The sequence below is a fragment of the Lathyrus oleraceus genome, chromosome 7, assembly GCF_024323335.1.
Source record: "Lathyrus oleraceus cultivar Zhongwan6 chromosome 7, CAAS_Psat_ZW6_1.0, whole genome shotgun sequence".
Taxonomy (NCBI): Eukaryota; Viridiplantae; Streptophyta; class Magnoliopsida; order Fabales; family Fabaceae; genus Lathyrus; species Lathyrus oleraceus.
Genome location: NC_066585.1, coordinates 455,848,781 through 455,992,959, shown reverse-complemented (window position 1 = coordinate 455,992,959; position 144,179 = coordinate 455,848,781). Strand labels below are relative to the sequence as shown.

General features: G+C 39.0%; 4 protein-coding genes and 1 long non-coding RNA gene across 8 annotated transcripts; 4 read left to right on the top strand and 1 right to left on the bottom strand.

The window, feature by feature from the left end:
- Window positions 1-31,683: 31,683 nt before the first annotated feature.
- Window positions 31,684-90,936, top strand: LOC127101601 (uncharacterized). The gene is made up of 4 exons (XR_007794676.1): window positions 31,684-32,178; window positions 90,392-90,482; window positions 90,589-90,642; window positions 90,784-90,936. It is a non-coding gene; the product is annotated as an uncharacterized LOC127101601 (long non-coding RNA).
- Window positions 38,160-39,539, top strand: LOC127101600 (protein MAIN-LIKE 2-like). 2 transcript variants are annotated; one of them, XM_051039053.1, is made up of 3 exons: window positions 38,160-38,275; window positions 38,370-39,091; window positions 39,172-39,539. In XM_051039053.1, the coding sequence occupies exons 1-3, from the start codon at window positions 38,216-38,218 to the stop codon at window positions 39,293-39,295; spliced, it is 906 nt and encodes a 301-aa protein (XP_050895010.1). In that variant the 5' UTR covers window positions 38,160-38,215; the 3' UTR covers window positions 39,296-39,539. The 2 variants fall into 2 exon arrangements, with proteins under 2 accessions (XP_050895010.1, XP_050895009.1); XM_051039052.1 differs by having other exon boundaries at window positions 38,168-39,091.
- Window positions 90,937-92,841: 1,905 nt separating the features above from the next.
- Window positions 92,842-96,674, top strand: LOC127104343 (zinc finger BED domain-containing protein RICESLEEPER 2-like). The gene is made up of 5 exons (XM_051041527.1): window positions 92,842-93,090; window positions 94,252-94,327; window positions 94,455-94,541; window positions 94,763-96,502; window positions 96,589-96,674. Exons 1-5 carry the CDS (start codon window positions 92,842-92,844, stop codon window positions 96,672-96,674), a joined length of 2,238 nt encoding a protein of 745 aa, XP_050897484.1.
- A 3,272-nt stretch (window positions 96,675-99,946) lies between these two features.
- LOC127101599 (uncharacterized) lies at window positions 99,947-122,576 on the top strand. Of its 3 annotated transcripts, XR_007794675.1 has the most exons (16): window positions 99,947-100,313; window positions 100,391-105,320; window positions 105,413-105,601; window positions 109,183-109,297; window positions 109,471-110,518; window positions 110,924-111,371; window positions 114,117-114,170; window positions 114,286-117,139; window positions 117,233-117,346; window positions 117,485-117,615; window positions 118,188-118,280; window positions 118,415-118,684; window positions 118,857-119,517; window positions 120,223-120,304; window positions 120,379-120,574; window positions 120,668-122,576. XR_007794675.1 is itself a non-coding variant. In XM_051039051.1 (15 exons), the coding sequence occupies exons 1-15, from the start codon at window positions 100,099-100,101 to the stop codon at window positions 120,476-120,478; spliced, it is 11,298 nt and encodes a 3,765-aa protein (XP_050895008.1). In that variant the 5' UTR covers window positions 99,947-100,098; the 3' UTR covers window positions 120,479-122,576. The 3 variants fall into 3 exon arrangements, 2 of the variants coding, with proteins under 2 accessions (XP_050895008.1, XP_050895007.1); XM_051039051.1 differs by having other exon boundaries at window positions 120,223-120,298; window positions 120,379-122,576; XM_051039050.1 differs by having other exon boundaries at window positions 120,379-122,576.
- Window positions 122,577-135,947: 13,371 nt separating this feature from the next.
- Window positions 135,948-137,605, bottom strand: LOC127104342 (zinc finger BED domain-containing protein RICESLEEPER 2-like). Its single transcript, XM_051041526.1, has 2 exons — window positions 136,086-137,605; window positions 135,948-135,978 (listed from the first exon to the last, which is right to left on the bottom strand). Exons 1-2 carry the CDS (start codon window positions 137,603-137,605, stop codon window positions 135,948-135,950), a joined length of 1,551 nt encoding a protein of 516 aa, XP_050897483.1.
- Window positions 137,606-144,179: the final 6,574 nt, after the last annotated feature.

Below are 144,179 nucleotides of genomic sequence, written 5' to 3'. Positions count from 1 at the left end.
ACCTTTGGTGCAGATCTCTTGTGACGATCAAAACCTTTGATGCAGATCCACGAAGCGATCACGAACGTTGAAAGATGACAACGTCTCTACTCAGTCCACACGAACGGATTCCTTCAATCTCAGTGCTAGCTAGTACGAGTGAAGGTTTTGAGTGAGAGAGAGAGAGAGAGAGAGAGAGAGAGAGAGAGAGAGAAAACGAAAATAATGCAACCGCTATTAATGCTTCTGCATAAGGGTTCTATTTATAAAACCACTTGTGTGGGTTTCAAGCTAAAAAGCCCACTTAAGTGTATTTTGGCCCATATCTTGTAATATGCCCAAAATCACTTAAGCCTGTGGTACCTTACCATATTTCGTATTCTACTCAAGTACACTGTACCTTACGATGTTCTATAATTCACTTAAGGGTACCGTACCTTACGGTATTCCTTAGTTACTCTATCTCTCATCAATTCGTCCTTTGTGTGTAACCCTGTAGGTTTTCGTGACGTTGGCAATCATATTAAATCACGCATTTAACATAATAAACAGTGAGCGGTATCTAGCAACACATCACTGCTACCCAAGACACGAAAATGTCATGTGATCTGACAGAACCTTCTGTGATAATACTTATGTGTATAATTACCCTTTTGCCCTTATGTCTATATTGAACACAAGACATAGACCGTGTCATCCTTGTCCAGTTCAATATTGGGCCCATAGACATTTATCCTGTTATGCAGGATGGGCAAATTCCATCTAGGTCACTCATGTCCCTCAGCATGCTTCGTGGAGTACCCATCAACTGTTTTTATGGTTATCCAGTTACGGACAACGTTTGATCAGCAATAAAGCACTCGACTCTACATCTAGGGTCCATAGTGGTTTCAGGTCGAAGAGTGGTATACACCATTATCACCATGAGAATAACTTATGACATTTTGCATAACTTTCTATATAGTATTCTCATAGCGGGTCAATCCGGTATAAATATTACTCCTAATATTCATACCTATGTTTAAGACTTGATAATTCTTTATCCATGATCCATGAGATGTGATCATCAGTCTACAAACATAATAGTCTTAATGCTTTAATGTTATCCCACTTCACACTAAAGCTCGACTACGGATACTTTAAGAATAGTGTCCTTATGTTTAATGTGTTCTCATGATTAAGTCACACTTAATATATTAAACGGACTATCTATTCCAGGGACTTTATTAATCAACCATAATAAAGAAAATGCCTTTTATTATTAATAAATAATTCGATACAAGTACCAAAAGTATTGGCCTCTAGGGATTACACCAACAGTTTTAGCAATTGGATATTACAATTATCCCATCGCACCTTACTAATATAGAATATGCACCTCGCGTAGGCGAAACCTACATTATTCGATACTAGTCTTGATGAGTGCTAAAACTTGGAAAGCATAAACTTATTATTTAATTTGAGGGAATTTGCAATTATTCTGATCTCACCAGCTTATTTATCATATAAATCGTCTCACATATGCATCAACATGCATTCACATGCATCAACATACATAATGAAACAGTTATGACCCCTAGTGCAATTGTTCTCCCAAGCCAATGAGAGAACCTAAGTTAACCTAATAACGACCTAAGCTTCTCCAAGAAAGATCTTCAAGGTTGTCCTCCTTTGATATTGTATTCTTCTCTTTCTTCATAACATTATATTATATAAAAGAAACTCGTTTTACATACGAGGGAGTGAGATGAGAAAAGAAGTTACATTAAGAGATTAAAAGGGAGGCACGACACGCAAGTCGTATTTTAAAATCCCAAAACAAAATAAAGGAAAACTAAGGCCATAACTGATCACCATAAGACAATAATAATAAACACATTATTATTATTAATTTAAATTCTGTTAATTAATTAAAACCAAATTAAATTGCAACGTCGTTTTTCGCATCAACACTTGATACTTTAAAGCACAACTCTTGCGCAGTCACAATCCTAATCACATAACTCTTTGACAGCACAACCCTTTTGTCGTCATGAACCCTAATGCACCAATTTCAGACCATGAAACACACCTCGATTGTTAATTCAGTATGATTGATCAACACGTCGTTGCTTCACCATACTAATGTCGGATCAAGAAGCAAAAGACCATTGATCGCTCAAAGGAAAACAACCATTAAGTGTTTGAATGAACGAAATAGAAACAGTATATCATATATAGCGTATTTTGCATCAGGATTACTTATATCATATATATAACTTGATCGATCTCAATTGCGTAACCTATGGACGATCGATATATCGTTGCTTCACCATACTAACGTCGGATTCCGAAGCATTGTCAACATCAATCATCCAAATCGTACACACATGATACCAAATTTAATTACTCGTTTATTCTTTGATTCATTCTGTCTTTTAATCGTATTGATACATAAAATATAGAAAATAAACAGTTATCAGATGCATTGTTTCGTAAGTGGCTCTGATACCACTAAAGGAGAAGAGCGATCCAAAATGCAGCGGAATTTTAAAAAATTCTCCTTTAGTGATCCTTAAGAATGGGCATGATCAATGATAGAATTGTTATCTCTTGTGGCGATTGAAACCTTTGATGCAGATCTACGAGCGATCACGAACATTGAATGGTGACAACGCCTCTACTCAGTCCACACGAACGGATTCCTTCAATCTCAGTGCTAGCTGCTACGAATGAAGGCTTTGAGTGAGTGAGTGAGAGAGAGAGAGAGAGAGAGAGAGAGAGAATTTACAACTGCACTAATGCTTCTGCACAAGGGTTCTATTTATAGAACCACTTGTGTGGGCTGCAAGCTAAAAAGCCCACTTAAGTGTATGTGGCCCATATCTTATAATATGCCAAAATCACTTAAGCGCGTGATACCTTACCATATTTCGTATTCTACTTAAGTACACCGTACCTTACGATGTTCTACAGTTCACTTACGTGCACCGTACCTTACGGTGTTCCTTAGTTACTATATCTCTCATCAATCCGTCCTTTTGTGTGTGACCCTGTAGGTTTTCGCGGCATTGGCAATTATATTAAATCACATATTTAACATGATAAACAGTGAGCGGTATCTAGCAACACATCACTGCTACCCAAGACACGAAAATGTCATGTGATCTGACAAATCCTTTTGTGATAATACTTATGTGTACAATTACCCTTTTGCCCTTATGTCTATATTGAACACAAGGCATAGACCGTGTCATCCTTGTCCAGTTCAATATTGGGCCAGTAGACATTTATTCTGTTACGCAGGATGGGCAAATTCCATCTAGGTCACTCATAATATTCTTAATGCTTTAATGTTATCCCATAAGATGTGATCATCAGTCTATATACATAATATTCTTAATGCTTTAATGTTATCCCACTTCACAACAAAGCTCGACTACAAATACTTTAAGAATAATGTCCTTACGTTTAATGGAATCTCATGATTAAGTCACACTTGATACATTAAACAGACTAGTTATTCTAGGGACTTTATTAAACAAACATAATAAAGAAAAAGCCTTTTATTATTAATAAATAATTCGATACAAGTGTCGCAACCTGAAAAATACAGTGTGCGAAAAAACAACCGGCGAAAGAAAATGGCAGAAGAGTCGCCACCGTGCGTTATTTATCCCAAAGGAGGGAAAGGAAACGCTCGAAGTAAACCTGAAAAGAGGAAAGGAAAAGACAAGGTCTCGCAACCAAATCTTGAAATCGGGAGTCGGTTATGCGAAGGGAAGGTATTAGCACCCCTACGCATCCGTAGTACTCTACGGGATCCACTTTTGTAGTTCTTGTCTAAAGGGTGTGAGTTTATCTTGTGTTGTTTACTAAAAAAAGGGGTTAAATGAAAATGACTCGCGCGGATGTCGCATCCACTACATACGTATCTCATCTGAATATGAGAATCAGAGTCTTCGTAGCTCGGCTGACCTATGGGTTGGGGGATGTGTGCTCGCTAAGACATCGCGTCTTATGCCTACGTATCTCATCTGGAATGAGAATCAGAGCAAGCCGTAGTTCGGCTAACTACGGGGTTATGGATTGGGTTTTGGACGAACGACGTTACTACGCAATCTACCGGATGCTCGACCTTTGGAGACTTACTCACCTGTAGTAGAAAGAGTAAACGTGTGTTTAGGAAAAGAAAAATCAATGAAGGGTTAGGGTTTGGGATGCTCATGCAAAAGGAGTCCTGGACGAAGGAACCTGTAAAAAAAAAACACAAAAACATTGCCTCCTATCGAGGTCTTCCAGCTAGGAAAGCAGTAAAATGCGGGAAAAATGTAAAAGTACCACGCGGACAAAGATCCGAAGTAACAGCAATTAGAGGAATGGGAAACCCAGGGATCCTTCCCAGCTAAACACCATCAAAGAAAGTGAGTCAGTACAGGTAATCGGAATGAAACCTCCAGGCGGTATCCCACAAATAAAGTGGAAAACCACGCAAGTTATCCCTGCAAAAGTCATGTGAGCCCTCACAAAAACTCAACAAACAGGTTAGAGACAAAAAAATAGGGTAATCAAGGGTTGCCCCCAAATCAAAATGTAACCACATTAATCATGCCATTAAAATTCACAAAAAATACATGCATCAAAAGGGTATCAAATTCACCCATAATACCTCAAACATTCAGAGTATTCAAATTCAAAGCTCAAAGGTAATGGGAATAAGGGCAAACCTGATTGGAGAGCTTGATTGAAATTGAGTTGCACCCTTGAGGTTTACAAAACAATCTTTAGGGTTTATGTGAGGCAGATGTGATTCTGTGCAGTTGAGTTCCCTTCAGGGTTTGGAGGCTGCTCTGAACTCCGTTAGCTCTTCTCTCACTATCTTTTTCCAGCCAGGGTAATAGGAATAGAATGGCCTTTTGTTTCATGAAACTCTGAATTTATAACCTGATTTTTGTGGACTTGTGGGCTCAAATGAGAGAGGTCCAAGTCCAATATTTTTTCTTTTATTTATTTATTTATTTATTTATTCGTTTTCCTTTTTTTTTCTTTCAAAACACGTGGGCTTCGCCTAGTGAGCATGATAGCTCATGAACAAACCTTTGCTCCTTCAAGATTAACGTTTTGAATGACGAATAAACCCCTGTTGGAAATAACTCAAGTCTTTCCCTTGTGTTGACTGATCATCTAAATAGAGCCCACAAAGTGTCCTAGATGATGTTCAAGCTTCTTGGATCCGATTCCGATTGCCATGATGAAATGCAAATGCCAAATGACCTAAAAATGAATGCATGCATGAGGTGTAAAGCGTATGCTTCCAGAAAAAATGAAGGGTAAATTTTGGGGTATTACAGCTGCCCCTATTCAATCAACTGGAGACCTGGAAGAAGATAGCAGCGGCTTTCGTGCTTTCGAGGTATCAAGGGATTGAATACAATAAAAGCCCGAAAATTTACACTGAAGTGAAGTGAAGTAACAAAGCCTGCCATAATCGGCAAAGAGGTGGTCTTGAAAGAAGAATCCGTCTAGTGCGGTGAGAGTCAGTCTGAATACCAAAAAAGAATGTTAACCTGGATACCAAAATAAATGGTAACACAGAAATAACCATGGCCTGAATGTCGCTCATCAGTCTGAATACCGAAAAAGAATGTTAACCTGGATACCGAAATAAATGGTAACACAGAAATAACCATGGCCTGAATGCCGCTCATCAGTCTGAATACTGGAAATGACTTCGATCTGAACATCGGGAGATGTGAGATTATTAATATCGGTCTGAACACCGAAAGGCTGGCCTGAATGCCACAAGTTGCGTCGACCTGAACATCGGAAACTTCTTCGATCTGAACATCGGAAAATTGGCCTGAATGCCACAAGTTGCATCGACCTAAACGTCGGAAACTTCTTCGATCTGAACATCGGAAAACTGGCCTGAACGCCACAAGTTGCATCGACCTGAACGTCGGAAACTTCTTCGATCCGAACATCGGAAAACTGGCCTGAACGCCACAACTTGCATCGACCTGAACGTCGGAAACTTCTTCGATCTGACATCAGAAAACTGGCCTGAACGCCACAAGTTGCATCGACCTGAACGTCGGAAACTTCTTCGATCTGAACATCGGAAAACTGGCCTGAACGCCACAAGTTGCATCGACCTGAACGTCGGAAACTTCTTCGATCTGAACATCGGAAAACTGGCCTGAACTCCACTTCGGTCTGAATATCGGAAACTTCATGCCTGTCGGCATCGGCAGAAATAGGGAACGATAATAGAGGCGGCGCATGGGCCAATGACACTTGCTGAGGATAACAAAGGTAAGTCATGAACAATCTTCAGTCTGAGTACTGGAAACAACTTCTGGCTTATCACTTGGGATACCGGGAATGTTTTATGCTTACATGCGTATGTTTGAATTTTTCAATGGCGTAGTGCTCCATGAAAATGGAAATGCTACGCGATTTGGGAGGATGCAATGCAATATGATTCTACATGCAGGGATGCGAAATGCTGGGTAGAATGCCAAGCTGAGGCAAGGGGATCTGCTGGGGAAATGATCACCATCTTCTGGACCCTGACAAGGCTGCTGGAGATGCACAGCGCAAAGAATTCTGTGGGGAAATGACCCGCCACACGGTGTTCTAGCAATGACGAAATACCGAGATTCTGACTAGGGAGAGAACGGCACTGAAAACCTGTTGTTGGGGAAAGCGATAGTGGTTCTGGCAACCACGATCTGCGAGAGATGACTCAGTAGGGGAAGCAAACACCGATACGGTACCGAGGTTCTGCTTCAAGGAAAGAAACCATGGATCTGGCATTGGGATTATCGATCTGGCCTCGAACTCTAAGGAGCAGCCGCTTCTGCTGGTAAGATACAGTCTGGCACTGTCAACTCCGTTGGGGGTATATAGTCTGACACTATCAACTCTACTGGGGAGTGTATAATCTGAAACCACCGCTTGGGGGGAGGTACAGTGGTGAGAACCTGTTGGGGATTGAAGAATCCAACGCTCTGATCAGCTTTGCAGGGTAAAGATACCGAATTCGTCTGTTGGCGAAAAACATTCACGATCATCTGCAGGGGATTTTAAGGAAATGCCCTGAGGGTACCTGTTCTGAATAGACGATCCAAAGCACTTAAAATTTACAGCAATTTTAAATGTTTATTAAGCATGTACCTGTAAAGCTCTTATGTGTCATGATGCAATGTTTATCAAAAAATTCAGACGTCATTTTTGCAAACAAAACAGAAAAAATGAAAATGAAAACAAAGATATACTGAATAACATGATTTTATTGATTGAACGGCCTCTGAATAGGCATTTACATCAGAAAGCAATCCCTGGAAAGAGGTAATCGCATAACAGATAAAAACAGACATTAATCGAATGGCAATGTGAAATGGATTTCTATTGGGTTCCAATTCTGCTATGACTTGCTCGTCTTCAAGATTCTCCAGATGATCAGCTTTCTTAAAGAGTGATTGGACTGTTTCCTATCCTTCAAAAGTTGCCAGTCATTGACACGAGATGAGATTCAGAACTACTCAGAACGCAGTCATTCGCTTAATCTCTAACTTTTGCCTGGATCGTCCTTTTCGGGTTTTCAATCCACCGGGATACCCATTTTTGCCTAAGTTGCCTTTTCAGGTTTTCAACTTACCGGGTGTACAATCTTTTCACTTTTAATCCCTAATTTTTGCCCGAACCTTTTTCATTTTCTTGGTTCGCCGGGATGCCCATTTTTGCCTGGACTACTCTTTTTATTGTCCAGCGGGTCTATTTCATGCGAAGTATTTTTTAACTGCATCTGAGTTCACCGGGGAAGTGAAGTTTTCACCATCCATCGTTGCAAGCATTAAGGCCCCACCATCAAAAACCTTGGTGACAATATACGGTCTATGATAGTTAGGAGTCCACTTGCCCCTGTGATCTGCCTGAGGAGGAAGGATCCTTTTCAACACCAAATCTCCGACCTGGAAGCATCGAGGACGCACTTTCTGATCAAAGGCTCTCTTCATCCGACTTTGATACAACTGCCCATGACAAATGGCTGCCATTTGCTTCTCTTCGATAAGACTCAACTCATTGAACCTTGTCCGAATCCATTTAGCTTCGCCTAACTTGACATCCAACAAGACTCTTAGAGAAGGAATCTCCACTTCAACAGGTACGACTGCTTCCATACCATACACAAGGGAGTAAGGGGTTGCCCCGGTCGATGTACGTACTAAAGTACGGTACCCATGCAAGGCTAAGGCTAGCATCTCATGCCAATCTTTGTACGTAACGACCATCTTCTTCACAATCTTCTTTATGTTCTTATTTGCCGCTTCAACAGCACCGTTCATCTTAGGGCGGTAAGGGGAAGACTCCTTCATCATTCTGTTGTTGAGATTAGAACCACTATCAGTAATGATTCTTTCGGGAATCCCATAGCGACAAATGATTTCTTTCTTGATGAATCGGGCAACCACATGTCTGGTGACATTCGCGAACGATGCTACTTCGACCCACTTGGTGAAATAGTCGATGGCAACAAGGATGAAGCGGTGCCCATTGGAAGCGGTCGGCTCAATCTTTCCAATCATATCGATGCCCCACATAGCGAAAGGCCACGGCGAAGACATCACATTCAAAGGATTCGGCGGCACATGCACCTTATCAGCATAAATCTGGCATTTATGGCACTTCCGAGCATATTTGAAACAATCAGATTCCATGGTCATCCAGTAATAACCTGCTCTCAACAGTTTCTTAGCCATTGCATGTCCGCCGGCATGAGTACCGAAGGAGCCTTCATTAACTTCCTGCATTAACATGTCTGCTTCGTGTCTGTCCACACATCTGAGCAAAACCATGTCGAAGTTCCTCTTATACAGAACATCGTCTTTGTTCAAGAAGAAACTGCCTGCCAATCTTCTCAAAGTCTTTCTATCATTGTTGGATGCCCCTACAGGGTACTCTTGATTCTTCAGAAAACACTTGATGTCGTGATACCAGGGCTTGTCATCAACTACCACTTCAGCAGCAAACACATATGCGGCCCTATCAAGGCGCATAACATCAATCCTGGGAACATGGTTCCACCGAGTCACCTTGATCATGGAGGATAGAGTGGCAAGAGCATTTGCCATCTGATTCTCATCCCGAGGTATATGATACAGCTTTACTATTGTGAAGAAAGTCAACAATCTCCTCGTGTAATCTCTGTAAGGGACCAGAGTAGGCTGGAGAGTGTTCTAATCACCATTCACTTGATTGATTACCAGAGCTGAATCTCCAAAGATGTCCAAAGTCTTGATTCTCAAATCAATGGCTTGCTCAATACCCAAGATACAGGCTTCATACTCGGCTTCATTATTGGTGCACTCGAAAGTCAGACGAGCGGTGAAAGGCATGTGGGCACCTTTCGGAGTTGTAATGACAGCACCAATTCCACTTCCTCTGGCGTTGACGGCCCCATCAAACATTAAAGTCCACTTTTCGTCTTGATCAGGTCCCTCTTCAACACCTGGCTCTTCACAGTCTTTCATCTTGAGGAACATGATGTCTTCATCTGGAAAATCAAACTTCATCGGCTCATAATCTTCAACCGGCTGTTGAGCAAGATAGTCTGACAGAATACTCCCCTTGATGGCTTTTTGGGATGTATATTGGATATCGTACTCTGTCAGTACCATTTGCCAACGAGCAACCCTTCCGGTGAGAGCTGGCTTCTCGAATATGTATTTGACTGGATCCATCTTGGAGATCAGTAAGGTTGTGTGAGACAGCATGTATTGTCTCAATCGCTTAGCAACCCATGCAAGTGCACAACATGTTTTTTCAAGTATTGAGTATCTCGACTCGCAATCTGTGAATTTCTTACTCAGGTAGTAGATGGCATGCTCTTTCCTACCTATCTCGTCGTGTTGACCGAGAACACAACCCATGGAATTGTCTAGTACTGTCAAATACATGATCAGCGGTCTCCCTGGGACCGGAGGCACAAGGATAAGAGGATTCTGCAAATACTCTTTTATCTTCTCGAACGCCCTTTAACAATCATCATTCCACCTGATAGCCTGATCTTTTCTCAACAATTTGAATATTGGCTCACACGTGGCTGTTAGGTGAGAGATGAACCTTGCAATGTAGTTCAACCTCCCTAAGAAACCACAGACTTGTTTCTCTATTCTTGGCTCAGGCATTTCCTGTATCGCTTTCACTTTGGCCGGATCCACCTCAACCCCTTTTCCGCTAACAACAAAACCCAGTAGTTTTCCAGATCTCACCCCAAAAGTACACTTGTTCGGATTAAGCCTCAGCTTGAATTTCCTCAAATGCTCAAACAGTTTCTGCAAGTTCATCAAATGTTCTTCTTCTGTCTGAGATTTGGCAATCATATCATCAACATAAACCTCGATTTCGTGATGAATCATATCATGGAAAAGAGTCACCATCGCTCGTTGATATGTTGCTCCGGCATTTTTCAGACCAAACGACATCACCTTGTAGCAGAAGGTGCCCCATGGGGTTATGAATGTTGTCTTCTCCATGTCTTCTAGGGCCATCTTAATTTGATTATAGCCATAAAAGCCATCCACGAAGGAGAATACCGAGAATTGAGCCGTGTTATCCACCAAAACGTCAATGTGAGGTAAGGGGAAATCATCTTTAGGACTAGCCCTGTTCAGATCCCGGTAGTCAACACACATCCTTACCTTTCCATCCTTCTTAGGTACCGGAACGATATTTGCAACCCATGGCGGATAATTTGTGACTGCTAGAAACCCTGCATCCAACTGTTTTTGCACTTCTTCCTTTATCTTGACAGCCATCTCTGGTCTTGTTCTTCTGAGCTTCTGCTTGACCGGAGGACAACCTTCTTTGAGCGGCAAGCGATGTACCACAATGTCTGTGTCAAGCCCTGGCATATCTTGATAAGACCAAGCGAAGATGTCAACATACTCTTGCAGCAATTCAATCAACCCCTTCTTCACATTGTCTTCCAAAGCAGCCCCTATCTTGATTTCTCTTTTGGCGTCCTCGGTGCCGAGATTAATCACTTAAACAGACTCTTGATGCGGTTGAATGACCCTTTCCTCTTGTTTTAATAACCTGGTAAGTTCTTCAGGGAGTTCACAGTCTTCATCACCCTCTTCTTCAGCTTGAAAGATTGGATTTTCAAAGTCGAAGCGAGCCATAGCAGAATTGTTATCAATAGGATCCGATGATGTGCATCTGCATGAGTGATGGTATGTGCTTATGAGTGTGAAAAAAAAGAAAAAAAGTGGAAACTAAACAAAACATTGCCATTTTTTTTTGAAAAACTGCAAAAATAGAAAGACAGGGAACGAAATATTTGAATGCAAAAAGACGTCCTTTATTTATGATAAAAAAATGCAAGTGTCACATAGATGAGCCCTACAATGAGTCATTACGCCTGGCGGAACGTAAGACTTGGATATGCATGAATAAACAAAGAAAATTACTCCTCCAGACAAGTGGCTTGGACAATCTCCTCAGAAGACCAATTGTTGAGAACTTCACCCGGGATCCTCGGACGCACCCAATTATCGATGTCGCCATCACTATCCCCATCTTCATTGTTGACCGCAGAGACTAATTTGACTTCTCCTTCAACCATGTTAACGTTGGCTCCACCATGTTGGGGCATGGGATTGTTGACGACATTAGGAGCTGGTGCAAAGTTAACGGCCTTTGAATCAATGAGGTCCTGAACTACGTGCTTAAAAGCTTTGCATTTCTCAATATTGTAACCAGGTGCCCCAGAGTGGAAGCTACACCTAGCGTTGGCGTCATAACCCACCAGAAGCCTACCAACGGGAGGAGCCAGAGTGCGCAACTGCACAAGTTATAGTTGTTGAAGACTAGAAAGCAACTGAGCGTACGACATTGGAAGAGTGTCAAAACGCCGGTCCATCGTCCTTGGCCTCGGTTGATAGGCGGGTCTGTTACCCGGTTGTTGTGGTTGGTACTGAGCTGGTTGACGTTGTGGTTGTTGTTGTTGTAGTGGTGCTGCAGCTGGAATGGTCACAGCCGCAACATACGGTTGCTGATGATAGTTCTGAAAGTTATTCCTCCGGTTATCCCTGTTCTGATAAGAAGATATGGCACTTGCATCCCCTTCTCTCCTCTTTTGTCCTTGAATGAACGTCTTCTTCACCCCTGATGAGGATCCATCTCCACTCTGGGTCTTGTATGTCCTCAGGTAATTCTCCACCCTCTCTCCGGTAGAGACTACATCAGCAAAATTGGAGGCATTGCAACCCACCAGGCGCTCCAAATAAGGTCATGGCAGAGTGTTCATGAACATGTTAGCCATTTCCTTCTCCAACATAGGAGGTTGAACATGGGAAGCTGTTTCTCTCCAGCGTTGAGGGTATTCTCTGAAGCACTCATTGCTTTTAAGAGACAGATTTTGAAGTTGAGTTCTGTCCGGAGCCATGTCTGCATTATACTGATACTGCTTCACGAAAGCCTCAGCCAAATCCCTCCAGCAACGGATGTGGGCTCTATCCAGCCTCATATACCATTCCAAGGATGCCCCAGTTAGGCTGTCCTGGAAAAAGTACATAAGCAACTTTTCGTCATTGGAGTATGCAACCATTTTATGGAAATAGGCTTGCACATGGGTCTTCGGGCAAGAGTTGCCATTGTATTTGTCAAATATCGGGACCTTGAATTTTGGTGGCACTCTCACACCTGGGACCAGCCCCAAGTCAGCAACATCTACTCCCAGAGGATTCTGTCCTTCCACTGCCTTCAACCTCTCTTCCAATCTTCTAAACATGGGGTCCACACCATGACCCATACCAAAGTCTTCCTGCAGCAGGGGGAAATGATCGTCTTGATCATCATGAACGGGTTGTTGACCGGAGGTGACATGTAGGATTGGGATAGGCCCCGGTCCATTGGGTTCATTAGCCTCTCCAGCTGGAGGATCAGTCACCGTCTCTAGTTGAGCAGGGGGATTCCTCTATATCATCTGCCTGAGCTCTTGATGTCCCTGAGCCACCCCTTGAACCACATCCATGAATTGATTCATGCGGATTTTCATCTCGGCGAACTCTGCCTGTAGGCTCTCCATTACTCTCTGTTGGTTTCTGCGGGTACCGTACCGGTGAATGCCTGGGTCAGCTATCCTGCTGATGGAACACCAAACAAACTGAGAACATTGTGGCGGTACCTGTTATGCAAGACATGCTAATGAATATGTAAATGCAATGACATGTTTATCAATTCCAAAGGTATTCTACCCCCTTGATCCCAGTCTCTCAATAGATAAACGGTGTAAAAAAAATACTAAGCCGTTGATGAGAACCAAGAAAATTCCGACTAGAATCAAGTAGAAGATATAAACCCCACAGAAATGGATAAACATGTGTGAATGATTATGAATGCAAAATGATGTGATGCAAAATGATGTGAATGCAGTGCAGTGGCATGGGAATCAGGATCATTGTATCTGCTTGAACATCTGTCAGGTTGCACTGTCTGGAGAGAAATTAAGAGCACACCAAACAAAGGTCATGCGATGGATCATGTTATCCTTAATATCAACCACCCATTTTGGTGGATTATGGTTTACACCTTATTGTCGCATCACGCGAAAAACCGGCGGGAAAACAAGAACAACAGAGCCGCCACCGTGCGTTATTTATCCCAAAAGAGGGAAAGGAAACGCTCGAAGTAAACCTAGGAAAGAACATGGTCTCGCGACCAAAGAGAATGGGATCGGGAGTCGGTTATGCGAAGGGAAGGTATTAGCACCCCTACACATCCGTCGTACTCGACGGGATCCACGCACAAAAGGAAGGAAAAATGGTTGCTAAACACTGCTCACACACACACAACTGGCTGAAAGAGACACAAGAAAACAAAAGAGACTGACTCGGCAGGATATCGCATCCTGGGCCTACTTAGTCTATCAGGCATAGACATCAGAGTCGAAGTAGTTCGGACTGGGGAAACGACACATGCTCGCTAGGATACCGCATCCTATGCATACGTATCTTCTTTGGACGAAGGAGAATCAGAGCATTCGTAGCTCGGCTGACACGCACACAAACAAACACAGGCAAAGGCAAACGTGGAGCCTGAATGCCAATCACTGGACTTACATCAGCATCCGAACCAACAAACCCACACTGGAACCCAAATGCCACTTGATGGACTTACATCAGCTTCCAAGCACACAACAAGACAAAACAAAGACACAGGCGCCCAGAGAGATCAGCTCATCTCCTGCCTACGTACCTCATCTGGTATGAGGATCAGGGCGACGTAGTTCCCCTACAGAGGGAAAAAGGACTAGCCTAACCAGATAACAGAGGGAGACACAACACTAGGGAGACTACGACTCGAGCCTAGATGTTGTCATGCAAAATCATCCCTAAGTTAAGGTTTCTAGCTAACTGGCACAGGGAGCCAGCCTATCCTAATCATGACTTGCACAGGAAGCAAGCCACACACACATTTAACTTGCACAGGGAGCAAGCCAAGCAAAACCTATCTTGCACAGGAAGCAAGTCTAAACTAAACCTAACTTGCACAGGAAGCAAGTCAAACAAACACACAAGCACATGTAGCACACACTATACACAAGCAAGGGCTCACACAAGGGTTAGGTTTTAGTCGAGGGGTCATATCAACCTCAACAAACAAACCTCTGGAACTGGGTAGATGTTGCTCTTAACCTTGCCATTGAGGGGCTAAGGTGAAGCAGATGAAAGGTGAGTGAAGGTAAGACTTCACAGCTCTTATCCCTGGCCTGGGAGAGCTTAAGACAAGAATGTGTGGGTTCAGAAAGTGGGAACCCTTCTACACATTTAAAACTGACTCAACTGTACAATTGTACAAGATCTTGGGTTTGTATCTGCAATGCATCAACACAGTGGTGTGAGCAAAGCAGATGACACACAGAATAGCAGGGGATAGGTTGCTTATCCCTTGGGTTCTGCCAATTGCCTCTTCACTTAGGAGGACTTTGGATATGTACAGGGACAAGATTTAAACATACACAAATATTGCCTCTTAAGGAGGACTTCAGACAGTTGCCTGGCCAAGTAACAGGCCAGGTCTTCCAGACTACATGAAGATTAGAAATATACCTCAATGCAAATTGCTTATACAAGCAAAGCAAAGCAAAAGTTCACAAGGAACTGAGCAACTAAAAGCACCTGAAATGGTCAAGCAGATGTTAGTATGCAACTTCAAAACAAAGCAAAAAGAAACAGACATCAACAGTTAATTAGAGGCAAATGGATGTGCAAGGCATAAGGCTTAAGGCATGTGAGCCAAGCCACCTACAAAAAAAACAAATTAGTCAATGATATTCAAGCAAGCTCAATCAAAAGAAATGGTCTCATTGGTCATTTGTTGGTCAACCTGAAAAAATGAGCTCAAACATAAGTAACAGGACCACTAGGGCGAGCCTAGGGTCAAAAATGAATGAGAAAGTCAAAACAGCAAGCAATGTCCAATCAAGATCAAATTCAAACATTTAGGAAGCAAACCCAATTGGTTTCATGTTCATATCATGCATCATCATCATTTCATAAGCAAAAGAAGTCAAAGCATGGCAAATGAGAGCTCATAGGAGTCAACAGCAAGACTTGCATCAAAAGTCAACTCAAACATTTCCAAAAATTACCAAATAAATCATGGTCAATCCTAACACATATCATGGTAAGCATGTCAAATTTCATCTCATTTGGACAAGTGGAAGGCAGTCAATGAAAATCAGAAAGGCAAGGCAATTTTGAGCATGCTCAAAGAAGTCAACCAAACATGTATCAACTTGAAAAATTCATAAATCAGAGATGGCATATGATAAATGAATGGGACTAAAACCATGGCGAAGATGAGGATGTCTAGTTATCTCATGTAAAATTTCATGTCCATCTAATAAAGTATGAGCATTTCACAAAACAAATGGGCACATGCATCACATAAGGTCAACATTTTGGTCAAACAGGGGAGAAAATCTCTAACAATTAGGAAATGCTTCAAATAATTCCAGGAAAATTCACATGTAAACTAGACATACAAGAGTACAATCATGCAAAAATTCAATCCATTTTGAGGTCAATAGGCATGGCTATAAAAATCAACAAGTTGCACATCAATGGTGTGACACAAATTGTCACACCCTAATTCAAAAAATCATAACTCACAAACCAGCAATGATAAATTCACAAACTCTACACCAAAATCACCATGAGTGTGTCTAGTTTAAGCACAAAAAATTTGGGAGCCATTGGATAAAGTATCACCATTTCACAAATGTTTTGGCAAAGTGTACAAAATATGCATACATGTCACAAACCCTAATACCAATTAAAATTCACTCATCCAAAAAATCAGCAAAAATCATGATAAAAAAGTAGAGATCCAGATGAACACAATGCAAAAATTCCCATGAGATTTGGAATTAAAATGGATGAGATATGATTTTTCAAAGTTGGAGTTCAAAAAATGGAATAAAAATGAAAAATAACAATTTAATTCAATGTGTCATGTGCCCCGAGTGGCAAACTTGTAATTAACAAGGCCACTTAACCAAACGACCGCGTTTAGGGCAAGGCCACGAAATAATCTGATTGGCCCATGCTGATGCAACAGTAGCGCCTTCATGCAAAAAACCCTAACCCAGAATCCGCAGGAAAAGTCATAGCTAAGCTATGAAGGTTGCAGGAGAATCCACAGGAAATTCTCCAGCAACCAAGAACAGCGCGATGTTCATCACCACCTTCATACGATTTTCCAGAAAAAATGAAAAGTGGCAGAAATGGAAAACAAGCAATGCATCGTGTATATCCAACATCACTCATCAACAAACAACCATCAATTCATTAAACAACAACAAATAAAACACAAATCGAATGAATCTAATCATGGATACAAAACTTCAAAACCCTCGTTCTCTCTCATTTTGGCACGATTCTACTTGACTCAAAGCTCACGATACTCACAAGCAAAAGATCTACAAGATGAATCACACAATTTTAAGAATGGTTAAGGTCGAATTTTACCTGATCTTGAAGGGCAGTGATATTTCCACGGTTTTCTGGCCAAGATTGCTTGAAACAGATGCTCTATCAGCTTCCTAGAGTTGAATGGTGAAGATACTTGGGCCTGAAACAACTTGAAACCACTTCACTCGACCTTTGCCATGGATGATGCTTGGAAAGGACAGTCCAACAAAAGCCTCTTACAGATGTGGAATGATAGCTGAAATGTGTTCACAAGGTTGCTTGGATGATGAATAAACAATGTCCAGATCGTGGCCTTTGAAGTTTTTGGAAGAATTTGAAAAATGTTAAGAAATGGATTTTTGAGAGAATGAATGAGTTTCTGTGTTTGGAGGCTGCAGCTAGGGTTTCCAAATGACAGAAAATGATCTTTATATCCTCTGTTTAAGGGTACTAAACAAAGTCCATGAAAATGTGGAATGGAGTTGGTGAAAGTGTACTTTTGTCCAATCTTCAAGCAACTTGGGAATGGCTATATGTACTGCACGAAAATGACTTTGTAACATGACCAAAATATGATTTTTGAACATATTTGAATGGTAGAATTGGTTGGAAGTGGTTAAATTAAAACTTCACTTTTTCACCTCACTTAAAATTAATTCAAGTAGGTTCAAAAATGCCATTTTGATCCATGAGGTTTTGGTGCATGAGGGTTGCATATTTGGAAAGAGGGGATCAAATGTGACTTGTTGCAAAAAACCCCACCCAATTTGGCCAAATGGTTTGAGAGATATGGCCTTTTGAAGTTCAAGAATTTCTGAAAATGATTTGATCACAACTTGCCAACCATACATGGGAATTGAGTGTTCTTCGACTTTTTGGAAATGGGAGAACAAGATCTTCAACTTTCATGTTGGGCAAAAATTCATTTGAAGCTTGTATCATGATGTAAGTTTGAGGATCAAGACTTTCCATTTTTGGCAGGTTTCGATTACAGGTCCAATTTCTATTTTTGGAAATTTCTGATCTGGCTTCAAATTCTTCCATGATGGTGTTTGCCATGATATATGAGGCCTATTGGGACATGAATGAGACCTCTCAAACCAATTTCCATCATCAAATCACTGATTAAATGGACAGTTGACCAACAGTTGACTTTTAGGGTTTCTGACTGATTGTGCATTGACTGATGACTTCTGAACATCCAATCCTTGACCTAAACACTTCAAATGGATCCCCAAGTCATGTGAACATGTTGGACCAACCCTAGGGCCTTGGCTCCTTGAGAAATGCACTTGCTTGCTTGACTGACTGATCTCCTGACCAGTTTGACCTAATTCTCTTGATTGGCTTGCACTTGAGGCAAATGGAACAATGCAATGCTATGCAGTGGACCAAGATATGCTATGACCTAATATGAGAATGTATGTACAATGATAGGTGCAAATTTGAGGTGCTACACTTATCAACACCCAAGTTTCATTCATATTAAGGATACCTGATCGGATCAACCATGAATCAAGGGTTTGTTGCAAGTTACAAGCATGGAGTTTAGGTTAAGAACCACCCAAAAGGAGTGTACTAAGGCTTAAACCTGCCAAACATGTTCTACAAAAGGTTCCCATAGTCATAATCCCATCTTTCGGATATTATCGGAGGAACGACTACTCGTATTCCAAAAATATTCTCAAGAGAGACTCTTATGAGTGTAGTATCGCGTAACAATCGTATCAAATCTTACACTTGAACGACTTTCGCACTACGTCCTACGAATAGGCCAAGATGGGTTTGGTAAACTAAGGTTCTCGGCTTCTAAGGTCTATATTGGAAAAAGTAATGTCTAACCACAACTTACTTGTGTGACATTATTGATCTCAACATGACCTCCACCAAGTGAATGGGCTTGCAAGTCAACTTGCTAAGGAATAACTCCACACAAGTCGACAAGACTATGCCATTCTCCTATCTTAAGTGCACTCGAGTTCGGGTATAGAACTCATCTCACAAAGATTACCAAGCAGCCATAGCTAGCCAACAGATACAGCAATGATATGTACACAATGCAATAAGGTAAAGCAGGTAAATAAATGTACAAAAGCATGAACACCCAATAAACAAACAAACTACAAAAGCTATGAGGGACTCGCTTAGGGAAACCGGGTCCCCAGCAGAGTCGCTAGCTGTCGCAACCTGAAAAATACAGTGTGCGAAAAAACAACCGACGAAAGAAAATGACAGAAGAGTCGCCACCGTGCGTTATTTATCCCAAAGGAGGGAAAGGAAACGCTCGAAGTAAACCTGAAAAAAGGAAAGGAAAAGACAAGGTCTCACAACCAAATCTTGGGTTCGGGAGTCGGTTATGCTAAGGGAAGGTATTAGCACCCCTACGCATCCGTAGTACTCTACGGGGTCCATTTTTGTAGTTCTTGTCTAAAGAGTGTGAGTTTATCTTGTGTTGTTTACTAAAAAAGGGGGTTAAATGAAAATGACTCGCGCGGATGTCGCATCCACTGCATACGTATCTCATCTGAATATGAGAATCAGAGTCTTCGTAGCTCGGCTGACCTATGGGTTGGGGGATGTATACTCGCTAAGACATCGCGTCTTATGCCTACGTATCTCATCTGGAATGAGAATCAGAGCAAGCCGTAGTTCGGCTAACTACGGGGTTACGGATTGGGTTTTGGACGAACGACGTTACTACGCAATCTACCGGATGCTCGACCTTTGGAGACTTACTCACCTATAGTAGAAGGAGTAAACGTGTGTTTAGGAAAAGAAAAATCAATGAAGGGTTAGGGTTTGGGATGCTCATGCAAAAGGAGTCCTGGACGAAGGAACCTGTAAAAAAAATAAACACACAAAAACATTGCCTCCTATCGAGGTCTTCCAGCTAGGAAAGTAGTAAAATGCGGGAAAAATGTAAAAGTACCACGCGGATAAAGATCTGAAGTAACAGCAATTAGAGGAATGGGAAACCCAGGGATCCTTCCCAGCTAAACACCATCAAAGAAAGTGAGTCAGTACAGGTAATCGGAATGAAACCTCCAGGCGGTATCCCACAAATAAAGTGGAAAACCACGCAAGTTATCCCTGCAAAAGTCATGTGAGCCCTCACAAAAACTCAACAAACAGGTTAGAGACAAAAAAATAGGGTAATCAAGAGTTGCCCCCAAATCAAAATGTAACCACATGAATCATGCCATTAAAATTCACAAAAAAGACATGCATCAAAAGGGTATCAAATTCACCCATAATACCTCAAACATTCAGAGTATTCAAATTCAAAGCTCAAAGGTAATGGGAATAAGGGCAAACCTGATTGGAGAGCTTGATTGAAATTGAGTTGCACCCGTGAGGTTTACAAAACAATCTTTAGGGTTTATGTGAGGCAGAGGTGATTTTGTGCAGTTGAGTTCCCTTCAGGGTTTGGAGGCTGCTCTGAACTCCGTTAGCTCTTCTCTCACTATCTTTTTCCAGCCAGGGTAATATGAATAAAATGGGCTTTTGTTTCATGAAACTCTGAATTTATAACCTAATTTTTGTGGACTTGTGGGCTCAAATGAGAGAGGTCCAAGTCCAAGATTTTTTCTTTTATATATTTATTTTTTTATTTTTTTATTTTTCTTTTTTTATTTTTTCAAAACACGTGGGCTTCGCCTAGCGAGCATGACAGCTTATGAACAAACCTTTGCTCCTTCAAGATTAACGTTTTGACTGACAAATAGACCCCTGTTGGAAGTAACTCAAGTCTTTCCCTTGTGTTGACTGATCATCTAAATAGAGTCCACAAAGTGTCCTGGATGATGTTCAAGCTTCTTGGATCCGATTCCGATTGCCATGACGAAATGCAAATGCTAAATGACCTAAAAATGAATGCATGCATGAGGTGTAAAGCGTATTCTTCCAGAAAAAATGAAGGGTAAATTTTGGGGTATTACAACAAGTACCAAAAGTATTGGCCTCTAGGGCTTACACCACCAATCTCCCACTAGCACTAGAGCCAATCAGGCATACCCCTAATGCCCATAGATCTAGTATGGCCATCATGCTTCTGCTGTGCAAGAGGCTTTGTCAGTGGGTCAGCAATGTTGTCAAGTGTAGGTACTCTGCATATTTTCACATCTCGTCTATTTATTATATTTCGAATGAGGTGATAACGTCTAAGTATGTGTTTGGATCTTTGGTGAGATCTAGGCTCCTTAGCTTGTGCGGTAACACCATTATCATCACAATAGAGACCAATGGGATCCACAATGCTAGGAACTATGCCAAGTTCACTAATGAACTTTTTGATCCAAACAACTTTCTTTGCTTAACTTGAGGCAGCAATATACTCGGCCTCAGTTGTAGAATCAACAACTATATCTTGCTTTGAACTATTCCAGCTCATAGCACCACCGTTTAAGCAAAACACATAACCAGATTGTGATCTAAAGTCATCCTTATCTGTCTAGAAGCTAGCATTGGTGTATCCAATTACAGCAAGCTCTTTCTGACCTCCATATATCAAGAATGAGTCCTTAGTCCTTCTTAAATACTTAAGGATATTCTTGATAATTACCCAATAAGCATCACCGAGATCAGATTGGTACCTACTCGTTGTACTTAAATCATACGAGACATCTGGTCGAGTACATAACATGGCATACATGATAGATCCTATTGGAGATACATATGGACTATTATTCATGCGATCCCTTTCTTCTTTAGTTGAAGGGGATTGTGTTTTTGATAGACACAAGCCATGTTGCATAGGTATGAATCTTTTCTTGGAATCATGCATATTAAAGCGTCTCAGCACTTTGTCTATGTATGTACTCTAACTTAGGCCAATCAATTATTGTGATCTATATTTATAGATCCTGATTCCTAATATATAGGTTGCTTCACCTAGGTCCTTCATAGAAAAGCATTTCCCCAACCAAGACTTTAATTGTTGCAGGGTAGGGACATAGTTTCCAATGAGTAATATGTCATCTACATATAATACCAGGAAAACGATCATGCTCCCACTAACCTTCTTGTAGACACAAGACTCGTCTTTTTTCTTGATGAATCCATATTGTTTTACTGTTTCATCAAAACGAAGATTCCATCTTCTGGAAGCTTGCTTCAATCCATAGATTGATCTTTGTAACTTACATATATTTTGGGCTTCTTCTGGTATGTAAAATCCTTCAGGTTGTTTCATGTACACATCCTCAAGAAGATTCCCATTAAGGAAAGCGGTTTTGACATCCATCTGCCATATTTCATAATCATGATATGCAGCGATAGCAAGTAAAACCCGAACAGATTTAAGCATTGCAACTGGTAAAAAGGTTTCATCATAGTCAACCCCATGAATTTGTTTATATCCTTTTGCAACCAGCCTTGCCTTATAGGTATATACCTTACCATCCATGTCAGTCTTCTTTTTGAAGACCCACTTGCATCCTATAGGGTTAACTCCTACAGGAGGCTCTACGAAGGTCCAAACTTGGTTTGTGCACATGGAATCCATTTCAGATTTCATGGCTTCTAGCCTGTTGGAATAGCTATAATGGTTGGAGTGGCAAGAGTTTGACTCTGAGCCTGTCCTTCGCTTATGTCCTAGTCCCCCTCGTCATTATTGTCCCCTTCTTCAAAGTCTCCATCATCATCACCAACGTTAATTGGGGTCTGGTTACCTTCGTCCTCTTCCTCCATCACGATATCTTTGCCATCGTTACCCTATTGTTGGGGATCGACTATGCCTTCGACATTGGGTGAATCGTCTTCAGGATTGTCTCTGGCTTGAAATTCTTTCTCCACCACTATAGGATCTTGGTTCACTCCAGCTTGGTCCTCTTCGCTTAAATTAACTTCGTGATCGAAACCGCTAGTATGTGAATGTTAAGTAGTGGTCTTTGGTGGTGAAGCATCAATCCCCCCAACAATGGGTTGATTAATTTCACTCATAGATATTTTCTCATATGACGGACGATAAGTGGGTTCGCCAGCACTATTGAGGACATCTGCGACGGAAACTGGCGCAAAGGAAGTTGTAGTTGTTGTTCGAACGACAGTACCAACACCATCCTGAAACCAGAACAATCGAAAGATAAGGGATGGAAAACAATGAATCGACTAATCAAGATAGAGTGAGGTTTGTTTTACCTTGTCTCCTTCGACCCTAGGGTTGGAGTTATCACTTTCACTTTGAGCAGCCGCTATCTTCGCCATGGCCTTAGGGGTAGGCTCTTGGATAGTAAGTGCAGAAGGCCTTTTCTTGGAAAGTTTTGTTGGAGGTTGACTTAAAGCTTCCATGATTTTTGGTTGTTGCTTCCTCTTCCTGAAAGTAAGGTCGAGCACAAGCAACATGTCATATTCGTCAGACTCTATCAAGATAGGGGTTTCTGTTGTTTTGTTTTGGATTGTTATTGGGGTTAGAGGAGGTTTTTTAGCAGTCTGGATTTGATATTAAATTATTAGTACCATTATACATAACAAAGAGTAAAAAAGGGTAAGACAAAGATATACCTTTGTAGGCTTACTGCCTCCCTCCGTCTTCGATTCGACTGACCTTCTGATTGTTGGTTTCTTGGATGGGACCCTGGTGGCTAAAAGAAAAAATAAATAATAGAACATTTAGTGCAAGCTAAGGGTAAATATCCTAATAAAGGGGTATGATTCGAGAAAAAACTCCCATTTCACACCTTCATATATGTCTGATTCGATGCGAACATCTTCAGTCCCTATATGAAGATGCCCTTTGAATCTGTCTAGAGTATGCTTAGTCGCAACCACCCGCTGAGCTTTTTTCTATGACTGTTGTCGAAGGATTTTAATGGAGTCCCCACAGATAAACCAGTCTGGAAGTAGAGGGGCAAGGGCCACTCCAAAGTCAGCGTTTGGCAGTGGAGGAAATTTTGGAGGAAACAATTCGAAAGCCATTTCGTAGCGTTTCTCATGAGGAATGTACGAAGGGATTTTAAGAGTTTCCACTTTCTTTGAAAAATTTTACTTTAGTGTGACAACTGCTTCGCGGATGGTTTGACTAAGATCATCAGGCCTATAGGCAATTTTAAAGTAATTTTGGAACGCTTGAATTTCTTTGATGAGCGTGTAATTACCTTTTTTGGTTCTTTCCTGCACGAGAAGAAAAGCTTTGCCAAATGTTGGATAAAGGAAGATACATCATATAACTCTTCAGTACAGTATATGTTTCACCATCTCCCAAAATCTCGAGTGCAAAGGAAGTTAGGCTCGAAGTTGATAGGGGTGAGTTGGGTCTTGCCAGTGTATCTAGCTATTTGTTTAAGGGTGGTAGCTTCATTATGGACTGCATTGTAGAGGAGGAGGCTACCTTTTTTTTCATACAAGCACTTTGGAAGAGCTTGAATTAACCCCAAACTGTTGAGTTACAAGGTTGGATTGATAAGCAATCAGAGTAACCTGAACCTTCAAGGGGTTTAGTCGAAGGGTTAAGATCCTAGGGGTCAAAATGGCTTCCCAAATCAGCACAGATTCCATCTCTCGTTTTTTGGAGGGAGATGGGAAAGGCCTTGTAAACCATTATGGACCACACTTCCTGGCAGCGAAAGGAGCCATGCTCGAAGTAAATACATGGCGCTTGGCGAACATCATTATATAGCCTATGAAAGTTGGTCGAAGGGATTGTCCTTCGTCATTGGGAGTCAGCTGGACCATTCGAATGCCTTCGATTCCTCTGTTTTTACTTCCTCATCTTCTTCATTGAGGAGGCTTTTATTGGGTAGACTTGCCTTAAACGTGGCATTAAGCCAGAGTTGTAAAAGCCAAAAGGGATCAGAGAGGAGGAGATTTCCTTTTCCCCCAAAGTTCTTCATTTGAGTGACTCCATCACTCAATTATTCATAAAGGCTTGCCAACATCATTTCTCCCAAGCAAACATCATGTCTAGCATGTAATTGGTTCGCCAGGGTAAGGTTTTCTTGGTGACTTATAACGATTTCGAGCAGAAAACAGAATGAGATATGGGTTTATTTGTTCATGAATCTCAAATCTATGGTTTCATTTGTTTTTAGGTTTTTAGTAGTGGTTACTTCAACCTAGGTTTCTTCGCTTGCCCTATGGGTTTACATTTATGGTAAGAGGGGAAATATTCCTTAAGCTTGCTAAAACCAGTGTCTAAGTCAGCCAAAGGTCCAGATAATGCATGAGTTTTTCCAGAAATAGAAATAGGGATAAGGACCTGGGAAACGTATATCCTGCGTTGTTCCTCAGTCTTGGGTTCTGGGATGTATTATTGATTACTGTTAGATGCCCAAAAGTGCTTATTTGAGCTATCATATGTGGGCATCTTTCACTCTTTTTCCTTGCTAAAATTGTCAAAACCACATTTGTTTTACATGGAATGCATTACATTGATAAACAAGCTTGGTGCCTTTGATGTGTGTGTTATTGTGCAGGAAAGGCATGAACTAATTAATAATAAAGGCACAAGAGAATTGGCAAAGGAACCAAAGAATTTAAGCATTTCATCTGCCTGCTCGCTAGGCGAGGCTGTGGCGAAGCTTTGGTTCGCTAGGCGAGTTCCAGGCGAAAAGCTCCAGTAAATTAGCAAATTAATTCGCTAGGCGAGCTGAAGGCGAATGTGGAAGCGAGTTCATTCTGTTTTGGTGAAAAACGCAGCCAGCACTCACTCGCTAGGCGAAGCTCTAGCGAGTCCCCAGCGAGCATTCCAGTAGCAAAACCTCTCAACCTCGCTGGGGCGAGGTTGAAGCGTGTCCTTCGCTAGGCGAAGGTATGTTCGCTAGGCGAACATGACAGTTCACCAAGGCCCTATTTTCTCTGGGCGCAGGGGCCTTTTGTGCCCATTTTTGACCCTCGCTAGGCGAAGCCATTTTGCTCGCCTAGCGAACATGACAGCCCAGCAGTGGTCTATAAGTAGCAGGTGCCACTTTTGAGCACCATACCTCATTTTTACCAACTTTTCCATTTCTGTACTTTTTCTAGATATTTTTGCAGCATTGTTTTGGGAGCTTTTATGCCCTAATTTCCATTTCTCTTCATCTAGCAACCATCTTCCACAAAAAGAAGGTGGATTCCCATCCAACTTCGATTATCCGACTTGGATGTTGATCAACCTTCTTTCCTTACTTGCCGACCAAGCTACCATGAAAATGAGTAGCTAAGTCATCCATTTGTCAAGGTTAGATGTAGGTGATTTCTAGCTTTGTGTGTAAATGTAAGGATCCTCATATGTAAACTCTTTAACGGTAAATATATGATGAAAACTTTGTTTTTATTTAAAACTCTTTGAGTTGGTTTATGATCGAGAGATGTTTACCGATTCTTGACCTAGGTTTTCATCCAAACTTGTTCGTTAGCTAGAGATAGTAACGAATGATTTTGTTCACCATAAGGTTGAACCAAAAAGTTGTCATTTTGATAGATTGTGTTCGAGAGAAACAATGGATCAAAATGGCAAAACTCACAATATGTGTTCGAGAGAAACATTTTGAGAGGACTTTGTGAAATGATTTATCATCTAAAGAAGTTTATAAGATTGTTGACCGAGCAAATACATGCAAAGTGATCATTGAAACCTAACTTTGACAATATTTCTCATATTAATCAAAACATAACTTTTACCGCAATTAATTACTTTTTATGCAAGATAACTCGATTAAAATCAAAACCCTATTGTTACATTAAGTTAAGATTAAAACAACCATCGAACGGCGGCGATATCTTACAATCTCTGTGGATACGATAACAAAAACCCGACACGAAATATACGTTTCAACAATTACCCATCATTATTGGATCAGGTAATATGGTGAAAGGAGGGAGTTCCAAAATCTTCTTAGGAACTTTTGATTTGACGAATGTCTTGGTAGCTTTTCTTACTTCTTTAGAGGTTTTACTGGAGGTTGCGATCGTTGTTAAAAGTTGGAAGAAGAAAAGATAATTTGGGTTTTGATTAAATATTTTTTGAGGATGAATAGCTAGAGTGTTTGAAAGTTCAAAAAGCGTAAAAAGTGAAATTGGTGAGTTTGTGGCTTTTATAAGCGTGCTTGGAATGAAAAACGTTTCAAATCAACATTAATGGCTGACAAGTTAGTGGAACACGTGTCTTTCTTAGATGGTGTGATGGAGAGGTGGTAATTAATGCCTAACCCTACGATCTCCTAGAGTCTAGGAAACGTGATGATTGAAAAGATTCGGTTGTGGGCTGAAGAGACATGGTTAGGAAAAAGGTAACAATGACTCTGAAGTCACCAGACAGCTGGAAGAAACTGAAAAGTTTTGCAACATTGGAACATTTGGCAATATGCCAGAGTTGTCCAAGGCGTCGAAGCATGTTTTAAAAAAACATCTTTTTCTTCTATGTGTCGAAAATAACATTTTTGGGGGGCAGTTTGTTAGCTCCTAATTTCGACGCCCATTTTAGAGTTAAAAAATGGAATTCCATGTGAAGATGTTTTCAACTGAATCTAATATTAGGGAGCTCTAGTCCAAAGTCCCTGGATGAGAAGGGCCAGTATGCAGTTAGGACTTAGAAATATTCTTTAGTGTTTGAAGACAGTTTCGACTAGAGATTCAAAATTCAAATAAAGGAGGAACTTTGTTCTTATCTGAAACTGCTGAAGGTACACGTGGAACATATTGGATAATTGCATCCATGCAAAGCGCCATTTGTCTCAACGTGATTAAGAGACCATTAGAAGCGGTTATTTTGATTAGTATAAATAGAGGGTCTTAGTGCTATGATCGTGTGTGTCAAAAATGTGTACAAAGTCTGTAAAATTTACCAAGTACCCGTGTGTAGAGAAAAGTAAATTAAGAAATGTACGTTCATTTACACCATTGTCATTTACTTTGAAGTAATGCAATTTATCTTTATTTTTCCAAAAATACTTCTTTATTTTAAGGATTCATCTTCGTTGCTAAGTTATTTTCGTTTCCTACAATGCTTCTCTTTAATTTGTGTTGGTCTTTTATTGTCTAAGTATTTTTCCTAATTACCATAATTACAATACTGTCGAAGTTTTCACATTCACTAGAGTTCACTTTAAACAATTAGCACATGTCCTAGGATCAATCTGATCGATTCGGTAAGTAACCGAATTTAATAATTTGAAAGATCAGCAGTTGTTTACCAATTTTCACAGTAAACACCTACCATGGGAACCTTTAGAGGTTCATCTAACATCATTTCCTCCCTACAAAGAATGAACTAGCTTCAAATGAATTTGATTCATCATGGTCTCTTGAAGTAAACAATGATCAAACTTCCCAAATGAAATTAACTGACTCAAGCTTCTTATTTTTATTAAGCGTATACATCCTCGAATGTTATAATATATTAGATTAATAAAAACCTACTTTTTACATTGGCTCTTTTGGAATTGGTTGCATTACGCAAAACAACACAGAGTTTGCTTAAGTTGGTTATGGTGCAGAAGGGACACATGTTGAACACGATGTTCCAACATGTGAGTTGCAACATCTGGTCTCTTGAAAACAGACAAATGAAAATTTCAGTTGTTTAATATTTCGTCAATCCAAGATTCCTTCCTTAATAAAAGGTCTGCAAGTAAAGGAAAAATTTGATTTGGATGTACCGATGCAACACGTGGAACACGATGTTCCAGCATGTGCAACATAACACCTGGCCTTGATAGAAGGCCATGTCGGATGTTATTTGATGCGTATTTTCTAATTGGTTTTTAATCAGACTTGATCGAGTTATTTTAGAAGTGCATGGTTAATTTGTTTGACAGTGGGATATGTTCAAATCAGATTTAAATGTGATTTTGAAATATAACAAATCATATTTTTTGAAGAGATTTGAGGAGCAAATATATCCAACTGATTCAACTATTTTTTGGACGAATTAAATGCAGATCGATAAGGAGAAAAAGACCATAAGACATTGCTATAGAAGGTGACTCAATTCTCATTGTTGGTGAAGCATTTTGGTGCATAAGAACTAGGTTCTTTGTGTTAGGGTTTGAGTCTTTGTTACTTGTATTCCAAGTTAATTCCATAACTGGATTAGTGTGGAATCTATCTGTTATACACCTATATGTTACAATAACTTAGCATAAAAGGTTTGTCTTAGTTGAGTTTTAATATTCAACATTGTTTATTGAATTATAAACACCAATTACAAGTTGTGTGATTGAGAAGAAAGTGAGTAGGTTCTCATATTTAGGTGGAGTTCTTAAACAGAAAGACACTATGATTAGGAATAGGCTTTGGAAAACATAAAGTTTGTTGGTTCATGTAAGAATAAGTTCAGTAATTCAAAGTAGTGAATTTTCTTTCTTGGGTAGAGTGCCTCCCCCAGACGTAGGTGTGGTTTCACCGAACTGAGTTACTAATCTTTTGTGTTATTTTACAGCTTTCTGCATTGTTTATTATTGCTGTCAAACTGCTCTTAAACTGATTTAAGATCATTAAATTTCATATGTATCACCTTATAAAAATATTTTAATGAATAATTAAAAAGTATCACCATCTCTTCAAATTAACTTATGTAAATATAATAAATAGTTTTTAAAGTATATAGATTTTATATTCAATTCATGTTGTTAATATTCCATGGAGTAAACTGAAAAGATTTCATTAATTTTAACGATTAAATTGAGAGTTTTAGTTTACTTTAGAAATTATTTATCATATATATATATATAGGAACAAAGGTGTGCCTAGGCTACATCAATAGAATGATAAATCAAGAGAGAACAAAAGAAGAAATGGGGGAACCAAACCATTCAAAAAGAGGTGAATCTAAAACATGGTAAACCCAATGTATTATGTGCATACAAAGCTTGTACTTGCCTAGGGATATCATCAAACTAAGTAAATCCAAAGGAAGTCAAACCTAGATAAGGTAACTAATTAGCCAAGTTATTCTCTTCTCTATAGATATTATCTTTAAACAAAATTCAAACACTTTTGCCATCTAGTCTTCGGGTGCTAGGGACCATGAAGGGAGAACCATAAGCAAGACAAACTAATCTAAAGTCAATCTCAATCCACAAATTCAACCAATTACTATTATGAGCAAACTCAATGGCATACATTACCCTAATGAGCTCGGGGGAAATGAGGCATTTAAATGACTTCCTTGATGGAAAGAGCTTTAGGATGAGTGGTTGATGATATTAAAAGCCTTCCCAATATCGTTGATGAAAGAAGAAGAAGGCATCTTAGTAGTGTCGCAGCTGGAAAAATGACAGAGTCTCCATCATCCTTTATTCGTTCCTAAGGAACAGGGAAATGATGATAAAACCTAATGGCCAAGGTGAGATACTAGGTTCGGGAGTCAGTTAAATAAGGGGAAGGTGTTAGACACCCCTTATCTCCATTGTATTCAATGGGATCCTCCTACAATTTTAGGGTTAATGTATGTTTCTAAAATGTTTGCTATAATATTAGTTGATTATTCAATTTATTTATTTATTTAAAGAAAATATTCTATTTAAACTGACGAGAGACCCAAAAAGACTTTTCATAAATGTACTCGCTAGAGTTTACAACTTTATATCTACGTACCTCCGCATTGGGCGAGGGATCAGAGTATCGTAGTTCTTGTATAAAAAATTGTTTGTTGATTGTTTTTATCCCTTGAAAATTCTCACGCATCGGGGGCGGAGAAATGATTGATTTTAAAAAAATGCCTCAATACACTAGGGTAGAGGACTTATAGTTTGAAATATGTTCAATTGATTTTATCCCTTAATTGTTTTTTGCAAAAATATAATATTTTAATTTATTTAAGAAAATATATTACTGATTATAATAGAATATTATATATAACCCCTCTATCCCGATTTTATCCCTAATTTTATCCCTTGAATACCCAGGATTTTATCTCATATTTATCCCCAAATTTTTATCCCAAATTTATATCCCATAATTATTCCAAAAATTAACCCTAAATTATTCCATGGATATCCAATAAAGTAACTCTAATTCTCTAATTCATTAATATTAACTATTCAATTATATATTTTTTTTTTGTCTTTTTATTGATGTTAATTATAAGAGAATAATTATAATAGTCTAATTATTAACTCTAATTATAATAATCATATTAACCCTAATATAATATTTTGTATTATTTTTTTGTCGTATTTTTGTTTAAGACTTATTTAGTTACTAGTTCTAATTAACTAATCTTTAATTATCTTAAATTCATCCTAATTAATCATAAAATACAAGGTTTTAAATATTTATTTGATTTTTGATGTTAAATATAAAAGAAATGTTCTCATTATAAATTATTTAATTATAAATTACCTAATTGAATAATTAACCCAATGATCTTTTAATTGTCTTAATTAATCCTAAGATGCAAAATATTAATTACGTATTTATTTTTTAGGACCTCTAAATTAAATTAAATAGATGTATTCATTATAAACTATTTAATTAATCTAATTATATTAATTAAGATTATTAATTTTCAATTGATCATAATTAATCCTAATTAACCCTAGAATAAATAACCCTTAATATTAGTCTTAACATTAATTATAGAAATTAGCTTAATTAAAACCCTAATTAGATATTATATTATTTTTTTGTATTTAATCCTAATGGAGTTCAATGGCACATTGAAACAAATAATCCCTACAAATAATGCTACATGAAAATGCTTAAGAGTTGCATGAGTGACTTTTCTATATTATTAAACAATCATAAAAGCACATGCATCATATCCATAAAATAATATACATAAGTACACACATGAGTATCTCACACATCAATGCATAAGTACACACATGAGTATCTCACACATTAATACACACCTGAGTATATTAGAAGCAAAGCAAAAGAAAATAGAGAAAGATAAATGTAAATAATAAAACAACACACAAAGAGAGAAACGCACGGGAAAGATAAAATCGCATGGAGAAAGAGAAAAAACACAGGGAGAAGGGCTGACCGTCGACGATTGCGGCGATGGGGAGACATTACAAGTGGGCGCGAACATAAGCACCAGGAGGGGTACCTTGAATATGTGATGGCAGAAGATGTGCTTGACTCAACTAGATCTATGGTGGCCGACGATCTTGCAAGAGGTGCGCGGTGATTCGACGTCGACAACAATCTCTTTCTATTTTGATTCTTCTTTTTTTATTTGTTATGTTGTTTGTGTTGTTTTCTTTCTAAAACTTTTTACAGGTTAAATTGGTGCGGGCTAAAGGTGATATTTGGATATAAACCATGTGAGAAAGGAGAGTGTATGGGAAGAGCTTTTAGTGGAGAATTGGTAAGATGGTGGTAAATGACTTTTTTTTATCTATGAAGATGATGAGTAGTGATTTTTAGTATGATTTTCAACTTTCTGAAAGTGAAAAGAGAATAACATGGGAGAGTGCGGTTTTTTTTTTGAAAAAAATAGTATGAGATCTTGTAGATGTGTTTCAGGTGTTTCTTGTATTGTGTATGTGGCTTTTTTACTGTGTTATTGGTATACCCTCGTGAATTTTTTTTTTAAATATCCAAAATTTTAAAAAAAAATTCAAAATTAACCATTTTTTCAAAAAAATTACACAAATGGGCAAAATTTGCCCTAATTGTGTACATAGGCGCCACCCTAGTTGGCGCCTACCCTTAATGGATAGGGCAAGTCGCCACTAGGAGTGGCGCCTATGCCCAATCCCTTTTTTTTTTTTTTTTTTTTTTTTTTTTTTAAATGTTTTATTAATTTTTTTTTTTAATTTTTTTTTTTTTAAATATTAGATATTTGATAAATATATTTTTTTTATAAATTATATTAATTTATATTAACACTTATATATAAATAAAATTATTACAAGATATATATATATTAATTTATATATATATAATTTTTATATATATATATATATATATATATATATATATATATATAATATTAATTTAATTTATAAACAATTAATATTATACACATTTAATAATATATATATATTTATATATATATATATATATATATATATATATATATATATATATATATATATTATATATTAAATATAATATTATTATATAAATTTTTGGGAGAATTAGGGTTATTCATGTTAAGGTTAATGTATCAATTATAATTAGGGTTTATTGATCGGTTATAATCCGAGTTTGGTAGTTATGACCTAATTGAAACCCTAATTAATCAAGTGCGACACTAATTAGGGTTAGGTAGACTGGTGTACAACCCAGATCTTTTCCTATAAATAAAGTGTTATTTCCTTGCATTTTCTTCACCACTGTTTCCTACCACCTTCTGTATCAAGTTGAGTTCATGGCATCCCCAAGACCGTCGTCATGGCAGCGAACATCATCAAGGCGCCCGGATCCTGAACCAGTAATCTTAAAAAGGGATGGGCATGTTATTTTCTCGCCTTTGAAACCCCCAATGGAGATGAAATTTTGGAACATCCGTTCGTTGGACCAACTAAAAAGGTCCTTGATGTCTTGGTTAGAGGGAGATTACCAACCTGGTGAAGTCATCAGAAGGATTCAGAGGCTTAGAACAAGGTTCTCATTTGAAACTGGAGAAACGATACGTTGGTGGGTTGAAGTTGAAAGCGACATTGATTGCATCCAAATGATGCATGGATCAGACGACATAGTGTTAACTGTTGTAATTTCTTAGATTTTAATGGTTGTTTGTCATGTTGTTGTTGTATTTGTTATTGTTCTAGTACTTGTTCTTGTTTTAGTACTTGTTTTTGTTCCAGTATTTGTTTTTGTTTTAGTAATTGGTGTTGTAATGTTAGATGTTTGTGTTTGTTGTTCAAGTGTCATCTTCTATTTGGAATAAAAAGTAAACTTTAATTTAAAATGATTTTGGTACATAGATTTATGAAAGTGAAAACTAAGTTGTGGAACTAGATCCACGATATGGACATTTGTTCTTATTATGCCCTAGTTGTCTACATATGCTACACTTCCTCTGCATTTTCTCTGCGACGTCCATTTCAGTTCTAATGCGCCTGCTATTTGGGCGACCACTTTTATTCCGCCGCATCGATTCGTTGTGCCAAACAATTTCCCCGTCATACTCTGGCCAATACGCCTCCAATGCTACCACCGGAAAGGGATTGTCGTATACATTGAGCAATGTTGCAACTTTGTAGATTGGAGACACTAGCGATAATGCATCGAAGTGGCTGTGTGAACACGCTGCAATGACATGGGAACAAGGCATACGATAGGCCTGAAATTGACCACAGTCGCACCAACGGTCTGGTATTAGGACCCTATACTCTTGTCTGGGCAGCCCTTGGTTGTGGTCAATTGTTTCCTTGACACTAAAAGTGTGGCCATGGCGGTCGAATTCCGTAACCCGATGGCTGCTGGCTTTGGCAGATTCCTGCCTCATAAACTTCATGCAGGCATCACTATATACCTGACTCGTCTGCAACACTTCATTCCAGCGCCTGCCTCTTGTTACGAACAACGTTGCCATCCGAAAATACGTCGCATTCACCAATGCGGTTACCGGGAGGTTACGTATCCCCTTAAAGACGCCGTTCATTGATTCCACAAGATTTGTTGTCATATGGCCCCACCTCACCCCATCGTCATATGATCTAGTCCACTTCGCTCGGTCGATAATATCGATCCACCTCCCTGCATCAGAATTTGCCAACACTATTTCCCGGCGATAGTATTGGAATCCAGGTTGGTTTAAGGCATACCCCGCGTTTATCAAATGTTGCTTCAAGAAGTTATCCTTGAACTCCCGCATAAAATTTTGGGCAATATGCCTGATGCAGTAAACATGGGTAGACGAGGGGTCATGCCAACCATTTGCTGGATTATTGTATGCACTGTCTATTGAAGCGTGCCTGTCAGAAATCACGCAGATGCCAGCTTGTGGAGTCACGTGCGTTCGAAGATTCTTAAGGAAGAAACTCCATGCAGCAGCCGTTTCTCCTTCCACCAATGCAAAGGCTATTGGGAAAATATTTGAATTGCCATCTTGTGCGACCGCCATCAGTAACGATCCTTTGTATTTCCCATACAGCCAAGTTCCATCGACTTGAACAAGTGGTTTGCAGAATGTGAACCCGATGATGCAGGGACGGAATGCCCAGAAAAGTCTGTGGAAAATTCCATTACCTTCTAGACGAGTTCCGTCAGGGGATTGTGCAGGCAAGGTCTCCATTATAGTAACCGTCCCAGGTGAATACAATCGTAGTGCAGCCAGGTAGCGTGGTAGTTGTTTGTATGATTCCTCCCAGTTACCGTACACCAGTTCAATTGCCTTGGTTTTCGCTAACCAAGCCTTTCTGTATGACGGTGTATATTTGAAAACAGCCACACAATGGGAGATAATTGTTTTGACCTTCAGTGACGGGTCAGCCTCAACTAGAGGTAATATGGAATGGCAGATCATGTCATGGCTAAGTTTGCGATGATCCTGTGCCATGTTGGTGTTGACGCAAATGTGAGCTTGAGATATGGACCCTATCACCCACGCATTATGCTTCTTCTTGTACGATGCCATCAACCTATATCCACACTCCGGATTTTTGCATTCAATAACGTATCTTTCCGGATTTGATTTGATAACATCGTAGTCAACACAATTTTTCAAGTGCCAGTTCTTTATTGCTAACAGACACTCTTCCTTGGTCCGAAATTGGTCACCCTTTTTTAAGTCCTCATCAGACCTCATATATGGGTTGTAGAACATATCTGATGAGGGCTCATCCTCGCCCAAGTTAAGTGTTGTGAAGTGCGCAGGAGGTGAGTAGCGTTGCGCTATAGGTATTTGAGGTTGGTCTTCGTCTTCAGAATGACGGTTCACCAAGTCATCAACCACGTCTTCAGCATCATCAACCACATCGTCTTCAACGTGGTGCTCAGCATCTTGTTCGTCATCAATCACAGGATCAATAACCTGTGATTGAATATTCTGAGTTGGTTGAGGTTGTTCCAACACAATGTACAACACTATGTAGTCGTAACCAGAGTACTCATGGTTACGAAGCATGTATTGTGTCTCCATGTCATTTTGAATCAATGACTTATAAAACTTGACAGAGTTGTTTTCTGAAGAAAAAAAAGGTTGTTGATAAAAAATTTGGGACACGGGTTGTCTTAGTTTGGACTCAATCTTCCTTTTCAGATAAGAGAAGTCAGCTCCTCTATTTAGACAAAACCGAGTGCATTCGGTGTTTCTAAATAGGAAGCCAGACATATCACATTCATAAGTCTCACCGTTGACGTGAGCTTTGACTTTGTATTGTGAAGAAGATGACATGTTTTGTGAAGACATTGTGAAGGTTTTGTGAAGGTTTTGTGAAGGTTTTGTGAAGATATTGTCAAGGTTTTGTGAAGATTGCTGTGAAGATATTGTGAATCCCTTTGAAAATGTGTGTGAATATTTATACTGCAAGAATCTTACTGAAGATTGTTGTGAAGATATGTGTGTGAAGATTGCTGTGAAGATATGTGTGTGAAGATTGCTGTGAAGATATTGTGAATACCTCAGAGATTCCCACGCATGCCTTACACGTGTCACACCCTTGAATGCAACACTCCCACCTAGTCTGTACTAATGCATGCCAACCTATCCACCTATAGCCTGAACCTAGTCTCAGAGATTCCCATGCATGCCTGTTCCCCATCAAGTCTTCACCACCAAGTCTCAGAGATTCCCACGCATGCCTGTTCCCCATCAAGTCTTCACCACCAAGTCTCAGAGATTCCCACGCATGCCTTACACGTGTCACACCCTTGAATGCAACACTCCCACCTAGTCTGTACTAATGCATGCCAACCTATCCACCTATAGCCTGAACCTAGTCTCAGAGATTCCCATGCATGCCTGTTCCCCATCAAGTCTTCACCACCAAGTCTCAGAGATTCCCACGCATGCCTGTTCCCCATCAAGTCTTCACCACCAAGTCTCAGAGATTCCCACGCATGCCTGTTCCCCATCAAGTCTTCACCACCAAGTCTCAGAGATTCCCACGCATGCCTTACACGTGTCACACCCTTGAATGCAACACTCCCACCTAGTCTGTACTAATGCATGCCAACCTATCCACCTATAGCCTGAACCTAGTCTCAGAGATTCCCATGCATGCCTGTTCCCCATCAAGTCTTCACCACCAAGTCTCAGAGATTCCCACGCATGCCTTACACGTGTCACACCCTTGAATGCAACACTCCCACCTAGTATGTACTAATGCATGCCAACCTATCCACCTATAGCCTGAACCTAGTCTCAGAGATTCCCATGCATGCCTGTTCCCCATCAAGTCTTCACCACCAAGTCTCAGAGATTCCCACGCATGCCTTACACGTGTCACACCCTTGAATGCAACACTCCCATCAAGTCTTCACCACCAATTCGTACCATTTCCAGCACAGGGTCATGTGAATCCTTCCATGCTGATGGAACTTTCGGGTTGGCCGGAAGAGTGGCAAGAGATTTAGGGATCCCAGAGTTACAGCTATGGACAGCTTCTGCTTGTGGCTTTGTTCTATTATGCATCATAGTAACAAATTATGCTAATGTAAATGTGTTCGAGAAATATATTTAGACACCAAAATATTGATATCAGTTATTGTTTTATTTTATTTTTTTCATTCCAATCAAATAAACTTTTGGTGAATTTTAAGATCGATTACCCATAACCACCTAGTCTGCACCAATGCATGCCAACACTACCACCTAGTCTGCACCTATTCTGCAAGATTCCCATGCATGTCTTCCACGTGTCACACCTTTGCATCATCAGATTCCACCAAGTCTTCCCCAAGACAAGACAACTCCCACCTAGTCTGCACCAATGCATGCCAACACTACCACCTAGTCTGCACCTATTCTGCAAGATTCTCATGCATGCCTTCCACGTGTCACACCTTTGCATCATCAGATTCCACCAAGTCTTCCCCAAGACAAGACAACTCCCACCTAGTCTGCACCTATGCATGCCAACACTGCCACCTAGTCTGCACCTATTCTGCAAGATTCCCACGCATGCCTTACACTTGTCACACCTTTGCATCATCAGATTCCACCAAGTCTTCCCCAAGACAAGACAACTCTCACCTAGTCTGCACCTATGCATGCAAGATTCCCACGCATGCTTTACACTTGTCACGTTTCTGCATCATCAGATTCCACCAATGCATGCCAACACTACCACGCATGCCTTACACTTGTCACATTTTTGCATATTCAGTCTACTTGAAAACGAGTATAAATAGAGGGTCATTCTTGCAAGTTTTCATCAACCACTAACACTTTTATTCAGAGAACTCAGGCGAAACTTCTCATCCACCAAGCTTCTTCCTACATTGCAGTCATGTCGCTTCTTACCATGGGCCAAGAACACAGAGGAACTAGGGCAAACATTGCCTCATTCGTAAGTTTTTCTTGAACATTGCCTCTTTCGTATGTTTGTAATTAGTTTTTTAAAAGTCCAATATAATGATTTTTTATATTGTTTGTTTTTAAAGGATCCCAAGAAATTTCGTCAACGTTCACACCCAATGCCTTATCCAGACCCATGGTGCGTACCTTACATAGAGCGTGCGGGTTTCGGTCATGTAATGCATGTCGTAAATGCCACCATTGATGCCAAATTCATTTTGGCTCTGTGTGAACGTTGGAGACCTGAGACACACACCTTTCACCTACCAACTGGTGAATGTACCGTCACATTAGAGGACGTGTACATGCTTTTAGGTCTTAGAATAGATGGTAAGCCTGTGACCGGAAATGTTCAACAGCCTAACCAAATATGTGTTCAAATGTTGGGGGTAGATCTGGTCGAGGGTGAGGGGTCTGCCAAAGCAAGGGGTCAGGGTATTAAATTATCTAGCCTACAATTGTACCACGACTCCATAACTTTGACTGAGGAATCCTCCGAACAAGAAAAAGTCATAAAAACCCGGGTTTACATTATGCTATTGTTTGGGAACTTGCTATTTCCCGAAGGGACGGGAAATAGCATAAATTTTATGTACTTGAGTTTGCTCGGGGACATTGATAGAATAAGCACATATAGTTGGGGTTCTGCAGTATTAGCATTCCTATATAGCTCTTTGTGTAAAAATGCACAAAATGAGCACTGTACATTTTCTGGATGTGCTTTTTTGCTTCAAACATGGGGGTGGTGGAGATTGCCGAGGCTAGCCCCAGAAAATCCTAATGACTACTCCTTCCCCTACGCAACTAGGTAAATTTATGATCTTATTTCATTTTGTATATTTATTCTATAAATATTTGTAACTAATATTATTTATCTTTTTTGTTTAGGTTCATTACAACCGGACTGGATTACAGTCTTACCCCCAAAAATAAAATTATATTTTATCGTCAACTGTTGGATCGTCTCCGAGCACAGGATGTATTACCACTAAATCACTCAACTTCTAACTGATTTATTAATGTCATGCATTCTCGATAAATAACATATTTACTTTTTTCTTTGCAGTTTATTTGGAGGCCATATTTGGGATTGGAACATCAACCCAACCCCGAAGATGCAGCTGTTTGGACAGCAAAAACGGCCATAATGCGGTTCACCACTGTGGAGATGCACCAAAGTGACCGTGTCAAGCTTCAATTCGGAATGCATCAAGACATCCCAGGCCCCCCAATGTCCATGGAACCTTGGCATCTAAAAAAAGTCAACCACCAGTGGTATGCCCAAAATTGGAAGGAATTTGCTAAGGAGTTTCGAAAAATGTGGAAAGACCGTGCCCACTATGTTCTACAATTTCCGGTGGCGCCCAACGAAATGAAGCCGACAAGGGAATATGTGGAATGGTATAGAGCAAATACCAATCCAGAAATGATTGTGTCTGACCCGTTCTATTTGGACGATCCCCGGATGCAACAACCATATTTCCAACAACAACAACCACCACAGTATTCCCAACAACAACAACCACCACCTTATTACCAACAACAACCACCACAACCATTTTACCAACAACAACCACCACCACCTTATTACCAACAACAACCACCACCACCATATTACCAACAACAACAACCACAACACATGTCCACCCCCCAACCAAATCAACAATACATACCACAAACTCAATCCCAATACCATGAAGACTACCAACAACAAACTCAACATTCCCACCACCATCAACAGTCCCAACACCTACCACAATATCAATCCCCCTACTTCCACCAATCCCAACACTTCCAACACGACAATTTCCCAAGCTCTTCCAGTCCTCCACCTAGCCCCGACACGGGTATACAAGAGGACTACCAACAGGACTACTACACACCACAACAAACATTGCACTTTGGCCAACCCGATTCAACCCTAAACTACCAAAGACCACAATTCGAGGGCGCACCCAGCAGTAGCCAGTTTGTCCCACCGAGACAAAGCTTCGAGGGCGCAGAGGGGACCCGTCTTTCCTACAGCACTGAAGGGACTTCGACCGAACCACAACGGCAAGCGGCAAGGGGGCGTGTTAGGGCAAGGGGTGGTAATAGGGAAGCACCACCACCACGTGAACCGTCTAGGCGAGTAACTAGACCTCCCCCGTGCGGATCGTACAAGGGACCGCATCATATGTGATTAATCATATCTTTGTAATATTTGCCTTGTCTATTATTTAAATAAAAATATTTTCTGTTTATTATCTTTATATCTTTATCTTTATCTTTAAAAATATTGTCTATCATATCTTTATACATATATAAAATAATTTTTTTTCCAAAAATTTACAAATAATATTAATTACTTATAAATTATATTAATATATATATATATATAAATTAATATATATATATAAATTAATATATATATATATATATATATATATATATATAAATAAAAAATTTATTTATATATATGTGTGAACATAAATTAATATACTTAATAAAAAACATAAATTTATAAATAAAAAAAAATTAAAAAAAAAAAAACATTAAAAAAAAAAAAAAAAAAAAAATGGATTGGGCATAGGCGCCACCCCTAGTGGCGACTTGCCCTACCCATTAAGGGTAGGCGCCAACTAGGGTGGCGCCTAAGTGTAAAAAATGGCCAATTTTGGCCATTTGTGTAATTATTTTGAAAAATTGGATATTTTTGAAATTTTTGGATATTTAAAAAAAAAATTCTACGCTCGTAAGGGTTCCCTTGTGTATAAATTGTTGGATTATTTTTATATTAAAAAATTAGGTTAACACAAATGGAAACAAATAAAATTGAATCAAAATAATTAACAAAAATAATCATAATTTACAAAACAAATATGGATTTTGATGATCTTAACTAATTAAATTGATTATTTCTTAAATTAAAACTTCTGTCTTAAAAAATAGAATAATTTAAAAGGGAAAAAATCATTCACAATCTTTCTTATTTTATGACTTTTTTTACTGTTTATTCATAAAACGTGATTTAAATGAAAAAATAATAAATAGAAACAAAGTAAAACCAACCAAAAAAGAGACAATGCAATGAAAGTGACAAATGTGAGATTTGAACTCAAGATTTCTCATACTTGTACCTCCTAGACATGCTCTTCTACCATATTCACCAATCTATTTAATTGAAATAAAATGGAACCATAATACTAATATGTTAATGAGAGTTAATTATATTAATAATATTAAAACCTCTATAATTTCATCAATTTATACTTTTATTAAGTAAATACTACCCCTAATTGATCAACTTTTTTATAAATAAGATATATTATCCTGATTATTAACCCTATTGATTTTTCCTGAAAATTAATAGTAATATCTGTCATACCCCAAAATTTGCCCATTAATATTTCAAGACATTTCAGGGCGCTCCGACTCATTTTTATGACACCTAAAGGAACGAAGGCCCAGCTCGCGAATGACCCAAACTGGCCTACACGCTCACCTAGTGATAATATGAAAGTGGTTTATTTGGAAGCGGAGGAAAAGGGGTGCAAAAAGAAGAGAAAACGAACCAAACAGCAAAGCCCAGCCCAAAGTACAAGAACACGGGTGTGGCATCTGTGACGAGCGTCACAGAGGCTGTGACGAGCGTCACGCCTCGCACACCCCTGTGACGGGCGTCACACATGGTGTGACGAACGTCACACCATTCCCCTACTTTGTGGGCGCAGGCAACGCTTCGGAGGTTTGAAGATCCGTTGAGGAATGTTGGGCCCTGTATCCACGCGCGCGTTGAAGACCTTTTTGGCAGCAGGCATGACCTAATGACAACAATATAAATAGCCACCTTGAAAACCTAAAAAGGGGGCTTTTTTGGAGATTCTTTTCCCTTTGCCGTTTTCGCTTTTGCAGATTTTACTTTTCCAGCAGCTTAGGCATCGTGTTTTACAAGTGCTACACTATTTCTTTTGCAATTCCTTATTCCCTTTTGGCATTTAGAATTCTTTTCACACACTAGTTTCTACAACGGAAACTATTGTGTGCCCTTTTACCGAATCTAACCTTACGGCGGCAGCAAGGTCACCTCCGCTCAATTCGATCCGATCGGCCAATTCAAGGTTGCGATTCAATTGCAAACAGGTTTGCGTTACTATCATTGCTTTATATTCCTAATTCACATGGGATATCATAATTGAGTTCATAAATATATTTGAGGCTTTGCATGTGACTTAAGTATGCCTGGATACTTTGAATTGTTGTAATGGATGCCGCTGCTCTTCGTCCTATTTTGATCTTTGCCCATTTGCCCTGTTTTATCATGACCATGCTTTGTTTACCTATTACTTGGGTGCAACTCTCGATTGCACCCTGATTTGGTATTCTAACCCGTTTGCTGAATTTTGCAAAGGTTCATATGTCCCAGGAAAAGATTGTTGTTTAGGTCTTCCACTTTATTTGTGGGATACCCTTGTGGAGACTCACCCTAAGTGGCCTAATTAATTTTCATGTGTTAATTTTAATGTCTTAATTTTAATGTATTGATTTTAATGTATTGATCTTAATATGGACTTAATTATTTAATTGACTTTAAAATATGACCTTTAAATAAGTGATCTTGGACCTCTCTTTGCTGCCTTACGGTATAATGGTCATGTCCCGCGAACGTGGGGATACCCTTAGCAAAGACCCTTCGGTTAAATCATCATAAAATAAATTATAGTCCCTCGGATGTTGCCTTCGAATATACAACTTTGTCCCTCGATGACCCTCCGATGTTGCCTACGGTTAAATGATGATAGTCCCTTCGAATGCTAAGGTATCCTCATAACTGTTGCCTTCAATGACCAATCGATGACCCTACGATGACCCTTTTACATCCCAAGGATAAAACTACTTACTTCTCAATAGTAAGGACAGTTTTACCCTCATAAGGATAGGAAACGTTCATAATGACCTTAGGAAGGTATAACTCTCAATTACTGGATCATAACCTAAAATACTTTCTACACCTCACACATTTCCAAACTATTTTTCTAAACAACTTTCAAAACTAAACGAGATAACCACTTTGTATACATTCATACAAGAATCATTACAAAGTTAAATTCTCTTTTCAAAACCTTTTCTAAATCGCTTTCAAAATCAAACGAGATAAATACTTTGTATACATTCTTACGAGAATCATTACAAAGTTAAACTCTCTTTCAAACATTTTTTAAGCAATTCACCAACACTTTTTCAGACAAAAATATAAGTGATCCAGCAATTAAGAGCCCATGGATAACCATGGATACAAAGGGTGCTAACACCTTCCCTTTGTATAATGTACCTCCCGAACCCAAAATCTAAATTAAGGTCTTTCCTGTTCTTTTCCACCTTTCCTTATTGGATAAAAGAAAAGTCGGTGGCGACTCTTGCTAACCGCGACATTGCGATAAAAAACACAAAAAGTCAGTTCACCGTATGACAGAACTGGCGACTCTGCTGGGGACTACAAAGAGAGGTCCATCTTAAAAAAAAAAATCATTTATGTTTTATTATTCCTTCTTTTAAGGGGGCTTTGAATGAAAGATCCTACACCCGGATCTAGTGTACCTTAGGTAAGTAGCAATAGATCATCGCGACTATCCGGCGTATACTGGAATGGTCAAAATGATAGCTACGGTTAATGTGACACTTTGGTTGTCCTGATGGTCCTCATGTTATTTGAGGAAAAATTTGGCTTCCGCGTGGTGTCATCAAAGCATTAACCAGACCTTTAGAACCCTAATTGACTCATCCTAGCCATTAGAAAGTAGTGAGATAACTGGCTTCGGTTCCGACTGAGGTTGGTTGATACTCGATACTACACTCTTTGAGATTGGACTTTAGGGAAGCTTCGGTCAACCACTTGGTGTTGCACTGAAGTGGACCTAAAGAAAGATCGATGATCTGAGATCCTTCTAGAACCCGGTTACTATTCTAGGACAGGTTGAACCAACCAAACTTCAGTGGGGAGGGTACTTACCTATGGAACTCATGCAAGCCTTAAAACCTAGGAATAATTGTTGTGTGACATGCTTGTGCTTGCATAACATCATAACATCATAACATCATAACATCATCATACTAACCATTTCAAGGACTTAGGAATTTAGCTTTGCTCTGTTGAACAGGTTATGGCTTCCAGGAAGACCATCCGGATCAATTTTGTAGCAATCTCTCCTCAACTCAAGGATTTAGTGTCAGAACTTCCCGATCATGCTCAGTTCAGCAAGAAACACGGTCATCTCCTCAATTTGGTTACCACTGGTTTCAAAGAAGATATGATGAGAGTCCTATTCCAGTTCTTCGATCCCAAACATCATTGCTTCACTTTCCCAGATTATCAGTTGGTACCCACATTAGAAGAATTCTCCCAGCTGCTTGGGATACCTATCCTGGATCAAATACCTTTCAGTGGTTTAGAAAAGAGGCCAAAATCTGAAGAAGTTGCCGCAGCTTTACACATGACGAAGTCCGACATCGAAGCTAATTGGGTAACAAGGAGTGGAGTTAAGGGTTTACTTGCCAAATTCCTGACAAATAAGGCCCGAGAATTCTTAAAAGTTATGAACGTCCGTGCTTTCGAAGACATCCTGGCATTGCTAATCTATGGCTTGGTGTTATTCCCTAATCCAGACCAATTCATAGACATGAATGCTATTAAGATATTTCTCACTCATAACCCTGTACCTACCTTGCTGGGAGACATTTTGCATTCCCTCCACACTCGTACCATGAAAAGGCAAGGGACTCTCATGTGCTGCATACCTCTATTGTCTAGGTGGTTTATTTCACACCTCCCTCAATCAGTCTTGAAGAATGAGCAAAATCTGAGATGGTCTCAAAAGATAATGTCACTCTCCCATTCAGACATCTGTTGGTGTCCTCAGTTCAAGGAAAATGTTACCATCATTGATCGTTGTGGCGAGTTCCCTAATGTACCACTCCTGGGGATAAGGGGAGGTATTACTTATAATCCTGCCTTAGCCCTACGTCAGTTTGGGCATGCTCGAAGAGATGGTCCACATGAAATGATTATTCAAGGTACAGTGTTTGACTATGACAATGACCCTCAAGGTCTCCGCCAAAGGTTTGTACGAGCTTGGGGCATGGTGAAAAGAAGCAATTTAGGAAAGAAAAATTCTATTCCTATGGAGCCTTATCTCAGATGGGTGCGCGCCAGAGCTCGCGAACTTGTCATGCCATATCTTGCGGTCGGACCATTGACTGTTGAATCAGAGACCGAAGGAGCTACTTCCCAGATCATTCCTTATCCAGATATGCCTACTGATGTTGAGGAATTGAAAAGATCCTGGACCCAGTTGAGAGAAGAGAGAGATACTTTCGAAGCTCAGTTCAATGCAGAAAGGAAGAAAGTGTTAGAGCTCACCAGTCAGCTTAATGAGGAACGAAGACTCAATGCATATCTTCGCCCGAAAAGAAGTCGCCCCTGGGAGACTTGAGCTTTGTATTTTTACTATTATTCCTTTTGTAATGAACATTGAAAAAAAGTAGCAATAAAACATTTCCCTCTTGTTGGGGATTTATGCAGAGTAAAATTCCAAAAGTCCTTGAAAACATTTCGTACATTGCATCGCATAACATAACATTGCATAACAGGTGTTCTAAAGGACCATATTCTCACGGTCTGCCTCTTAAACAGAAAAATGGATCTCGAACAGACTGTCAAAGATCTCCAGACTCAGAATGCTCAATTCAAGGAGATGATGTTAAGCTTATCCAAGGGGCAGGAGGAACTGAAGGCTCTTTTGGCCGAAAAGAAGAAGGACAAGAAAGCTGTGAGCTTCATTAACCCGGGCAGAAGGCGTAAAGGACAGGCTACGGGAATCAAATTTGGAATCCCGAATGGTCCAGAAGAGGGGGCAGAGAATGATTCAGAGGAGGAGAATGCTGATTTCTCTAACCCTGAGGATGATGATGAGGAGTATGAAAATGAACAGTACTCTCCAAGAGATGATAAGTACAAATTGCTGGAAGAACGCATGCTAGCCATGGAGGGTCAGAAGACACCTGGTCTGGATTTCGAAAGTTTGGGTCTGGTCTCCGATGTGACCATTCCTCGCAAATTCAAAATCCCCACTTTCACTAAGTACGATGGTGCGTCTTGTCCTCAGATGCATCTAAGGGCTTATGTGAGAAAGATCCAGCCGCATACCACTGATAAGAAACTGTGGATCCATTTCTTCCAAGAGAGTCTATCTGGCACTCAGTTGGAATGGTATTATCAGCTCGAGAGCTCTGACATCCGCACCTGGACTGATTTAGCAACGGCTTTCTACAAGCAGTACCAGTACAATTTTGAATTAGCACCTACTCGGCTGCAGTTGCAGAATATGGCCATGGGATCTAAAGACAGCTTCAAAGAGTACGCTCAGAAATGGAGAGATTTGGCCGGCAGAGTCAAACCCCCTATGACTGACCGAGAATTAGTAGACCTGTTCATGGGTACCCTGACTGGCCCATTCTACAGCCACCTACTAGGGAGTTCTTCATCAGGTTTCACTGAACTTATACTGACAGGTGAACGGGTGGAGAGCGGCATTCGAAGTGGAAAATTACAGGCCGCTACTTCTACAAGCAGTAAAAAGTCCTACCATGGGAAGAACGAATCGAATGCTGTGTATGGTCACAGGAATCATAATAAGAAAATCGGTGACCATGCCATTGGAGCAGTGACGATCGCAGCCCCGCCAGCTCAAAACTTCCAGCAAAGACAAGACAGACCAAGAAGGCAGTTTACCAAGCTCAATATGACTTTAGCACAAGCACTGCAAAGTATGCTGAAGGTAAACCTAATCACCCTCAGAGGTCCTCCTGCAAATGTCAACACTGCTTCGCCTCGTTACAATCCCGATGCCAGGTGTGCATATCACTCCGATAGCCCCGGGCATGATACAAATGATTGTTGGCTGTTGAAGAACAAGATTCAGGACATGATCGATGCTGGGGAAATTGAGTTCGAGCCTCCGGAGACTCCTAATGTCATCAATGCACCTATGCCTAATCATGACAAGGCTGTTAATGCTCTCAATGACGATTCTCTCATCACTACTGTAGCGGACTTAACATCTCCTCTCCCGATCATAAAGGGGAATTTATTGCGAGCTGGTTTATTTCCAGGTTGTACTGAAGATTGCAATCTCTGCATACTCCGGCCCGAGGACTGTCTGAAGTTGAGGAATGGTATTCAACAGCTGATGGACGATCGTACAATTCTCTTTGAAAGGGTTTCTAAGACGGAAAACCCTGTTGAAGAAGTATCTGTGATTGCAAGGCCCAAGGTTCCAGTGAAGATTACTGCTCCCAGAATACCTGTGAAGATTATTGCTGAGCCCAGGGTAGTTCCCCTGATCATTACTGCCCCTGGCCCAATACCGTACTCCTCAAGCAAGGCCATTCCGTGGAATTACGGAGGTGAGGTTTATATCCATGGCGTAAAGCAAGTTGGTGATTCTGCTAATCCTAATGACATCGTTGGGACTAGTAAAATTACTCGAAGCGGTAGGATCTTCTCTCCAGAGATCTCACCCCCAGCTTCTGAGACTCGAGGAAAGGAACCAGTCAATCCCTCTCAGTCAGAGACACCGGTCGAAGATACTACTGAAGACGTTGCCAAACGAGAAATGGAAGAAGTGTTGAAAATCATTCGCAAGAGTGACTTTGATGTTGTAGAGCAGTTGGGGCATACCCCATCTAAGATCTCCATGTTATCATTGCTGTTATCTTCTGAATCTCATGCCAATGCGTTGATAAAATTCTTGAAGACTGCTCATGTGCCTCAGGAAACATCTGTCGATCAGTTCGAACATTATGTGGCTCACTTGGCTGTTGACAATGGCCTAGGATTTTCCGACGCTGATCTGACACCAGCGGGAAAGAACCATAATAAGGCCCTGCATATCTCCATTGAGTGTAAAGGGATCACCCTGTCTCATGTGCTGATCGATAATGGCTCTTCTTTGAATGTGTTACCGAAAGTCGTGCTTGAGAAACTTGACTGCAAGAGCGTTGAACTGAAGCCTAGTGACATTGTGGTGCGGGCTTACGATGGTGCAAAGAGTGTTGTCCACGGTGAAGTTGTTCTCCCTATCAAGATAGGACCTCAAGTTTTCAACACTACCTTTTTTGTAATGAACATTCGACCTGCTTACTCCTGCCTACTGGGGCGCCCTTGGATTCATGAGGCAGGTGCCGTGTGTAGCGGTGTATTCGTCGCCATATGATTTATCGATTAAACCATAAGCAAAGCAATACAATGAAGTTTCGAGTCGCCACCGCACTTTTATTTATCCAAAGGATTGGCTAAAAAGCGAACAAAAGCCTAAGAAGTTTTACACGTAGAAAACTAATAAAAGATCAGAGATTCCGGGTAAGGGGTAAGTTACGCAATGGGAAGGTGTTAGGCACCCACTACGTCCTAGGTACTCCTAGGGAGCCCTTTTCACACTTGTTGTAAAAAATTGTTATTTGTTAAGACATATGCATTGTGCAAACAGGAGTGAGATGATGAGGAAAGAATGTACAAGTTTTATTGGGTTTGAGCGGATGAACCCGCTGCCTACGTACCTTCCATCAAAGGTAAGGATCAAAACGCCGTAGTTCGGCTAAAAGATTTCCAAAAGTGAGTTGGATTCAATTTTAAACAATAGCACTGAGGCTTTTCATTATCAATGGGAGAACACTCGACCAAAACCAACATCCACCATGCGAGGATAGCTTCGACGTACGAGAGGGGTTAACCCTATTTTCAATACGGAAGTCTTACTGTCGACTCACTAAAGATAAGGTGAGGTTTACATCAACCACAATGATAATTGAAACCTACGGCTAATGCATGAAAAGATTAATGGACATGGCCAAAACAAGTGAATGAGTGAAGTTAATTGATTGTGATTATGAAAGTGAAGTCAAAGTATGATTAAGATTAATTCAAAAGAAGTATTATGAAATGGAGTTTGTGAAAAGAGTCAAGGACTTGAGTCCAGGTTTTTAGTTTGAAAAAACATGAAGATGTTTGCACAATGTCTAAGTCAAGTTTAAGATCAAAGTGTGAAAAAGTTCTAGGACACAATGAGGATGAATGAGTGAGGATGGAAAGTAAAGCTTCTCAGGAGGTTCACTTCTTGAGATCATATGAGAAATGATTCAAGGGTGTCCTTTGGAATGGAAAGTAAGTAATGATGAAATAAACAAACAAATGATACCGGATGCCACTCAATGGTCTTGCTCCAGTCTCACAAACAAAAGCGGATATCGGATACCAATGGCTGGGTTTACACCAATCTCCTAAAACAGAACTGGATATCAGAGGCCACTCAATGGTCTTACACTAATCTCCTCAAAAAGAAAACAATGAAGAAATATGGAAGTCAACTGCCAGCTTGTGGGACTTAGGTTAACCCCACACATGATCATAGGAAAGCAAATGCCAACTCGTGGGACTTACAATTGCATCCTCTCACAAACAAAGAAAGCAGAACAAGGATGTCAGATGCCAACTTGTGGGACTTGCTCTAACACACAGTATGATCCTAGGAAAACAACTGCCAACTTGTGGGACTTACAATTGTATCCTCACATACAAAGAAACAAGGCAACAAAGCAAAAGTAAGATGAGTGGCCAATGTGATGGTCTTATACTCACTTCCATATCATAGGAACAAATGCCAACTTGTGGGACTTACAATTGTCCTCAATGGGTAAACAACAATAATGATGTCAAACAGACAAAAGAGATGCTCATGCATTAATGGTAATTGATGATGATAAATGCATAACATACAGGCAAGCAAGTGCATATGAAGCAATCAAACAGTCAATGAGAATCAAACAACACACTCTATAGCCAAACAATGGGGGCTCACACAAGAGGGTTTGACTTTAAAAGTCCACTGTAATAGGTGAAGGTTGCTCTTAACCTGGCCATTGAGGGGCTCAGGTGAAGCAGATGAAAAGGAGAATGAGGGGTGTGCCTCATTGCTTCTATCTCAAATCAGAGAGAGCATCAAAGAAAGTGTGGGAGTTCAGAAAGTAGGAACTCTCTCCACATTATTGACTCGATTAGATCTTGGGTATTTATCTCATTGCTTCAACCAGGTACCGGGAGCAAAGAGAGGACACACTGAATAGTGGGGGATAGATTGCTTATCCCTACCTTCCACCAATTGCCTTACTTGAAGGACTTTTCCTGCTGAGGACAAATATAAACAAACACAGGCATTGCCTCTTAAGGAGGGCTTCAGACAGTTTGCCCGGTCAAATAACAGACCGGGTCTCCAGACTACATGAAGAAGAAATATTTATACCTCAAAAGCAAATGCTAAAATAGCAAAGCAAGCAAGTTCAAAGAACTTAGGCAACTAAAGTACCTGAAAAAAGTCAAACTCATTAGTAAACAAGTCAACAGTCAAAATCAAAAGAAATGGATAAACAGTCAACCACAGGAGGTCAACTGTGCAAAGCAAGACTCAAGTTACATGAGTCACCTACAAAACAAAAGGTTAGCACGATATAGACAAACAAACATCAATCAAATTGGTATGATCTTGGAAGCACTATGCTCAACCTGAAACAGATAAACTCAACATAAGTCCAAAGGACCACTAGGACTAGCCTAGGGTCAAACATGAAAGAAAAAGTCAAGGCAGCAAGGGAAAATCAACTCAAAGTCAAAGTCAACCAATTAGAAAGCAAACACAATTGGGCCCACATTCAAATCATGAATCATTGTCATTTCATGGATATTTGAAGTCAAAACATGGCAAAGGAAAGCATACAAAAGTCAACAGAATGACTTGCATCAAAAGTCAACCTAAGCAATCTCAAAAATCATGAAATAAATCACACTCAATCCTAACATCTAACATGGTATACATGTAAAATTTCATGGCATTTGGATGAGAGGAAGGCAGTCAATTAAAATCATGAAGTCAACACAATTTCAAGTAAGCACAATGAAAGTCAACAAGCATGGGTCAACTTCAAAAAATCATATCAAATTGAAAACAGAAAAGAAATGAGTGAGATTAACACCAATGCAAAGCTTGAGGTGTCTAGTTATCACATATGAAATTTCATGATCATGTGATAAAGTATGAGAATTTCCCAAAAGATTTGGCAACATGTAGCACAAAAAGTCAACCATGGACTAGGCAGGGAAGAAAAATCACAATCAAATGGAAAATTGCGCAATAAATTCCAAGAAAATTCATACATGAATTAGACATATGATAGATGATTCATGCAAAAAATGGGGTCATTTGGATGCAAGGAAACATGTGAACAAAATTAGGGAAAATGCCTGTTCATGTTGTGACACCAAATGTAACACATGACTTCAAAAAATCATAACCAGCGAACCACAAATGGGAAATCCACAAACTTTATACCAAAATGAAGGTGAACATGTCTAGTTTCATCACAAAAAAATTCAAAGTCATTGGACATAACATGAGTATTTCACAATTGAAATGGTAAGATGTATCATTTATGCACACATATTGGGAAAACAATTGTCAATAAAAATCCAGTCAATGAAAAAATGATTAAAAATCATAATTATAAACTAGACTCAATCATGGACATTGTGGAAAAAGAATCATAATTTTTGGATTTAATTTGAATGAAAAATTAATTTTTGAAGATGAGGAAATAATTGGAATAAGCATGAACAAGTTAACATGGCAACAAGTCAAACAAAGAAGTCAACGTGGCAAAGGTAAATAGAGCATCACCTAATCAAAACGCACAGCACCAGGGAGACACGTGAAATGTTTTTATTGGTTAGCATGAAAACGCACAGTAAACAAGGGACGTGCATTGCATAATGGTCAACAAAGTCAATTGGATAGCATATTTGTAAATAAACTTCCATTTAATCAAAACGCACAGTACCATGAAGGACACACGAAATGTTATTATTGGCCAATATGGGACTGTACAGTAAATGGCCATATGCAACACGGGAAACAGGGCTTCCTGGGAAATTTTTTAGGGTTTGGAACAATAGTGAAGTTTATGTACAGTATGCTTCATCAACCAACATCAGTGAAAAACGATTTTAACTCAAATTATACAAACAGCACGGCATTGAAATCACCAAACAAAACACATTAAGAATATCAAATTCATTTTCACGGAATCAAACCAATCAAACAGTATCACACAAAAACATGTTTGAGCATCAACAATCAATTTCACATTTCTCCCTAATTAATCAATCATTTTAGGTGGTTCAAAGCTCATTGTTCTCAGCATCAAAAAATTTACAACAAGCATCTCATGATTTTTAAAAAGAGAGAAATCGAAATCATACCAAAACTGAAACTAGGTGATGGAACGGCTGTCGTTTGGCTATGAGGTACTGCAACAGATGAATCTTGTAGCCCCAAATGATGGATGCTCGAGGAATGTGAACTTAATCGTGTCTATTCCAACTTAAAACCCCACCTGCCATTGTTGTAGCTTGAGAAAACAGAATGTGAAAATGGTTGTACAGCCGGTGTTGGATGCCACAAATCACTTTTAGATGATGTCCAAGTGATGAATCAACCAAGGGTTACTCGAAGGTTTTGGCCATTTTGTGCAGAAAATCAATTTTGGTTCAGATGCAAATTGAGAGAATGGAGGTTTTCTGTGTGTTTCCAAGTGGTGGCTAGGGTTGAAATGTGACAGAAAAATGCTTTATATGGTCTGTTTAATATTGTTAATCCATGCTGCAAACTGGTTTAACTTAAAATGCACCATTTGCCAATTTGCTAATCCTTGCATAAGTGTGAAATGGGGGTGTGAAAGCTTGGTCGGATGGGCCTTGGTTATGCAGTACAGGACCATTACTTATGCTGTTTTGTATGTACTTGTGAAATGCTAACCTTGTTTTTACTCTTTGAAGCCAATTGCACTTTTGCTAAACTTGCAAACATGGAAATGGAGGGTGCAAAACCCTGGTCGAATTGGGCCTCAACAGGCTGCACAATGGCTTGTAACTCCACTGTTTTTGGTCTGCACCATGCATTGTCAACTTGTTTTTGTTTTTAATATGCCATTTGCAAAATTGCACCAATTTATACCTTTGGCCAAAATTATGACATAATGATGAAATGGACATGAAATTATGCTTGGAGCAAGTCACAAATATGATATCAAGTGAATCCCAATTGGCCAAATTAAGAAAAAGTCCATAGATCAAAAAGTCAACTATGAGTCAAACTTGGATTTTTAAAGGAATAGGTCCAAAAATGCCATTTTGATTGGCAAGGTTTTAGGTCATGAAGCTTATATTTTTGGAAAGAGGATGAAAAATGTGGTTTGTAGGAAAAAACCCCACCAAATTTGGCCTTATGGTTTGGGAGATATGGCCCTTTGAAGTTCACAAATTGATGAAAATGATTTGATCATATCTTGACAACCACACATGGGATTTTGATGTTCTTGGACTTTTTGAAAATGGGAGAACAAGATCTTCAACTTTCATGTTGGGCAAAAATTCATTTGAAGCTTGTATCATGATGTAAGTTGAGGATCAAGAAGTTTCTATTTTTGGCAGTTGAAATTACAGGTCCAGTTTCTATTTTGGGAAATTTTCTGATTGGCTTGATATTCTTCCATGATGTTGATTCCCATGACATATGAGACCTACTAGGACATGAATAAGCTCCTTCAAACCATTTCCATCCATCAAAACCAAAGAATCAACCACAGTTGACCAACTTTGACTTTCTAGGGTTTTGGACTTGACTGTGCACTTCTGATGAATTCCAAACCCTAATTCCTTGAGATTTTGACTTCAAATGATGTCCCAAGACATATGAACTCTTGATTATTGACCATGGTGCCCAAATTCCACAAGAATGGCCACCATCCACTGCTTTGATTGACTGTTGATTATCTAGGGTTTTGTGCCTGCCTGTGCATTGACTGCTGACCTCTGAGCCTTCAACCCTTGACTTGAACACTTCAAAAAGACCCCCAAGGCATGTGAACTTGTTGGACAAACCCTGGGGCTTTGATTCCTTGAGGAACAACCTTGCTTGATTGGTGGACTGATCTCCTGATCAATTTGACCTAATTTCTGCTTGCTTGCACTTGAGGCAACCGGGGACAATGCAAATGCTATGCAATGGATTATGATATGCTATGACCTAATATGAGATGGTATGCACAATGATAGGTGCAAATTTGAGGTGCTACACCGTGGCTTCGTCCCTCCATCAAAAGCTGAGGTATCCAATAGAGGGCAAGATCGTCACTGTGTGTGGGGAGGAAGAATACATTGTCAGTAGTGTGCATACCTTCAGATACATTGAGATGGATGGTGAATTCTTCGAGACTCCAACTCAGTCATTTGAAGTGGTTTCTCCGCCCGATCCTGTCCTTAAGCCAACTCTCTGTGTGCCCAAGGTTACTCGTGCTCCTCCTGCTATGATTTCTCTGAAAGATGCTCAAGCTGTGGTTGAAGATGGTGGTTGTACTGGCTGGGGTCAACTGATCAACGTACCGTACAAGTCTGACAAAGCTGGTCTGGGATTCAACTCTGAGAAGACGGTCAAAGATCAAATCAATGTTGTAAGAGATGCTGACAGTGATTGCGACCTGGATAGGTGGATCTACCCAACAATTGGCGACGGACTCAATAATTGGAAGGCTGAAGACACTATCCCGATCTCCTTTAGTCAGGAGTAATTGTTATTGTCTATTTAGCATTGCAAATTCTAATTGAACTTCTTAAAGCATTGTGTCTATACCCGGGGCACAATAGCTAATTTGTTAAGGGTTTTGTCATTTCATAAGCATATTTTCATATTCAATAAATCAATGGACATTTTCGCATTCAAATGTTGCGCTCTTTATTTTTCCTGTCGTCTTTCAAACAAGCTATGCTTTCTTACACACACTCACGTAACAAATTGCAGATCCGTACTCACTCTGGATCCTATTGATAATAATTCCGCTACTGTTCATTATGACTTTGAAAATCCAATCTACCAAGCCGAAGATGGAAGTGAGGAAGATTGTGAAGTCCCTGGAGAGCTTTCCAGATTGTTATTGCAAGAGGAAAGGACTATACAGCCGCATGAAGAGTCCCTCGAAATTGTAAATCTGGGTACTGAGGTAGACAGAAGAGAAGTCAAAATAGGAGCAGGATTGGAAAGCAGTGTCAAGGAAAGATTGATTCGGATGTTACATGACTATGTGGAGGTTTTCGCGTGGTCTTATGAAGACATGCCCGGGTTGGATACTGATATAGTGGTGCATCGGCTGCCTACGAAGGAAGTCTGCCGTCCTGTCAAGCAAAAGGTTCGCCGCATGCGTCCTGAAATGTCTGAGAAAATCAAAGCCGAGGTTATGAAACAATTCAATGCCGGTTTCTTAGCTGTTACTTCTTATCCTCAATGGGTTGCTAATGTGGTGCCAGTGCCAAAGAAAGATGGTAAGGTGCGAATGTGCGTGGATTACAGAGATTTGAATAAAGCGAGTCCCAAAGATGACTTTCCACTCCCACACATTGATGTTCTGGTAGATAACACCGCTCAACACAAATTATTCTCATTCATGGATGGTTTCTCAGGCTACAATTAGATTAAGATGGCACCTGAGGACATGGAGAAAACTACGTTTGTGACGCAATGGGGCACTTTCTGTTACAAAGTAATGTCGTTCGGTCTAAAGAACGCCGGGGCAACATACCAGCGTGCTATGGTGGTTTTGTTCCATGATATGATTCATCATGAGATAGAAGTATATGTGGATGACATGATAGCTAGATCTCATACTGAAGAAGAGCATCTCGATCATTTATACAAACTGTTCGAGAGGCTGAAGAGGTACAAGTTGAGATTGAATCCGAACAAATGCACTTTTGGAGTAAGATCCGGTAAACTCTTAGGCTTTATTGTCAGTGGTAAAGGAATTGAGGTTGACCCGGCTAAAGTGAGAGCTATTCAAGAAATGCCAGTTCCCCGTACGGAGAAAGAAGTCAGAGGTTTCTTGGGACGCTTGAACTACATTGCTCGATTTATCTCCCACTTGACCGCTACCTGCAAACCCATCTTCAAATTACTGAGGAAAAATCAAGAGATGACATGGAATGATGAATGCCAAGAAGCTTTTGACAAAATCAAGAACTACCTCCAGGAACCTCCAATTCTGATACCACCAGTTGAAGGAAGACCTCTAATCATGTATTTGACCGTATTAGAAAATTCAATGGGGTGCGTATTGGGGCAACATGACGAGTCTGGTCGAAAAGAGCATGCCATATACTACCTGAGCAAAAAGTTTACCGACTGTGAAATAAGATACTCACTGCTCGAGAGAACTTGCTGTGCTTTGGCCTGGGCTGCTCGCCGACTAAGACAGTATATGTTGAATCATACCACTTTGTTGATTTCTAGGATGGATCCCATCAAATACATGTTCGAGAAGCCTGCCCTCTCCGGAAGAATAGCGAGATGGCAGATGATCTTAACAGAGTACGACATCCAGTATACTACCCAGAAAGCAATCAAAGGAAGCGTGCTGGCTGATCATTTGGCTCATCAAGCGGTGGACGATTACCAATCTATGAATTTTGAGTTCCCAGATGAGGATGTCATGCTTGTTACGGATTACGAAAAACCTAAACCAGATGAGGGATCCGAATGGGGATCCCGATGGACTATGGTCTTTGATGGATCTTCTAATGCATTGGGCCATGGTGTTGGGGTTGTACTCATTTCTCCCGAGGGTTACCATACGCCTTTCACAGCTAGACTATGTTTTCATTGTACCAATAATATGGCTGAGTATGAAGCATGTATTTTTGGACTCAAAGCTGCTATAGATTGGCGAATCAAGTTCTTGAGTGTGTACGGAGATTCGGCCTTGGTAATCAGTCAGATCAAAGGAGAATGGGATACTAAACATCCAAATCTCATCCCTTATCGAGAGCAGGTAATGACATTACTTCCATACTTTGAAGAGATTACATTTGAACATATTCCACGAGAAGAGAATCAGTTGGCAGACGCGTTAGCTACCATGTCATCTATGTTCAGAGTCAGATGGGACGGTGAAGCTCCCAGGATTACCATTGAGCGACTAGATGAACCAGCATACTGTTATGAACTTAACACTGAGGGAGTACGGGAAAAACCTTGGTTCCACGACGTAAAAAGATACTTAGAAGCTCAGGAATACCCTGAAGGGGCATCCATCAATGACAGAAAATTCCTGAGGAAGTTCTCCGCTAAATTCTTTCTGAGTAATGGAGTGTTATACAAACGTAATCATGACTTGACTCTGCTTCGCTGTGTGGATAAAAAGGAAGCAGAAAAGATTATGGAAGACATGCATGACGGTATTTTTGGGACTCATTCTAATGGACATACAATGGCCAAGAAGATTCTGAGGTCAGGGTATTATTGGTCTACCATGGAAGCTGATTGCCACCATCACTCCAGAACCTGTCACAAGTGTCAGATCTATGCGGACAAAGTACATGTGCCTCCTGCTCCATTGAACGTGTTGACAGCTCCTTGGCCCTTTGCAATGTGGGGCATCGATATGATCGGGGAGATTAAACCTACGGCTTCTAATGGACATCGCTTCATTCTCGTCGCTATTGATTACTTCACCAAGTGGGTAGAGGCAGCCTCATTCGCTTCTGTCACCAAGAATGTGGTGGCACGGTTCGTCAAGAATAGCCTTATTTGTCGATACGGCATCCCTGAAAGGATTATCACTGACAATGATACTAATTTGAACAACAAGATGATTACTGAACTCTGCACGCAGTTCAAAATTAAGCACCATAACTCTTCTCCGTACCGGCCAAAGATGAATGGCGCCGTGGAGGCTGCTAATAAGAACATTAAGAAGATCATACAAAAGATGACAGTAACGTACAAAGACTGGCACGAGATGTTACCATTTGCTCTCCATGGTTATCGCACTTCAGTACGCACTTCGACGGGGGCAACTCCTTTCTCTTTAGTCTACGGAACGGAGGCCGTTTTACCGGTGGAAGTTCAGATTCCCTCTCTAAGAATCATGAAAGAGGCGGGCTTAGATGAAGATGAATGGATTCAGACTCGACTCGATCAGATAAACTTGATTGATGAGAAGAGACTTGCGGCTGTTTGTCACGGGCAGATATATCAGAAGCGCATGACCCAATCATTTAACAAAAGAGTCAAGAGACAGGTGTATCAAGTTGGCGACTTGGTGATCAAGCGTATCATTCTACCACAAGGGGATCCCAGAGGCAAGTGGACTCCCACATACGAAGGGCCATTTGTGGTTAAGAAGGTATTCTCTGGTGGAGCCATGATACTTGCTACAATGGATGGCGAAGACTTCCCGCATCCTGTGAACGCGGACATAGTTAAAAAATACTACGCATAACAGAGACCCGCTAGGTCGACGTACCTAGGCAAAAGTAAGGGCATCCCGGCGAACCAAAAGGGTTCGGGCAAAAATTAGGGATAAACATATAAAAATGTACACCCGGCAAGTCGAAAACCTGAAAAGGCGGCTTGGGCAAAAACGGGTATCCTGGTGGACTGAAAACCTGAAAAGGCGGTCCAGGCAAAAATTAGGGATTCAAGCGTATGACTATGTCCCGTTCTTTGTCAGCTTCAACCAAGTTCAAGGGACTGAACAAGCCAATCACCTCTATCCGACAGCAGGAGATGAGATGCTTGAAGACATGATGACAGTAGTGGAATTAAAATCAATAGGACTTTTTCTGCATAGCTTTCTCTTTTTCTTGATAATTTCCTCTTACTAGGATTTCCGTCTCCTTGTACTCAAATTGCCTATTTATAGGCCCTCTTTCAAAATCAATACAATTTCATTTCCAAAAAGATGCTTTTGTTTTTACCTTTTCTGTTTTGTTTGCGTAAACGTCCATTGATTTAACTTGAATTGACTTATGCACTTGAATATGACCAATGTTTACAAAAATGCATGCCTAAAATAGCAATAGCAATTACTACACGACTTCGGGATCGAGGAGAAGGTCTAACCACGCTTTCCAAGGAGGCTGTTACTAATTCGATTCCCCGGCAACGCCAATTATTCCCCAGAAGAACTTGGCATCACTAGACTGGTCATCTCTTCTACCCCCAGCCAGGCTCCGGTGAATATTTCTACCATCAAACAGAAATCAAATCCCCCAGCTGAGACAGGGTCATCAATACAAATATCTCCGACCCGAAGACTGAGATTTGTTTCCCCAGTAGAGTCCCCTGGAAGAACGTTTCAGACATATGATAGATGATTCATACAAAAAATGGGGTCATTTGGATGCAAGGAAACATGTGAACAAAATTAGGGAAAATGCCTGTTCATGTTGTGACACCAAATGTAACACATGACTTCAAAAAATCATAACCAGCGAACCACAAATGGGAAATCCACAAACTTTATACCAAAATGAAGGTGAACATGTCTAGTTTCATCACAAAAAAATTCCAAGAAAATTCATACATGAATTAGACATATGATAGATGATTCATGCAAAAAATGGGGTCATTTGGATGCAAGGAAACATGTGAACAAAATTAGGGAAAATGCCTGTTCATGTTGTGACACCAAATGTAACACATGACTTCAAAAAATCATAACCAGCGAACCACAAATGGGAAATCCACAAACTTTATACCAAAATGAAGGTGAACATGTCTAGTTTCATCACAAAAAAATTCAAAGTCATTGGACATAACATGAGTATTTCACAATTGAAATGGTAAGATGTATCATTTATGCACACATATTGGGAAAACAATTGTCAATAAAAATCCAGTCAATGAAAAAATGATTAAAAATCATAATTATAAACTAGACTCAATCATGGACATTGTGGAAAAAGAATCATAATTTTTGGATTTAATTTGAATGAAAAATTAATTTTTGAAGATGAGGAAATAATTGGAATAAGCATGAACAAGTTAACATGGCAACAAGTCAAACAAAGAAGTCAACGTGGCAAAGGTAAATAGAGCATCACCTAATCAAAACGCACAGCACCAGGGAGACACGTGAAATGTTTTTATTGGTTAGCATGAAAACGCACAGTAAACAAGGGACGTGCATTGCATAATGGTCAACAAAGTCAATTGGATAGCATATTTGTAAATAAACTTCCATTTAATCAAAACGCACAGTACCATGAAGGACACACGAAATGTTATTATTGGCCAATATGGGACTGTACAGTAAATGGCCATATGCAACACGGGAAACAGGGCTTCCTGGGAAATTTTTTAGGGTTTGGAACAATAGTGAAGTTTATGTACAGTATGCTTCATCAACCAACATCAGTGAAAAACGATTTTAACTCAAATTATACAAACAGCACGGCATTGAAATCACCAAACAAAACACATTAAGAATATCAAGTTCATTTTCACGGAATCAAACCAATCAAACAGTATCACACAAAAACATGTTTGAGCATCAACAATCAATTTCACATTTCTCCCTAATTAATCAATCATTTTAGGTGGTTCAAAGCTCATTGTTCTCAGCATCAAAAAATTTACAACAAGCATCTCATGATTTTTAAAAAGAGAGAAATCGAAATCATACCAAAACTGAAACTAGGTGATGGAACGGCTGTCGTTTGGCTATGAGGTACTGCAACAGATGAATCTTGTAGCCCCAAATGATGGATGCTCGAGGAATGTGAACTTAATCGTGTCTATTCCAACTTAAAACCCCACCTGCCATTGTTGTAGCTTGAGAAAACAGAATGTGAAAATGGTTGTACAGCCGGTGTTGGATGCCACAAATCACTTTTAGATGATGTCCAATTGATGAATCAACCAAGGGTTACTCGAAGGTTTTGGCCATTTTGTGCAGAAAATCAATTTTGGTTCAGATGCAAATTGAGAGAATGGAGGTTTTCTGTGTGTTTCCAAGTGGTGGCTAGGGTTGAAATGTGACAGAAAAATGCTTTATATGGTCTGTTTAATATTGTTAATCCATGCTGCAAACTGGTTTAACTTAAAATGCACCATTTGCCAATTTGCTAATCCTTGCATAAGTGTGAAATGGGGGTGTGAAAGCTTGGTCGGATGGGCCTTGGTTATGCAGTACAGGACCATTACTTATGCTGTTTTGTATGTACTTGTGAAATGCTAACCTTGTTTTTACTCTTTGAAGCCAATTGCACTTTTGCTAAACTTGCAAACATGGAAATGGAGGGTGCAAAACCCTGGTCGAATTGGGCCTCAACAGGCTGCACAATGGCTTGTAACTCCACTGTTTTTGGTCTGCACCATGCATTGTCAACTTGTTTTTGTTTTTAATATGCCATTTGCAAAATTGCACCAATTTATACCTTTGGCCAAAATTATGACATAATGATGAAATGGACATGAAATTATGCTTGGAGCAAGTCACAAATATGATATCAAGTGAATCCCAATTGGCCAAATTAAGAAAAAGTCCATAGATCAAAAAGTCAACTATGAGTCAAACTTGGATTTTTAAAGGAATAGGTCCAAAAATGCCATTTTGATTGGCAAGGTTTTAGGTCATGAAGCTTATATTTTTGGAAAGAGGATGAAAAATGTGGTTTGTAGGAAAAAACCCCACCAAATTTGGCCTTATGGTTTGGGAGATATGGCCCTTTGAAGTTCACAAATTGATGAAAATGATTTGATCATATCTTGACAACCACACATGGGATTTTGATGTTCTTGGACTTTTTGAAAATGGGAGAACAAGATCTTCAACTTTCATGTTGGGCAAAAATTCATTTGAAGCTTGTATCATGATGTAAGTTGAGGATCAAGAAGTTTCTATTTTTGGCAGTTGAAATTACAGGTCCAGTTTCTATTTTGGGAAATTTTCTGATTGGCTTGATATTCTTCCATGATGTTGATTCCCATGACATATGAGACCTACTAGGACATGAATAAGCTCCTTCAAACCATTTCCATCCATCAAAACCAAAGAATCAACCACAGTTGACCAACTTTGACTTTCTAGGGTTTTGGACTTGACTGTGCACTTCTGATGAATTCCAAACCCTAATTCCTTGAGATTTTGACTTCAAATGATGTCCCAAGACATATGAACTCTTGATTATTGACCATGGTGCCCAAATTCCACAAGAATGGCCACCATCCACTGCTTTGATTGACTGTTGATTATCTAGGGTTTTGTGCCTGCCTGTGCATTGACTGCTGACCTCTGAGCCTTCAACCCTTGACTTGAACACTTCAAAAAGACCCCCAAGGCATGTGAACTTGTTGGACAAACCCTGGGGCTTTGATTCCTTGAGGAACAACCTTGCTTGATTGGTGGACTGATCTCCTGATCAATTTGACCTAATTTCTGCTTGCTTGCACTTGAGGCAACCGGGGACAATGCAAATGCTATGCAATGGATTATGATATGCTATGACCTAATATGAGATGGTATGCACAATGATAGGTGCAAATTTGAGGTGCTACAGCTGCCCCTATTCAATCAGCTGGGAACCCGAACGGATGATAGCGATGGCTGTCAGACTTTCAGGGTAAACAGGGATTGAATACAAAAGAACCGTAAAAATTTGCACCGACTGGATATAATACAAAGAAAACCACGTCATTTACCGATGACAAACTGCATGACAGCTTCAGGAAAGCAAAACCATTTACCGATGGTTGAAGAAACTGGAACCTTGATATTTACCGATATCAACTTCAGCACGACCATTTACCGATGGCGGCTGGAGAAAACAAACTTCTGAAAAACCAAACCATTTACCGATGGTTAAAACTGGGACCTTGATATTTACCGATATCAACTTCAGCACGACCATTTACCGATGGCGGCTGGGGAATAGTTTGATGTTGAAAAGGAAGCAAAACCATTTACCGATGGTGGCTTCAAAGAAACTTGACATTTACCGATGTCAAACTTAGCAAGACCATTTACCGATGGCTGCTGCAACTGGGAGTTCGATATTTACCGATATCGAAGAAACTGGGCCATTTACCGATGGCATCTCCGCTTAGGGAGGAACAAAATCTTTGTGGTGATACCAGACAAGACGTTTACCGACGACCTCTGGGGATTCTGATTTTATTGACAAGAGAACAAAGAAATGACCAGACATTTACCGATGACTGGGGTGAGACACGATGTTTACCGACATCGAAAGATGATGTTTACCGACATCAAAAGAATGACCAGACATTTACCGATGACTGGGATGAGACACGATGTTTACCGACATCGAAAGATGATGTTTACCGACATCAAAAGAAATGACCAGACATTTACCGATGACCGGGATGAGAAATTTATTGGGGAAAGACAAACAGATATTTGCAACTGAAAAACCAGATAGGACATTTACAGATGACTCTACTGGGGGATTTCTGTTGGGGATTATCAGACATTTACCGATGACTGAGGGAAAGATTCGATGTTTACCGACACCGAAGCAATGGTGTTTACCGACACCAAAAAAATGACCAGACATTTACCGATGACTGGGTGAGACTCGATGTTTATCGACACCGAAACAATGGCGTTTACCGACACCAAAAAAGACGACCAGACATTTACCGATGACTGGGTGAGACTCGATGTTTATCGACACCGAAACAATGGCGTTTACCGACACCAAAAAAGACGACCAGACATTTACCGATGACTGGGTGGAACTCGATGTTTACCGACATCGAAACAATGGTGTTTACCGACACCAAAAAGAATGAGAAACACACGCGGGTGTTGATATGATACTTACTGATATCACAAGAATAGAATCTGGGATATGTTGAAGCAAGGTTGATCACTTGCGGGGGTCTCACTGGGGAGAAACAAATTTCTGTCACCATCGGGTGAGGAAATAAACCTCTGTCACCATCGGGTGAGGAAATAAACCTCTGTGGGGATAATCAAATTCTGAATGCTGTCGAAGCAACTGTAGCTGATTTGCTGTGTTGATGTTGAACAAATGCGATCCTGCCTCTGCCGGGGGATACGATCTGATGTGGTTTCGAACACATGAATGCATATGTTTGAATTTTTTACGGCGTAATGCTCCATATGGGATGGAAATGCTACGCAATTTTGAGGATGCAATGATTACTATATGCAATGCAATATGATAAGAACTCTGCGGGGAGAGATACAAAGGACGACGGTGCTGGGGAATCTTCAAGATAAATCCACTGGGGGAACAACACGACTGCTGGGGAGCTGACAGTATAAATCCACTAGGGGAAGACACAGCAACACGCTGGGGAGCAATAAAGCAACTCTGTTGGGGAAAAATGAATCAACTCTGCTAGGGGAAAGCAAAGGTAAACCTGCCGGGGATAGCCCAATCAATCCATGAAAAATTCCGCTCGGGGAAATAAATAAAAAAAAAAATCCGCTGGGGAAGCTAAAACATACGACTCTTTGGGGATGAGGCTTCATGCAACCCTCAGATAAAACAGACTGCTTTGGGAAATAACCGCTACTCCGCCGGGGACGACCCACAATATTCACGAGTAGAAATCAACTCAGCTGGGGATGCGGATATCGATCTGCCACGATAACTCATCCAATCCTCTGGTAGGATAATCTCCGCTGGAGAAATGACTGTTTCGCTGGGGAAGGCTTGAACAATCCATAGACTAGGGTAATGATTCTGTCTGGGGAAAGCACTGCTGGAGAGTGCTCACAGGCGACGACCTTACCGGGGAGAATACTCACAGGTGACGACCTGCGAAACAGGACAACAGATGCCCCAGGGAGTATACGGACAAGATACGCTCAAGTATCCTCAACATTCAAAATGATTTTCAAATGTTTTAATCTTTCTGCACGTCATTGTGTAGCCTTCATGTTTTTAGATGCAATGTTTATCAAAAATTCGGACGTTTTTGCAAACAAAACAGTAAAAGTAAAAACAAGAGAGCAATTTATCTGAATAACGACTTTTATTGATTGAAAGTGTGCCTGAAGAGGCAAATACATTGGGAAGCAATTCCTAGAAAGAGGTAATTGCGCACAAAAGGAAAAATAAACTATCCTAATGGCAATGTGAACACGGCATCCACTGTTTCCCAACTCTGTTATAATTCGTAGATCATCAGTTTCCTCCCAATTCCTTGCTTTCTGAGAAGACTGACTGGACCGATCACATCTGTCGAGATGGTAGCTGACGAAGCATGACGAAGTACAGATAACTCAGACTGTAGTCTTCGCTTTAATCCCTCTTTTGCCTGGATCGCCCTTTCGGGTTTTCAATCCACCGGGATACCCATTTTTGCCTAAGCCGCCCTTGCGGGTTTTCGACTTACCGGGTGTACAAGTTTTTTTTCAATTTTTATCCCTAACTTTTGCCCGAACCTTTTCTTTCTGTTTTTGGTTCGCTGGGATGCCCATTTTTGCCTGGACTATTTTGTTCTTTTTGTCCAGCGGGTCAATTTATGCGAAGTATTTTTTGACTACATCTGAGTTGACAGGGGAAGGAAAGTCTTCACCGTCCATAGTTGTAAGCATCAAGGCTCCACCGGAGAAGACCTTCTTCACAACATATGGACCTTCGTAGTTAGGAGTCCACTTGCCCCTGTTATCTGTACCGGGGGGAAGGATCCTCTTCAAAACTAGATCGCCAGTTTGAAATGTCCGAGGACGCACTTTCTGATCAAAGGCTCGCTTCATCCTTCTCTGATACAACTGCCCATGGCATACAGCTGCTAACCGTCTTTCTTCGATAAGGCTTAACTCGTTAAACCTTGTACGAATCCACTCGGCTTCGTCCAGCTTGACATCCAATAATACCCTCAGAGAAGGGATCTCCACTTCAACTGGTAGGACTGCTTCCATACCATACACAAGGGAGTAGGGGGTTGCCCCGGTCGACGTACGTACTGAGGTACGGTATCCATGCAAAGCGAAAGGCAACATCTCATGCCAATCCTTGTACGCAACGACCATCTTCTGCACAATCTTCTTGATATTCTTGTTAGCTGCCTCTACAGCACCATTCATCTTCGGTCTGTAAGGAGAAGAATTGTGATGTTCAATCTTGAAATCTCTGCACAGGTCTTTCATCATCTTGTTATTAAGATTAGAACCATTGTCAGTGATGATTCTCTCAGGGACTCCATAACGACAGATGATTTCTTTCTTGATGAACCGAGCAACCACTTGTTTGGTGACGTTGGCATAGGAAGCTGCTTCTACCCACTTGGTGAAGTAATCAATCGCAACCAAGATGAAGCGATGTCCATTAGAAGCAGTAGGCTCAATCCTTCCAATCATGTCGATGCCCCACATGGCAAACGGCCAAGGCGAGTTCATGACATTCAATGGGCTTGGTGGTACATGCACCTTATCAGCATAGATTTGACACTTATGGCATTTCCGAGCATATTTGAAGCAATCGGATTCCATAGTCATCCAGTAATATCCGGCTCTCAGCAATTTCTTCGACATTGCATGACCACCAGCGTGGGTACCAAACGAACCCTCGTGCACTTCTTGCATCAACATGTCTGCTTCGTGTCTATCCACGCATCTGAGCAAGACCATGTCAAAGTTCCGCTTGTACAACACATCATCCTGATTCAAGTAAAAGCTTCCAGCCAGCCTTCTCAGGGTTTTCTTGTCATTCTTCGACGCACCTTCAGGATACTCCTGAGTCTTGAGGAAATTCTTGATGTCATAATACCACGGCTTCTCATCACCCACAACAGACTCGGCTGCAAACACATACGCAGGCCTCTCAAGTCGATTCACCGCAACATGTGGCACATGATTCCACCAATGAACTTTGATCATGGACGACAAAGTAGCCAAAGCATCAGCCATCTGATTCTCATCCCGGGGGACATGATACAACTTCACTTTCTTGAAGAACGTCAGTATTCTTCTGGTGTAATCTCTATACGGAATCAAATGCGGCTGATTCGTATTCCAATCTCCATTGACTTGATTGACCACTAGAGCTGAATCTCCAAATATGTTAAGTGTTTTGATTCTCAGATCAATGGCTTCTTCTATCCCCATGATACAAGCCTCATACTCAGCTTCATTGTTGGTGACGTCGAATGTCAGTCTGGCAGAAAAAGGTATATGAGCACCTTTGGGATTGATTAGCACTGCGCCAATACCATTACCGTTCATATTCACGGCCCCATCAAACATCAGTGTCCACTTGTCATCAGGATCCGGTCCTTCCTCGACAAGCGGCTCTTCACAGTCTTTCGTCTTTAGGTACATGATGTCTTCATCAGGGAATTCAAACATCATAGGCTGATAATCGTCGATCGGTTGTTCGGCAAGATAGTCTGACAGAATACTACCTTTGATGGCCTTCTGAGACGTGTACTGAATGTCATATTCGGTTAAGATCATCTGCCAACGGGCAACACGTCCGGTGAGAGCTGGCTTCTCAAAGATGTATTTGACTGGATCCATCCTAGAAATCAACAGAGTAGTATGGTTCAACATATACTGCCTTAGTCGGCGAGCAGCCCAGGCCAAAGCACAGCAAGTTTTCTCGAGCAGTGAATATCTTGTTTCACAGTCGGTAAACTTTTTGCTCAGGTAGTATATGGCATGCTCTTTTCGACCAGACTCGTCATGCTGACCCAATACACACCCCATCGAAGTCTCGGTGACTGATAGGTACATGATCAGTGGTCTCCCAGGAACTGGAGGAATAAGGATTGGAGGGTTTTGCAAGTATTCTTTGATTTTGTCAAAAGCTTCCTGACAGTCATCATTCCATTTGATCGCCTGATTCTTTCTGAGTAGTTTGAAAATTGGTTCGCATGTGGCAGTTAGATGAGATATGAACCTTGCAATGTAGTTCAATCTCCCTAAAAACCCACGGACTTGCTTTTCCGTCTTCGGTTCAGGCATCTCTTGAATAGCTTTGACTTTAGCTGGATCTACCTCAATCCCTTTTTCACTGACAATGAAGCCTAAGAGCTTCCCGGATCTCACTCCAAACGTACACTTGTTCGGATTCAGCCTCAGTTTGAACTTGACCAGTCTGTCAAACAACTTCTGCAAATTAACCAGGTGCTCCTCTTCCGTCTGCGACTTCGCAATCATATCATCCACGTACACTTCGATTTCGTTGTGCATCATGTCATGAAAGAGAGTCGTCATTGCCCTCTGATAGGTAGCACCGGCGTTCTTCAGCCCAAATGGCATAACCTTATAGCAGAACGTGCCCCAAGGTGTAATGAATGTCGTCTTTTCCATGTCCTCTGGCGCCATCTTGATCTGGTTGTAGCCTGAGAAACCGTCCATGAAAGAGAATACCGAGGATTGAGCCGTATTATCCACCAATACATCGATGTGAGGTAATGGGAAATCATCTTTCGGACTCGCCCTGTTCAAGTCTCGGTAATCGACACACATCCTGACTTTGCCATCCTTCTTCGGCACGGGAACAATGTTGGCAACCCACGGTGGGTAATTAGTAACAGCCAGGAAACCTGCATCCCACTGCTTCTGAACCTCTTCTTTAATCTTGACAGCCATATCAGGACTAGTTCTGCGAAGCTTCTGCTTGACCGACGGACACTCTTCTCGGAGAGGTAACCGATGCACCACGATGTCTGTATCCAGACCCGGCATATCTTGGTATGACCAGGCGAATATTTCCACATATTCTTTCAGCATCTCGATTAGCCTCCTCTTGACAGAGTCTTCTAAAGCAGCCCCAATCTTGATCTCTCTTCTGGCGTCTTCGGTACCCAGATTGACAATTTCCAACTCTTCCTGGTGAGGTTGGATGACCCTTTCCTCTTGCTTCAGTAGTCTGACCAATTCTGCAGGGAGTTCACAGTCTTCCTCACTCTCCTCTTCAGCTTGGTAGATGGGATTGTTGAAATCATACTGAGCCATAACAGAGTCGTTCACAGTGGGTGCCAAAAGATCACTTCTGCATGTTTAATGTTTTGTTTTTAGAAAAAAGATTTCAATAAAGTCACAAAAAACAAAAACATTGCCATTTTTAATATTTTGAAAAAGTGGAAAAACAGAAAATAGAAAGACAGAGATCTCAAAATTTGATTGAAAAAACGTCCTTTATTTATAAACATTGAGAACATGATGTGGCCCTACAATGAACCACTACGCCCTGGGCGGAACGTAGGGTTTTCATGCAAAATGATAAACAAAAGAAAATTACTCTGTCAGTAGAGTAACTTGGACCACTTCTTCTGCTGTCCAGTTGTTGATGACCTCGCCTGGTGCACAAGGGCGGACCCAGATATCCAAATCATGATCACTGTCTTCACCATCAGTAGCAAAGACATCTCCATGGTTCATCAGCCCAGCGCTGGTGAAGGTGCTCGGACCTGCTTGTACCTGCTCTGCTGCGAGAGGCTCGTACCCAATGCCGAATTTGTCCTCTTTAACCGGCAAGTCAACCATCTTGCCCCAGCCTTCAGCCTTGCCGGAGTCAACAACCTCTTTGGCTTGCTTGTAAGATGATATTGAAGCGCCTGGCTTCCTCTGCTCTGCACAAGCTACACCTTCCAATACCACAGTCTCAAATGCCTGGCACAGGGTTTCATGGATCTCGCCATCCACCTCAACATATTTGAATGAGGAGAGATGACTCACCAGAATCTCCTCTTCACCACAGACGGTCACGATCTGACCGTTCCAGACATATTTGAGTTTCTGATGGAGAGTTGACGAGACTGCTCCAGCGGCGTGTATCCAAGGACGCCCCAACAAACAGCTGTAAGCAGGCTGAATGTCCATTACGTAGAAAACGATGTCAAAGACTTCTGGACCTATCTTCACTGGCAAAGTGACTTCACCAAACACAGACCGTTTGGATCCGTCGAATGCACGCACTATCAGATCACTGGGAGTGAGCACAACTCCCTCGACATCTATCTTCTTCAGTATTTGCTTTGGAAGGACATTCAGGGACGACCCGGTGTCCACTAGCACATGTGATAATACTGCACCTTTGCACTCCATAGTGATGTGCAAGGCTTTGTTGTGATTACGGCCCTCAGGCGTTAGGTCTAGGTCAGTGAAACCTACACCATGCCTGGTACTCACGTTTGCTAGAACACCCTCCAGCTGGTTGACCGATATCTCTTGCGGGATGTATGCCATGTTCAGCATTTTCAGCAAGGCGTCCCGATGTGCCTCAGAACACATCAGCAAAGAGAGTATTGAGATCTTCGACGGAGTCTGATTGAGTTGATCAACAATCTTGTAATCACTCTTCTTTATGATCTTCATAAACTCCTCGACATCTTTCTGGAAAGAACCCTCAGCCTCCTTCTGAGCCGGTTCTTCATCAACCATTGTTTGCTTGCCCTTAGCCCTTGCAGATGACTCAGCAGCAGCATCTCTCACAGGCTGAGGAGCAAACAGTCGTCCGCTCCTTGTGAAGCCTCCCTGTCCTCCGACATTGTCCACCACAGGACTTATAACAGCAGGGATCCTCACAGGAGCACTGATCGTAACTGGCGTTTGAACAACCGACCTTGTCTGGTTACCAGCCCTCCTATCTCGGCGATAGGCATTGTCATAACTCCAGGGCACAGCTCTACTATTTTCATTCTGCCTTCTGCCAGGCGCAACAATAGTAGCAGGTGCTCTGATGGTTATCGGGGTAGGAATGGTAACCGGAGTATTGCTGGTTGTGGGTGTACTGACAGCCCCACGCCCTCTTCCTTCAGCCGGCTTATAAAAAATGGTGACAGTAGACACTGCCCCATTATCTCTGGTAGCACGGCTAAACTGCAAACAGCCCTCATCTATTAACCTCTGAATACCAGCCTTCAACTGGTCACAACCATTGGTAGATTCTGAACAACCCACACAATCTTCATCGCAGCCCGGGTCAACACCCCCCTTCAACAATCGGCCCTTGACGACCAACAGAGACGTCTGAACATCTTCAACATTCATTACCAGGTCTTCAGCTTCCCCATCTTCAATGTTATTAACCCTATGCCCCCCATGTTGTGGCATAGGATTGTTCACGACATTCGGAACCGGAGAGAAGTTGATTGTCTTGGAATCAATCAAGTCCTGGACCTTGTGCTGAAACGCCCGGCATCTTTCAGTATGGTGGCCTGGTGCCCCAGAGTGAAAGTCACATCTTACATTCGCATCGTAGCCGGGTGGCAGCACAGTAGGAGTTGCCATCGTACGCAACTCTACAAACCCTAGCCGGAGTAGCTCGGGTAGTAGTTCTGCGTACGACATGGGCAGAGGGTCAAATCTCCTATCAGGATTCAATCTCTGTCTCTGCTGAAAAGGACGTTGCTGCTGTTGCTGCTGTTGTTGAGGTCGTTGCGGTTGTTGTGGTTGTTGTTGAACTCTTTGTTGTTGTGGACGCGGTTGAGGCGCAGGAATGGTCACTGCGGCGATTGGACGATACTGGTCCCTGTTGTTGGCTCTGTAAGCACTCCCTCTGTGCTGTACAGCATTGGTTTCTCCTTCTCTACGGCGAGGTGCCCCAGAGAAGGGTTTCTTTGATGACGACGAGGAACCAGTATCGTGGATCCTCCCAGCCTTGATCAGGCTCTCAGTTCTTTCGCCGCAGATTACGACGTCAGAAAAGCTTCCGAATGGGCAGCTTCCCATCCGATCCATATAGACACCTTGTAGAGTGCTAATGAACATGTCAGTCAACTCCCTTTCCAGCATAGGGGGTTGAACTCTCGCAGCTAGTTCGCGCCATCTCTGGGCGTACTCTTTAAAACTTTCATTGTTCTTCTGACATAAGCTTTGTAACTGAGTTCTAGTTGGAGCCATGTCCATATTGTGCTTATACTGCCTGAGGAACGCCTCACCCAGGTCTCTCCAGCACCGAATTGAATCCCGCTTCAATTCCATATACCAGTCCAAGGATGCCCCAGATAGACTATCCTGGAAGAAATACATCCACATCTTTTCATCGTCTGTATATGCGGATATCTTTCTATAGTACGCCTGCACATGGGTGCGAGGGCAAGAGGTACCGTTGTATTTGTCAAATGACGGCGCCTTGAATTTGTGCGGGATTCTAAGTCCTTCAACTAATCCCATGTTGGTGACATCAAAACCTAGGGAGTTTTGACATTCCATTGCTCTGATCTTCTCAGCAAGGGCTTCCACTTTGCGATCTCTCGCATCATTTCTACCCAACATGTTGTCATCTTCACTGAGCATTGTAAACAAATCCTCTTGTCTGTCAACAATTGGAATTCTATTACGGATCGGAGCATGGATGACTCTGGGACTAACAACATCCGGAGCAATCGGTTGACCGTCGACTCGGATACCCCTCAACTCTTCACCCACAGCGTAGTTGTTGACGGGAATAGCAGCGGCAGGGACCTCAGGAACTGGGTTTCCTTCTTGCAGAGGCTGGTTGGGCGGTGGCAATGTAGCTTCTTGCCTCTGGACCATTGCTCGGAGCTCTTCTTGGCCTTGCGCAACCCCTTGCATCATGTGGATAAATTGGGCCATGCTTGCCCTCATCTCTGCCAACTCGGCTTGAACCTGATCCATGTTGCGTTGATGGTTGAGCCTTGTTGAGTAGCGGTGCGGCCTTTGGTCAGCTATCCTGTCTGGACACAGGAATCAAAGTGAGAAGATGGCCTGAGAACACCTGTTATGCAAATGAGATGAGTATGATGCATGCAATGCTTGTGCAAATGCTTTGTTTTCAAGGAACCCTTAGGGTATTATTTGCAATATTTTGAATTTTTAAACAATTCGATTGCTCATGGAAATATTTCGTTCAATATATTTTGAGACAAAGAAATACAGCATTTTTGATTTATTACAAAGAGAAAAGGTAAATGACATCCTATGGATCCCTAGAAGCTCGGGATGCTGGAAGACGGGAAGTGCACAACTTCTTGATCTCCCTCTCATAGGCAGCCTCCATGTCAGCTTTCTCTTTGGCAAGTCGATCATACTTCCTCTTCCAGAATTTGGATGACTGAGGAAGCAGAGAAGTCCAAGTGTCGTTCGGATCGTCGATCACTCGGTGCTCGAGAAATTCAATCATAGCATCCTTCTCCTTGAGCTGCTGCAGCAATTCCTCCCTCTCACGGATCCAGGCACGCGAAAGGTCCTCCTCTCTCAACTCCTCTACACGTTGGGTAGGGAGGGTTGAAGGCCCAGCCACATCCAACGGTGTAGGTCTTGGATGATCGTACGGCATCAGGTAGGTTGCAGCTCTCTGTCTGACCCAAGAAGTATAGGGCTCCAAAGCAATGCAGTTCTTTGGACCCAACTCATTCCTACTTTTCTTGTGAATACTGCGCCAAGCACGGACAAATCTGGCTTTCAGGCCTTGGGGATCTTTACCCTCCTGAAAGAACGCGCCTTCTAACAGAATGTTATTAGGTTTATCCTTCAGGGGGAACCCAAGCTGACGTCGTGCAAGAATAGGATTGTAGGTAATCCCACCACATGTACCAAGAAGAGGCACATTAGGGAATTCCCCACAATAGTCGATGATCTGAACGGTATCGTACACGCGATCATACCAGGTGATATCATCATTGGTGAGAGACATGAGTCTCTGAGACCACCGTAGACATCCCTTATTCTCCTTGAAAGCGACTGTCTGCGGCAAGTGCGAAATAAACCACTTGTACAGCAGGGGTAAACAGCAGACAATGACTCCTCCATTCTTCATGTTCCTCAGGTGCATGGAGCCATATGTATCACCCAACAAGGTCGGAACTGGATTAAGGACTGCAAAGATCCTAATGGCGTTCATGTCAACGAACTTGTCGAAGTTGGGGAACAGCACCAACCCATAGATGAGTAGCACAAACAGAGCCTCAAAGGCGTCCTCACTCATGGCCTTCCCATAAAAAGTAGCTTGGGAAATGAGGAACTCGGAAGGAAAACCTTGAATTCCGCCTTTGGTAGTCAGGTTAGCTCCAATCAGATCTTCATCTATGTGCAACAGACTAGCAATCTCTCGAGCAGATGGAATACTCTCTAGGCCACTGAACGGCACTTGATCCAGAATCGGAATCCCAATGAGGTGAGAGTATTCTTCCAAAGTCGGCAGTAGCTGGAAGTCTGGGAATAAGAAGCAACGATGCAACGGATCGTAGAACTGAGCAAGAGTACTCATCAACCCTTCGTCAACCTGAGTGGTGAGCAGAGGCAGAAGCTTCCCATAGCGAGCTTTGAAACCCAAAGGATCTAATACATATGATGTCAGATTCCTTAACTCTTTTACATCAGGTTGCTTGAAGCTGTATTTCTTTGTATGTCTTTTTGGTTTTTCCATTGTCTGAAAAGTTTGCAAATAAACCCTTTAAGTTCCTTGAACATTTTCTTTTTCTGATGATGACATGTATGCGGATGAGTGCATGAATGTATGAATGCAACAAACACACTCAAGAATCAAGCAAGTCACACCAAACAAAGGTCGTGGGAAAGCTCTATGTATCCCTAATATCAATCATCCATTTTGGTGGATTTAGGTTTTCACCTTATCGACACCCAAGTTCCATTGATATTAACGGTACATGAACCGGTTCAAACATCCCTAATATCAACCAGCCGCTTTGGTGGATTTTAGGTTTTGCACCCGATCCGGGATCCATTGATATTAACGGTGTCTGAACGACTCAACCACGAATCAAGGGTTTGTTGAGAGTCACGAGCATGGGGTCTCGGTTAAGAACCACCCCAAAAGGAGTGTACTAGGGTTTAAACCTGCCAGACATGTTCTATCAGAGGTTCCCATAATCATCGTTCCATCTTTCGAATATTATCGGAGGAACGAATACTCGTATTCCAAGAATATTCTCAAGAGAAACTCTTATGAGTGTAGTATCGCGTGACAATCGTATCAGAACTGACATCTGAACGACCTCCGCACTACGGTCCTAAAAGTAGGCCATGATGGGTTTGGTAAACTAAGGTCCTTGGCTTCTGCGGAACATGATTGAAAGAATAATGCCTAACCACAAATAACTTGTGTGACATTATTAGTTCAACATGACCTCCACCAAGTGAATGGTCTCGCAAGTCAACTGGCTAAGGAATACTCCACACCAGTCAACAAGACTATGCCATTCTCCTATCCTAGAGTGCACTCGAGTTCGGGTACAGAACTCATCTCACAGATCACCAAAACAAACAGCAATGTATGTCAAGCAATTCACACATTACAATCAATACAGTGATCCCAAATGGTGCAAGAATAAATCAAATAACAAATAACAATATATCACAACAAAGGTGAAAAGTAGGCACTACCGCCAAGGAAACTAGGATCCCCAGCAGAGTCGCCACTTTTCTGTAGCGGTGTATTCGTCGCCATATGATTTATCGATTAAACCATAAGCAAAGCAATACAATGAAGTTTCGAGTCGCCACCGCACTTTTATTTATCCAAAGGATTGGCTAAAAAGCGAACAAAAGCCTAAGAAGTTTTACACGTAGAAAACTAATAAAAGATCAGAGATTCCGGGTAAGGGGTAAGTTACGCAATGGGAAGGTGTTAGGCACCCACTACGTCCTAGGTACTCCTAGGGAGCCCTTTTCACACTTGTTGTAAAAAATTGTTATTTGTTAAGACATATGCATTGTGCAAACAGGAGTGAGATGATGAGGAAAGAATGTACAAGTTTTATTGGGTTTGAGCGGATGAACCCGCTGCCTACGTACCTTCCATCAAAGGTAAGGATCAAAACGCCGTAGTTCGGCTAAAAGATTTCCAAAAGTGAGTTGGATTCAATTTTAAACAATAGCACTGAGGCTTTTCATTATCAATGGGAGAACACTCGACCAAAACCAACATCCACCATGCGAGGATAGCTTCGACGTACGAGAGGGGTTAACCCTATTTTCAATACGGAAGTCTTACTGTCGACTCACTAAAGATAAGGTGAGGTTTACATCAACCACAATGATAATTGAAACCTACGGCTAATGCATGAAAAGATTAATGGACATGGCCAAAACAAGTGAATGAGTGAAGTTAATTGATTGTGATTATGAAAGTGAAGTCAAAGTATGATTAAGATTAATTCAAAAGAAGTATTATGAAATGGAGTTTGTGAAAAGAGTCAAGGACTTGAGTCCAGGTTTTTAGTTTGAAAAAACATGAAGATGTTTGCACAATGTCTAAGTCAAGTTTAAGATCAAAGTGTGAAAAAGTTCTAGGACACAATGAGGATGAATGAGTGAGGATGGAAAGTAAAGCTTCTCAGGAGGTTCACTTCTTGAGATCATATGAGAAATGATTCAAGGGTGTCCTTTGGAATGGAAAGTAAGTAATGATGAAATAAACAAACAAATGATACCGGATGCCACTCAATGGTCTTGCTCCAGTCTCACAAACAAAAGCGGATATCGGATACCAATGGCTGGGTTTACACCAATCTCCTAAAACAGAACTGGATATCAGAGGCCACTCAATGGTCTTACACTAATCTCCTCAAAAAGAAAACAATGAAGAAATATGGAAGTCAACTGCCAGCTTGTGGGACTTAGGTTAACCCCACACATGATCATAGGAAAGCAAATGCCAACTCGTGGGACTTACAATTGCATCCTCTCACAAACAAAGAAAGCAGAACAAGGATGTCAGATGCCAACTTGTGGGACTTGCTCTAACACACAGTATGATCCTAGGAAAACAACTGCCAACTTGTGGGACTTACAATTGTATCCTCACATACAAAGAAACAAGGCAACAAAGCAAAAGTAAGATGAGTGGCCAATGTGATGGTCTTATACTCACTTCCATATCATAGGAACAAATGCCAACTTGTGGGACTTACAATTGTCCTCAATGGGTAAACAACAATAATGATGTCAAACAGACAAAAGAGATGCTCATGCATTAATGGTAATTGATGATGATAAATGCATAACATACAGGCAAGCAAGTGCATATGAAGCAATCAAACAGTCAATGAGAATCAAACAACACACTCTATAGCCAAACAATGGGGGCTCACACAAGAGGGTTTGACTTTAAAAGTCCACTGTAATAGGTGAAGGTTGCTCTTAACCTGGCCATTGAGGGGCTCAGGTGAAGCAGATGAAAAGGAGAATGAGGGGTGTGCCTCATTGCTTCTATCTCAAATCAGAGAGAGCATCAAAGAAAGTGTGGGAGTTCAGAAAGTAGGAACTCTCTCCACATTATTGACTCGATTAGATCTTGGGTATTTATCTCATTGCTTCAACCAGGTACCGGGAGCAAAGAGAGGACACACTGAATAGTGGGGGATAGATTGCTTATCCCTACCTTCCACCAATTGCCTTACTTGAAGGACTTTTCCTGCTGAGGACAAATATAAACAAACACAGGCATTGCCTCTTAAGGAGGGCTTCAGACAGTTTGCCCGGTCAAATAACAGACCGGGTCTCCAGACTACATGAAGAAGAAATATTTATACCTCAAAAGCAAATGCTAAAATAGCAAAGCAAGCAAGTTCAAAGAACTTAGGCAACTAAAGTACCTGAAAAAAGTCAAACTCATTAGTAAACAAGTCAACAGTCAAAATCAAAAGAAATGGATAAACAGTCAACCACAGGAGGTCAACTGTGCAAAGCAAGACTCAAGTTACATGAGTCACCTACAAAACAAAAGGTTAGCACGATATAGACAAACAAACATCAATCAAATTGGTATGATCTTGGAAGCACTATGCTCAACCTGAAACAGATAAACTCAACATAAGTCCAAAGGACCACTAGGACTAGCCTAGGGTCAAACATGAAAGAAAAAGTCAAGGCAGCAAGGGAAAATCAACTCAAAGTCAAAGTCAACCAATTAGAAAGCAAACACAATTGGGCCCACATTCAAATCATGAATCATTGTCATTTCATGGATATTTGAAGTCAAAACATGGCAAAGGAAAGCATACAAAAGTCAACAGAATGACTTGCATCAAAAGTCAACCTAAGCAATCTCAAAAATCATGAAATAAATCACACTCAATCCTAACATCTAACATGGTATACATGTAAAATTTCATGGCATTTGGATGAGAGGAAGGCAGTCAATTAAAATCATGAAGTCAACACAATTTCAAGTAAGCACAATGAAAGTCAACAAGCATGGGTCAACTTCAAAAAATCATATCAAATTGAAAACAGAAAAGAAATGAGTGAGATTAACACCAATGCAAAGCTTGAGGTGTCTAGTTATCACATATGAAATTTCATGATCATGTGATAAAGTATGAGAATTTCCCAAAAGATTTGGCAACATGTAGCACAAAAAGTCAACCATGGACTAGGCAGGGAAGAAAAATCACAATCAAATGGAAAATTGCGCAATAAATTCCAAGAAAATTCATACATGAATTAGACATATGATAGATGATTCATGCAAAAAATGGGGTCATTTGGATGCAAGGAAACATGTGAACAAAATTAGGGAAAATGCCTGTTCATGTTGTGACACCAAATGTAACACATGACTTCAAAAAATCATAACCAGCGAACCACAAATGGGAAATCCACAAACTTTATACCAAAATGAAGGTGAACATGTCTAGTTTCATCACAAAAAAATTCAAAGTCATTGGACATAACATGAGTATTTCACAATTGAAATGGTAAGATGTATCATTTATGCACACATATTGGGAAAACAATTGTCAATAAAAATCCAGTCAATGAAAAAATGATTAAAAATCATAATTATAAACTAGACTCAATCATGGACATTGTGGAAAAAGAATCATAATTTTTGGATTTAATTTGAATGAAAAATTAATTTTTGAAGATGAGGAAATAATTGGAATAAGCATGAACAAGTTAACATGGCAACAAGTCAAACAAAGAAGTCAACGTGGCAAAGGTAAATAGAGCATCACCTAATCAAAACGCACAGCACCAGGGAGACACGTGAAATGTTTTTATTGGTTAGCATGAAAACGCACAGTAAACAAGGGACGTGCATTGCATAATGGTCAACAAAGTCAATTGGATAGCATATTTGTAAATAAACTTCCATTTAATCAAAACGCACAGTACCATGAAGGACACACGAAATGTTATTATTGGCCAATATGGGACTGTACAGTAAATGGCCATATGCAACACGGGAAACAGGGCTTCCTGGGAAATTTTTTAGGGTTTGGAACAATAGTGAAGTTTATGTACAGTATGCTTCATCAACCAACATCAGTGAAAAACGATTTTAACTCAAATTATACAAACAGCACGGCATTGAAATCACCAAACAAAACACATTAAGAATATCAAGTTCATTTTCACGGAATCAAACCAATCAAACAGTATCACACAAAAACATGTTTGAGCATCAACAATCAATTTCACATTTCTCCCTAATTAATCAATCATTTTAGGTGGTTCAAAGCTCATTGTTCTCAGCATCAAAAAATTTACAACAAGCATCTCATGATTTTTAAAAAGAGAGAAATCGAAATCATACCAAAACTGAAACTAGGTGATGGAACGGCTGTCGTTTGGCTATGAGGTACTGCAACAGATGAATCTTGTAGCCCCAAATGATGGATGCTCGAGGAATGTGAACTTAATCGTGTCTATTCCAACTTAAAACCCCACCTGCCATTGTTGTAGCTTGAGAAAACAGAATGTGAAAATGGTTGTACAGCCGGTGTTGGATGCCACAAATCACTTTTAGATGATGTCCAAGTGATGAATCAACCAAGGGTTACTCGAAGGTTTTGGCCATTTTGTGCAGAAAATCAATTTTGGTTCAGATGCAAATTGAGAGAATGGAGGTTTTCTGTGTGTTTCCAAGTGGTGGCTAGGGTTGAAATGTGACAGAAAAATGCTTTATATGGTCTGTTTAATATTGTTAATCCATGCTGCAAACTGGTTTAACTTAAAATGCACCATTTGCCAATTTGCTAATCCTTGCATAAGTGTGAAATGGGGGTGTGAAAGCTTGGTCGGATGGGCCTTGGTTATGCAGTACAGGACCATTACTTATGCTGTTTTGTATGTACTTGTGAAATGCTAACCTTGTTTTTACTCTTTGAAGCCAATTGCACTTTTGCTAAACTTGCAAACATGGAAATGGAGGGTGCAAAACCCTGGTCGAATTGGGCCTCAACAGGCTGCACAATGGCTTGTAACTCCACTGTTTTTGGTCTGCACCATGCATTGTCAACTTGTTTTTGTTTTTAATATGCCATTTGCAAAATTGCACCAATTTATACCTTTGGCCAAAATTATGACATAATGATGAAATGGACATGAAATTATGCTTGGAGCAAGTCACAAATATGATATCAAGTGAATCCCAATTGGCCAAATTAAGAAAAAGTCCATAGATCAAAAAGTCAACTATGAGTCAAACTTGGATTTTTAAAGGAATAGGTCCAAAAATGCCATTTTGATTGGCAAGGTTTTAGGTCATGAAGCTTATATTTTTGGAAAGAGGATGAAAAATGTGGTTTGTAGGAAAAAACCCCACCAAATTTGGCCTTATGGTTTGGGAGATATGGCCCTTTGAAGTTCACAAATTGATGAAAATGATTTGATCATATCTTGACAACCACACATGGGATTTTGATGTTCTTGGACTTTTTGAAAATGGGAGAACAAGATCTTCAACTTTCATGTTGGGAAAAAATTCATTTGAAGCTTGTATCATGATGTAAGTTGAGGATCAAGAAGTTTCTATTTTTGGCAGTTGAAATTACAGGTCCAGTTTCTATTTTGGGAAATTTTCTGATTGGCTTGATATTCTTCCATGATGTTGATTCCCATGACATATGAGACCTACTAGGACATGAATAAGCTCCTTCAAACCATTTCCATCCATCAAAACCAAAGAATCAACCACAGTTGACCAACTTTGACTTTCTAGGGTTTTGGACTTGACTGTGCACTTCTGATGAATTCCAAACCCTAATTCCTTGAGATTTTGACTTCAAATGATGTCCCAAGACATATGAACTCTTGATTATTGACCATGGTGCCCAAATTCCACAAGAATGGCCACCATCCACTGCTTTGATTGACTGTTGATTATCTAGGGTTTTGTGCCTGCCTGTGCATTGACTGCTGACCTCTGAGCCTTCAACCCTTGACTTGAACACTTCAAAAAGACCCCCAAGGCATGTGAACTTGTTGGACAAACCCTGGGGCTTTGATTCCTTGAGGAACAACCTTGCTTGATTGGTGGACTGATCTCCTGATCAATTTGACCTAATTTCTGCTTGCTTGCACTTGAGGCAACCGGGGACAATGCAAATGCTATGCAATGGATTATGATATGCTATGACCTAATATGAGATGGTATGCACAATGATAGGTGCAAATTTGAGGTGCTACACCGTGGCTTCGTCCCTCCATCAAAAGCTGAGGTATCCAATAGAGGGCAAGATCGTCACTGTGTGTGGGGAGGAAGAATACATTGTCAGTAGTGTGCATACCTTCAGATACGTTGAGATGGATGGTGAATTCTTCGAGACTCCCACTCAGTCATTTGAAGTGGTTTCTCCGCCCGATCCTGTCCTTAAGCCAACTCTCTGTGTGCCCAAGGTTACTCGTGCTCCTCCTGCTATGATTTCTCTGAAAGATGCTCAAGCTGTGGTTGAAGATGGTGGTTGTACTGGCTGGGGTCAACTGATCAACGTACCGTACAAGTCTGACAAAGCTGGTCTGGGATTCAACTCTGAGAAGACGGTCAAAGATCAAATCAATGTTGTAAGAGATGCTGACAGTGATTGCGACCTGGATAGGTGGATCTACCCAACAATTGGCGACGGACTCAATAATTGGAAGGCTGAAGACACTATCCCGATCTCCTTTAGTCAGGAGTAATTGTTATTGTCTATTTAGCATTGCAAATTCTAATTGAACTTCTTAAAGCATTGTGTCTATACCCGGGGCACAATAGCTAATTTGTTAAGGGTTTTGTCATTTCATAAGCATATTTTCATATTCAATAAATCAATGGACATTTTCGCATTCAAATGTTGCGCTCTTTATTTTTCCTGTCGTCTTTCAAACAAGCTATGCTTTCTTACACACACTCACGTAACAAATTGCAGATCCGTACTCACTCTGGATCCTATTGATAATAATTCCGCTACTGTTCATTATGACTTTGAAAATCCAATCTACCAAGCCGAAGATGGAAGTGAGGAAGATTGTGAAGTCCCTGGAGAGCTTTCCAGATTGTTATTGCAAGAGGAAAGGACTATACAGCCGCATGAAGAGTCCCTCGAAATTGTAAATCTGGGTACTGAGGTAGACAGAAGAGAAGTCAAAATAGGAGCAGGATTGGAAAGCAGTGTCAAGGAAAGATTGATTCGGATGTTACATGACTATGTGGAGGTTTTCGCGTGGTCTTATGAAGACATGCCCGGGTTGGATACTGATATAGTGGTGCATCGGCTGCCTACGAAGGAAGTCTGCCGTCCTGTCAAGCAAAAGGTTCGCCGCATGCGTCCTGAAATGTCTGAGAAAATCAAAGCCGAGGTTATGAAACAATTCAATGCCGGTTTCTTAGCTGTTACTTCTTATCCTCAATGGGTTGCTAATGTGGTGCCAGTGCCAAAGAAAGATGGTAAGGTGCGAATGTGCGTGGATTACAGAGATTTGAATAAAGCGAGTCCCAAAGATGACTTTCCACTCCCACACATTGATGTTCTGGTAGATAACACCGCTCAACACAAATTATTCTCATTCATGGATGGTTTCTCAGGCTACAATCAGATTAAGATGGCACCTGAGGACATGGAGAAAACTACGTTTGTGACGCAATGGGGCACTTTCTGTTACAAAGTAATGTCGTTCGGTCTAAAGAACGCCGGGGCAACATACCAGCGTGCTATGGTGGTTTTGTTCCATGATATGATTCATCATGAGATAGAAGTATATGTGGATGACATGATAGCTAGATCTCATACTGAAGAAGAGCATCTCGATCATTTATACAAACTGTTCGAGAGGCTGAAGAGGTACAAGTTGAGATTGAATCCGAACAAATGCACTTTTGGAGTAAGATCCGGTAAACTCTTAGGCTTTATTGTCAGTGGTAAAGGAATTGAGGTTGACCCGGCTAAAGTGAGAGCTATTCAAGAAATGCCAGTTCCCCGTACGGAGAAAGAAGTCAGAGGTTTCTTGGGACGCTTGAACTACATTGCTCGATTTATCTCCCACTTGACCGCTACCTGCAAACCCATCTTCAAATTACTGAGGAAAAATCAAGAGATGACATGGAATGATGAATGCCAAGAAGCTTTTGACAAAATCAAGAACTACCTCCAGGAACCTCCAATTCTGATACCACCAGTTGAAGGAAGACCTCTAATCATGTATTTGACCGTATTAGAAAATTCAATGGGGTGCGTATTGGGGCAACATGACGAGTCTGGTCGAAAAGAGCATGCCATATACTACCTGAGCAAAAAGTTTACCGACTGTGAAATAAGATACTCACTGCTCGAGAGAACTTGCTGTGCTTTGGCCTGGGCTGCTCGCCGACTAAGACAGTATATGTTGAATCATACCACTTTGTTGATTTCTAGGATGGATCCCATCAAATACATGTTCGAGAAGCCTGCCCTCTCCGGAAGAATAGCGAGATGGCAGATGATCTTAACAGAGTACGACATCCAGTATACTACCCAGAAAGCAATCAAAGGAAGCGTGCTGGCTGATCATTTGGCTCATCAAGCGGTGGACGATTACCAATCTATGAATTTTGAGTTCCCAGATGAGGATGTCATGCTTGTTACGGATTACGAAAAACCTAAACCAGATGAGGGATCCGAATGGGGATCCCGATGGACTATGGTCTTTGATGGATCTTCTAATGCATTGGGCCATGGTGTTGGGGTTGTACTCATTTCTCCCGAGGGTTACCATACGCCTTTCACAGCTAGACTATGTTTTCATTGTACCAATAATATGGCTGAGTATGAAGCATGTATTTTTGGACTCAAAGCTGCTATAGATTGGCGAATCAAGTTCTTGAGTGTGTACGGAGATTCGGCCTTGGTAATCAGTCAGATCAAAGGAGAATGGGATACTAAACATCCAAATCTCATCCCTTATCGAGAGCAGGTAATGACATTACTTCCATACTTTGAAGAGATTACATTTGAACATATTCCACGAGAAGAGAATCAGTTGGCAGACGCGTTAGCTACCATGTCATCTATGTTCAGAGTCAGATGGGATGGTGAAGCTCCCAGGATTACCATTGAGCGACTAGATGAACCAGCATACTGTTATGAACTTAACACTGAGGGAGTACGGGAAAAACCTTGGTTCCACGACGTAAAAAGATACTTAGAAGCTCAGGAATACCCTGAAGGGGCATCCATCAATGACAGAAAATTCCTGAGGAAGTTCTCCGCTAAATTCTTTCTGAGTAATGGAGTGTTATACAAACGTAATCATGACTTGACTCTGCTTCGCTGTGTGGATAAAAAGGAAGCAGAAAAGATTATGGAAGACATGCATGACGGTATTTTTGGGACTCATTCTAATGGACATACAATGGCCAAGAAGATTCTGAGGTCAGGGTATTATTGGTCTACCATGGAAGCTGATTGCCACCATCACTCCAGAACCTGTCACAAGTGTCAGATCTATGCGGACAAAGTACATGTGCCTCCTGCTCCATTGAACGTGTTGACAGCTCCTTGGCCCTTTGCAATGTGGGGCATCGATATGATCGGGGAGATTAAACCTACGGCTTCTAATGGACATCGCTTCATTCTCGTCGCTATTGATTACTTCACCAAGTGGGTAGAGGCAGCCTCATTCGCTTCTGTCACCAAGAATGTGGTGGCACGGTTCGTCAAGAATAGCCTTATTTGTCGATACGGCATCCCTGAAAGGATTATCACTGACAATGATACTAATTTGAACAACAAGATGATTACTGAACTCTGCACGCAGTTCAAAATTAAGCACCATAACTCTTCTCCGTACCGGCCAAAGATGAATGGCGCCGTGGAGGCTGCTAATAAGAACATTAAGAAGATCATACAAAAGATGACAGTAACGTACAAAGACTGGCACGAGATGTTACCATTTGCTCTCCATGGTTATCGCACTTCAGTACGCACTTCGACGGGGGCAACTCCTTTCTCTTTAGTCTACGGAACGGAGGCCGTTTTACCGGTGGAAGTTCAGATTCCCTCTCTAAGAATCATGAAAGAGGCGGGCTTAGATGAAGATGAATGGATTCAGACTCGACTCGATCAGATAAACTTGATTGATGAGAAGAGACTTGCGGCTGTTTGTCACGGGCAGATATATCAGAAGCGCATGACCCAATCATTTAACAAAAGAGTCAAGAGACAGGTGTATCAAGTTGGCGACTTGGTGATCAAGCGTATCATTCTACCACAAGGGGATCCCAGAGGCAAGTGGACTCCCACATACGAAGGGCCATTTGTGGTTAAGAAGGTATTCTCTGGTGGAGCCATGATACTTGCTACAATGGATGGCGAAGACTTCCCGCATCCTGTGAACGCGGACATAGTTAAAAAATACTACGCATAACAGAGACCCGCTAGGTCGACGTACCTAGGCAAAAGTAAGGGCATCCCGGCGAACCAAAAGGGTTCGGGCAAAAATTAGGGATAAACATATAAAAATGTACACCCGGCAAGTCGAAAACCTGAAAAGGCGGCTTGGGCAAAAACGGGTATCCTGGTGGACTGAAAACCTGAAAAGGCGGTCCAGGCAAAAATTAGGGATTCAAGCGTATGACTATGTCCCGTTCTTTGTCAGCTTCAACCAAGTTCAAGGGACTGAACAAGCCAATCACCTCTATCCGACAGCAGGAGATGAGATGCTTGAAGACATGATGACAGTAGTGGAATTAAAATCAATAGGACTTTTTCTGCATAGCTTTCTCTTTTTCTTGATAATTTCCTCTTACTAGGATTTCCGTCTCCTTGTACTCAAATTGCCTATTTATAGGCCCTCTTTCAAAATCAATACAATTTCATTTCCAAAAAGATGCTTTTGTTTTTACCTTTTCTGTTTTGTTTGCGTAAACGTCCATTGATTTAACTTGAATTGACTTATGCACTTGAATATGACCAATGTTTACAAAAATGCATGCCTAAAATAGCAATAGCAATTACTACACGACTTCGGGATCGAGGAGAAGGTCTAACCACGCTTTCCAAGGAGGCTGTTACTAATTCGATTCCCCGGCAACGCCAATTATTCCCCAGAAGAACTTGGCATCACTAGACTGGTCATCTCTTCTACCCCCAGCCAGGCTCCGGTGAATATTTCTACCATCAAACAGAAATCAAATCCCCCAGCTGAGACAGGGTCATCAATACAAATATCTCCGACCCGAAGACTGAGATTTGTTTCCCCAGTAGAGTCCCCTGGAAGAACGTTTCAGACACATAGTGCATTCATTACATCATTTCACATCACATACCTACATACAATTTTCGTTCCGCATCATATACATTACATCATTTCATAACATATACATGTATACCATGCTCTCATTTATTCCAGACGCATAATTCACTCATTACATCATTTCACAGCACACGCATGCATACAACATTTGCATCTCATGCATCATGACATGGCATGAAGCTAACTTTATTTTTCAGGTTAATTATCCTCTTGATACAATCAAAACAAAGGTCCATTCAGACGGGCATCCTTATCAATTACATTCAGGATTCAACTACATCTTTCGGATATACTCCATGTCACCATTCATTCTGACATCCTCCTCACGATGGCATCTATAAGCCCATCCCCAGTAAATTGTTGCAAATACTATCAGATACAGCCTAGCGTACGGTTCACTCTGATTCAGCTCAACCTATGACCTTCAACAACTCAGATACGATCTAGCGTACGATCCATTCTGACCTTCTTCAAATCTTCGAATACCACTCAAATACAGTCTAGTGTACGACCAAGCTAGACCAGATGCTGCTCAAATACGGTTTAATGTACGACCAAGTTAAACCTTCATCTTGCTCAGGTGCTACCTTCGGACAGGTACATTCCTGAATGGTAGTCGGGTATACGGCTACTCCCCTTACTCAGGTGCTACCTTCGGACAGGTACATTCCTGAATGGTAGTCTGGTATACGGCTACTCCCCTTGCTCAGGTGCTACCTTCGGACAGGTACATTCCTGAATGGTAGTCTGGTATACGGCTACTCCCCTTGCTCAGGTGCTACCTTCGGACAGGTACATTCCTGAATGGTAGTCTGGTATACGGCTACTCCCCTTGCTCAGGTGCTACCTTCGGACAGGTACATTCCTGAATGGTAGTCTGGTATACGGCTACTCCCCTTGCTCAGGTGCTACCTTCGGACAGGTACATTCCTGAATGGTAGTCTGGTATACGACTACTCTCTTGCTCAGGTGCTACCTTCGGACAGGTACATTCCTGAATGGTAGTCTAGTATACGACTACTCCCTTGCTCAGGTGCTACCTTCGAACAGGTACATTCCTGAATGGTAGTCTAGTGTATGACTACTCCCCTCCTCAGATGCTACATAGTGTACGGTACATTTCTGAAGTGTAGTCTAGTGTACGACTACCCCCTTTTATCAGCAGATTCAGCATAACGGACGGCTCATTCTGCAACTCAGAACCGATCTAGCGTACGATCTGTTCTGATCTTTCATCCCCATCAAATTCGTCCGCCTAACGAACAGCTCACTCTGATACCCAGATATGGTCCAATGTATGATCCATTCTGATCCCTTATCCCCAGCAGCATATAGCATACTCTGACTCCCCAGCGAAGTCAACAGCATGATGGATGATTCACTATACGGTCCAGCGTATGACCCGGTATGACGTCCCTGTCTTCAGACATTGTCTAACGTACGACACAATCTGGAAATCGCCTCATCAAACTACCTGGATGGCATCTTTAAGCCCATCTCCACCAAGACTAATTGGCAAGTGCAAATTTTTGGGGCATTCTAGTGTTCAATAATCTTTCACCTCCAGACCACGAACGGCACATACCATTCTACTCTCTCGGTTCAAGAATATTGAACAGGGGCAGCTGTCATACCCCAAAATTTGCCCATTAATATTTCAAGACATTTCAGGGCGCTCCGACTCATTTTTATGACACCTAAAGGAACGAAGGCCCAGCTCGCGAATGACCCAAACTGGCCTACACGCTCACCTAGTGATAATATGAAAGTGGTTTATTTGGAAGCGGAGGAAAAGGGGTGCAAAAAGAAGAGAAAACGAACCAAACAGCAAAGCCCAGCCCAAAGTACAAGAACACGGGTGTGGCATCTGTGACGAGCGTCACAGAGGCTGTGACGAGCGTCACGCCTCGCACACCCCTGTGACGGGCGTCACACATGGTGTGACGAACGTCACACCATTCCCCTACTTTGTGGGCGCAGGCAACGCTTCGGAGGTTTGAAGATCCGTTGAGGAATGTTGGGCCCTGTATCCACGCGCGCGTTGAAGACCTTTTTGGCAGCAGGCATGACCTAATGACAACAATATAAATAGCCACCTTGAAAACCTAAAAAGGGGGCTTTTTTGGAGATTCTTTTCCCTTTGCCGTTTTCGCTTTTGCAGATTTTACTTTTCCAGCAGCTTAGGCATCGTGTTTTACAAGTGCTACACTATTTCTTTTGCAATTCCTTATTCCCTTTTGGCATTTAGAATTCTTTTCACACACTAGTTTCTACAACGGAAACTATTGTGTGCCCTTTTACCGAATCTAACCTTACGGCGGCAGCAAGGTCACCTCCGCTCAATTCGATCCGATCGGCCAATTCAAGGTTGCGATTCAATTGCAAACAGGTTTGCGTTACTATCATTGCTTTATATTCCTAATTCACATGGGATATCATAATTGAGTTCATAAATATATTTGAGGCTTTGCATGTGACTTAAGTATGCCTGGATACTTTGAATTGTTGTAATGGATGCCGCTGCTCTTCGTCCTATTTTGATCTTTGCCCATTTGCCCTGTTTTATCATGACCATGCTTTGTTTACCTATTACTTGGGTGCAACTCTCGATTGCACCCTGATTTGGTATTCTAACCCGTTTGCTGAATTTTGCAAAGGTTCATATGTCCCAGGAAAAGATTGCTGTTTAGGTCTTCCACTTTATTTGTGGGATACCCTTGTGGAGACTCACCCTAAGTGGCCTAATTAATTTTCATGTGTTAATTTTAATGTCTTGATTTTAATGTATTAATTTTAATGTATTGATCTTAATATGGACTTAATTATTTAATTGACTTTAAAATATGACCTTTAAATAAGTGATCTTGGACCTCTCTTTGCTGCCTTACGGTATAATGGTCATGTCCCGCGAACGTGGGGATACCCTTAGCAAAGACCCTTCGGTTAAATCATCATAAAATAAATTATAGTCCCTCGGATGTTGCCTTCGAATATACAACTTTGTCCCTCGATGACCCTCCGATGTTGCCTACGGTTAAATGATGATAGTCCCTTCGAATGCTAAGGTATCCTCATAACTGTTGCCTTCAATGACCAATCGATGACCCTACGATGACCCTTTTACATCCCAAGGATAAAACTACTTACTTCTCAATAGTAAGGACAGTTTTACCCTCATAAGGATAGGAAACGTTCATAATGACCTTAGGAAGGTATAACTCTCAATTACTGGATCATAACCTAAAATACTTTCTACACCTCACACATTTCCAAACTATTTTTCTAAACAACTTTCAAAACTAAACGAGATAACCACTTTGTATACATTCATACAAGAATCATTACAAAGTTAAATTCTCTTTTCAAAACCTTTTCTAAATCGCTTTCAAAATCAAACGAGATAAATACTTTGTATACATTCTTACGAGAATCATTACAAAGTTAAACTCTCTTTCAAACATTTTTTAAGCAATTCACCAACACTTTTTCAGACAAAAATATAAGTGATCCAGCAATTAAGAGCCCATGGATAACCATGGATACAAAGGGTGCTAACACCTTCCCTTTGTATAATGTACCTCCCGAACCCAAAATCTAAATTAAGGTCTTTCCTGTTCTTTTCCACCTTTCCTTATTGGATAAAAGAAAAGTCGGTGGCGACTCTTGCTAACCGCGACATTGCGATAAAAAACACAAAAAGTCAGTTCACCGTATGACAATATCCTTTTTAGCATTGCTCTTACAACATCAATATTGTCTTTCTTAGGGATAAGGGACATAATATTAACATTGAAGTTGGGTAGGAGAAAATTCAAAGTGAAGAATTACAAGTCACATCCATACTCCAAATTCATCAGGTACTGGAGCAACCCTCATATTCATGGGAAACACAACATGTTTAAATTTTTCATGGGAAGGAAGTAAATTGATTATTTTGTTAATTTTCTCGATGTGTGAGTGAAGAATGACTTCATCAATCAAACCTCATCTTGCAAGACAGAAGATGAGCAAAAAAAAGTAAGTGAAATATGACACCACATGCTCAACAATTTCTACTTGATAAGTCAAAATGCTATCATCAATTCTTGGGAGGTGATCTTTATTATTTCATTTTGAATCTTGTAAATTTTATGTTCTTGTGTGTGTGCAATGTTTCAGGGGGGAGCACAAACGTTTATTTGCTCTGGCTCAATGTCAATTCAATTCAAAGTGAAAGCTCGCTAAACATAAAAAAGGGGAGACTGAAGTTGCATGTCTCTAATATATTTAGGGGGAGAACCCCCGTACGATTTTGTTGCTAGTCTTTTACGCTTTCAGTTCATTTATTATTATTTATTGAATGTACTTCATGATTACACATCTTTGAATCAAGATTTGAATCGATTCGTTTTAGCATGCATAATTGGAGTGTTTATATTTGAGTATGGTCATTATGGTTTTAGTCAATTGCTTAAGTTAATGGAACAAAAACCATATTTAAAGTTGGTTCAAATTATGTAGGAAGTGAAATCTCAAACTATTTTGAAAAACTTGAAAATTTGAGATTTGATGTGTATGACTTAACTCACTCAAAATCCATGACTCGAATCAAATCGAACAAAGGGGTGCTTTTTAAGATCCAAACACTGGAGAAGTAAACTCTGAAGAAAGTCAGCCTCATGTGACCCAAACTCTGAAGCTTCAGAAGCCAAAAAGAGGACCCTGATGTGATCAACCTCTGAAAAATAAAGTCTGAAGGAAGTCAATCTCTGAAGTAGAAACTCTTCATCCGAGGCAACTATGACAGTCTTAGAGACTTTTGATCACTTGAAAACTTAAGGAAAAATCTCTCAATTGGTGCATGAGCTTCAATGAATAATTCCTCTTGTAGAAAGGTGTTTGCTTGATGTTTCTGATCAAGTACAAAAGTTATCCAACCTTTTGGTGAAAGTCTCCAACGTCTCTTTTCTCCTTCCCTATATAAGGAGATGCGGACCTGAAGAAGAAGACTACCAAGATATAATACAACACACTGCTACAGACTCTGAAACTTGACATTCAAAGAGAAGCGACTCTGTCAAAATTAGAACATCTTAACACTTGTATATTTTAGAAGTTCTTAAGTCTTAGAGTCTTTCTAAGTTGTATTATGTCTACACGTCAAGTTGTTTATCAAGTGTACTATTATCCAAATCTCTTAACAGTTTGTTATAAAGTCAGAAGTCTATTGCTTTACTTCTTAAGTATTTGAAGTCTTTAGCATATGTGCTATAACAAGGAAGTCTCAGACCTGTGTGTTCGAGCAAGGAAGTCTTGAGCTTTTGTGCTTGAGCAAGAAAGTCTCAAACTTGTGTGTTTGAGCAATGAAGTCTTATACTTATGTGTATAAGCAAATAAGTCTTTTGCTTGTGTACTTGAGTATTTGTAATCAATTTGGTTATAGTAGAAATCTATTGGAAGTGCAAGGAGACCGAACTACTCTCAAATTGTGAGAGGAACCAGGATAACTATTTGTGTCTCTTGCTTTACTTTACTTGTTTTTGTACTTAAATATTCTGTTGCTGTCAACTCTGATCCTCTAAGTTAGATTCTGGTTTAGAATCTGATAATGTATTTTAGAAGTCAAACAAGTTTTCTAAGTCAGACTCTGAACTAAGTGTTCAGACTCTGGTTGAGAAATATCAGAAGCATAAGCTGAAAAAGCTTAAAGAATAAAAAGCCAATACAATTCACCCCCTTCTTGTGTTTTTCTCATCTTTATTATTTTTATTCAATTTTAAAGGAGAAGAAAAATAGTACCTGAGTTCTGATTCAATTGATAAAACGAAAGTCAATTACAATCAAACTTATGAGGTTCTAACACCATAATTTTTGAGTTCTCTATGAAAGTTGGAACCTCCATTATGCTAATGAGAATTTTGGACCAAATCAAAAGTTTGTGTAATGGAACAACGTGGATCGTGACAAAGTTAGCAAATCACCTAATTGAGGCCAAAATTATGTTTGAAAGGAACATTGGTAGGGCTGGACAAACACCCACAACCCAACCCAACCCAACCCGCAAAAACCGAAAAAAAAAGGAATTGGGCGGGTTCAAACGACCCAACGGGTTCACCGGGTGATGAAACCGGGTTCAGTCGGATTTAAACGGGCGGGCCCGGGTAGTAAAGACTGGACCGCAGGTACCCTGACCCGCCCAAATGGCCCAAATGACACACATGCTAAAAGCCTAAAACTATGTCGTTTTGTACTACTCCCTCAACCCTCCTCTCTCATTCACTCTCGCTCAGTATTTCTCTCACCGCAACTTGGAGAAACCCTAGCAGCTCCTCTCCACTCACCGCTCATCGTCACTCATCGCCACCACAACTCCACCCAAAAGAACATCGACCCACCACCATTAACTCCACCTCGGCGAACACCACCACCACCACTCTCATCTCTTTTTTTCACGGACTTTCACGACGAGAAACAACATTTGAACTTGTGATCTGATCTTCTTTCTTCTATTGTTTGACTTTCGGTTGCAAGGTTTGTGAATTTTATTCAATTTCAGAGTTTTTTACTTTTAGGTTTTTCTATTTAGGTTTTTTCTACTATTGTTCTACTTTCAAATTTCAAATGATTTGAACTATTGTTTTGTGACACTGATGTGTTTATTTGGGTATATGGAGCATGGAAACAGTAGCAGTCAAAGAACTCAAAGAACCATAGAGCAAAATCCACTAAACTGTAAGTGTATTCAACTTATTTTATATTGTGTTTGAAATTTATAAGTTATCCTAAAAACCATGTACTTATCTCATTGATGGCAACAATATGTATTACCTAATGATGTTATTGATGTTATTGATGTTTGATTTGGATAGATGGATCAACGGCAAAGTAGCATGGAAAGAGTCTTAGAGTAAGAGCAATGCAATTATAAGTGTATTTGACTTCGTGTCTTTGAAATGTATGCTAATTGGGACTGTATGTGTTGTATGCATATGAATTTGGGCTGAATTGTGACTGTTTTTAACTAATTTTCAAATTGATTTAAAACCAATTAGTAGTGTATGAGATTGTTTGAAATGTATTTTAATTGGGTTTGTTTGTATGTGTTGTATGCATATGAATTGGGACTGTTTTAAACTGATTCTCAAAGTGTAGATGAACAAGCCAGTAGATTGGATGAAGTTGTAGGATTTGAATACAATTATTGGAATTATTTCATGCTAATAATCATTTTCTATGTCAAGAATATGTTGTATACTTAATCCCATTTTTATCTCATTTAACCTCTTTAATTGTTCCAAAATTGTTGAACTTATATATTAATTTTCAATGTCAATTTAATTAATTAAGCATTTAATTTGTATTTTCAATTTCTGTTCTAAACTACATCAGCTACAACTTTAATAATATATATCACCAATACTTTTATATCTTTCCAATACTTTAATAATATATATCACTTATTTAGCCAATACTTTTATAGCTTTCCAATAACTATTTAGAATGACACTTATTTAATTGGGATGCTGAATTTATTCTAAGAATTATTTTTGTTGTTAATCATTTTAATCATAGTTTTAGTAACACTAGTGTTATTCTAAGAATTTATATTGTTATTGTTGTCTTTCTGGTTCTTATATATCAATGCAGTGGTGTTCTAAGTACTCTTCTTGTTTTGGTGTGGTTATTGTTGTCTCTGTTCTGTCTCTTTACAATTCTTTTTTATGTATCAAGTATTATTACTCTCTTTACAAATTTTTTATTGTTAATCATAGTTTTAAATCTAGTGGTGTATGAATTGGAACTGTTATTTGTTGATTGATAGTTCTTGATTGGCTCCTTCGTTATTTCAGTGACTGGTGAGCCTAATCAAAATCTACCAATTAATGAAGTAGGTTCAGCTATGCAACCTATAAAGAAGAGGAAATGTAGTGCAAGTGGTTCTAGGCAATCATCTGCTTGCTGGGAACATTTTATTAGATTACCCGATGACCTAGTTGATGCACCCACTACAGCCTACAAACACTGTCATAAAAAATATTGTGTGACCCTAGGACTCACGACACCACTAATTTGAACCACCATATTTTAAAATGTTCTAAGAAGCCCCTTGTCGTGTCAACTGACTCCACACAAACTATTCTAACATACCCAAGTGTAGATGGTAAATTGGTTCAAGTTAGCTCTAGATTTGACAAGAAAGCTTGTAGAAGTGCTTTGCCAGTTTTTGTAGTTCTAGATGAGCAGCCATTTAGTGCAGTAGAGGGTGAAGGGTTTAAATTTTATTCCAAAGTAATGCAACCCCAATTTACCATCCCATCTAGGCGTACGGTAGCTAGGGACTATTTTCAGCTATACTTGGATGAAAAACAAAAGTTAAAGGCCTTTTTTAAGTCTGATTGCAATAGGGTAGCACTTACTACTGATTGCTGGACTTCTATACAAAATCTCAACTACTTGACCCTTACGGCACACTTTGTGGATAACGAATGGAAGTATCAAAAAAGAATTATAAGCTTTACCGTAATTCCAAACCACAAAGGTGAAACTGTAGGTAGGAAGATTGAAAAAGTGTTAAGGGATTGGGGAATTAGGAATGTGTCAACCATAACTGTTGATATTGCCACTTCAAATGATGTTGCTGTGACATATATAAAGAGAAAAATAACAAATATGAATGGGTTAATGGGGGATGGAAACTGTTTTCATATGAGGTGTTCAACTCACATTTTGAACTTGGTGGTAAATGAGGGTTTGAAAGATAAACATTTATCTGTAACTAGTGTTAGAGATGTTGTTAGATTTGTTAAGTCCTCACCTCATAGGGCAGCCAAGTTTAAAGAATGCATTGAATTTGCTGGAATAACTTGCAAAAAATTAGTATGTCTTGATGTTTCAACTCGTTGGAACGCGACATATTTAATGCTAGAGGCTGCGGAGAAGTTTCAACTCGCTTTTGAGAAGCTTGAGGATGAAGAGTCGAGCTATAGGGAGTTCTTTGGAAAAGGTAACCCCCCTAGTAATGATGATTGGGACATTGCTAGGGCTTTTAGCACTTTCCTAAAGTTATTCTATGAAGCAACTAAGACTTTTTCCACCTCTCAAAATGTGAGTTTGCATACTTGTTTTCACCAAGTGTCTGCCATTTATTGTGAGTTAAAGCAAGCTACTTTGAACTTAAATGATTTTTTTGCAAGTGTGGGTGGAGATATGATGGAAAAATATAATAGATATTGGGGAAGTCCTGATAAGATGAACAAGATGATATATTTTGGTATTATTCTTGATCCAAGATACAAGTTGAGTTACATTGAGTGGGCGTTTAAGGACATGTATGAAGTTGGATCAAAGTTTGGCAGTGACTTGGTAAAATATATAAAAGAGAATTTACAAAAGTTGTATGATTGGTATAAGCAAGCTTATGACCAAGAACATAATTCCATACAGCCTCTTGGTAGTGGTAGAAATAATGTCTCCAATGATGAAACAAATGCATCTGCTGCCCGTTCATCACTTATGGCTAGAGCCGATGCTTTTGAGAAACATTTAGAGGAGCAAGACTCGATTGATCAACAAAATGAGCTTGAGGTGTATAATTCTAGTAAGTGTGTCAAAAGGGATCCTAACTTTGACATTCTTGTGTGGTGGAAACGTAATTCAATCGAATATCCTATTTTATCTACAATGGCTAAAGATATTTTAGCCACACCAGTGTGTACTGTTGCTTCTGAAAGTGCTTTTAGCACAGGAGGGAGAGTCATAGAAACCTATAGGAGTTCTCTAACTGCTGAAATGGCCGAGGCTTTAATTTACATCCAGAATTGGTTAAGGCCTTCTTTTACCTATTTCAAAGATATGAATCTCATGGAAGATTTTGAGTTTTCAGAATATATTGTAACAGGTAAATTTATTACTGAATTTCTAATAAATATGATGTAATGTTGTATAATTATGCCTTATTAAAAATTGTTTATTTAATTATTTTAGAGTTTCAACAAATGTCTTTAGCAGCAAAAGGAGTATCAGGTGTCTCATCATCACAGTCTCAGCCACAACCTTCGGGTTGTGCTTGAAATGGATGTATGCATATCATTATTTACTTATTACTTTATTATTATTTTTGTTAACTAATGTTTATCTTGTCCAATTTTCTAGGTCAACTATGTTTTCTGATTTTTTGGATTCATGCATGATCTCTCTCTCTCTCTCTCTCTCTCTCTCTCTCTCTCTATATATATATATATATATATATATATATATATATATATATATATATATATATATATATATATATATATATATATATATATATATATATATATATATATATATATATATATATATATATATATATATATACTCAATGGCCAAATGAAGAATATGTACTTATATTTTGTCTCTTGGATTTTGAAGAAAATAGCTAGGCTACTATGTAACAAAAGTGATTTTTGATTTTTAGAGTCATGCATGATCTATATATATGAGTTTCTGGCCAGTAAGTACCATCGATCTAACTTACTGAAATGATGAAACAGTTTATTATATCAAAGAGTTTTGTTCCCTCTCTTATGACAACTAGTAAGTGATGAAACATTAATACTTTTTACACATCTCTTGGTTTTTCTCTTAACTAATAAACTTGGTAACAATGGTTATATGTAGGACTCTGGTTTGAAAATTCTTGTGAAGTTGGTGTCTCCATCCGTTTGGGAAGTGAAAGAAGAAGGTGAAGGCTCTGGAGCTGTTAAAGAAGAGACTGCCTAGACTGTTGTCATCATTGAGCATTGGTATTTCACTCTTTTTATCGTTTTATCATTTTCTTGCTTTTGTTCTAATGCTTAAATGAAGGATTATCTGTTTTCTTGAGGTTTTCTTTTGACGAATGTATTGAGTTAATCTTTATCTGTTTGTTTTATGTTTGAAGTAGCTTGATGTAGTTTTGATATGTAGTTATAACATATTTTTCTTTTGAAATGAAGCTTTTCTTTTTATGAGATGAAACCCTAAATTTTAGGAATCAATTGAACATTCTAGGAATCAACTAAAAATGTGCTTGATAGTATGCTTTAATGAATTGATTGAACTCAAACAAACATTTGAGGTCTATCTAATGGATTATCAATCAAACATTGATTTTGTAATTCAAGGGGCTGTTTCCTTCACTGATTTGATGTGATTGATAGTGCATAGTTTTTTTGTGACTCAGTGTTGGTTTTTTTCTTTTGTGTGTTTTGTGATTGAAGTTTGAGATGGGGATATACCTGAGCGCTCTAAAAACTGAGAAGGCCTCTGAAGATGGTGAGAATGGCATGCTTCGCTTCGGTTTGTCTTCGATGCAGGGCTGGCGTGCTTCTATGGAAGATGCTGTAACTATTCTTTTCTTATAAGTACCTAATAAACTTATAAGAGATTTTCTATATGCTAGGTATTAAATACACATCTCAATATAACTACTCTCATAAGTTATAAACTAATCTAAACAAAACCGGGTTTCTATTTTGTTAGATTAATTTAGAATGGGATAGAAATGCCGTTTTGATCTTATTCACATATAGAATGCTGTTTTATCCCATTAAATTTTTGTTTGCAATATCTGTATTTTGTTCTGCTGGCCTTGTTAAAGGAAAATGGGTACAATATTTTCCGTTTTGGTCTGTGTACTTTGGCTGTATTTTGCATTTGTACTATGGCCCTTTCAAGACTTGGTATTGATTCCAATTTGCCGGAGGACTTTGAATTTGAAATTTCAAAAAACTTATATTATTTCAAAATATAGTTATGAGGCTAACATATATAGCATATTTAGCATCTAGTTCTATAATTCTCAATACGGCTTCACTGATTTGTAGGTAAAGCTGTTTCAAAATTCTGTGCCAAGTTTCTACACCAGCAGGTGCTTAGGCATGAAGCTTACTTAGCTGGAGAGAATTAGCAGTCTTGGGAGATAAAATGGAAAAGTTGTCTGGTATGCTAGAGGGGTTCATATGGTCTCCCAGGAGTAGTGAAGCCAATGACCGCGTCGATGAGTGGGCCAATGAGGAGGTAACAACTAAGGAATACAGTTTGTTCTTGCACCACCACTGCTTTTTCTAACTTACTATATTATTCTTGATGTATGTTGGAAAGGTTTCAATGCATGTAATTAAAGCTCATAGTAACCATAATGGTTATCTATAGACTGTTGATGTGTTTTTTTAAAACAGTTATCTATTGGCGTTGATATGAGTTGTTTGCATAATTTCCTTTGCTAGAATTGCTTACAAACTAAACAATATTTTTCAGTCGCTACTATCTAAAACCTTTCGTTTTTACTTTGCTGGTGTCTGTTGGAATTTCAATCAAGGTTCTCAAACTCGAGACTTAATGTAAACTCATTAGAGTTTATCTAATAAAAAATGATTTAAAAAATTGTATTTCAGAGATTCTTATTTTAGACCCCCAATACCAAACCTATTTCCAGGAGTATTCTTCCTTGTATCATCTTTAAAATGTCCAATCTGAGTTTTGGCTTATTATTAATTTTAATATGATAAGAATAATTTTAGTTTCTGAACAAATACTCAAAATGTGTCATTGGGCTTAAAATGAATCAACCTAATAACCCGAATAAACCGCTTAAACTAACCCGCAATCCGCACAAACCGAACCCGTCCAAACCGTGTAGATATTGGGCGGAAATGGGCCTTCATATATGAACCGTGGGTTGGACTGGGTGAGGGTTTTGGGCCCGAAACCGCCCGGCCCGGCCCGTTGTCCATCCCTAAACATTGGTGACATAATTTATATTCCTTGAATGTCTATGTTACCTTCTGAATCACCATGTCCATTTTAATTGATTAGAAGATAATTTCTGATCATTGTGTCATACACAATGACAATCAATAAATCTCAAGATCAATCATTTGATAATGTTGGACTATATTTGCCTACTCATATTTTTAATCATTGTCAATTGTATATGACACTTTCAAAAATAAAGAGCAAGAATGATTTGAAAATACTAATACACAACAAGGAAAATGAATCATGTACGACTACTACCAACATAGTGTTCAAAGAGATTTTATAAGCACTAACTTAATTGCTAAACAATTTTTTCTTTTTCTTTGATGTTTCAATACAAATATCGTGTTGCTTTATGAACATTTAGTTAAGATAAATAACTATATATTTCATACATATAATTGATTATATAAAAATTAATGGATCTTAAAATTATTTTATTCAAAACTGACCAATTATATATCGCGCTTGTAATGTGAATCCTGACGGGTGCACATTATCTTACTGGTTTTTAAATTTATTTTGAATTAAAAACCAAGAATTTTCCAATTTAATACCGTATAGGGAAAGAAAAAAAAGTATCCAAAGGAGTCATAGTTACTAACAGAAAAGTATCTGTCCTGGGGTTTACCGAGCTGAAAGACCACACTGACTTCCGCGGCAACAAAAGAGCATAGCAGTGGCAGTGAGTGAGGAATAGTAAGGAAATGAGCGATGCAAGGTCTACAGCAACAACAACAACAGCTAGCAGCACTTCTCTCCGTCGCTCTTCCCAACCAAAAAGCCGATACTCCCGACGACGACCCCTCTTCTCGCCTCTCCGCAATCAATTCCCTCCACCGTGCCATCCTCCACCCTCACAACTCCCTCCTCATCACTCACTCCGCCACTTTTCTTGCCCAAGGCCTCTCCCAACTCCTCTCCGACAAGTAACCTAATTTCCTCCTCTTTTAAAATTTTAATTCATTGTCATTATCGATTTCATTTTTGCTAAATTTCTTCGCAGATCGTTCGACGTTCGTCAAGCGGCGGTTACAGCACACGGTGCACTCTGCGGCGTTATCTGTTCAATTCCCGTTCCTTCTAACGGTAGACAGAACCATGGCATACTCAGTAATTTGGTTGATCGTTTTATCGGTTGGGCGTTACCGTTACTTAGCAACGTTACTACTATTGTTGACGCTACGGAACTCGCGCTTCACGGTCTTCGCGAGTTTCTCAATGTAGGTGGAACCGAAAGGTATGCTTTACCTATTCTCAAAGCGTGTCAGGTGCTTCTAGAGGATGATAGAACTTCCTTAGCTTTACTTCATACTCTTCTCGGTGTTATAACGTTGATATCGCTGAAGTTTCCGAGGTGTTTTCAGCCTCATTTTCATGATATTGTTGATCTTCTTTTAGGTTGGGCTTTAATGCCTGACCTTGTTAAATCGGATAGGAGGGTTATTATGGATAGTTTTTTGCAGTTTCAGAAGCATTGGGTTGGTGGGTTGACGATGTCTTTGAGGTTGATTACTAAGTTCTTGGGGGATATGGAGGCTTTGCTTCATGAAGGGACTCCTGGAACACCGCCGCAGTTTCGTCGGCTTTTGGCTTTGCTTTCTTGTTTTTCGACAATTCTGCAGTCAACTGCTTCAGGTTTGTTGGAAATGAATATGCTTGAACAGATAATTGAGCCTCTCAGTGGGTTGCTTCCTCGATTGCTCAGGTGCTTGCCTTTGATTGGGCAGAAATTCGGATGGTCTGAGTGGATTGAAGATTCTTGGAAGTGTTTGACTCTCTTAGCTGAGATATTGCGCGAACAGTTTTCGAGTTTTTATTCTCCTGCACTTGATATATTGTTTCAGAGCTTGGAATATCAGACTGGGTTTGGGAAGATTAGCTCTGTTCAAGTTCATGGTGTTTTGAAAACTAATCTCCAATTATTATCCTTGCAAAAACATGGCCTTCTCCCGTCGTCTGTGCGGAAATTGTTGCAGTTTGTTGCACCGGTTTCTCTGCTGCGATTGCATCCAAATCATATGGTGACGGGAAGTTCTGCGGCTACTTATGTTTTCTTACTTCAGCATGGGAATGCAGAGGTTGTCGACGAAGCTGTCACCCTATTGATTGAAGAACTGGAGCTGTTGAAGAGTGAGATTGGAAATGATACCGCAGATTCAGACCAGTTCACTTTTGATATAGATTCTAAAACGTTTTCAAGACTTGAATTGTTTGCGCTGATCAAATTTGATTTGAAAGTTCTATTAGCATGTGTTTCCATGGCTGGGGATAGCAGTTTGATTGGCCACACACAAACAACTAAATTGTATCTTAGGAGGGTGGAAAAGTTGGTGTCCTTTATCACAGAAAAGATGAATCCTTTTGAGTTGCCTATTCAGGCCTTCATGGTGTTGCAGTTCGCTGCTGTCAAGACATTGGAGAGGCTAAATTCAGTTGAGTTCTTAATTAAGTGTTCCCTAAAAGAACATAATCATGATAGTGTTGAATTTCAAACTGAAAAGGAGGATGATGACTATCAATTCAGTAATGGGCTTTCTGCCGCGATTACTGAGAATTTGGAAAAATACAGCAAACTCCTTGTAAAGGCCCTTCACGTTTCTTCTCCTCTGGCAATCAAAATGGCAGCTCTTGACTGGGGACAAAAGTTGTGTGAGAATGTTAATAAGATCTCAAGAACAAAAGGCTTCTCTTATGAAGCATCCGGAAATGCTGGTGTAGTCATGAGCTTGGTTTTCTCACTTTTAAGTGGTACTTTTGAGAGGGAACCAGAAGTAAGATCAAATGTTGCAATAACCTTGGAGATGTTTGTACAAGCAAAGCTTTTACACCCGGTATGCTTATATCCCTTAGCTGAAGTGATACTGGAGAAACTTGGGGATCCATCAACAGAGATACAAGATGCATATGTGAGACTACTTGCTCTTATTTTGCCAACTACTGTATATACATGTGGTCTCTATGATTATGGGAGATTTAGACCTGTTGATCCCGGGTTTGGCGACACTACCAAGATGCACTGGACGCAATTATTTGCTCTGAAGCAGATGCCACCACAGCTGCAATCGCAACACCTAGTGTCAATCTTAAGTTACATTTCACAAAGATGGAAGGCGCCTCTTTCTTCTTGGATCCATCGTCTCATTCATAGTTGCCAGAGGTCAAAGGATGCTATTTTAAACCAGCCTGAAGAAACAGGAAACTTTGGTGCTAATTTTCCGTGGTTGGATATACAAGTGGATGAAGGTATACTTGAAAGAATATGTTCTATCAATAATATTGCTGGTGCCTGGTGGGCTGTACATGAAGCAGCTCGATACTGTATTTCTACACGTCTACGGACGAACCTTGGTGGGCCTACCCAAACATTTGCTGCTCTGGAGCGCATGCTGTTGGACGTGGCACACCTTTTGCAACTTGATAATGAACAAAATGATGGGAACTTAAGCATGATAGGGTCGTCTGGTGCTCACCTTTTACCAATGAGATTACTGTTGGATTTTGTTGAGGCTTTAAAGAAAAATGTATACAATGCATATGAGGGTTCTGTCATTTTACCATCTGCTACCCGTCAGAGTTCTGTATTCTTTCGCGCAAATAAAAAAGTTTGTGAGGATTGGTTTTCTCGTATATGTGAACCAATGATGAATGCTGGATTGGCTCTACATTGCAATGATGCTGTTATTCAATACTGCACACTACGTTTGCAGGACCTCAAGAATCTTTCTGTGTCAAGTTTGAAGGAAAAGCCAAGGGCTCAGGTAACTGACAACCTCCACAGTATCAGAGGAAGAAATAAAGGAGATGTCTTGAAAGTTTTAAGACATATTTCACTAGCTCTTTGCAAGAGTGCTGAACCAGATTCTTTGATTGGTCTACAAAAATGGGTTTCAGTTACATTCTCCTGCTTACTCGGGGACGAAAACCAGTCCGCCAATGAGTGTAGAACTGTTGGGCCCCTTTCATGGATAAGTGGGCTTGTATATCAGGCAAGAGGCGAGTATGAAAATGCTGCAGCTCACTTTACTCACTTGCTACAGACTGAAGAGTCCCTCAGTTCCCTGGGCTCTGATGGTATACAGTTTGTTATAGCACGTGTAATTGAGAGTTATGCTGCTGTATCTGATTGGAGATCTCTTGAAACCTGGCTATTAGAACTGCAATTGCTTCGTGCTAAGTACACTGGTAGAAGTTATTCGGGTGCTCTGACAATGGCAGGCAATGAAGTTAATGCAATCCATGCATTGGCACGTTTCGATGAGGGTGATTATCAGGCTGCTTGGTCATACCTTGATTTGACACCTAAAAGTAATAGTGAGCTTACCCTCGATCCAAAATTAGCCTTGCAACGGAGCGAGCAAATGCTACTTCAATCGTTGCTCTTCCTGAAGGAAGGGAAAAATGATAAGGTGCTTCATGACTTGCAGAAAGCAAGGTCAATGTTGGAGGAACCACTTTCTGTTTTGCCACTTGATGGGTTAGCTGAAGCAACACCTCTTGCTATTCAGTTGCACTGCATTTTCCTCGTAGAAGAGGATTACAAGCTTAAATCAACTGATGAGAAGGCCGAGCAACCTCCTCGGTCATTAATAAATTCTCTTCAGTCATTTCCATTCTCTATTAGTAAAATCCGTCAAGATTGTAATCCATGGCTGAAAGTTCTCCGGGTTTATCAAACCATTTCCCCAACTTCTTCAGTTACTCTTAAATTCTGCATGAATTTGCATAGTTTAGCTCGCAAACAAAAAAATCTACTGCTGGCAAATCGTTTGAACAAATATATCAAAGATAACATATCTGCTTGCCCAGAGGAGAAACATCACAATCTTCTTCTGTTAAATTTGCAATTCGAGAGCATTTTACTGCAGTATGCTGAAAACAAGTTTGAAGATGCTTTCACAAACCTTTGGTCTTTTTTATGTCCTTTTATGATTTCTTCAACATCTAGAATATTTGATGTGGAAGAGAGAATTCTGAAGGCCAAAGCATGCTTGAAACTCGCTAGTTGGCTAAGGCGGGATTATTCAGATTGGAATCTAGAGAGTACTGTTCTAAAGATGTTAGCAGATTTTGATATGACTGGATCAACTTCAATCGGCAAGGACGGCAATAGTAAAAATATAAACTGTAAACAAAATTTGGGTTCTATTACCGAGGAGATTATTGGAACAACAACAAAACTGTCTTCTCGTATTTGCCCCACCATGGGCAAGTCGTGGATTTCTTATGCTTCTTGGTGCTTTAAGCAAGCTGGAGGCTCTCTCCCTGTTCAGAATGAAACTTCCATGGATTCTTGCTTATTTTCTCCCATACTTGTTCCAGAAATTTTACCTGAGAGGTTCAGATTGACCAAGGATGAAGTTCTACGAATCAAGTCATTGTTTTTGTGTCTTCTTCAGGACAATATTGATGTGGAAGGTTTCAGAGATGAACAGGAAGAAGAAAGCTCTTTGCATGATTCTGCAGAGCACTCAAGTACTAACAATCCTCTGCAGAAATTGGTTTCACATGTTGTAAATATTATTGAAACCGTTGCAGGGGCACCGGGTGCAGAAACCTCTGGTGGAGAACGTCTTTTAGCTACTGTATCTTCTCAATTAAGGGTTTGTTTGTTAAATGCAAACTTTGGGCTGGGAGAATCTGACATAGCACCTACATTGGATGATTTTGTAGATATTTGGTGGTCTTTGAGGAAAAGAAGAGTGTCCCTATTTGGACATGCTGCTCATGGTTACATACAATATCTTTCTTATTCTTCTTCTCATCTTGGCCATAGTCACATGCCTGGCTCTGAAAATGACACTTTCAAGCAAAAAACTGGCAACTACACTCTGAGGGCTACTTTGTATATATTGCATATACTTCTCAATTATGGCGTGGAACTGAAAGATAAGCTTGCATCTTCTCTTTTGGTTGTTCCTTTGTTGCCATGGCAGGTTGCATGCTAGATCCTGAGCTCTTACTTTAACTTCCTTCAGTGTTAAAGGGAGGCTAGTTTGCTGAATGGTTGCTTGAATTGTTTTTTTAGGAAGTTACTCCTCAACTGTTTGCACGCTTGAGCTCTCATCCTGAACAATTGATTCGGAAGCAGTTGGAGGGTTTACTGATCATGCTGGCCAAGAACTCTCCTTGTTCTATAGTTTACCCAACTCTAGTTGATGTTAATGCTTATGAAGAGAAGCCTTCAGAAGAGCTTCATCATGTGCTGGGTTGTCTGGTAATGTGAAAAACTATTTTTGCATTTTGCTGCTTGTATATATTTTTTTTACAACAATTATTTTCTTTCACATCATGTGGATAATTAGCATTAAAGTTCTCACCATGCAATAATTCTACTAGCATGACCTGCATAGAAAGAAATGATTTTTTTTTGTTGCTGTTTTTTTGTCAGATATAGAAAACCAAGCTAAGATCTGCATTTTCTAGCTAGATCTGCATATTTTGGTGTAAAATAGAATCTCTAGCTTTGGACATGCTATGGTAGAAGAGGGAGGTAGAAAAGAGAAGGAGGCGGCACTGTATTAGTGAGAACTAGTTTTTCTTTTACTGAATTAGTGTTAGTTTAAAATGAATCACTTACTAGATCATAAAGGTTTAAGACAGCATGGGCACTTAAGGCCCAGCCTACAACAAAACAATACTTTAAAGGAATAAATAAGAACATTTGCGTTTTGATTACCGTATACACTTTTGAAAAAAACAGTAATAATACACAAATAATAAGATAAGAATAAAACAGTAACAATATTTAGTACTAAATAACAGACCACTAATTGAGTAGAAAAATAATGTATGAAGAAGGATTAAGTTGCTTCAAGAGTACTTTAAGTAGAGTTACTCCGCCTAATAATTCACTATAAACATTGAATTTTACCAATCCAACCAATGATTATCATCTATGAAGCACTGACATGGACATGAGCACAAAAACATCGACACTGCTAATTTTAAAAATATAGGACACCGACACCGACGATGATACATATATATTTATTTAATTATTATAATTAAATAAAATATGAAAATTTTCTGTAAAAGATCCATCTAAATTGTGTAATTTGGTTCATTAGAAAAAAGTTTTAAAACAAAATATGATAATTTTTCACTTTCATCCATCTATCTATCAAATATACTGAAAAGTTAAAATTGATGCATTCCAATTTAATGTCTTCAACCCCTTCATTGATCATTACTACTTTGACCTATCTCTAATCCCAATAGAAGTGTCCAAGGATAGTCTATAATGTGTTGAAGCAAATTTTTTTTTTGGTACACTTGTTAGATTCGTGTCGGACGAGTGTCGGACACTAGGAGACACCTAATCTCAAAGGTGTTTGTGCTTCAGAAGTTATGATCATATTATATTAATGATCAAACACAATTTTTTTTCATATAAACTTGAATTATATAGCCATGTAATTGGTAGACATTTACTTAGTTTTGTAATTTCATGAAAATTTGTAGAATTGATATGTTCAGTAAGAACTCTTACTTCGACGATTTGATTGATAAAATTCAATACTGTAATTAAGCATAATATTAGTTATTCTGCTCAAAGTTATTCCTACAAATTTGATTCCCTTAATATAGATCCCGATGAATGGATGCCATAACTAAGAAGTTATGAAATTATGGAGTTGTTAGGACATAGAATAATAGCTAACTTGAGTAGTTAAAGTAGTTATGAGTTGTTAGAGAAGTTAGTTGTTATTTTGATTAGTTAGGGAGTATATGTATAAATAGAAGAACACAAAGGTTAGTGAGTATCTTTTGAATATTGTAATGTGAATGGAGTATTCTCTATTGTAAAGTGAAACCTGTGGGGAGAGATTCTCTCCTATTCTCTTTTGTATAAATATAAGCAACTTTCTTTGAGACTAGTGTGCTAGTGTCTGATCCTCGTGCGCCTCTAGCCATTCTATGCCAACTTCCTCGAGTGGTATGCGAAGCATCAAGCATGTGATCCACCTTGGGCTACTTGTAAGCTTATATGGCTCAAATAGTTGCTTAAGGATTTGAGGTTTGGGATATTTCGTAGATGGCATTCACTTTTTATAATCACGGATGCCTTGCAAATCACCTCAAATCTAGTACTCCCTGAGAGTACCAAACAAACACATTAAAATAGCTGTTTCTGATGAAGTTGTGAGATTCTAGATAAAAGGATGAGGGAAAGTAGTAACTCTAAATATTATTGATAATTACTTAATTGTAGTTTGATGCCCACTTTATATTTATAAATAAGTGATTACAATCAAATCTACAACTTAATCCCTTGATTATAGGGATAAGAATCAACAAGCCTAATCATATAGATATTCACTCAACAGGACCAATTGGCAAATGTCTTCCCTATTTTCTTGAGAGGTCCTGGGTTGATTGCATATGTAACGAGCTTGGTCCATATGATTTGTATGCTTCAGTTTAGGGGAGTGTTAGAATTATAGTAAATATGATAAATGTCTAATTACAACTATTATGGAAATTTAAAATCCTTGTATTTATTATTGTGACTATATTTAATGTATTTATAATTATATTTAATATTATGCTGTGTGTAATTGAGATATGCAAGTTCTCACTTGCTTTCTGGTCTCTTTCTCAACATTCTTAATTAAGAAGAATTTCAGCAAAAGGGATAAGGAGATTATGTACTGATCATGCTGTTATAGTCCCTTGTCTGGGATCGTGTTACACAGTCCTAGATGTGGTAGAAGCTTTCCTTCGACCTATGGTGAAGGCAGAAGTGGACTCATCCTTGATAGTGTCTCTTCTTGAATTCACAAGTCTTTCTTTATAATAATTATTGATGATCTTTATTCCCAATCATAATGGCTTTAAATACGCCTACAGTAGAAGAAGAGTCCTAATTAGACTAAGTTAATAACGACTTTTTCCTAAATTTACTATCATTTAGATTTTAATGATAATATCCTATTTAATAGGAACAACCTGTTCTAATCCTAAATCTTATCCTAAAAATAATGAAACACTGAAATTAAAAAAATTCTGTTATGCTAACTTATTAAAAGTAAATAAAATAAGAAATCCAAATCAACACAATTAATCCTAGTCAACAGTTTTAGAGGTCCATATCACATGCTTCCAGCCCAAATGGCTCTTGCATGAATGGGTCTGTAAAAATATAAAACCAGTTGCACTTTTATGCAACTGCCTAAGTTTTTAGGAGAGTTGTTGTTGATAGTTTTAACTCTTATCTCTTGATCTTTCTGATATTATTAGGTCCGTGCATTGAACTTGAAATTATTTTGTTTGTTCAGTAGAGGTTTGAAGACGCTAAACGATGTATGGCTTTTTAGTGTTTGGAGATATAACATTACTCTTCTTTTCTCATATCTTAAGCATAGTCTTTCTTCAATTCAATTTGTTATATAAGTTTAGGTTCACATCCCAAAATAAGTGCTCAGAAGTCTGAACCTATATCAACAGTAGCAATAGCAACCTAGCAGTAGCAGTTCTATCTCAAGTGTGCGTTGTTGTCTTCAAATGGGTTTGAAGTGTTAGTGTGTTCCACTGAACATCATAGTTGACTCGGCATACTTATTAAATAATGCACTACTTAGTGTGAAATTAGATTTCAGAGGGACAAGTGGATATCAGTATGTTTCCAGCTGATTAAGCATCTTGATGGGTACTTATTTGCTTGACCAGACATCTTTATCACATCATACACTCAGTAGTTTGGCTAATATGTCAATTGCAGTTATTGATTTTATACTGACCTTAGCTTACTTTGTTAAAATAGCATATAGGATGATTAGATTTTGTTTCATGCAGAGAGAGCTTTACCCTCGATTGGTTCAGGACGTGCAGCTGATGATAAATGAACTTGGAAATGTTACTGTTCTCTGGGAGGAATTATGGCTCGGTACTCTTCAGGATCTTCACACAGGTTGTTTTCCTTATTCTCCAACATTTCATCAATCACTGAATTTTTTTTATTGAACTACATCAAAGAATTATTGACTATTTTGTAGTGTTTGATTAATGGATTTCATTGTTTCTTTTTATTTTACGAATTTCCTGTTAGTGAAGAGAAATGGGGCTAACTCTTTTTTATTGCAGATGTGATGAGGCGAATAAATGTTCTTAAAGAGGAGGCTGCAAGAATTGCAGAAAATGCTACACTCAGTCACAATGAGAAGAGAAAGATAAACTCTGCTCGTTATTCTGCAATGATGGCTCCAATAGTTGTGGCTTTAGAACGTCGTTTGGCTTCAACTTCTCGAAAACCCGAGACTCCTCATGAAGCTTGGTTCCAAGAAGAGTATAAAGACCAATTGAAATCAGCTATTGTGTCCTTCAAGACTCCTCCATCATCTTCTTCAGCTCTCGGGGATGTATGGCGGCCTTTTGATAGTATTGCTGCATCCTTGGCTTCTTACCAGAGGAAGTCTTCAATTTCTGTACAAGAAGTTGCACCACGCTTAGCTCTGTTATCATCTTCAGATGTTCCAATGCCAGGTCTTGAAAAACAAATGAAAGTACCTGATTCTGGCAGAGCAACTGATCTTCAAGGGGTTGTCACTATTGCTTCTTTCCTCCAACAAGTCACTATTTTATCAACAAAGACTAAGCCTAAGAAACTTGGTATACTTGGTTCGGATGGTCAAAAGTATACATATCTCCTTAAAGGACGAGAAGATTTGCGCCTTGATGCCAGGATTATGCAATTGCTGCAGGCTATAAATGGTTTTTTGCATTCTTCGTCGGCATGCAGCAAATCTCTTGGAATTCGCTATTATTCTGTGACTCCAATCAGTGGTCGGGCTGGCCTAATCCAGTGGGTGGATAATGTAGTCAGTATTTACAGTGTATTTAAATCTTGGCAAACCCGAGCCCAGCATGCACAGTTTTTGGCATTAGGCACTGCAAATACTAAATCTTCAGCTCCTCCACCCGTTCCTCGTCCCAGTGATATGTTTTATGGGAAGATCATACCTGCACTTAAAGAGAAAGGCATTAAGAGAGTGATATCACGAAGGGATTGGCCCCATGAAGTCAAATATAAAGTTCTTCTTGATCTCATGAAGGAGGTGCCTAGACATCTTCTTTACCAAGAACTATGGTGTGCTAGTGAAGGATATAAAGCCTTCAGCTCAAAAATGAAAAGGTATATTTACGGAACATTTAAGCCTTTACTTATTTATTGTGTGGTTGCTTTTATGTTTAAAAATCAATGGTTAAAATCTGTTATCTAAATGTGGATTTAGTTTTTGGTGATTTATTTATATATTTTGGTTTGCCCCTTTATATTATGGGATTAGAACTACCTTAAACAGTATTTTTTTTTTCATCCTACCCTTTGGAGGCTTGCAATTATTTCATCACATACTAACTTATTCTAGACCTCTGTTCCTTTATTTCCTCGTATGATTAACTGAGTTTGTCTTGATCTTCTAGTTACCATCAGGTGTCGAATGCAAAATTCTGTTTGTTGACTATTTTATTTGGAAGTATTTCTAAACCCTATGTTGTTGTAAATTTTCATGGCTGTCTTATTTTTTTCAATCTGTAGGTATTCTGGAAGCCTTGCTGCAATGAGTATGGTTGGTCATGTTCTGGGACTGGGTGACCGACATTTAGACAACATTCTGATAGATTTTTGTGGTGGGGATATTGTACATATTGATTACAATGTGTGTTTTGACAAGGGACAAAGACTTAAAATTCCAGAGATTGTTCCTTTCCGTCTTACCCAAATGATTGAAGCAGCTTTAGGGCTGACTGGAATAGAGGGTAGCTTCAGAGAAAACTGTGAGGCAGTTATTGGCATTCTAAAAAAGAACAAAGACATACTTTTGATGTTACTAGAAGTGTTTGTCTGGGATCCACTTGTGGAGTGGACACGGGGTGATTTTCATGATGAAGCTGCAATTGGTGGTGAAGAAAGGAAAGGCATGGAGTTGGCTGTTAGCTTAAGTCTATTTGCTTCTCGAGTGCAGGAAATTCGTGTTCCCTTACAGGTACTTCTGAACTAATATATATATATATATATATATATATATATATATATATATATATATATATATATATATATATATATATATATATATATATATATATATATATATATGCCTACTTAAAGAAGTATGTTTGTATGTGGCCTGACATAATTAGATAGCTGCATTCATTGTGTTTGGAAAGTCAGGTTTTATGTGGTGCGACCATGCGGTGGCATGAAGCTACATGCTTGTGAGAATAAGGCTATAGCACAGTGCAAGTGAAGCAAACACTAGCACTGTGTTTGGTTAGTAAGAGAAAGTGAAAGGAAATAAAGTAAAGGGAAAGAAAATAGAAGGAAATAAAGTGAGTAGCAAGAGAGAAGAATGTTTAACTGTTTGGAAGAATAGAAAATGAGAGGAAAGAAAGGTTAAAACTTTCTCTCCCCTTGCATGATTCAATGAAAAGTATAAGGAAAGAAAATGATATATTTCTAAAATGACAGAAATATCCTCAAATATGAAAATAATATAGTAAAAGAAACTAAAATGAATAAACTAGAAACTCAAATCTAGATGAACATTCTACTTGAAAATTTAAAGTTAAATATTATATTTAAAAGTAATAAATTTATTCAAAATTTCTTCTATAAGTTAAATATTATTATACCTTATTACCGCTTTTTATTAAATTTGCATTATTATTTTTCTTCTAATGTAATTCTAATTATTTTTTAGATTGATATCTACTATTATGTTCAATCTCTCTCAAGGAGAACCAAAACTTCATGAACCAGCTTCATTCTACTATAAATATTGAGTTTGAGTCACTAATTCATATACATTGTCCAATAATATTTCATTTTCAAATATACATACATAACTTGAAAGTTAAAATCCTTTTACAGTACACAATTCACTTAAGCATTTGTGTTGATCAATTTAAGATCATAAATTCTCATTTTATTTCAGCAACTTGTCTTAGAGCTACAATCACAATCATTGTTCTAAGATTTCCAAGCTCTGCAAGACACAATACTCATACCATTAGTTGAAAATTCCAACTTGTATGTCAAATAATGACAGATTTATATAAATTAAAAAAATATTAAGACTACAGGCTTGTAGAATTGAGGAAATTATCAAACTGTCTTCTTACAAGGAAAAATGGAAAATATAGAATTATCTTCTAATCTTATTAGCAGAGCCTAAGTTTGGACACTTGTTTCCGATTTTATTTCAATTAAATATAAATGCAAATGCATCTGTCAGTTTTGGTATTGAAGAACAAGAATATAAAACATAAGTATTTAGGTTGATAACATCATACCTTCATTTTCTAAAATAAAAACAAATCATAACTTCAGTAAAATTCCAAGATTGTTGAGTTTGCATACTACCATGTACTAAAGTTTGCAGAAACACATAAATATATTCATTGTATCAAGATAGTTTAATACCTTGAATATACAAAATAATTTATTTGGTGTTAAAAGTTTCATCATTTGTGTATATGGTTTCTTGGCATAGAGCTGCATTTAACTTATCCTATATATAGCTTGAATGGCCTTTAGAAAATTATCCAGCCTTTTAGAAAATTTTATGTTAAGAAATTTATGTGCTATTTTAGTTACTTATATATGCTTATCTATCCATATATGTTTTGTCTACGACATATATTAGAAGATTAAATCTTTTATCATCAATAGGTAGAAGATGATTACACTATAGAGAAGGCATAGCTATAACAACCGCTAACAGAACATGCCACTGCCTTTTAGTAGTTTCATGATACATCTAGATTATTTCACACTAGCAAGTTCCGCATATCAAAACATTGAATCAATAGAAGACACAAATAATAGCTATTCAAAAATCCCTAAAAAAATTGTCTTGTAAATTGACAAATTGGGAAAATTTATTTTGTATTTTCAACCGACAATAAAATGGTAAACTCACAAAATAAATTGAAAAAGAAACAACTAAAAAAGCTCACAGTGAATGAATTTCACAAAGAACAATTTCTTAACAATTCCATGCTACCTTAAACAAAAATGAAAAGTACCCAAATTGAAAAAGAAAAGGAATAGAAGAGTACCTTTACAAAGCACTTTACAGAGCAATTTGTTAAGTTGTAGAAAATGAAAATTGAAACAGTGGAGTGGCTTAAGAAAGAAGATGAGAACAACCCGATCGGAGAAATTTTGAGTGTCTTTTTTATTTTTTGGGAAATCTCCTGCTTTCCGTCCATTTTACTGCAGAAAGGATTTTGGAGTGGGGCCATGCAAAATTTTCTTTCCTTCACCTTTTATATTTGTTCCAAACAATAGAAAATGTATCCTTCCACTCACTTTCTCTCCCTTCACATTCTTTCCTCACTCTTTCTTCAAAACCAAACTCAGTGTAAAGCAAACATGTACATAGTTGAAATATAATTTTGACTTTTGAGTGCTAAAGACAAATGTGTGCATCCACGTGAATGTTTGTGATTCATTAGTTAATGAAGGTTATCCATGCATGAGATAGTTCTTTTATAGTTTGCATGGTGTGTTTAACATAAATATGCATGTATTTTCATATTTGAATTCTTTGTTTGTAGTAGTAACCTTCATTAGCGAATCCTGGGTGTGAAAATTGTTGTAGTTCAACCTATCTAGGTGTTTATATATTTTCTAATACTTTCATGATATATAAAACATAATTTTTTTTGGTCCAAATATATAAAACATTATTAATAGCCTTATTTTTTTCTTTCCATAATCTGAGTAGGAACACCATGATCAGTTACTGACTAGCCTGCCAGCTGTTGAATCTGTACTTGAGGTAATGATTAAATAAATACCATGAATTTTGGCTACATTTAGATCACAGCTTTGGTTAGATTTTTCTCAGATCAATTATTTCTTTATTTGAATTGACTTTGAGAACTATGTACCAGAGGTTTGCCGAGGCCTTAAACCAATACGAGATTGCATCTTCCATATACTGTCGAGCTGACCAAGAAAGGTCGAGCCTTACATTACACGAGACATCTGCTAAGTCAATTGTTGGTGAAGCAACCCATAATTCAGAGAAAATCCGGGCTTCATTTGAAATCCAGGCTCGGGAATTCGCTCAAGCAAAGACTATGGTTGTTGAGAAAGCTCAGGAGACAATGACCTGGGCTGAGCAACATGGAAGGATTCTTGATGCTTTACGATGCAACTTAATCCCAGAAATAAATTCTTATGTTAAGCTGAGTAACATGGAAGTTACCTTATCTCTTACATCTGCAGTTACTTTAGCAGGCGTTCCACTAACTATTGTTCCTGAGCCAACACAAGCACAATGTCATGATATAGATAGGGAAGTTTCTCAATTCATAGCTGAGTTGGATGATGGACTAACTTCAGCAATAAATTCTCTGCAAGCATACTCCTTGGCGTTGCAAAGAATCTTACCATTAAATTACCTTTCAACCAGTGCGGTGCATGGCTGGGCTCAAGTTCTTGAATTATCTGTCAATGCCATGTCATCTGATATTCTCTCTCTTGCCAGAAGGCAGGCTTCTGAACTTGTTGCAAAATTTCATGTAGATAGCACTGATTCCATCAAATGCAGTCATGATGATCTTTGTTTTAGAGTGGAGAAGTATGCTATGGAAATAGAAAAATTGGAAAAAGAGTGTACTGAAATAGAAAGTTCTATTTGCTTAGAGTCAGAATCAATAACTAAGGACCATCTTTTGTCAGCTTTCATGAAATTCATGCAGTCCATTGATCTTTTGAAAAGGGAAGGTGGAATGTCTTCTCTTCAATCTAGATATCATGGGACAAACAGTACTAGACTCTTAGGTGAGCTAGAGGAGGAGAGGGAGAAAGTACTAACAATTCTAAATATTGCTCTAAGTTCATTTTATAATGACGTTAAGCATAGAATACTCAATATATATAGTGATTTGTCTGGAGGAAGAAATCAATACAATATGCTGCAGAATGATTCTGGAACTGTTTTTGCATGGTTTGAAGAACAAGTAGAAAAATGTAATCTCCTGACAGAGTTTGTCAATGACCTACGGCATTTTATTGGAAATGATATCCATTCTATTGACACAAGCAAAGATAATTCAAAGTTTTCTTCTGAAAGTAATTGGGTTTCCATTTTCAAAACCATTTTGACTTCCTGTAAGGGATTGATTAGTCAAATGACTGAACTTGTTCTGCCCGATGTGATACGGTCCGCAGTTTCATTAAAATCAGAAGTTATGGATGCATTTGGGTTGATCTCACAAGTTCGAGGGTCTATAGAAACTGCACTGGAGCAGGTTGTGGAGGTCGAAATGGAGAGAGCATCACTGTTTGAACTTGAGCAGAATTATTTTGTTAAGGTTGGTCTTATTACTGAGCAGCAGCTGGCTCTTGAAGAAGCTGCAGTTAAGGGCAGGGATCATCTTTCATGGGAAGAGGCAGAGGAACTTGCATCTCAAGAAGAAGCTTGTAGAGCACAACTTGACGAACTTCATCAAACATGGAGTCAGAGGGATGTAAGGACTTCTTCACTTTTAAAGAGAGAAGCTGATATTAAAAATTCCCTGGTTTCGGTGAATAGTCAATTTCAATCTCTAGTTGGTGTGGAAGAAGAAAGTGAACTACATATTTTGAGAAGTAAAGCACTATTGGCTGCACTTGTTAAGCCTTTCTTAGAACTAGAATCCTGTGATATTATGCTGTCTCCCGCTGATGGTTCTGTTGGGATCCCCTCAAGTAAATTTCATACTCTTGCGGATTTTATAAATTCTGGGAATTCCATTTCTGAGTATGTCTGGAAAGTTGGAGGATTATTGGATGACCATTCTTTTTTTATTTGGAAGGTAGGTGTTATAGATTCTTTTGTTGATGCATGCATACATGATGTAGCTTCGTCAGTCGAGCAAAATCTAGGCTTTGACCAGTCACTCAATTTTATGAAGAAAAAGCTTGAAATCCAACTTCAAAAACACATTAGTCACTATTTGGAAGAAAGAGTTGCCCCTAGTTTGTTGGCCTCTTTAGATAGAGAAAAGGAGAACTTGCAACAGTTAACAGATTCATCAAAGGAACTTGCTTTAGATCAGGTGAAAAAAGACGGGGCAGTGAAGAAGGTTTTACATATGCTTGAAGAATATTGTAATGCACATGAAACGGCTAGAGCAGCAAAGTCAGCAGCTTCTCTCATGAAAAGACAAGTGAGTGAGTTGAAAGAAGCTCTTCGAAAAACTACCCTTGAGGTAGTTCAGATGGAATGGATGCATGATGTTAGTTTGAACCCATCATATAACAGGAGAATCACATATGAGAAGTATCTTGATACTGATGACAGCTTGTATCCAATCATTTTAAACCTCAGCAGATCTAAGTTATTGGAAAATTTACAATCTGCTATTTCAAAAATCACATCGTCATTGGATAGCCTCCAGTCTTGCGAACAACCTTCTCTTATAGCTGAAGGACAGCTTGAGAGAGCAATGGGTTGGGCTTGCGGGGGCCCAAGTTCAAGTAGTTCTGGAAATACCTCAACTAAAAATTCCGGAATTCCTCCCGAGTTCCATGAACATATTAAGAAACGGAAGGCGATTTTATGGGAATCTAGAGAAAAAGCATCAGACATTGTGAAGTTATGCATGTCAGTATTAGAGTTTGAAGCATCAAGAGATGGGTATTTGCTTATACCAGGGCAACCATATCCCTTTAGGAGTGGTGTTGATGGAAATACATGGCAGCAACTGTACTTGAATTCATTAACAAGATTGGATGTTACTCTCCATTCTTATACACGTGAGTTTTTTATATTCCTCTATAGTTGACATCTCTTCACTCCAATTAAACTCCTGTGTGAAATTGAACATTACACTCGTGTTCTTGTAATAGGTACCGAACAGGAGTGGAAGCTTGCTCAATGCACTGTTGAAGCTGCTTCCAATGAGTTATATGCTGCAGCCAACGAACTCGACATTGCCTCTCTGAAAGCAAAATCAGCTTCTGGTAGATCTCACTGATCCTGGTTGCTGGGTATTTGGACATTGATGTTCATACATCCATATGCACGCTTTATTTGATTTTTGGATGTAGCGGCATTGTCACTTCATAAGTTGATTTAATATGTTCTTTACCTTTATTTAGGTGACTTACAAAGCACAGTTCTTTCAATGAGGGATTGTGCGTATGAGGCAAGTGTTGCTTTGTCTGCTTTTGCTCTGGTTTCAAGGATGCATACTGCTTTAACTTCTGAGTGTGGTTCTATGCTTGAAGAGGTGCAGTTTTTAAAGTATTTGATGTTGCCTTGTATTACTGTGGATTATAATTCTGAACTAATTTTCTTATTTGGTTTATAGAATTTGATGTCTATTGATCTCCAATAACATGTATTGTTTATATGATTCTAATTATAATTTCCGAGCTGCTAATTTCTATGTAGCTGGAGGGAGGCCTTTTGGTTATTGATATTATGCATTGCATATCCTCTTCCACATTTTACTCTTAACAAGTTCAAGTTAACCACTCGGTCTAATATAGCATTTTGAGTTTCGAATATTAGTGTAATTGCTTGTTTCAAAATCTTATAGTTCTGCAACCCTTACCTGTTAACCATGTAATGGTAAATTACAAAGCCCCTTCCCACCAAATAATCCCGATTTGTTAAAAGGATCAGGTTTACTAATACGAAAATTGACCCCGATCAATAAAAGGATTATTACTGTCACATGTAGCTTGCAACAATACATAAAAATTGAACAGATTAGTTACTTAGGTCTGCATTCCTTTAATCACCTTAGGTCTGCATTCCATCAAGTGTTTCTTACATAAAGTTGCTTTCTTTTTGTAGGTTTTAGCAATAACTGAAGATGTACACGATGTTTACAATTTGGGGAAAGAGGCAGCTTCAATCCACCTTTCTCTCATGGAAAATCTTTCAGAGGTTTTTCTCATCCCTTTTGTAGCTTTATAAATATAACAGTCAGGCTTTGGCTATAACTGTTCATTCTATATTTCCTGGTATCGAACTTCTTCCTAAAGGAAAATTATATTTTGGTGGTTTTATGTTTTTGATAGGTGAATGCCATCCTTTTTCCACTTGAATCCGTGTTGTCTAAGGATGCAGCTGCTATGGCTGATGCTATAGCTAGGGAAAGTGAGACCAAGAAGGAAATATCACACATCCATGGACAAGCTATATATCAATCATACTGTTTAAGGATCAGGGATTCTTGTCAGAACTTTAAGCCCTTGGTGCCATCTCTAACATCAGCTGTGAAGGGACTTTATTTGCTGTTAACCAGGCTAGCAAGAACAGCTAATCTCCATGCTGGGAATCTGCACAAAGTAATGTGAAAGTTTCAAGATGTTTTTGGTTACTTGTTTCTCTTTTATACATATATATGTGTGCGCGTGTATACAAATTTATTTAAGAAATCCGCACAAAAAAGTTGTGCAAGTACTTTTTTACTTTTCATATTTTGAAAGAAAAAATATAGATCCATGCTCTTTGTTTCAGGCTCTTGAAGGAATAGGAGAAAGTCAGGAAGTAAAATCACAGGATATTGCTTTGTCCACATCAGATGCTGGTGGAGGTGATGCTGTTGAGTTTGATGGTAAAGAAGGAGGGGAGAGTCTCTCAAGGTCTGATGATGATAAGACAGAAGATATTATTGGCTTTTCTCGACTTTCTTTGGAAGAAAAGGGATGGATATCACCACCAGATAGCAGCTTCTGTAGCAGCTCAGGATCTGATATTACATCTGCTGAAGTTAGTCTTTCTGATAGCTTGAATGATTCAGCAGAAAATACAGATATGCTTTCACAGGTGTCTAGTGGCAGAAACCCTACCAGTGATTTACATACCACTTCCTTGTCTCAAACTGATGTTGAAGAAATCTCACTTTTTGAGGTGCCAAAATCTTTTCCTCTGGAAGCTGATCTCAACAGTGCTGATTCTGTGAAGTTAACTTACGAGGCCACCGAACTTCCCAATGCTACACCTTTTCCCAGTCATAAATCTGTTGCCAGCTCTGCTGTCTCGCATAATCCATCAACTGAGAACTTAGACAAATTTGATGGTAAAGATGATCTACTTTCTACAAATAAAGCTAAGAATGGCACAGAACACCGAGAAACTCCCGATGCTGACATCAATACCAGTACTCGAATAGGAAGGGGTATAGAAAAGTCTTTTTTCAACTATTTATTTCTTTTCACATTTCATTTGATTTAAATCTCACATTAATAACAGGTGATTAGACTTAAAATCGTTTGAGAGGATCCAAGTTCAAATCTGGCTAGAAAATTCTTTGGCCAGACTTTATTTACCTCCTGGCTGTACTCCAATTATCAGGGCATTCTCCCCTAGGGAACCGGAGGTTTAAGACCAAAAGAATCTCACATTAGTAAAATAATTATTTCGGATTTCATTTTGAACCGGTAAAAGAATAAGAACGTTGTAAAATCTATATTACCTTTATTACCTATACCAAATTAAAAGAAAAGACGTATCACTCTAAAGGACTTGAACAACTTATGCTAGGTTTTAATATGAAGATTTCTGAATTATCCTGTATAAGAGGAGCTAATCAAGTCAGGAGATGTAATAAGCTATATCTTAGAGAATTTTTCCAAAGTCAACACTCAATTTTATCTTGTGGTGTTTTCTTTTATTTTAAATGTAAAGAGGACTGGCTTTTATGATTTATTTTTTCTTTTGTTTCTTTATTTAAGACTGCATTGTACTTTTGGAATTGGTTGGTGGCATTGTTTACACCCATCTCATATTATTTATGTCCATTTGACTTCATAATATCTTATGTGATTGAAAGTTGCCTGGAAATAAAATTGATATGCCCGTTTGTGTTTGCACTTATCTGTAGGCAAAAATGCTTATGCCTTGTCAGTATTGAGGCGCGTTGAGATGAAAATTGATGGTCGAGATATTTCTGATCGCAGGTATAGGTATATAGCTCTTTTTGGAACTCAATCTTCTGCTGAATTTTTTGTCTGATACCAAAATTTTCTTTGAATTTCAGAGAAATTAGCATTGCAGAGCAAGTGGATTATCTACTAAAGCAAGCTACTAGTGCAGATAATCTTTGCAACATGTACGAAGGTTGGACACCATGGATTTGAGGTTTCAAGAGGTTTCTCATACTTGAACATTTTACACTGAAGTCTTATTCCCAATATCATGCAAGAACTGATCTTGGGCATTGTCAGTTGATCAAGGTGAAGAGTAGGACCTCTGAAGCGATTATTTCCTTGTGATAAGGAAGCGATTATTTCCTTGTGATAAGGAAGCTACCACTCATATTTTTGCAGGTCCCATTAGTCTGGCCATATCGTGAAGTCAACCAGTGGTCCCAATCAGTAATCTATGTATGGCAGGAATCAAATTGTGTTCTGTTTAGGTTCTGCGATCCCCTTGATTCCAGCATTTGTCCTGGCAGAGTTATTATTTCACACCATGCATGTGGGTTTGCATCCGCCATCCCACACCATGCTGCAAAGAAGTCCAAGGCTCACTGATGGTCTACTGGGAGGTGTAAAAAACTTGTGTCTTCTCTTCGGATGTAAACAAATGTACTGCAGCTTTGAACATCTCTAGCTTCCACTGCCATATTCATCGAGGAGTATGTTTTGAATCCTATGCTCTTTCTAATGAAAAGACGTTGAATGCTAGCAGTCGGGCTGTGGGTTATCCAGTTATTATTTTGGCTGGAGCATTACATTTCTGCAAAATTGAAGTCAAGCATTATTTGCACATATCTATGCAATATTTGTATATAGAAGATACATGTCAAATTATCAACTGCGCTTTCCTTTATCATGTAATGGGATGTATTCAATCCTACCCAAGATTGGGCTTGTGGTTGTTATCTGAACTGTTTGTATAGTAACTTATCAGGTCTTTTTTATCATTTTAGTGCCCTTTTGTGCAACTCTTCCTCTATAGAAGATAGGAACTTGTATGGTACTTGCTCAAACCAATAAGAAATAAGAAAGTGTTATGTTGTATATCTTGGAAATATTAAATTGAAAAGATATTAGGTTCTTATCGCAATATCTCTACAAAGAAGCTAGTATGCTGCTCTCAATGAGGATCATATTCTAAAGTATGCTGCTCTCAATGAGGATCATATTCTAAAGATAAGGATAGTCTGATCACCATAGTTATCTCTGCCCCACACCTACAGCAGATCGTGCCACTTGGGAGGGAGGTAGCACGTGGCAATAGATGTGACATATAGTCTGTTAACGCAAACCTCGTACGCAATCTGATTGAGCCAACAGATATTTGCTAAGGTTAAATCAATTCAATAATTTCAACTTTTATATGGTTGGCACAAGTTTATTTAAACTATTAACTTGATAGTTCCACGGTATCATTAGCAGTGGTTTTGCATATAGTAGATACTTTAACCTGAAACCGCGGTTGGTCAATAACATTAATCTGATACCACGGTATAGCTAGTGGTTTTTTGCATATACAAGATAACCTTAGCACAAGCTTTTGTCAGTATTTCAGCATAACCAATTAAGTTATATATTTTATTACTTAACCGAATGATTTCCTTATCCCTATCATATATTTATATGACACTCCACTCCAAACATATTCAAAGCAAACATCTACTCCACTATAAGTGTCTCTCCATACCTTATTGTGAGTCTTACTAATCTTTAGTGCTTTTGGCTTTTATAGTAGTGATGTCTGGACTTGTGGATATATGGACAAACGAGATGTCCAAACTGAGGGAAAAGGAAAAGCTTCAAATTCAGAGTATTCATTCTACTGCCTCCACTCAACATGAAACTAGCCAGCCAAAGAACACCACTTCAACTGGGATATTGGCTTCAACCGTCCAGTTTTTCAAGCCTAGGTTGCTATTTTCTGAGGCTTCACTTTCCATGCTTGTTGAGTGTTTTAACCCTTGAATAAAAAAGAACATGGTGTGATATAGAATTGAATGAAGAGATGAAGTGTTCCACTTCATGCTACCTTATACTACTAATTCAAATATTTCTAGTGTTTATTAACCATGATAAATTATGTGTTGTATATATTGTTCCTTGAGTTTGGTCAACAAGATCTCTTTTTTTTTTGGTGTGCACTAAATAAAATCCCAACCACCTACCTATGTTTGTTGAAAAATATATGTACAAATTTACATCGATCAATTGTATAAGAGTTGTTTGTTTATAACTTGGATCACATATTTAACCTTTAGTCAGTTATTTATAGTTATCTACTTGTCAGGAAAGCGAGATTAATCCATGTTTTAATTCATGCATTATTGATTTTGGCTAAGAGAGTTAAGAAGAAAGAGACACGGTAAACTGGATTTATAGAATAAAATAAATAAATTGATAGTTCTGTCATACTAGTATTCATTAAAACATGAGTGTGAAATAATATTAGAAAATTCGAAAGTGGACAAACTTCTAGAAAATAACGTCGGTCTAATAGTAAATCTGAGTATATGTTAGATTTTTTAGAATTTTTTTTACAAAAATAACCCACTTTTTCAAGGAAATTCCCAAAATATCTCTGGTTTAAAAAAATTTCCCAAACTACCCAACTTTTAAGAGGAGTCGCCAATTAAATTGGAGACTCCTCTTAAAAATTAAATGGAGGCGCCAATTACCTGCCCTAGCCAATCCAATTGACGCCCCTGTGTAGGGTTTAAGAGGAGGCGCCAATTCAATTGGAGACTCCTCCTAAAATGCAATTTTTTTTTGTAAATGGTATACGTGATAGATAAATTTGATATAGGACCAATTAATATTAATAAAATTTGCCGTTTACACAAAGAAACATAATGGTGATGACCGGGATCACGTAACCGATCTCCGGTCCCACATCCTCTAGCTACCCTAACCTGTGGCCCTAACCCACGTTGATGATTCGATACCGGTGTTTGAGCATCTGAGGGGCCAGGAGCGTCACTACCAACTACAGGAGAAGGTCTGTTGAGGTAGTAAGACAAGTCGACATAGACTTCAGTATGCATTGATGGTGTATCGCCGTAGCTGAGCTCATGACGCATGCTAGAGAAGTTGAGATGTGGTTGACTCATTGATGGGCGACCGGGACGGTTGAAGGGAGACATGGGTGTGAACGATGCGTCGAGGAAAGGTTGGAAAGGTTGTTGGGGTGTTTGGTAGAGATATGGTTGTTGGATGTTTTGGTTTTGTGAGGTTTGGGCTTCTTGGCTACGGCAGGAGGAGGGGCGGTTGGTGTTGAATGATCGTTGGGTGTTCTGGCTTAGGCGACTTTGGTAGGGTGATGGGGTGGGTGCGAAGCGATGTTGTGTCTCATGTCGATGGTCAATTTGTTGGTGGTGGTATGGGGTATGCTCTTGGTATTGGGGTTGGGTGTATGGAATGTTTTGGTTGTATGTTTGTGTGTTGGTTGAACGAAACGTTTGACGGACAAGGGGTTGTGTGTATCCGGTCTGACACTGTTGTTAGGGGTTTGATGTTGAGGTGTCAGGTGTGTAAGTCATCTGGCATGGGTCGTACAAGTACATATCTTCGGCGATGAACTGAAAACCAACCGATCTGTACCAAGCCATATAAGTACGACTTGGTTTTTCTTCAGTTGGCATGACTGCGTCAGTTAACACATGGTCATGACGGTGCTTCCATTTGCGACACTCGATCTTGCGAAGCTTTGCCATGGATTGAAGTTCCATTGGTCGTTAACTTTGCGCATATGCCATTCTTCTAGGCTAACTGGGGGATCTGGGATATTTTGGGGCATATACCGAACTACAGCTTCACACGATCACTGTTGTGCATCTCCATAGTTGTGAACCATATTATCGGTGTGCATGCAGTCCATACGGCCGCGTCTTCAGCGTTGACTTGATGGTCATGATCCAAATTAAGGTATGGACACCAAATAAACTGAAATGTAAAAGAAGATTGGATTATAGTCAAGGTAAAAGAAGTTAACAAAATATAACGAAATAATTAAGTTATTTTCCTTACGTCTGTCGGTCGAAGGTAATCCAACAGGTTGCGATACTGAGTAATACAGTGTCTTGGACATCTGTTATAACTCATACCACGTGCAGACCATCTACACGAAAAAGTCAAAAAATATTAGTTAGAGGTAATAATCTTTAAAGTAGTAAGTAAAGATATAGCAATTTAAACAACTTACTTTTGTGCATACGGAAATGTGAAAGGGTTGTTGTTGACACGTGCTAGGGACGGTAGTCTTGACCAACCCCATGCTTGTAGCAAAACAGCACATCCAGAAAATGTAGATGTGTCTTTGTGTGAGTTTTTGCACAAGGAGCTATAGAGATAGGCTAGACAAGCAAATCCCCAACTGTAACTTCCTATTCTATCTACATGTCTAAGTAAAGGTAAATACATAATATGCATGCTAGAACCATTACCTTCGGGAAATAAAAACGAGCCAATTAACAACATAATGTAACACCTAGTTTTTATTATTCGAGCATCTTCGGTAGAATGCTCATCTAAGTATAAACTATTATAGTACGACTTAAGGCGTGAAAGTAGTATACCTTGACCTCCTGCGTTATCATCTAACAAATAAGTCTCCAAGAGATCCATGCAAATTGAATTCGCATAGTTGGTTTTACCATTAACAACCTTACCTTCAATGGGTAGTCCCAAAAGCATGTAGACGTCTTCTAACGTCACGGTACACTCACCGGTTGGGAACCAAAATGTGTGTGTCTCTGGTCTCCATCTTTCGCATAAAGCTAGAATGAATTTGTTATCTATGGACCAAGACAAAATCTTGCTTATATGACCAAAACCGGCGAGTTCAACATAAGGTTGAATCATCGGGTCCATATGGACATATTCATGGACCCGAGTTAGGAACCTTGGTATATCCTATAAAAGAAAGAACAAAAAACTTGACTAAGTTGGTATGTTAAAATAAAAGGGGGTTGGTGAAGATGAAAGATAAAAAGTTAACAAAAGAAAAAACTTACATATGTTGCGATGTTTGCAACCGTTCCTCTATGTGATTCGCCCATTGTGAGGATAGACATTTTGTCGGGGGGTTGGTGTAGATGAAACTACAAGAAGTTGTTGCAGATGAAATTGTAGAAGAAGTATTGTAGAAGAAGTAGTGAGAGTGATGGTGTGGAATAAGTGTTGATGGAGTGGATGTATTTATAGGCAAATGGATGAGAGCATGAAAAGTTGTGCTTGCATGGTGTCTCCACTTGAATTGGCGACCATGTACAACCTTTAAGAGGGGTCGCCATTCAAATTGGCGCCTCCACAGGGACATGCATGCAAGACCTAGGTCTGATTGCTTGGTTTCGAGGCCTGAATGCATGCTTTGACAAGGTGTCTCCACTTGAATTGGCGCCCATGTGCAAGGAATGAGTGGGGGTACCAATTCATTTGGAGTGTGTGTCTGCATGTCTGACACGTGGCTATCCTCTCTCTTGCATTATGAACATGTCACTTCTTAGTAGCTTGCATGGTTGACACATCATTTCGGAGTAGCTTGCATGTGCGACACGTCACTTCAGAGTAGCTTGCATGTGCGACACGTCACTTCGAACTAGCTAGCATGTGAGACACTTCACTCCTCTATTTAAGTGTCTTACTATCAACATCCAATACACTTCACTTACATTCATCTGCAGTAAGAAAATAGTTTTCATCTACACAATGTCATCTTCATCATTATATAGTATCAATGTTCACTACAACGGTGAAACATACGAGTCTGAGCTATATGGTTTTTGTTTTCGAAACACCGATACCATTAGACTCACGATCAAGAGAAATGCAACCTTCTTGCATTTGAAAAAAAGAATACAATCCTGTATAGGATCGGGTATTGTGTCAAATATCACATATCAAAATCCAATATTTTTTGAGAATAGTTAATGCAAGTATTTCCCCCTTAAGGTACGAGACGATGAAGATGTTGAATACATGTTTGTTAGTCATGAACATTCAGGCTGCAACTGTATTAAGTTGTACATTACTCTTCAACCATGTATACCATCTCAACAGTCTCAACTAACCAGTCAGGATGAATCTGGTAAATTTGATCCACAATGCTCAGATGACGTCAACCCAGAAGCAGAAGCAGAAGTGGACGTCGTTGATGAAGAAGAAGAGGAGACCGAGATACAGGTTGATCACATGCTGTACAACGACAATGAAGATGATGATCAACCACTCCCAATACTTTTGAAGTGTCTTCAGATACATGAAAATCTGAAAAACTTTCAACTAGCTCTGACATTTTATTGTCAGGCTCTTTGTCATCAAATTTGATGTGTATTGACTCTTCAACCATTTTTGTTTCAGAGTTATACACCTTGTATGCCTTTGAGCGTTCAAAGTATCATAAAAAGATACCATTCTTAGCTTTGGCATCAAATTTCTTTAGATAGTTTTTATTGTTCAAGATGTAACAAGTACATCCAAACTGATGAAAACAAAAAATGTTTGGCTGTCTTCCTTTAAAAATCTCATATGAAGTTTTGTTCAGAATGAGTCTAATATAGATTATATTTTGAATATAACATGTTGTGTTCACAAGTTCTACCCACAAGTACTTAGGTAAATCATTTTAATGGATCATGGTTCTAGCAATTTCTTATAAAGATATGTTCTTTCTCTTTATAACTCAATTTTGCTATGGAGTTCTAGGAGAAGAGAACTCATGGATAATTCCATGTTTTTCACAAAATATTTCAAATGGTTCATTTTGAAATTCTCCTCTATGATCACTTCTGACTTTTAAAATCTTAGATTCTTTTTGAGTTTGTACTTGTATGCAGAAGATGCTGAACACATCATATAATTCAGTTTTAGTTCTAAGGAATTTGACCCAAGTACATATGCTTTAGTCATCAACTATGAGTAATCCGTATTTCTTCCCATTTATTGATGTAGTACCAACTGGACCAAATAAATCAATGTGAAGCAGTTCTAAGGGTCTGGAAGTAGAGACAATGTTCTTTGATTTAAAAGAAGTTTTGTTAATTTTTCTTATTTGACATTCTCCACAAAGAACATCTGAGTGATAATTCATTTATGAAAATCCTTTAACAAGTTTTAAATTTCTAAGTTAGAAATTAATCTCTAGTTAGCATGACCTAACCTTATGTGCCAGATCCATTTTTCATCACTCACTAATAGAAGACAAAGTACCTTCTGATCAACCAATTTAGAGAAATTAATTTTATGAAAATTGCATTTTCTCCTACCTTTGAACACTTGATTTATTAGATTCATTCATGACTATACAATTGTTCTTATTAAATATAAATTCATAACCACTATCACAAAATTTATTTATGCTAAGTAGGTTATGTTTTAATTCATCTACTAACCAAACATTATTAATAGAGATAGATGAGTTACCAATAGGACCTGTACCAATGATCTTTCTTTTATAGTTTCCTCCAAATCCCATAGTTCCTCCCTCTTTTAGAGTTAAGGTATGGAACATATTCTTGTCTCCTACCATATGTCATGAGCAACCATTGTCCAGGTACCATGACTGCTACTTTGCTTCTCCCTTGAGGAAAATTTGATGCAAAAATTATTTCAGATTTAGCTACCCATAGTCTTATGGATCCTTTTGGGTTAGTTCTAACAAGCTTATTCTTATTCTGTAACTTAGGTTTCAAATAGTAAGGTTTAGAATCACTCAAGACTTTTGGTTTAAAAGTTTGTTGCCTTTAATAAATATTAGCTTTTGGTTATAAACCTTTTAGAACCTTAGACTTTGATGTCTTAGGTTCTGGTTTCTTCAGAACCTTTGACTTTGAAGTCTCAGATTCTAATTTATTCAGAACCTTTGACTTTACAGTTTTAGGTTTTGACTGGTTCAAAACCTTTACTTTGGCAATAGCAGGTACAAAATAGGAATTCAACTATTTATGAGGAGAGCTTGAAGAAGAAGCTTCTTTTGATTTGATCAAGGTTCTAGACCTTGGATTAAAATGTTTTTAAAACTAACCAAGACCTTCTCCTTTGCTTCTACTTAAACCATAAATCATGGATGCAAGTTTTTCCATGTTAAAGGCATTTATGATAAACTCCTGAAGAGCCATTTCTCGCTTATCAAGAGGTTTATCAGACATTTCTTTTACTAAAGCAATATGATCTCTTTCTAAATATTCATTTTTATCTTGATAAGATTTTAATTCATCTTTTAATAGATCATATTTCTTTTTCAAGATTTTCATATGCTTGGCTTTGTCTTTACAATGACCTATAAGGTCTTGTATAAAAGTAATCAAATTAGAGCGAGATGATTTAGAAAATACCTCATCTTTTTCTTTAGACTCTAATCTAGAATCTGAGTTAGATTTTGTTTTAGAAGATGTAAGAACCATCAAAGCTAGATTGATTTGTTCTTCATCTTTATTAGAGTCTTTTTCATTATCAAGTTCATCCCATGTTTCCATGAGACTCTTCTTGAACTTGTTTCTGAAGTTGTCCTTCTAATAGCTTCCTTTCTTTGATTTGTCCTTTTCCACCCTAGACAATCAATAATGAAGTGATCAGGCTTCTTGCAGTTGAATCCCTTCTAGTCATCTTTCTTTTGTCTAGAACTTGATCCTCTAAAGCCACTAGTTTTTCTAGAGAATCTTTTATTCTTCCTTGGCTAGGTATTTGAATCTTTTGATTACGAAAGCCATTTCTTTATCATCAGAATCTTCTTCAAAAGTTCCTGCATGAGCTTCTTCTTCAGATTCTTAGATTTTAGAAGACATAGTAGGTTGAGCAACAAATTTCAATTCAAGAGACTTTGATTTCTTGGCATGTTCATAACCATTTAGCTCATTCTCATGACTTTGAAGATTGCTTATCAGGCTTTCAAGACTTATAGTGTTTAAGTATTTAGCTTTCTTAATAGCAGTCACTTTTGGTCCGTATATGGCAAGAAGACTAACTTTCCTTCACTCTGAACAACTCATATCGTTGAACTAGAAGGTTAGCCTTAACATCTTTTACCCTATGATTTCCTTCATAGGTAGCAACGAAGGATTCAAAGATGGTTTTAGTAGTAGATTTCTCAATAATTTTGATGTGCTCAGAGTGAGGTAGAGCATCTACCAAAATTCCTCTAACTCTGTGATGTTTCATATTAGTCATCTTCTGAGTAAGTAAGAGACTTATATTCTCTAACATACAAGCAAGAGACTTCCAATGCTCAAGCGCACAAGCAATATACTTTTATGCTTAAGCACACAAGCAAGGGACTTCAATGCTCAAGCACTTAACAACAAACTTCTTAAACTCTAACTTATAGTTAAGAGATTGTGAAAAACTACACTTGATATACAATTAGAAGTGTAAACAAAATACAATACATATAGACTCTTTAAGACTTAAGAATTTCTAGAATATACAAGTGTTAATAAATTCTAAGTTAAACTTATACTTTTAGCTTAATAGAGTAACAACTCTTTGAATGTTAATAGCTCGTTATTTTTCTTCAAGTCTTCAGCTCCTTATATAGAGATAAATAAAAGAGTCATTGAAGAGTTTGCACAAGTAGAGTCGTTGAGAAACTTGATTTTGGGACGTTGAGATTTTTTCTGATATGATTAATATCACAGAAAGCTCATTTGAAATCCATTTTCTATCAAAGGAACTATCTGTTGTATCTCAATTGTCTTCAGCAGATTTTATGCTTAAGTCTTCACGTGATCAAAATCCTCGATCTTTGTACTAAATAGATCTTCTAAGTCTGAATCTCCAGAGGCTGATACTTTAGAGTCTGGATTCCCTATGTCTGGATCTTCAGATGTTGATGTCATTTAGAGTCTGGATCTTCAGATGCTGACGTCATTCAGAGTCTGACGTCAATCAGAGTTTGATCTCTAGCTTCTGATTTAGGTCTTTAGCTTCTCTTTGAATATTCATTCTCAGAACTAATACTCAATTTTCTTCAGAAATTTTAGTCTTTGATCCTGCACACTTGAAGATTTATTAGTATATCCCACTGTTCTTTAAATACTTTGTTATCATCAAAACCTTAGAGATATGGTACAAACCAATTTTGTTCCAACATAATAGGGATCTTATCTTGGAAAAGTTGTCAAGAGAAGACAATCCCTTTAGAAGGGGTCCTAAATATCTAAGTTATGGGCATAATCAAATCCACTTGATTCAAAGGAAAGGCAATACCAAGATTAGCTTCATGGAGAGAATAATAAGCTAGAGCAACCAAGAAAACACCGTCATTATCATGATGCCAAACTAACCGTTCCTATCTAGGGAAATGATATCTCCCTAAATAATTAGAAGGAGATTAGAAACCAACTCATGCTCCAATACAAATAAAGATCTCATCCACTGAAAGTTTCAAACCAAAACCTCATCCTTCCACACACCAACCTCTCTCATAGTACTATTCAGTTGACTTGTAATAAGATATAGCCTATGAAACCTAACTCTACGGGGAATCGGTCCAACCCAAGGATCATTCCAAAAGAAAGTGAGAAAGTTTGAACTCACTTTCTTCCGCATGCTATCAACAAACTAAGCAGATGAATTAACAACTTTAGAACCTAGAAGGAAAACACATTTCTACAAAGTAGAAGCAGAACGAAAACTAGACGACATATCTCCCTTGAAGGAGGAAACAAATCTGTTTCGTGTATTCAACTAATATGTTATCACACTAGAGACCAATGAATTTCGAGAGTCTCCAACGCTACTTATCTAACAGATGTAAATTAATCAAGCGAATGTCTCAAACACACATGCCATCATTATTCTTAGTCTTGCAAACTTAAGACCTTTTAACCCAAGAGATCTTATAAACACATTTCACTCAAAACCCCATAATGTATCCTAACTATCTTCTTCCAAACTTCCAAACTTTGATGACATTCTAAAAAATTACAAGAATATAAAAAAAGAACCATCCTCCCTATAGTAACATACTTATGACTCCACCAAAAGAACCACCTAAATATAAAACTAATTAAGGACTCTCAAATAGACCGAAATGATATATTTGCCCTTACTTATCCACTAGAGATTAAACTTTATTTAATTTGATAGCAGAAAAAGCAAAACCGCAAAAGAAATATCCCACAGAATATCCCAAACTTTTGTGTATATCCAAATATATACGAAATCATGTTTCTCTTTCCTTACTGTGTGCCACCGAATCCAAGGTACACAAAATGCAACGCAACGCCCCTAGTTTATTTTCTCACATAATAAATCACACATGGACCCCAACAAAGCATTATAAATGCCTCCATTAGTACATTAGTCCCTATATCGAAAACACAAATCCAAACAAAGAAAAAGAGAGTCCTACTAGTACCCAGTGCTAAGAAAAATGGCTGCAATTTTAGAACTATGGGTTGGTGAGTTTTCAAAGATCAGAGAAAAAGTTATTCCCCTAAAGCCTTTGTTCTCAAAAGCCAAACAAACAACAGAACAAAACAACAAGGAGATCGTTGATGTTCCAAGCAGAGACAGCTCATCCTCTCACTCTTCAACCATGTCAGAGGAAACCGTCTGTTTGCTTATGGATCGATTCGTTCCTTGGTGATATATGTATTATAGCTTCTTGTGTTTTCTTATTAATGAGTACAAGATTAATTAACATGCGTGGTTTTTATTGTATATATACTCGATCCACCTATGTATGAAGATTACTTTTCTTGCTCTTTTTCTGTGTGTGTCCCTGTGATGGGTTTTTGATTTTTGATGTGCATAAATGTTAAGAGGTTACAAGATATTATTGTTGAAAAATTGCTCTTTGGTCTCTTGTAGATATTTATTTGTCAAATCTAATAAAAATCAGGGTCTCTGAGATATCTGATAAAAAAAATCATTTTCTGGTCAGTACTAACTGGAATTTCTTGTTAATAAAGACTTTCTTATTTATGGGTAGTGATGTTTTCAAAGATATGTTAGGCTGCTAAAATTTTGTTGTAGCAAACAACTTTCTTTAGGATTCACGATACCACATTCTTATACACTTAGTTAAGAACCACAATTTTGGTTTTAAATTATATTATATTAGTCACAAAATTAATGACATTCATGCACATGATTTACCTGGTGTCATAGGGGTGACAAAAAAGGTGTACATATATCAGATAATTTTATCTTTGTTAAAGAAATTATTACGAGTAAGTATGAAAGCATAATGGAGGGGATTTTTTTACAACGGTATTTATTTTAGGTTTAGATGTATTTTTGATTTTGGAATTTTTATGATCCCTTTTAAATTTTGAGGACGTGACGTCTTTATTAATAATGTGACATTGCTATAGTAAGACTATGGCAAATTTTATATTATTAGAATGAATTGTTTTTTATTTTTTAAATTATTAATACTTTTTTAAAATTCATTTTAATGTATTATTAGAGTAATTTAAATATAAAAATTTTGAAAAAAAATATCTGAACCAAAAGTCCGTTAACTACAACAATAGTCCATTAGATCCATCATCACTCTATTTCACTTAAGAACCAACTCATGTATCTTTATGCTTTATAAACTCTTAAAATATTTGGAAAAACAAATGACGTGGGATTTGCTTAACATCATCATGGGACCTCTGTTTTCACTTGGTTCTTTTAGGGCTGGACAACGGGCCAGGTTGGGCGGTTTCGGACCCAAAAGCCTCACCCATCCCAACCCGCGGTTAAGCCATATAAGCCCATTTTCGCCCATTTTTGTAATCGGTTTGGACGGGTTGGGTTAGGACGGGTTGCGGGTTATGCAATCGGTTTAATCGGTTTTATTGGGTTGATATTATTTTGAGCCCAATAATACATTTTGATAATATTTTGAGCTACAAATTACTACAATTTAGATTCAAAATAAATTCAAAGTATTAAAAACTTCAATCCAAAATAACAACTGTTATGCTACTTCCACACAGACCTTAAAAAGAAATTAATAAATTACAACCACTGTATCATATACAAAAACTCAAAATACATGAGAAACAAGAGAACTTTTGAAAGTATATCAAACAGTTGACTGTCCATATTACATCTGCACATGGTTGGTTCATTCAGATGTCTCATTGAAAAAGTAAAAGAGGACGAAGCATCCATTGACACTTGACGAAAGAGTTCTTCAATAGCTCGAGGAATAATCCCTAACTGCTCATTTGTACCATCCTAAAATTAATCATATACAATCAGAAACCACAACATACATTGGATAACATTAATTAGCAGATGAACACAATTTTGACATCACTGACCATGGTGAATATCTTGCCTGTGCCGGTTTGACCATAAGCGAAAATGCACACATTGTGCCCGTCCATTGCAGATCTTAGAATTGGCTCCATTTCAACAAAAACACTTTCTGCAGATGTTCATACAATGGTAAACACAGTAAAATTATCAACAATCTTTGAAACAACCTGCTTAAATTTATCAATAATTGCAGTTGTGCATAGGATAATAACTAACAAATTAATTCCAAAGAGATATCAGTAACTCTAGTAACTCTAGTAAATTTATCAATAATTTCATGGGGACAGCTTATGAAGGAAAAAACACAAGAACCTCTAGTAAAACTCATGAAGACATATCATACTTGAGATCTTGGAACCTTTTGATCAAGCTCGACATGAATTTCTCAACATCTGCATCCTCAAGTGAACTTGGAGCAGACCTAATAATTGGAATGGCCCCAGCACGATGCAGGGATGCAAGAACTTCATCTATAACAAATGAAATAGTTTATGTCAATAGAAAACAGAAAAGAAGACTAGTGTTAGCAGCACTGCATGGTACAACTACATATCTTTCGACATTGTAATATTGTATGAGCTGGTTTCTTATTCAATATGTTCACAGGATAAGATACAGGTGTTGATTATTTATAAGGACTGATAAGGTGGTTTGGTAGTTTTGGAGAGGAAAGTAAGGGTTCAACTCCCCCGCTAAAATATACACGAGGTCTCATACCATGCAAATATTGTCCCGAAATCAATTGATAAATATTGATGTTCCTTTTCAATTTTATATGCGCATATGGTTTGAATAAAAAAGACAAACAGTTGAAACAAGTAATAGTTTTCTGAAGTTCTTATCCTTTGATCTTACAATTAGTTTGCAGCTAGAATATTATAAAAATAAATTACAATGGGTGAACATTTTCTGGTTTACTATTTAGGACCACAAAGTTACTACTTACTACTATTGGGCTAAAAAGAAATGGTTTTCTTAGAAGCAAAAATCTGGCAAGTAATATGCAAAGGATATTTAAAGGAAGACTTCAAAGTTCAACCTGATTGTGACAGCTCAGCCAGAGCATTCAGTGCTACTTTCCGTGTACGGTCGTCTTTAGCCGTGCTTAACATATTTATGAGCTCTTTGTCTCCACCCAACTCAACTATCTTCATCCTGCTTTCATCTTTGAGATAAAGGAAATTGAACAATTTTAATATACCTGATGCAAGCATGGAAGGTAGCTTTACCTTACATTAAAAAACTATGGACGTATAATTACAAATTTGTGAGCATAGAAAATATAACCGAATGCTCAAACTAGCTAAGACCAAAAAGAGGTTATTTGCTGGTTATAAAACACAATGTTCGATAACTGCTACATCAGTGATTAGTCATACAAAAAAGGTCATAACTGCATACATGGCACCTCTTTTAGCAGACGATTCAATAAACTCAATTTGCAGGTCAATAAAAATCTCAGTAACGGTGTGCATTCATGCATTAGGAGTTTAACACATAAGATGCATCAGAACAGATGTGTGCATTCATGCATTATGAGTTCAACACATAAGATGCATCAGAAGATAGATGTGCATTCATGAATTAGGAGTTTAACACATAAGATGCAATAACTAAGATGTGCATCTGCCAGAGACAGTGTGCACATTATCAACTAAGTTGCTTGCAGAATGAACTCATAACAGAAACAACACCATCTGAGAAAACAAATGTGCAGCAACCAAAAGAGAATTAAGCACCCTTCAACAGCATTAAGAACCAAAAAAAATAGATTTGGCATGAATGACTAAGCGAACCTGTAATGTGAATGGTTTTATTAAGTTCTGTTTCCTTAGCTTTCTAAAATGCAATTTCTTCCCTTAGCTTAGCCATTCTTTCTTTTTTTCTCACGGGACAAAATATATATTATTTGACCATTGAGTAGTCACAAAATATAAGTCACATATGACTTCAAAAAACATAGTTGAACTGAAAAATTAAACAAGAAAAATATTAAGCTTTAAAAAGGAATAAAGTAATAAATAAATCAAATTAATAAAGTAAATATACCTCCATATTTTTCAAGCACAACCAGAAGGTTGTGGCTGAGACGGTAAAGATCCTCTTCTTGCTGTAGAAGAAATTTCTTCAAATTCTAAAATAATGAAATAAACATTTTTTTAGAAATATATAACAATTATGAAATAAAGATATAACATTTTTAAAAATAATTTTACCTGCTATAATATCTTCAGAAAGCTCAAAATCTTCCATGAGGTTCAAGTCTTTGAAATAGGTAAAAGACGGCTTTAACCAATTCTGGGTGCAAATTAATGCCTTTGCCATTTCAGGTTTTAGGGAGCTCCTATAAGTTTCTAAGACTCTCCCTCTCGTACTAAAGGCACTTTCTGATGCAACCGTAGACACTGGTGTGGCAAAAATATCTTTAGCTATTGTAGATAAAATAGGATATTGTGTTGAATTGTGTTTCCACCACACAAGAAGGTCAAATTTAGGATCCCTTTTGACACACTTACTAGAGTAAAAACCCTCAAGCTCATTTTGTTGATCAATCGAGTCTTGTTCCTCTAAATGTTGCTCAAAAGCATCGGCTCTAGCCATTAGTGAAGGATGGCCAGCTGTTGTTTCATCATTGGAAACATTGTTTTCACCATTACCAAGAGGTTGTCTATTATGATTTTGGTCATAAGCTTGCTTATACCAATCATACAATTTTTGTAAGCTCTCTTTTATAGATTTGATCAACCCGGTAGCAAACACAGATCCGACTCCATACATATCCTTAAAAGTCCACTCAATATAACTCAACTTGTATCTTGGATCCAAAATGATTCCAAAATAAATCAACTTGTTCATCTTAGTAGCACACCCCCAATATCTATTATACTTTTCCATCATGTCCCCACCCACACTTGCAAAAACACCATTCAAGTTCATAGTAGCTTGCTTCAGCTCACAATAGATCGCAGACACTTGGTGAAAAGCACTACGCAAACTCACACTTTGAGAGGTGGAAAAAACATTAGTTGCTTCATAGAATAACTTTAAAAAAGAGATGAAAGCTCTAACAATGTCCCAATCATCACTACTAGGAGGACTACCTTTTCCAAAGAACTCCCTATAGCTCGACTCTTCATACTCAAGCTTATCAAAAGCAGCTTGAAATTTCTCTGCAGCCTCAAGCATCAAATATGTCGCGTTCCAACGAGTTGAAACATCGAGACATACTAGTTTTTTACAAGTTATTCCAGCAAATTCAATGCATTCTTTAAACTTGGCTGCCCTATGAGGTGAGGACTTGACAAATCTAACAGCATCCCTAACACTAGTAATAGACAAATGCTTATCTTTCAAACCCTCATTTACCACCAAATTCAATATGTGAGCAGCACACCTCATATGAAAACATTTTCCAGCCCCCATCATCCCATTCATAGTTGATATTTTTCTATGCAAATATGCTACAGCTACATCATTTGAAGTTGCATTATCAACAGTTATGGTAGACACATTCCTAATTCCCCAATCCCTTAACACCTCTTCAATCTTCCTACCTACCGTATCACCCTTGTGGTTTGGAATAACTGTGAAGCTTATAATTCTCTTTTGATAGTTCCATTCGTTATCCACAAAGTGTGCCGTAAGGGTTAAGTAGTTTTGATTTTGGATAGAAGTCCAACAATCAGTAGTAAGTGCTACTCTATTGCAGTCAGACTTAAAGAAGGCTTTTAGTTTTTGTTTCTCATCCAAGTGTAGCTGAAAACAGTCTCTAGCTACTGTACGCCTAGATGGGAGAGTAAACTGGGGCTGCATTACTTTAGAATAGTACTTAAAACCTTCCCCCTCAACTGCACTAAATGGTTGTTCATCTAGAACCACAAAAATTGACAAAGCTTTTCTACAAGCTTGCTTGTCAAATTTGGAGCTAACATGACCTAAACTAGATCCTTCTGCAGAGGGGTATGTCAGAATAGTTTGGGTGGGATCAATGGTTCTAGGCTTCTTTGCACATTTTAGAATGTGATGGTTCATGTTGGTGGTGCCATGAGTCCTAGGGTCACATAGGTACTTTTTGTGGCAGTGTTTACAAGTTGCAGTTGGTGTATCAACTAAGTCATCTGGTAATCTAATAAAGTGCTCCCAACAAGCAGATGATTGCCTAGAACCACTTGCACTAGCTTTCCTCTTCTTTGTAGGTTGGGTATTAACTAATTCTGCTCCAACAACTTCAGTTGTTGCTGTTGAACCAACTTCATTCATGACATATTCAGTAGGTATAGTTTGATTAGGCTGACCCATCACTGAAAAATGACGGAGCCATAATCAACATAATTGAAGGAAAAGCAGGTTGCAAAATTTAAAATAGAAATCAAGTAAAAATTGGCTATTTGAAAAAAGTCATTAACAGATAAAATAACATGAAAATAGATGATAGCTATTTGAGTTGAAAATGAAATGCACTGAATTTCTACAATGACTTAAGAATGTTTGGATAACTTACTTCAGCTTATTAACCAACATAATTTACTTTTAATTATAAGTTCAACAAGATAATTTGTAAAAACAATTTGAAAGGTCCTAAGAAAAGCACTTAAAGTATGAAAAAAAGCAATAAAAGGTGCAAGCTCTTACTTGTTTTCTGCTTTAGACAAGTCATAATCAGAAACAACACCAACCTGCAGAGAATAAAGAACAACTCAGAATAATGCGTATAAAACTCCAAAAATCCAATCAAAACTGTTGAAGACTAAATCCAATCAAAATAATGCGTATAAAACTCCAAAAATCATCAACCACATGAAATTCATAGGTACGTTACGGTGCGTTTCCGAGCATCATCCGAAAAACCTCATACCCCACCGTATATAAAAACCTAGGCTGGTTAAGGTGCTTTAAATTCGGTGTGCCATTAAAGTTTTGGAAAATTTCACCACTAAGCCGATTCTCCGACAAATCAAGATAAACTAAATGATACCAATTGTAGTAGTTTACCTGAGAAATGTGACCTTGAAATTGGTTTCTGCTAAGGTCCAAAACCTCCAACTTTAACACAAAAACATCTGTAACAGAACCCTGAAATAAATTTCCTGATATGTTAAGACTCACAATAGATTTCAACCCTGAAAAATCTGAGACACCACCAAAGATATCATTCTCTGCAAGGTTCAATGTCCTAAGATTAGGAAAAGCATCACCAAAACCATGTGGAAGTGTTCCATTCAACTGATTTGCTGAAAGATCAATTGAAACTAAAGCGGAACGGTGATTGAATACATAAAAATTGAATACATACTCCACCGTATATAAAAACCTAGGCTGGTGAACAGTGATTGAATACATACCAGAACGGAATTAGCAGTGAGTGTGTTGGCGGAAAAGAGCGGCGAGCCACAAAGCGTTGGAAGATGAGCTGAGGTGTGGAAGCAGCGGAAACCGAAAGCGCGCGTGGATTGAAAATTGGACGGTGAGTGGTGAGAGTTGAAGGTGGTGGGTGGTGAATGACGGTGAGTGAGAGAACAGGTGAGTGAGAGGTGAGTGGTGAGAGTTGAAGGTGGTGGGTGGTGAATGACGGTGAGTGAGAGAACAGGTGAGTGAGAGAACAGAATGAACTTTGGCTGCTGGAAAACCCTAGGAGGGTATCTCAATTGGGTGGGTTTGGGTATCCGCGGTTCAGAATTTTGAACCCGACCCGCCCATATAAACCCAATTGAAACTGCTATATTTTAATCACTGACCCGGTAGACCGTTTGAACCCGCCCATTTCGGTTTTCTTTTTCGGTTACCCGCGGATTTGGCCGGGTGAACGGTTCTTGTCCACCCCTAGGTTCTTTGATAAATTTCAATCTCTTACAGGATCATGAAGGACAATGAAATGATTATTGTAGTTGTAATTGTCTGCATCAATCACATCTTGTTCTTTATCTTGAAGCTCCGGAAAAAAATCCTGGTATGGGAGAAAGAAGCAATACTATAAGAAAGTATTAATTGAACGAAGCACGGTTTTTTTAAAATCGTGCATCTTGTTCTCTATCTTGCATCTTGTTCTCACTAATATAAAGGCCACAATGGTATCCATTTCAACCGGTTTTAATGTCACTAGAAATTGTTGGTGTACAAGGTGATAAAGATGAATAAGGTGAACATTATTATTCTTGTAATTTCTTTTGCAGTCTGTGTAGTGCAGTGTGTGTGTGCAGTGTTGTAACTATTTGTTAGAGTAGTGGAAGTTTGTTATTATTCTCTCTTCTCTCTTTTACTTTCATTGTTCATCTTTATCACATTGTGCACCAACAATTGATATCTAGAGCTCTGGTTCAGATCCACAAGGAAACACCACTGGAAACACAAGTGAAACGGTGAGGCGTTGTGTGATTGATTTCTGTTCAAAGAATTTGTGTCGAATTTCTTATTAAAATCATAACATAATCACATATCTTGATTCTACGGTATTGGAAAACACTGTGTTTAGGTGAGATCTGAATGTATTGCACAAGGTTGAAGATGAAGAGAAACAGTAATCTGAGTACCAGGCTTTTAGTGTTCGATGACAAAAATTAGAATCATTGAATGATTCAGATACGTGTATTATTTGGAACTCAAGATATTCTTGATCTCGTCAACGATGGTTACACTACACTTCTAAAAAATGCAACAGATGCATAGAGAAATACTTAGCGTGATCTGAGGAAGAAGGATCAGAAGGCGTTGTTCTACATCCATTAGTGTGTGAATGTGAACTTGTTTGAGAAAATCGTTGATTCGACGACGACGTAAGCTGCGTGGAACACGCTGGTGCGGTGCTACGACGGTGATACATCAGTGAAGGAGATGAAACTTCAGTCTCTATGTAAGCAGTATGAGAATCTCAACATGAAGAACAATGAAAAGGTACCTGACTATATCTCTAGAGTGATTCTGATCACAAATGAGATGAAGTCGTGTGGAGAAACTCTCTCTGAAGAAAGTATCATTGAGAAGATACTTAGATCTCTTACTCCTCAGTTTGATTACATCGGTGTAGCAATTGAACATTCTAAGGATCTAAGCACCATAAGAATAGAAGAGATGTAAAGCAATCTAGAGGCGCAAGAGTTGCGTCTATCTGGAAGAACCTTTGAGAGAGAGGTCGAGCAGGCTCTGAAAGACCAGAAACAACCTTGGTCAGAAGCCAAGAAAAGGCATGGTAGGTCTCTGAAGTCAGAAACCTCAACTTCTGGGAGTCATAAGGGAAATGACAAGTACGATAAGAGAAAAGTTCAATGTTACTGTTGTAAGAAGTTTGTCCACTTCGCTGCAGATTGTTGGTCAAACAAGGAGAGGAAATTAGAAGAATTGAATATAGCCAGAAGTTCTGATGATGAAAATGTGTTATTAATGGCTTCTGATTCTGATAGTGCGTCTCTAGAAGACTGGTGGTATATAGGCACTGGTTGTTCAAACCATCTTACTAGAAATAAGAAATAACTGGTTGATTTTGACTATGGGAATATGATCGAGATCATATGTGCTGATGATAAGTATCAGAATGCTGAAGGAATGTGGGATGTTAAAGTGATTTTGAATAATGGCAAATCTGCATTAATTTAGAACGTCTGGTATGTTCCTGGCATGAAGAGCAATCTGATGAGTGTGGGTCAATTAGTTGAAAAAGGATTCTCAGTTACCATGAAGGACAATATTTTAAAGCTGTATGACTGTAATCAGAAGCTGGTTATGGAGTAAGAACAGGGAAGGAATCGACTATTCAAGGTGAATGTTAAAACTGCAGACTCTGAATGCCTTAGCGCAACAACTGTTGTGAAGGAAACTGAGTTATGGCACACAAGATTTGGTCATTTGAACTTCAGATGCTTAGGGCATCTGAATTCAAAGAAAGTGGTACGTGAAATTCCTGCAATTAAGAAACCAGAAAAGTCATGCAATGTGTGCATGATAAGGAAGCAACCAAGACTTTCATTGCATCAGAAGTAGCTCTAAGAGCAAAACATGCTTTAGGAGTAGTGCATTCTGATGTGTGTGGACCATTTCCAGAACCTTCACTAGGAGGGAATAAATAGTTTGTGTCATTTGTGAATGAGTTCACGAGGATGACATGGGTATCCCTTATAAAGTTTAAACACGAGGTGTTTGCTGAATTTAAGAAATTCAAAATCAAGGATGAGAAACAGAGTGATCAGACTCTGAAGATTCTCAAAACTGATCGTGGAGGTGAGCATAACTCTACAAAGTTCAAGTTCTGTGAGGAGAATGGAATTGAGCATGAAGTGACTGCTCTATATACTCCTCAACACAATGGTCTTGCCGAAAGGAGAGACTGAACATTGCTTGATATGGCAAGGAGCATGTTGAAGGAGAAGAAGCTTCCTAACACTTTGTAGGGAGAAGTTATTGCCATTGCAGCATATGTGCTCAACAGGTGTCCAACCAAGAAGCTGAAGAAAATTGTTCCTTTTGAGAGGTGGACTGGAGATAAGCAAAGTGTGAGTCATTTCAGAGTATTTGGTTCTGTCTGTTATAAACATGTTCCAGATGCTATTAGAAAGAAGTTGGATGATAGAAGCAAGGGGATGTTACCGGTGGGGTATCACAGTAAAAATGCATATAATCTTTATTGCCCATTCACTAATAAGGTTGAAGTCAGCTAAGATGTTGTTGTGAAAGAGTCATAAGTATGGGATTGGAGCAAGTCTCAATCAAACTCTGGTGCAAAGTTAACTTCTGAAGATATTTATTCTGATTCTGAAGATGAGTTAAAGCTTGAAAATGATTATGAGAGTGTGTCAGAATCAGAAGGAGAGATTGATTCTAAGGAAGAATCTGATTCTGATCCAGATTCTGATGGTGATTCATATTCTGGTGGTAGTCAAGATTCTAGGAGTATTCCAGATTCTAAAGGTGGTCATGCTTCTGAAGTCGGTACTTCTGGAGTTTCAGCATCTAATATTGTTCCAGAATCAAAAGGTTCTGAACAAGTTCAGAGAATCATAAACATTCTGAGAAGGTTTATAGAGTTTGACATGCTGCAAGACACTGAAATAGTTTATGAATGGGGAAGTTATTCAGTGTTCCATGTTAGTAGACTCTGAACCCGTAAGTACGAATGAAGCTCTCAAGTAGAAAGTCTGGCTGGAAGAAATGAAAGAAGAACTTGAGCTTCTGAAGAGATTTGAGTTGCTGAATTATAAAGCTGTTGTCACACCTGTTGATGCAAATCCAAAATTGGATTTTGATTCTGATGGTGATTATGTAGACGCGACAACGTTCAAGCATTTGGTAGGCTCTCTAAGGTATTTTTTAATACCATACCTAATATTTGTTATGCAGTTGGAATGATGAGTAAGTTTATGAGTAAACCGAAGTGGTCTCGTTACCAAGCTGCTGTTATAATTATGAGGTATATAAAGGGAACTCTGATGTATGGAGTTTTATTCCCTTCTGGTGCTGAAACTGACTCAAAACTTCCGAGTTACTCAAATTATGAGTGGTGTGGAGACAGAGTTGACAAAAGAAGTACTTATGGGTACTTGTTTAAGTTTATGGAAAGTCTTATTTCTTGGTGTTCCAAGAAACAACCAGTTGTTGCTTTGTCAACCTGTGAAGCTGAATATATTGCAGGTGTTGTGACTACATGTCAAGTTGTGTGGCTTCTGAATTTATTGCAGGATATGAAGAAGAAAGTAAATAAGTCTCTGAAGCTGATGATTGATAATAAGTCTACAATCAATCTTGCCAAGAACCCAGTGCTGCATGGGAGAAGAAAGTATATTGAGACTAACTATCACTTTATGAGAAATCAGGTTCAAACTGGAGTGTTAGAAGTTATGCACTATAGCACCTAGAAGCAGCTGGCAGATGTCCTGACAAAGGAGATCAAGACTGACCAACTTTTCCGCTTAAGGGATGGAATTGGTGTTTTTAGTTTTGGTTAAGCTGAATATGAATTAAGGGATGGTATTAGAATTAATTCATTTTTAGAAACTTGTTGACAAAGTTTATGAAGAAGTTTGGTCAGGACACCCACCAGATCTCGACAAACTTAGAGTATTTGGCTGCATAGCCTATGCTCATATTAGGCAAGACAAGATCGAATTTAGAGCTCTGAGATGCATGTTCATGGGATACCCTAAAGGATTCAAAGCGTATAGGCTATGGTGCCTAGATCCAGGTCACAAAAGGTGTATCACCAGTCGAGATGTAGTTTTCAATGAAGCTGAGATGGATTTCAAGAAAATTGATGACGTTAGTCGAAGTGCACATATATTTGAAGAAGAGTTGGAACATAAAGAGATTCCTGTTGGGGTGGAGCATGTTGATGCTGCATTATGTATCCCAGATCAAGTCGAAGAAAAAGCACAAGATGTTAAAGATACCGAGGAAGTTGAGGAAACTGTCGATGACTACCTGTTGGCAAGAGATAGGCCGAGAAATATCATCAAGCCACCTCAGAGACTTATGTATGCAGATCTCATAACTTATGCCTTAATCTCTGCAAGTGAGGTTCTATATGAAGAACCTAAAGACTATAAGGAAGTTATGAGGAGTCGAAATAAGACTGCATGGCCGAAGACCATGGATGATGAGATGAAGTCTCTTCCTGATAACCATA

Bases quoted from the DNA above. Each gene is read 5' to 3' on its own strand.
- LOC127101600 (XM_051039052.1), top strand. From the start codon at position 38,307: ATGTTTGTAATTAGTTTTTTAAAAGTCCAATATAATGATTTTTTATAT. The intron at 39,092-39,171 runs GTAAATTTATGA...TTTTTTGTTTAG, and splicing joins TCCTTCCCCTACGCAACTAG to GTTCATTACAACCGGACTGG.
- LOC127104343 (XM_051041527.1), top strand. From the start codon at position 92,842: ATGTCGTTTTGTACTACTCCCTCAACCCTCCTCTCTCATTCACTCTCG. The intron at 94,328-94,454 runs GTATCAAGTATT...TCGTTATTTCAG, and splicing joins TCTTTACAATTCTTTTTTAT to TGACTGGTGAGCCTAATCAA. The intron at 94,542-94,762 runs GTTCTAGGCAAT...ACCCAAGTGTAG, and splicing joins GAGGAAATGTAGTGCAAGTG to ATGGTAAATTGGTTCAAGTT.
- LOC127101599 (XM_051039050.1), top strand. From the start codon at position 100,099: ATGCAAGGTCTACAGCAACAACAACAACAGCTAGCAGCACTTCTCTCC. The intron at 111,372-114,116 runs GTACTTCTGAAC...TAATCTGAGTAG, and splicing joins AAATTCGTGTTCCCTTACAG to GAACACCATGATCAGTTACT. The intron at 120,305-120,378 runs GTATATAGCTCT...TTTGAATTTCAG, and splicing joins ATTTCTGATCGCAGGTATAG to AGAAATTAGCATTGCAGAGC.
- LOC127104342 (XM_051041526.1), bottom strand. From the start codon at position 137,605: ATGAACCATCACATTCTAAAATGTGCAAAGAAGCCTAGAACCATTGAT. The intron at 135,979-136,085 runs GTGTGTCAAAAG...TTGCCACACCAG, and splicing joins GAGGGTTTTTACTCTAGTAA to TGTCTACGGTTGCATCAGAA.